Source organism: Aethalodelphis obliquidens, unplaced genomic scaffold (assembly GCF_003676395.1).
Source record: "Aethalodelphis obliquidens isolate GAN/ISIS:26980383/991018 unplaced genomic scaffold, ASM367639v1 scaffold3, whole genome shotgun sequence".
Classification (NCBI taxonomy): domain Eukaryota; kingdom Metazoa; phylum Chordata; class Mammalia; order Artiodactyla; family Delphinidae; genus Aethalodelphis; species Aethalodelphis obliquidens.
The window spans coordinates 30416769-30548525 of NW_020837947.1; the positions used below are offsets into that span (position 1 = coordinate 30416769).

At 38.2% G+C, this 131757-nt stretch overlaps 2 protein-coding genes and 1 long non-coding RNA gene across 6 annotated transcripts in view; 1 reads left to right on the plus strand and 2 right to left on the minus strand.

Annotated features, from left to right (window-relative positions):
- The window catches only part of LOC113609180 (uncharacterized), a 278992-nt gene extending 268869 nt beyond the window's left edge, over positions 1 to 10123 (minus strand). For 2 of the 4 annotated variants that reach the window (XR_003428538.1, XR_003428536.1), the window contains exon 1: positions 9959 to 10123. This is a non-coding gene — a long non-coding RNA (uncharacterized LOC113609180). Of the gene's footprint in view, positions 1 to 5794; positions 6018 to 9958 lie in introns of those variants that run through there. The other 2 variants (XR_003428537.1, XR_003428540.1) reach the window with 2 other exon arrangements.
- On the plus strand, positions 9246 to 12453 carry CCN2 (cellular communication network factor 2). The gene is made up of 5 exons (XM_027086233.1): positions 9246 to 9528; positions 9637 to 9859; positions 10118 to 10369; positions 10501 to 10712; positions 11110 to 12453. Exons 1-5 carry the CDS (start codon positions 9463 to 9465, stop codon positions 11404 to 11406), a joined length of 1050 nt encoding a protein of 349 aa, XP_026942034.1. The 5' UTR covers positions 9246 to 9462; the 3' UTR covers positions 11407 to 12453.
- Positions 12454 to 56428: 43975 nt separating this feature from the next.
- On the minus strand, positions 56429 to 121512 carry ENPP1 (ectonucleotide pyrophosphatase/phosphodiesterase 1). Its single transcript, XM_027086284.1, has 25 exons — positions 121262 to 121512; positions 88959 to 89031; positions 86615 to 86731; positions 85758 to 85883; positions 84793 to 84853; positions 82544 to 82641; positions 80591 to 80670; positions 79572 to 79691; positions 77937 to 78046; positions 76493 to 76558; positions 76113 to 76185; positions 74853 to 74961; positions 73741 to 73872; positions 71589 to 71620; positions 70718 to 70845; positions 69400 to 69469; positions 68444 to 68531; positions 66804 to 66973; positions 65916 to 65967; positions 64393 to 64547; positions 62731 to 62860; positions 61576 to 61656; positions 60607 to 60739; positions 58845 to 59007; positions 56429 to 57256 (listed from the first exon to the last, which is right to left on the minus strand). Exons 1-25 carry the CDS (start codon positions 121499 to 121501, stop codon positions 57086 to 57088), a joined length of 2778 nt encoding a protein of 925 aa, XP_026942085.1. The 5' UTR covers positions 121502 to 121512; the 3' UTR covers positions 56429 to 57085.
- Positions 121513 to 131757: the final 10245 nt, after the last annotated feature.

A 131757-nucleotide genomic window follows, 5' to 3' on the forward strand; every position in this document is an offset into this window, starting at 1 on the left:
ACGGAAGGTGATACAGCCATATACAGTATCCATTTCAGGCACCCTGACAGAGCACTAAGAAGCATTCTTGTTAAATTGATCAGACAAAATTGGCATTGTGAGTTCTAACATCAGATTAAACAATGCATTAGTTCACATTTACTTCAAAACTGATGATGTCAAGAGTTTAAATAGAGTGGCTTTTCTTCCTTTATGGTGTTAAGCTCTGACCTAGAAGCCTAATGCCTTCACAAAAAGCCTTATCCATCTGTTCAGATTTTAATATATGATTCCCATAGGCATAGTTATTTAAAAATTCCCACATAGAGGAATATTTTCGAAACTCTTTGGACAATTTGAACAACTTAGTTTTGTTTTTCTGTTTTTTTTTTGTTTTTTTTTTTTCTGTATGCAGGCCTCTCGCTGTAGTGGCCTCTCCCATTGCGGAGCACAGGCTCTGGACGCGCAGGCTCAGTGGCCATGGCTCACGGGCCCAGCCGCTCCACGGCATGTGGGATCCTCCCGGACCGGGGCATGAACCCGTGTCCCCTGCATCGGCAGGCGGACTCTCAACCACTGCGCCACCAGGGAAGCCCTGAACAACTTAGTTTTTAACACTTTAGCATGTACTGGCTACCAGTTTCCATTCAATTTGAAAACTTGTTTGTCACTATCATGGTAGCATAGTTCACATTTAAAAGTAAATGAAAGAAGAAAGTCTAATGTAGAGTGTAAAATGTCTCTGGTATTATGTTAAGCAAAAAAATACCATCTTGGTTTCTGAGGAATGAATAACCTAAAGAAAACTTCACTGAAACAGGCAATAATAATAAATTTTTAGTTGTCTCTTGAATATTTCCACATGATATTTTTACCTAAAAGTTTCATTTGTTAAATGTCTCTACCAATTCTGAGCACCTAATCTAAAAAATGAAGAGGTCAGATTTGATGTTCTCTAAGCTCTCATGGAATTTTAACACTCAGAAATCCCTGCAAAGATGAATGGTGTTATCAAGTCAGACTGCGATGGGCTTTCTCAAATCAAGGCTTAGTTGGACTTAAGAGGAGGAAGAGCCACTGAAAGACAGAAGAGATGGGTACATTTAAAATCCTCAAAACCCCAAAGTTAGCAGAAGGAAAGAAATCATAAAGATCAGATCAGAAATAAATGAAAAAGAAATGAAGGAAACAATAGCAAAGATCAATAAAACTAAGAGCTGGTTCTTTGAGAAGATAAACAAAATTGATAAACCATTAGCCAGACTCATCAAGAAAAAAAGGGAGAAGACTCAGATCAATAAAATTAGAAATGAAAAAGGAGAAGTAACAACTGACACTGCAGAAATACAAAAGATCATGAGAGATTACTACAAGCAACTCTATGCCAATAAAATGGACAACCTAGAAGAAATGGACAAATTCTCAGAAATGCACAACCTTCTGAGACTGAACCAGGAAGAAGTAGAAAATATGAACAGACCAATCACAAGCACTGAAATTGAAACTGTAATTTAAAATCTTGCAACAAACAAAAGCCCAGGACCAGATGGCTTCACAGGCGAATTCTATCAAACATTTAGAGAAGAGCTAACACCTATCCTTCTAAAACTCTTCCAAAATATAGCAGAGAGAGGAACACTCCCAAACTCATTCTACGAGGCCACCATCACCCTGATACCAAAACCAGACAAAGATTTCACAAAGAAAGAAAACTACAGGCCAATAACACTGATGAACATAGATGCAAAAATCCTCAACAAAATACTAGCAAACAGAATCCAACAGCACATTAAAAGGATCATACACCATGATCAAGTGGGGTTTATTCCAGGAATGCAAGGATTCTTCAATACACGCAAATCAATCAACGTGATACACCATATAAACAGATTGAAGGAGAAAAACCATATGATCATCTCAATAGATGCAGAGAAAGCTTTCGACAAAATTCAACACCCATTTATGATAAAAACCCTCCAGAAGGTAGGCACAGAGGGAACTTTCCTCAATATAATAAAGGCCATATATGACAAACCCACAGCCAACATTGTCCTCAATGGTGAAAAACTGAAACCATTTCCTCTAAGATCAGGAACAAGACAAGGTTTCCCACTCTCACCACTCTTATTCAACATAGATTTGGAAGTTCTAGCCACAGCAATCAGAGAAGAAAAAGAAATGAAAGGAATCCAAATCGGAAAAGAAGAAGTAAAGCTCTCACTGTTTGCAGATGACATGATACTATACATAGAGAATCCTAAACATGCTACCAGAAAACTACTAGAGCTAATCAATGAATTTGGTAGAGTAGCAGGATACAAAATTAATGCACAGAAATCTCTGGCATTCTTATATACACTAATGATGAAAAATCTGGAAGGGAAATTAAGAAAACACTCCCATTTACCACTGCAACAAAAAAAAATAAAATATCTAGGAATAAACCTACCTAAGGAGACAAAAGACCTATATGCAGAAAATTATAAGACACTGATGAAAGAAATTAAAGATGATACAAATAGGTGGAGAGATAAACCATGTTCTTGGATTGGAAGAATCAACATTGTGAAAATGACTCTACTACCCAAAGCAATCTACAGATTCAATGCAATCCCTATCAAACTACCACTGGCATTTTTTGACAGAACTAGAACAAAAGATTTCACAATTCGTATGGAAACATAAAAGACCCTGAATAGCCAAAGCAATCTTGAGAACGAAAAATGGAGCTGGAGGAATCAGGCTCCCTGACTTCAATCTATACTACAAAGCTACAGTAATCAAGACAGTATGGTACTGGCACAAAAACAGAAATATAGATCAAAGGAACAGGATAGAAAGCCCAGAGATAAACCCACGCACATATGGTGACCTTATCTTTGATAAAGGAGGCAAGAATATACAGTGGAGAAAAGACAGCCTCTTCAATAAGTGGTGCTGGGAAAACTGGACAGGTACATGTAAAAGTATGAACTTAGAACACTCCCTAACACCATACACAAAAATAAACTCAAAATGGATTAAAGACCTAAATTAAGGCCAGACACTATCAAACTCTTAGAGGAAAACATAGGAAGAACACTTTATTACATAAATCACAGTAAGATCCTTTTTGACCCACCTCCTAGAGAAATGGAAATAAAAACAAAAATAAACAAATGGGACCTAATGAAACTTAAAAGCTTTTACACAGCAAAGGAAACCATAAACAAGACCAAAAGACAACCCTCAGAATAGGAGAAAATATTTGCAAAGGAAGCAACTGACAAAGGATTAATTTCCAAAATTTACAAGCAGCTCAATAACAAAAAAACAAACAACCCAATCCAAAAATGGGCAGAAGACCTAAATAGACATTTCTCCAAAGAAGATATACAGACTGCCAACAAACACATGAAAGGATGCTCAACATCACTAATCATTAGAGAAATGCAAATCAAAACTACAATAAGGTAAAACTTCACACTAGTCAGAATGGCCATCATCAAAAAATCTACAAACTATGCTGGAGAGGGTGTGGAGAAAAGGGAACCCTATTGCACTGTTGGTGGAAATGTAAATTGATACAGCCACTATGGGGAACAATATGGAGGTTCCTTCAAAAACTAAAAATAGAACTACCAACAACCCAGCAGTCCCACTACTGGGCATATACCCTCAAGAAACCATAATGCAAAAAGAGTCATGTACCACAATGTTCACTGCAGCTCTATTTACAATAGCCAGGATATGGAAGCAACCTAAGTGTCCAATGACCGATGAATGGATAAAGAAGATGTGGCACATATATATAATGGAATATTACTCAGCCATAAAAAGAAACGAAATTGAGTTATTTGTAATGAGGTGGATAGATCTAGAGTCTGCCATACAGAGTGAAGTATGCCAGAAAGAGAAAAACAAATACCGTATGCTAACACATATATATGGAATCTAAGAAAAAAAAAAAAGGTCATGAAGTACCTAGGGTAAGATGGACCTACTAGAGCATGGACTTGAGGATATGGGGAGTGGGAAGGGTAGGCTGTAACGAGGTGAGAGAGTGGCATGGACATATATACACTACGAAATGTAAAACAGATAGCTAGTGGGAAGCAGCCGCGTAGCACAGGGAGATTAGGTCCGTGCTTTGTGACCACCTAGAGGGGTGGGATAGGGCTGGTGGGAGGGAGGAAGACACAGGAGGGAAGAGATATGGGAACATGTGTATATGTATAACTGATTCACTGTGTTATAAAGCAGAAACTAACACACCATTGTAAAGCAATTATACTCCAATAAAGATGTCAAAAAAAATCCTCATACATTATCTAAAAGTACTTTCATAAACATGGTCTCCTTGGGCTGGAAAATAACTATAAGCAGGTGGGAAATTGGGGGCTCAGGGAAGATTAGGTCTGACACTGAGCTCCCGTGGCAGGTAAATGGCAGGTGTGGAACTCACACCTCCACCCTCCTAGCCGGTTCTCTGGGTCCTACCTAGTGATTTTCAAAAAGTATTCCAGGAAGCCCTGAAGTTGTGAGAAGGGACTTTCAAAATATTTATCCTTTCATTTACTCCCATTCTTTGAAATAAATTCTCATCTCAATTCTGTCTTCCTCTTAAACCTTTTGATTTGCTTTCCCCAAATCACACATTTGAAAGAATGGTTACCTCCATTCTTTTCATTCCTACTCACTTATCTCCTTAAGTATCACCGAGGGGACTCTACCTGCTTAGGTAGAGAAAACAAGGGGTTGTAAATACTCCTGGTTGCTGTGGTAATACGTTTGAGTTGCTAATCTGTCAGGAAAAGTGTTAGAGAGACGCCTCCACGTAGAAGCATCTGTATTCTCCAGCACCATCTCAGACTAATGCAAGCAGACTACAGGCAACACAGGATTCTAACTAAACGAACAGGATAAGTGAGACAAGTAGCAAACTGAAGGAGATAGCATATTTTTAAAAATTCTTTTCCTTCCTCACTCGTCTAACCCTCAGTTCCATTTACCAGCAAGTAAATGAACAGGAAAACATGCATGAACAGACCACATGCAACAGTCTTGACTACCTTCTGACAAATAACTTTGCATCCGAAAATATCCTAAGAAAGTCAGAGAACTAATTATAAGGAGGGAAAAACATGAAGGAAATGAATGTAATTTAGATAGTAAACACCCGTGCTTCTTTCCCACCTCTGAACTCCCAGGGAGTACGCCCTCTCTTTAACCTTCGTTTTAAGCAAATACAAGGAAATGTAAGCCAAGCCAGGGCCCCTGAAGATTTTAGGATAACATTTATGACTATTTTTCAAAAAGCCTTCTGGCACACCATGGTTTTTGCTGGAATTCATTTACATGATTGGATTTGAGGCATGTCAGAAATATCGGAAGCCCACTCCCAACTGACCATCACGACAAATCGTTCCCCGTCCAGATGTCCTTATACGGCCAGACTTCCTATAAATCTGATGGCTTAGTGTATGCATTGCGTATGGGTCTTGGCTCTGAGTCACATTCCCTGGGAGCTTTGATTTCCGCTTTGAGGGCTGGCACAGACTCCTGCTTGCTCTTATAAGAAAATGTCTACGACTGAAAGCTGAAATGTGCAAGATTCCTTCTGCAAGTACACAAACACTCCAAGTCTGGCCACTTTCCTGTAGTCCTGCCAGGTTTTCTCTCTGTCTGATACCTGATCAAGTAACCTTTTTTTCAGGGAAAAAAAAAAAACAACGAAAAACATAAGAGAAGGAATGTAGTACATCCGCAGCTGAACATCTTACAAGCCTTAACCAAACGACCTGCACAAATGATGCCTGAGTAGACACACACGTACCTTATATAGCTCTGTAAATAGGACTCGGTGGCCAGCTCAGTGAATTCCTCATTCTACCAGGAAAAAGAAAAAATGCTCTCTAAAAAGCATTTGCTGGATAAACACTTGCTTACAAGACAAAATTAGTGCATCTTAACCATTTTACACACAAATTCAAAGGCCTTTTTCTCCCAATTCTGACCTGCTGTCAATCAAAAGGGTTGGGATAAGTCAGAGCTGGAAGAAGTTATAAGAAGCCACGATCTCCACTTTACTGCCCAGGCACACACAAACATTTGCTGAGTCATTTATAATAGTGCAAGAATTCAAACCCCATGGCATGAGTGAAGGACAGAGTGTCAGCCTTTCCCTTTGAATTTCCTGGCATTTGATGGTCCATATCACAATATAAACATACTTTTGAGTCTATGAATGTCTTAGGTGTATTCATTCTTTCTCTCCCGCCCTCCTTCTGTCACTGTCTTAATAATCTTTCATTTTAAACCTTTCAAAAGAGTTTTGATCATAAAGTCCCAATCTAACCTTACCTGCACGGCATATTTTTCTATTCTGAGATTCCATGTTCTGTATATTTCAATATGCTTATTTTCTCTTAGCCAATATTAAAACCATCCAACTGGAGCTAACTATGGACTTTTGAGACTTTGAGGGACCATGTGAATTTTATTAAAACCAAATTCTTTTTATAATACTTCCCGATATTTTTAACAACACAGCAGAATAGGAATACACTTGTTATGCTTGTGGAGAAAGAGAAAATCAAGAAAGATCAAAAAGATTAAATTTAAATAAACTAAAATAAAATAAAGCACCAGTTCTCTGAGAACTGTAGTCTAATTAACTATCATTAAACCATCATTTTATAAACGGAAACTCGGGAATATGACTCCTACTTGTGACTTCCCTAAGATTTGTGAATGGCAGCTCCAAGAATACAACCCAGGTCACCCAGCTGTAACCCAGTCCAGCAATTTAGCCCCTCCATGAATGAGAGTCTCCACTCTGCTGGGCATGAAGTGGTGGCTCTTAGACTCTCCAGAGTATTCAGAAATTCCCAACCAGTTCTCCCATCTACCTCACCCTGCAAGCCACAAGAGCTCATGGCCCAGGCCACATGTCACTTTGGGTGAGGTCCCAGTTTCACATCCCTCCCCTTCTCCATCCACCACACCTTTCCAACCATTAGTGGTAGATATAATTGGGGGTTTAGGTCTTGAAAGATTTCACTGTGGCTTCCCACATATTTTGGACTTTTAAAATCATCCACAGGGGAAGAAAAAGTTGGGGGCCAAGTTGCCTTTAATACACATGTAGCTATTAACATAACTCGGAATGTTCCTTCTTTAAATAGGAACTTTTAAGGCCTCTTCTCTTTGAGGAATGCTTGGAAAGAACATGAACTAACAATGATGAAAATTCTTCCTGAGCTTCAGAGACCCCCATCGTTGGCTGGCTAATCCCACTGTTGACATGCAACTACACTGTACAACATGTGGACTGCTTAACAAGGTAATTGTGCACAGATGATGTGGTCTGTGCTGAAGTTGGAGTAGTTTTTTTTTTCTTGGCTCTTTTTCAACAGAATGAAATGAAACTTGAAAAAATGTGGCCAGTTTAAACAGGCTATTTTCAAATTATAAATCTATAATGCTTCTGAAAGCTTGCCTTTGCATCTGAAACAGATAGGTTAATTTCAGCCTATACAAGGAAGCATCAGCAACTAAAATGAATCTACTCATGGGTAATACCAGCATCAAAGGATGTGGCATTACAATAGGAAAAAAATGGCATAGCCCTGGAATCATTCTCTTTACATAAAGTGGAAACTGGAGTTATTAACAACAACAAAAAAAACTAAACTGGGCTTCCCTGGTGGCGCAGGGGTTGAGAGTCCGCCTGCCGATGCAGGGGACACGGGTTCGTGCCCCGGTCTGGGAAGATCCCGCATGCCGCGGAGCGGCTGGGCCCGTGAGCCATGGCCGCTGAGTCTGCGCGTGCGGAGCCTGTGCTCCGCAACGGGAGAGGCCACAAGAGTGAGAGGCCCGCATACCGCAAAAACAAACAAACAAACAAAAAACTAAACTATAGATTCTAGAGGGAAGCACAGTTAATTAACTGACTCCTTATTGAAGCTAAATAGCAATAGTAGGAAAGGGACATATGTTTAGACTTTATTGGCCATATTTGACATCTGCACACAAGCAGAGGGAATAAAACCTATTCTTTCCTTGTCCTGATCTCCCTCCATTAGGCTACAGGCTCCTTGGGTAATAAGAAGTAACAATTACTATTCACAGATGTGTGGAGAGTCACTAAAATATATTACTTACTGACACTCTTAGTTTATAACCAAATATAATGGGGGTACAGTGTTCTCGTTATATAATCAGATTTTTTTTAACTGCAAGACAACTAAATCTTCACATTTGAAGATTATAGGTTTTAGCATAAGAAAAATCACTCATTTCTCAAAGACCCACCAATGTGTTTAAAACTCCCCGAGTGAACCCCAAGCTTCTTGCTGCTCCCCTCCTATATGGTTCCCCTGTCTTCCCACCCCTTTTTCCATCCCAACACCCAGGGCTTCTACCTACCCAACATTATTGCTCTGACATAACAATAGATGGATTTTTCTGGAAGTGTTGATGTCCACTCATCCCTTTTCCCTCTCTATAGCCCCAACGATAAAACTGCTACACATATTAAGAGAAAACAAAGCAAGAGTGGTGGAAATCCCTCCCAGAAAACTGCATCCATACTCAGACCCCTAGCTTTATTCTCCTTTTCGTCTGGCATGGGCATCCAAACCGTTATTCCAAGTGACAAATGATCAAATTCCTGCATCTCCAATGTGGGATTCAGGAATTTGCAGGTATGCTTCTGCTTCTAGGGGATTTCAAGCAGTTAAAAGCAACGAACTCCTTTTCTGCTCTCTGAAGAGTTTCAAAGGCAGACAGCCTCTAAAACTAAAAATCATTACCAAACCAATAAAAAAGGAAACCCTTTCGAATTTTTTAGGAATCCCTGCTATTAGCCTCTTCAGCTACCTACCTCCTACAAAGGATTTATGTCAGTGTGCAGAACAGGCACAGCTATTAGAAACAGAAGTGAGTGGCATAAAAATAATGATAATCACTGCCGATGTGTTTTTTAAATGATATAAATCAGGAGTGATGCGAAGAGGCAAGAGAAAAAAAAATCCTATTTGGTGGCTGGAAATACTGAGCCTTTTTTTTTTTTTTTTTTGGTGAGCTGGAGTGTGCCAGCTTTTTCAGACGGGAGGAATGCTGAGTGTCAAGGGGTCAGGATCAATCCGGTGTGAGTTGATGAGGCAGGAAGGTGGGGAGGAATGCGAGGAATGTCGCTGTTTGTGTAGGACTCCATTCAGCTCATTGGCGAGCCGGGGCCGCCCTGAGCGTATAAAAGCCTCGGGCCGCCCGTCCTGGCCTCACACAACAACTCTTCCCCGCCGAGAGGAGGCAGCCAGTACGACTCCCACCGCCGGCGACCCACTGCCTTCAGTTCGACGGCAGCCGCCCAGGCCGACAGCTCCCGAGACAGCAGCCCGGCGCGTCCCGACCCCGCCTCCGGCCCGAACCCGAGCCGCCAGCCCGGCCCGCCGCGCCACGCCCGCCCCGCCGCCTCCCGCCGCCCATAGCGCCCCGACCATGTCCGCCGCTGGCCTGGGCCCCGTCCGCTGCGCCTTCGTGCTCCTGCTCGCCCTCTGCAGCCGGGTAAGCACCGGAGACCCCCCGCGGCGGCCGGGGCCGGGCGGGAGACCGGGAGGGACCCCGGCGGCGCCGAAGGGCGTGCGTCCGGCTGACAGCCGCCTCCCTCCGCAGCCCACCTCCGGCCAGGACTGCGGCGGCCGGTGCCAGTGCGCTGCCGGCCCGGCGCCGCGCTGCCCCGCCGGCGTCAGCCTGGTACTGGACAGCTGCGGCTGCTGCCGCGTGTGCGCCAAGCAGCTGGGCGAGCTGTGCACCGAGCGCGACCCCTGCGACCCGCACAAGGGCCTCTTCTGCGACTTCGGCTCCCCGGCCAACCGCAAGATTGGCGTGTGCACCGGTAAGACCTGCAGCCCCCGTCCCCGCCCCGCGCCACCGCCACCGCCACCGGGGCGCCGGGGGACACTCGATGTCCCACCACCTCTTCCCTCACGCTCACCGTCCCTCCGGAAAAGAAAGCCGCTCGAATTGCGTCCTTTCCTCAGGCTGTTTCCCTGGAGCCCTGCTCCCAGCTCGCATCCCCGACGCGCTTCCTGTTCAGGCTCGAGAACCGATGCTTGACCCCTGCACGTCCCCTTTTTCCCTTCCGCTCCTTCAGCCAAAGATGGTGCCCCCTGCGTCTTCGGAGGGTCGGTGTACCGGAGCGGAGAGTCCTTCCAGAGCAGCTGCAAATACCAGTGCACTTGCCTGGACGGAGCGGTGGGCTGCGTGCCCCTGTGCAGCATGGATGTCCGCCTGCCCAGCCCCGACTGCCCCTTCCCACGAAGGGTCAAGCTGCCCGGGAAATGCTGCGAAGAGTGGGTGTGTGACGAGCCCAAGGACCACACCGTGGTCGGCCCTGCCCTCGCTGGTGAGCTGAGTCTTCCTCTAAGCCAGCCTCGTGATTCTCCCCCCTGGGGCTGAGTCCTGACTTTGCCAAGGGCAGGGGGAAATGTCTTAGCCTGGGGTCTTACCTCGTGTTTGTGTTCCCTGCTCTCACAGCTTACCGACTGGAAGACACGTTTGGCCCAGACCCAACCATGATTCGAGCCAACTGCCTGGTCCAGACCACAGAGTGGAGTGCCTGTTCCAAGACCTGCGGGATGGGCATCTCCACCCGGGTTACCAATGACAACGCCTTCTGCAGGCTGGAGAAGCAGAGCCGCCTCTGCATGGTCAGGCCTTGTGAAGCTGACCTGGAAGAGAACATTAAGGTACGTTTTCTCCTCCAATTAACTCATAATCATGGAACAAGAGTGGACAGGACCAAAGTTAGGACAGGACCAAAGTTAGGTCTCTTACCACCCTTGTTATTATAGGCCTGTCATCTCCAAAAATATCCAGCCATTGAACTGTTTTGATGGAATGAGATGTTATGTAATAGGAGCCACCAATTTTCCACTCGGAAATCCTCCACAGTGTTAGTTCATTCAAGACATCCCAGAAGAGGCCATGTCTATTTTTGGAAAACTGGCAAATGAGACTCAACCTTCCCATCCTCAAAATATAAACAGAAGTCAGACAGCCCTAAGGCGAGAACACACAGAGGTTGAAGAAAGCCACACCCCTTGCAGAGTCATTGATTTTTCTCTCCTCCCTTGTCTTCCTCAGAAGGGCAAAAAGTGCATCCGGACCCCCAAAATCTCCAAGCCTGTCAAGTTTGAGCTTTCTGGCTGCACCAGCGTAAAGACATTCCGGGCTAAATTCTGCGGCGTGTGCACCGATGGGCGGTGCTGCACCCCACACAGAACCGCAACCCTTCCCGTGGAGTTCAAGTGTCCTGATGGCGAGGTCATGAAGAAAAGCATGATGTTCATCAAGACCTGTGCCTGCCATTACAACTGCCCCGGAGACAATGACATCTTTGAGTCACTGTACTACAGGAAGATGTATGGAGACATGGCCTAAAGCCAGAGAGAGTGTGAGACATGAACTCTTTAGGCTGTCACTTGAACTGATTCACATCTCATTTTTGTGTAAACATGATTTCAGTAGCACAGGTTATTTAAATTTGTTTTTCTAACTGGGGAAAAGAAAAATTCCCACCAAATTCAAAATCTTGTGCCTTATGACATTCAAACAGTCTGTCAACCCCAGACACTGGTTTGAAGGAAGTAAGACTTGACTGTGGGACTGCATTAGTGCATAGCACCAGCATGTATGCTAGGAGCAGTGGGAGGGGACCAATAGAAAGCCTTGTCATCTTACAGTAGTGATGTCCCTGCTATTTGGAGTGTCACTGGGAAGGAAGACTCACTGACCTGCCTGTAGCTCCAGTGACAGCTAGGATGTGCGTTCATGAGGATGAGTCAAGTTCTTCTCTAGGTCATAACAGCAGATTCAGCTCTGACCTTCTGATTCGGATGACAGTGTTCAGGAATCAGAATCCTGTCTATTAGACTGGACAGCTTGTGGCAAGCTAATTTGCCTGTAACAAGCCAGATTTTTTTTTTATTGATATTGTAAATACTGTGTGTATATATATATAAATATATATATATTTGTACAGTTATCTAAGTTAATTTAAAGTTGTTTGTGCCTTTTTGTTTATGTTTTTAATGCTTTGATATTTCAAATGTTAGCCTCAATTCTGAACACCGTAGGTAGGACGTAAAGCTTGTCTGATAACTCAAAGCATGAAATGGATATTCAAATGGAAATTCTGCTCAGTTAGAGCAGCAGTCCATCAAAACAGGATTTTTGCTGAAGGTGAGGCAGCAATGTCCTTGGAAGTCTGATTTGTAGGTTGGAAATGTGGTAGGCTCACTTTTAATGTACAAATGACCTTTATTAAAAAATGAATGGCTCTGTATAGCTGATTGGTTTTTCCACCTGGAAGCATTTGTTTCTACTTTGACTATGACTGTTTTTTTGGACAGTTTATTTGTTGAGAGTGTGACCAAAAGTTACATGTTTGCACCTTTCTAGTTGAAAATAAAGTATATATTTTTTCTACAAAGGGCTTGGTTATTCATTTATTCTCTAAACATTTCTGAGTTTTCTTGAGTAAAAATGGAAAGCTTTTGTTTGTCTTAAAACAATTCACTTATAATTTTCTAGATATCTTTTATCATCTAATCAATTGGTTAATCCCTTCAATAGAACTTTTACATGAATACACATCACACTGAATCAGGTGTCACAAATTTGCAGGCATATACACTGTATTGAGTACACAGGCATTTTTTTGTTATCTTCACAGTATTTTATAAACACTTCAATTCTCTCTAGATTATTTCAGTCTCCACTAACCCCTGTTGTATTACACTTGGTCCTGTTTACATTTAGTACCTCTCTGGCCATTGTAGGCATCTAATTTCCAACCTGTCATCACACAATAGCCCATGTGCCTTGCACATAGAAAAATGTTTTGAATTTGTATGCTCTACTGTAGATCTATTTCTGAACTTTAATATCTTACTGTTAAGGCTGGAAAAGTATAAAATCTCCACTAAAGTGGAACAACTTAATAAGTCTTATTTTGCATAGTTCTGCTTTCAGTTGCCAGAAAACAAATCACAAATACATGATGGCATAAGTAGAAAAAGAAGGATAAGCAAATCTTCCATTCATTTGTATCATAGAAATTTGCCTTAAATTAAAAGCAACTCCTCCATTTCCCCAAGCTTTTCACTTTATCAGATCTCAAAATCAATAATTTAGCAAATGGTTTGACAAAATGAAATTGTTCAAGAAGCCCTGTGTAGAAATGATATTGGACCTCACCAGGTCTCCACTGAAAAATCAACTGACATAAGTGGCAAACAAAAGAAACACTCCAGGGACAACTAAAAGCCCATTTTTTTCTAGATCAGAATAGCTGTGGATTCTAGGGGGAAAAAAATAGTTGCAGGCAGAAAAAGCCCTCACAGGGTAATTAGCAATGTTGTAGTGCCAGTGTCATTCTAAGAGACAAAAATACATCCGAAAATAAAGACTAGTTCTACAAACAGTACCCATGCCACAAACCAAAGGGAAAGCTTCCCATGTTCAAAATATGAAAAGTATTTCTGGTCAAAACATTGGACTTTTAGGATACACCTACATACGTATACAGCAATGCCATCAGTAGCTGCACTCCACTTCCCCAAATAAGCCCACATGCAAACACACACACACACAGAGCACACTGTTTGCTTTACATTTCCTTTCTGTCAGTTGACTCCTAGCTGCAAAGATGAAGGGCCATTGTAAATGAGCCTAACTGTTTAAAAAGGAATTTGAGAATTCTGGGAAGATAGTAGTAATAACAGAAGCATAGATTTTAGATTTTCCAAATCTCTACCTAAAAACAGAGTAACTAGATTACAAAATCAAAACACCATGAGACATATTTACAACAAAATTAGATGACAAAGCATCCCTTGCCCCAAGATAAGAGAGGGGGAAAATCATCAACCACCACAAGACCCACACTATGTCAGCATAAATGTGAGAAAAAGCAAAGGCATGCAGCAGAGTATCTGATGCTTCTGAGAAGGGGAGAGCTCCAAAATATCCAACAGTGAAATATAGGAGATCAATCTGAGGATAGCTTATGAAACTGGTAGGACTTTTGCCCATTCCAACAAAACTTAGAAACCAAGGCTCTCTCCCAAGGGAGGACTCCACATTCTTGGGAGTAAAATAAAAATTAAGCAAGTCAGAGACAGCAAAAACATTGAGAGACAGGGTCCAGGTAAAAATGAGAATAGAAACAGATTCAAAATCTCAGGAAGCAAATGACCATATTTTTAATGCTGCATGAAAACAACCAAAGAGGGAGCTCTACGAAGTCAGAAAAGCTATTTAAACCAAGCCTCCTTCCTAAATAAAGTCCAGGAAAACTAACTTTACCTAAAAAATAGAAAAACAAAATTATCAAAGCCAAATCCATAATGATAAAAATCCTCCAGAAAGTAGGCATACAGAGCACTTACCTCAATATAATAAAGACCATATATGACAAACCCACAGCCAACATCATTCTCAAAGGTGAAAAACTGACACCATTTCCTTTAAGATCAGGAACAAGAAAAGATTGCCCACTCTCACCACTATTATTCAACATAGTTTTGCAAGTTTTAGCCACAGCAATCAGAGAAGAAAAAGAAAGAAAAGGAATCCAAATCGGAAAAGAAGAAGTAAAGATGTCACGGTTTGCAGATGACATGATGCTATATATAGAGAATCCTAAAGATGCTACCAGAAAACTACTAGAGCTAATCAATGAATTTGGTAAAGTAGCAGGCTACAAAATTAATGCACAGAAATCTCTTGCATTCCTATACACTAATGATGAAAAATCTGAAAGAGAACTTAAGGAAACACTCCCCTTTACCATTGCAACAAAAAAAATAACATACCTAGGAATAAACCTACCTAAGGAGACAAAAGACCTGTATGCAGAAAACTATAAGATACTGACAAAAGAAATTAAAGATGACACAAACAGATGGAGAGATATACCATGTTCTCGGATTGGAAGAATCAACATTGTGAAAATGACTATACTACCCAAAGCAATCTACAGATTCAATGCAGTCCCTATCAAACTACCAATGGCATTTTTCACAGAACTAGAACAAAAAATTTCACAATTTGTATGGAAACACAAAAGACCCTGAATAGCAAAAGCAATCTTGAGAAAGAAAACCAGAGCTGGAGGAAACAGGCTCTCAGACTTCAGACTATACTACAAACCTACAGTAATCAAGACGGTATGGTACTGGCACAAAAACATAAATAAAGATCAATGGAACAGGATAGAAAACCCAGAGATAAACCCACGCACATATGGTTACCTTATTTTTGATAAAGGAGGCAAGAATATACAGTGGAGAAAAGACAGCCTCTTCAATAAGTGGTGCTGGGAAAACTGGACAGCTACATGTAAAAGAATGAAATTAGAACACTCCCTAACACCATACACAAAACTAAACTCAAAATGGATTAAAGACCTAAATGTAAGGCCAGACACTATCAAACTCTTAGAGGAAAACATAGGCAGGACACTCTGTGACATAAATCACAGCAAGATCCTTTTTGACCCACCTCCTAGAGAAATGGAAATAAAAACAAAAATACATGGGACCTAATGAAACTTCAAAACTTTTGCACAGCAAAGGAAACCATAAACAAGATGAAAAGACAACCCTCAGAATGGGAGAAAATATTTGCAAAGGAAGCAACTGACAAAGGATTAATTTCCAAAATTTACAAGCAGCTCATGCAGCTCAATAACAAAAAAACAAACAACTGAATCCAAAAATGGGCAGAAGACCTAAATAGACATTTCTCCAAAGAAGATATACAGATTGCCAACAAACACCTAAAAGGATGCTCAACATCACTAATCATTAGAGAAATGCAAATCAAAACTACAATGAGGTATCACCTCACACCAGTCAGAATGGCCATCACCAAAAAATCTAGAAACAATAAATGCTGGAGAGGGTGTGGAGAAAAGGGAACCCTCTTGCACTGTTGGTGGAAATGTAAAGTGATACAGCCACTCTGGAGAACAGTATGGAGGTTCCTTAAAGAACTAAAAATAGAACTACCATACGACACAGCAATCCCACTACTGGGCATATACCCTGAGAAAACCAGAATTCAAAAAGAGTCATGTAACACAATGTTCATTGCAGCTCTATTTACAATAGCCAGGACATGGAAGCAACCTAAGTGTCCGTTGACAGATGAATGGATAAAGAAGATGTGGCCCATATATACAATGGAATATTACTCAGCCATAAAAAGAAATGAAATTGAGTTATTTGTAGTGAGGTGGTTGGACCTAGAGTTTGTCATACAGAGTGAAGTTAGTCAGAAAGAGAAAAACAAACACCATATGCTAACACATATATATGGAATCTAAAAAAAAGAAAAAAAGGTTCTGAAGAACCTAGGGGTAGGACAGGGATAAAGACACATAATATGTAGAGAATGGACTTGAGGACACAGGGAGTGGGAAGGGTAAGGTGGGATGAAGTGAGAGAGTGGCATGAACATATATACACTACCAAATGTAAAATAGATAGCTAGTGGGAAGCAGCCACATAGCACAGGGAGATCAGCTTGGTGCTTTGTGACCATCTAGAGGGGTGGGATAGGGAGGGTGTGAGGGAGATGCAAGAGGGAGGAGATATGGGAATATATGTATATGTATAGCTAATTCACTTTGTTATACAGCAGAAAGTAACACACCATTGTAAAGCAATTATACTCCAATAAAGATGTTTAAAAAAAAAAGCCAAATGCATACAATGCTTTATATGAAAAAAATAATAAAGGACAGAATAACATATCTACAGATAGTAAAAGCATGCCAGAAATACATGCCCAGAAAACATGTCAAAACTATAACCTACTATTTCAAAAGAACATTAAGAAAATAACACTGGACATAAATGATTAAAAGGTAATGACTAATGACATAAAATAACAACATAAATGAGTTAGTAAAACCTGGAAATATGATGATAAAAACTCAAGAAAGAATTAGAAATTAAAGAAATGTTAGAAAAATAGAAGGAACACAAGAGTGAACAAAGACAACAGTTAATTCCTTAAGAAGAAGAGATAATGAGGAGAGAAATTTTTTTAAATAAAAAAAGAATTAAATGGTTTCAAGAAAAAGTGGTAAATATTACTGATAGGCAAAGAAGGTCCAACATATGAATAGTAGGAGTTCCTGAAGAAGAACAAACCCAAAAACTATAAATCAAGAAAACTGAAATAAAAAGTGATTTGAAAGTGATACTGAAAAAAAGAGAGAAAGAAAGAAAAAAAGAAAGAAAGAAAGAAAGTGATACTGAAAAAGCATGCCATATACTTAATAAAATCAGCCAACATTAAGACATATTCTAGTAAAATTGCTTCACTATAAAGAAAAAGGAAAAACTTTTGGGACATCTAGGCAAAAGGACCATGAACATTATAAGTAAAAGAAGATTAATTCATTATTCTGATAATGACAGCAACACTTCAAATCAGAAAAATTACAATAACATGTTTAAGATACTGAAGGAAAGAAAATGTGAGCCAAAGAATTTTTACCCTTCAAAACTGATATTCAAGAATAAAGGACACAGCCAAATCATCAAAACCATGTAAGACCTCAGGGCATATTGTTCCTATGAACACTTTCTGAGGAGCCTACCTGAGAAGAAGCTCAAAAAACAAAAATGTCTGAGAGATGTTAACGTAAGGACTGGTGGTGAGCATTAAATATAGCTTATCTTTAGAACTAAGACTAAATAAAGGCTAAAGAGGAAAAGTATAGTATACAGTGGCTATATACTCTGATAGTGTGGAGTGCAACCATAAAATGTTTGGGGAGAGAATGAAAGTAGCATATGCCACATGCACACACATTTAACTCCTTTTATTGGTGGTGGTGGTGGTGGTATTGTTATTCTTAGACTGTGGGGTGTGTAAGGTGAAATCAAGCAAATTAGCCATTATGGACTTTCTAACACTATCCCAAGTGGTGGTGAGTTCCTAGGATTCTTAGTGAGGAAGTCAGAAAATACAGATGTAATATAAAAGTGATTAAGTTAGATTCTGTAGTCCTGACTTTGAATTAGAAATATCAGTGTAAACTTATGATGTATTTTATCTTTTAAAACACACACATGTATGTACATTTCTTCCTACGTCTGCTCACTGAAAAAGCTTAGCTACAATGACAACTAAAAAGCAATGAGCATCCCTAAGTCCAGATTGTGCTCTTGTTATTTTCCACTAAAAGAACCTAAGGCTTCTTGGAGAATGGCTGACTCCAGAACTGGGGCAGTAAATGTGTAAGATAAATACTTTTATGCAGGGAACACCTTTATATATTGGATAATAATGAAGCTAACAAGGACCATTAAGATCATACTGAAAGGATTCAGGAGGCAAATTGAAGAGACTCCTACTAAAGATGGGGCAATTTGAGCTTCTATGAGAATAAGAATTGCAGTGTATTAAGCCTATCATCTATCCTTAAATTGATTGGCTCATTATGATAGCTAAAGAAAAAGCCTAATTGACCACCTGAGAATATTAGGAAACCTATTCATTATACACTAAATGTAATACTTCCATGATGACTTTGGTTTCATATCTTTGTTCACATCTTTGTTATTCTACACAGCTCATGGTGCTTCAGAAGAGATTGGTTTAATCTGTACCAACTCCAGACATAATCCAGAGATGACTTTTAAGAGAAATAAATCTCTTAGTAGTATTCATCTCATGATATTCAATTTAAAGTAATTTTATATTCTTTAAAAATAATTTTCTATAATTTTCCAAAATGAACATGCATTATTTTATAATCAGAAAAAGTTTTAAAAAACAAATCTTTTAACTCCTCATTAAAAAAATAGCAAGAATATGCCCAAAAGTGTTAGAGTTTTTCATGATTTCAGATTTAGATAAACAGCTCACGATACATAAACAGATGGCTAAGCCATTCAAGTCACTATTCCTTAATGTGCCAGGTTCCCAGGAGCATGCGCAACACACATATAACCTCTAGGCTACATGTATTCATGTATGTTAAGTATATTCTCTTACCTCATTTTCCAATTCCATAAATAAATTCATGGAAGATTTTCTTCTGTAAATTTACAATAACTATTCTTTATCTCATGAATCATACTGATTATATTTAGACTGTTGCTAGGACTAAGAATAAAGTAAGCAATGTAAAATGTATTCTTAAAATACTGTCACATTCCAAATCTAAATATAGAATCCAAAACAGTAGACATGGAGATCCTCTTCCATATTAGATATTTAAAAGACAAAGAATAGTAAGAAATGTAGAATGTCACTGATTAATTCAAATTTATGTCTCAAGAATATAAAACATATGTAAGATTTGCATTAGGTCAACAAATTCTAATACAGTTTTTGTCAGCACAGTTAACACAATTGGGTTAATTCAAACTGGGAAACTGAGATCAAAATTTAAATTTATACTTCTACGTTAACTGCTAACAATGTTTATATTCTCCATTTTTCAATCCAATATATATTGATTTATTCTATTTTTGAGATTGAAGTCCTTTAAAATTGAAACCCTTAGCATTAAAAAAAAGACAAACTATTATTATTTTATTCTTTTTTCAAATGTTCTTTTATATCATTCCAGAGGAATTTTTTTTTTAACTAAGCATAGGCTCAACTCTTTATTTTTCTCCCCAATTCTTCCCTTCCTGGATTCTTTCTGATCTGTGGTCAGTATTTGTTGTATCCTCTCTAGTGAGTTATTATGAAATACTGAAAATGACATTAAATCCAAGGGCTTAGGAAATATTTTCTACATGACTGTTTTTTGTTTGTTTGTTTTTGCATTTTGCTTATTTGCTGGTTTTTAAACTTTACCTATAATTTGGGCTGATGAATCTTAATATGAAAACTATTTCATGTCACTGATAATTTGTAACTCTAGGCAAGTTTCCATGTTTATATTAAGGAGCTCTGAGAAGTCTGAGAAATTCCCAGAACTCCATTTGCATAAACACCTTGAAATAGGGATGTGGTGAGAGACGGGACGTGTGTGGGGCATGAGCCAAACACTAAAATTGCCTAGATTTGAGGAGGGAGTTATGGGATTTATAATGTGACCATTGGGAGATATATTTTAAGGAAGACGGGAGCTTGGCTGGAAGTCTGGGGAAGTCAGTTCATGTGTTCTGCCTTGGTGAACAGCAAAAGAAAGTGGGAAAGACAACTGAAAATGGTGTCCTGTATACAGAATAGTATACATATTCTCAGTTCTCTCATTTCTGGTTTCTGGTGGCTTTCATCCTTTTGGGATTGAGTCTTTGTCAATTTTCTAACTATCTTTTCCAGGTAGTCTTTCTGTTTCTCTGCTCCAAACATGATTGTCTAGTGACCTCCTATACCCAGAGATTGCTCGGCTAACTGGAGTCCATAGAGGACCCCACAATGAGTAAACACCCATCAGTCCTTCAAGCCAGAAGCCCAGCATCTCTGTCTATGGGACTTTCCTACCAGGTATGTAGAGTAACCAGTGGAGATATAAAGGACTTTGAAAGAACAGTGTGACATCTTAACTGCCCCTAAAGGGCTTAATAGACAGCCTATTGAGATATGGGCTTGAGGAGTGATGCTGGAAGTCTAATGCTCCCATTAGTCACTGAGGGAAACCAGAAGACCTTTGAGAAGATGTATGGGATTGAGATCCTTTACAATTAAATCTTTTAGAATTTAATGGGCTTCCAAGGATAAGCTGTAAAACTGTTGGCAATCTCTTGGAGGAAGGAAGGAAGAAAGGAAGGAAGACCTGCTGGGATGTGTTGCTGCTGGTTAGCATCTGTGACCATATGGGTGGCCACTGGAAGCTGCTGCTATGGAAATTCTGGCTGACCACTGTTGGAAGTAGTGGCCAAGAAGTGGTCATTGCCAAGAGCAACAGTCAAGAGGCTCTCCTGGGAGATGTTGACTGAAAGCACCCTTGGGTGTTTTTAATAGAGAGCTGGGTCCAGGGATCATCTGCTTGAAGAGCTTTTTGAGGGAGGATGTTGTTTGTTTTGTGTAAATATGCTTAGGTGAATCATCCTTGATGTTAGGGAAAAAAGAGGAATACTATTGGTCTTATTATGCTCCCCACTAAGAGAACATCATAATTTCTCTCAAAATCAACTTCTCCATGTGACTCTGCATTTCTATTAATAGCACTATTACTCTACTTGTTACCCTGGTGGGAACACTCCATTATCATGGAATCCTCCACTTTCCTTTTACTCACACTCAAATATTTTAACTTCAATTTAGAAATTTATTTATAGAGAAAGTAGTCCCAGACCCAGTCATAAGGGCAGTCCCATGCTTTTGTGAATCTTACCTCCAGGAGCTCTGTGAATATCGGAGGAAAATCCCCTCTTGCTTCATGCAGGGGAAAGGGAAAAGTAACCATTTAAAAATACACCAGAGCACTCTGTTCTTCTTAACAAGGCCAGGCCCAAGGAGAAATTATTTTACTAGAGCCTTACCTATTGGGATTTTGTTCGAATCTAACCTACATGGAGGAAGGAAAATACTTAACTTCAGCTCCCTCTAGCTATGTGATCACACCAAAGACAGGGGGGACTGAAAGTACTGTTGATGTTTACAGAGGCACAAGCTCACCAAAAGACTGAGGCCCAATCATAGGACTATAAAATGCTTCCCCTCCCCCAACACCTTACTACTACATTACTAAAGGCCTATTTACTGAAGTTCCTTTCACTCAGTACATCATGTCTACCTTTCAATAAAAAATTACAAAACATACTGAAAGACAAAAACAAAAAATAACACAAACAAACAAGGAAAAACAGTTTGAAGAGACTGAACAAACATCAGAACCAGAGTCAGATATGGTAGAAATATTGGAATTATCAGACTAGGAAATGTTTTTAAACTATAATTAATATGCTGAAGAATTTAATGAAAAAAGTAGACAACATGCAAAAACAGATGGACAATGTAAGCAGAGAGATGGAAATTCTAATAAAGAATTAAGATTAAATGTTAGAGATCAAAAAACACTGTAACAGAAATGAAGAATGCTCATCAGTAAACTTGACACAGCTGAGGAAAGAGTTTCTGAGCTTGATATGAAATAGATACATCCAAAACTGAAAGGCAAAGAGAAAAGAGACTGGAAAAAAACCCAGAATATCCAAGGATTGTAGGACAACTACAAAAGATGTAGCATACACATAATGGGAATACCAAAGAGAATAAAGAGAGAAAGGGACAGAATTGATATTTGAAGCAATAATGACTGAGAATTTCCCATAAGTTAATGTCAGACATTAAACCAGAGACCCAGGAAGCTCAGAAAATACCAAGCAGGATAAATACCAAAAACAAAAAAACAAACAAAGAAAAACCCAAAAACTATACTTAGGCATATAATATTCAAACTTCAGACAATAAAAGACAAAGAAAAATTCTCGGGAGAAGCCAGAGGAAAAAAATACCTTACCTATAAAGGAGCAGGGTTAAGAATTACATCTGATTTCTCCCCAGAAACCATGCAAGCAAGAAGAGAGTAGAGTGAAACAATTGATGTGTTTCCAGCAAAAAGCCCACAAACCTAGACTTCTGTACTTTGTGAAGCTATCTATAAGAAAGAGCATCAAAGAAGAAGCAAGTAAAGTACAATTAAAACTTTTGCTTTTCTTTAGTTGATCTAAAAATAATAATTTGTCAACAATATACTTATGTATGCTTATGTTTATGAACTAAATAACATCAATGATACAAGAGACTGGAGGGAGGAGTTAGGATTATTTTATTGTAAAGTACTACCCATGAAATAATATGGTGTTATTTGAAAATGCACTTGGATTATTTTAAATGTATAGTGTACTCTAGGGCAATTACTAAAAAAAGTATAAAAAGAAGTATAACTGATGTGCTAAGAAAGGAGTGAAAATGGAATCATATAGGTAATCACGTTAAAAGTCAGTGTTCCAACCTATTAAAAGACATAGATTATTAGAATGAATCAAAAAACAAGACCCAACTATAAGTTGTCTACAATTAACCCACTTTAACTGTAAACAGATATGTAACTTAAAAGTAAAGAGGTGGAGAAAGATAAGCCATGCTAACACTAATCAAACGAAAGCAGGAGCAGGTATATTAATTTCAGACAGAGCAGACTTTAGAACTAGGAAAATAAGGAATATAGAGAGGCATTATGTAATGATAAAGAGGTCAGTAGTCCAAGAAGACATAAAAATCTTTAATGTGTATGCACCTAACAACAGAGCATTGATATATGTGAGGCAAAAACTTAATGAACTATGAAAAGCAATAGATGAATCCACTATTATACTTGGAGACTTTGATACCTCTTTATCAGAAATGGACAGATCCAGCAAGCAGAAGATCAGTAAGGACATAGTTGAACTCCACAGCACCATCAATCAACTGGATATAATTGACATCTATAGGCTACTTCATCCAACGACAGCATATTACACATTCTTCTCAAGCTCACATGGAACATCCACCAGTATAGACCATATTCAGGGCCATAAAATATTCTTTAACAAGTTTAAAAGAATTGAAATCATATCATGTCTGCTCTCAGACTACAATGGAATTAAACTAGAAATCAAGAACAGAAAGATTTTCAATAACACATGGGTCAAAGAAGGACTCTCAAGAGAAACTTTTAAATATTTTGAATTAAATGATTCTCTCAGTAGGACTTCCTAATGGGGCCCAAGCAGTCACTGGGTAGTTCTACTATTTCTTCCGCTTCTCTAACCTCTCAGATGCTTCAGTGAACAGTGGAAACTACTAAGTCCTCTTTTCCTTCTCTCTGAAATCTTCATAAAACTGTTAATTGGGTTGCAGTTCCCTCCATCTTATTCCCAGGTGTCAAAATCCCTTCTCACCTTAATGGTGGCAGCTATTACTGCATGCCTACCTTCACAAATCTCTATAGACAAATGGTAGGTACCAATTTCTATTCACATGCCTCCAAACTCAGAAAATTCTAAACCATCTCCAGCTTTCCATTTCTGTCATTCTTATTACAGATTTCACTACTTTTGCCAGCAATATTTGTATGAGTCTGCTAACTAGTTTTCCTGTTCCTCCACAATTCTTCTTAATTACTGCCATCAGATTATCATCTCTGGTCACATAAGTTTTGTGCTCTGAAAAAGATGCAAAAGTTATTATCAAGGTAAATACCATCTTTGCAGGATGGTATTCAAGATCTACAAAATAACATCAAAGCATCTACTCAGAATAAGTTCATATTACTTTGTTTTTTGCTTTTTTTTTTTTTTTTTGATTGCATTGGGTCTTCCTTGCTGCATGAGGGCTTTCTCTAGTTGCGGCGAGCGTGGGCTACTCTTTGTTGTGGTACACAGGTTTCTCGTTGCGGTGGCTTCTCTTATTGCAGAGCACGGGCACTAGGCACGCGGGCTTCAGTAGTTGTGGCATGTGGGCTCAGTAGTTGTGGCTCACGGGCTGTAGAGCTCAGGCTTAGTAGTTGTGGCACATGGGCTTAGTTGCTCTGCGGCATGTGGGATCTTCCCGGACCTGGGCTCGAACCCGTGTCCCCTGCATTGGCAGGAGGATTCTTAACCACTGTGCCACCAGGGAAGTCCAAGTTCATATTACTCTTGTACATACTTTTTATGCCAAAACCAAACTGGGCTTACCATATTTTCCAAATAGTTTCCACATTTTGCCTTCATTCAGTCTAGTCCCTCTGCCTGGAAAATTCTTCCCCTGATTCTTCCATAATGTGTATGTGTGTAAATGCATAAATACATTTATATATGTCAGCCCTACACATCTTTTAAAACCCTTCCCAGAAGTCACCTGCACAAATCCTTTCCTGGTTCCCTTGACCTATCAGCAGCCATCTTTTCTTTAAAACTATCTAGCAAACATTCTGTTTATACCTGTACTATGTCACTTATGTCAATTTTACCCATATTCTAGTTCTTTGCTGTCCAATAGACAAATGTGGCTATTAAACTTAAATGAATTAAAATTAAATAAAGTGTAAAATTCAGCTTCTCTCTCACATTAGCATTATTTCAAATGCTCAGAAGCCAGTGGCTTCCAGATCAGACAACGCAGATATCGCAAACATCTTCATCATCACAGAAAGTTATACTTGAAAGCACCATTCTAGTTGTTCATAGATTTACTTTCTCTATCAACTCCAAAGTTCTTGAGCTCAGAAACTCAGCTTCGACATGGAAGATTCTCAATAAACATGGGTTAAATTAAATGGGTTATTTAATTATGCGAGTACATAAATATATGGGTCATATCTTTAAATTAATCAGGTCTCATGTTTATTTGTGAATAATTTTAAAAATTTAAATATCTTTTTAAAGAGTTGATCATTTGCATTTAAATTCCAAAGCTAGAAATGCAAGACAAATCAGGCATAATATATGTAAATAGCTTATTGAATGGATTGAATTCAGTAGAGTACACTTAGGAAATAGTTTAATTTCTCACCCACCCCCTAACCCCTAGCCATTACACATTTTTTATAAGTATCCTGATCCTATTTCTTTATATTTTAGGTAGATCCCAGAGATTTGGTTTATTTTTAGCTATTATACAATTTTTATATTCAGGTATTTAAAAAAAATCTATTCCAATCTAAATCAAAACTATAATCTGCATCTAATTTAAATATCTTCTCCTTCCAAGTAGGGAGCAAAGTTTGCAGGGGTGGTGGGGAGGGAGGTGGCACTTGTTTTCTCTTTCACTCAACTTGTTCTACTTCATTTTGCCTCATCTTTAATTTGTAGCTTCAAATTAAACTGCTACCAAGGCGCACTCAGTGATTTGCTTACCATCTTTTAAGTCCTTACTATGGTAGTGCTATGCATTGTGTTAGGTTCTAGGGGAGATGCATAGGTGAGTAAGATGTGGTTTCTGCTCTCACAGACCTTAAAACCTATGTGTAGAGTAGAAATATTTCTCAATTAATCACAAAGTAAGGTAGAACATGTTAAATTTCCCAAGTGTTGCACTGGAAAAAAATCCTACAGGAGAGGAAAGGAATGAAAATTCACTTTCTGCTGAGACTTTATGACAAAGGAACCATTTGAGTTGGGTTTTCTAGGAAAGATAAAATGTCTAAGGCATACATTTCTTAATGTCATCTCAATATCAGACAAATCACATATATTATGACCCAGCATGATAACCATTTACATCTATTAGGTTTCTTTCAGTGGCAAATGACCAAAAACTCAGTCTACCCTGGCTTAAGCAAAAAGGGGATTTATTGAAAAAAAGGGAGTTTAACAGAAAAGTCCTAGGTACACTGGTTTGAGACAGGACTGGATGAAAGAACTCAAAGTACATGACCAGGGTTTGGTTCTCTCTCCCTCTCTCTCTCTCCCCCCACCCACCTCCTTCTGCACCCCCTCTTCCTCTCTCTCTCCATCTCTCTCTCCAGAACTCTTATTTTCCATCTTGTATTCTTTTGTCACCAACAAAAGAGGTACCAGCACTTCTAGACCTACAGCCTTCTGGATTCACAAAAAGCTGTAGTCTTTGACCCAGAATTCCAGGCAAAATTCTGAGCTCTCATAAATTAGACCAGCTGAGGTCAGCCCTCATTCCTGAACTGGTCACTCATGCCAGCGGAAGGGAATGTGGAGAGTGGTTTAACTCAGGCGGACCTTGGAGTCTATGAGTGGAATCAGCGTTACCCAAGGCACCTGGGTTGAAAGCTGGAGGATGATGATTCCACCAGTGCAGGGATCAGCAAACTTTTTCTGTAAAAAGCCCCATAATAAACATTTTAGCCTTTGAGGAACATACAGTCTCTGTCTATTCAACTTTGTCATTTGTAGCTCAGAAGTAGCCATGGACATTATGTCAACAAATGGGGATGGCCTCATACCAATAAAACTTTATTTACAAAATCAGGAGGCCCTGTACTAGAGGGAAATTGAATACAATTATCAGGATGGAAGTCAGGCAACAAAAAAACAAACAGTAGGTATCTACGACACGCATAGTACAATATAGGTACACCTGCTTCTCTGAGTCTTCAGCCCTGCCCCCTCTTTGTAATGAGAATCTTAACAGATGACTTTCAGGAGGCTGCTTTTCCTTTAAGTCCACCTGGCTTCATATTAAAATAGTCTACTGAGTGTCCAGGTGGCTCTTACAAATACTTGGAACCCAGGAAGAAAGGTGACAGCCTTCATGATAACAAGTACCAGTTCCAGCAACAGATAATATGCCTCTGGATACAACACTTTCATGTGCTAAGATATATAATCTCTCCCCACTGCTCCACACCCAAATAATTTGCTTCTTCCCCAGTCTTTTCCATGCCAGGTAATGCTACTGCCTTTTAGCCAATCATCCAGACCTAAAGCTGAGGTGTCGTCCTTGAATATTTTTCTGCTCACACCCCACAGTCAGCCAGTCAGCAAGATCTACATCCAAAATACATTCTGAATCTGACTCCTTCTTCCTACTGTCACTGCCACAACTCCAGTCCATGTCACATCATCACGGTCCCTCTCCTGGATTTCTCTAACCACCTTCCCAGAGGTCTCCCTATGTCCTCTTGCCCTTCTACTCTCCTTTCTCTATTCAGCAGTGGGGTGATCTTTGGAAAATATAAATCCTCCCATGGCTTCCCATTACGCTTGGAAAAAAATCTGGATTTCTTAACATAGTTCACAAGGCTCCCATGATCTAGAGTTTGTCAACTTTCCCAGCCTCATCTCCTAACACTCTCCCCTTTTTAGCTCTATTTCAGCAACATTATCTTCTGGCTATGCCTTAAATGGTCTAAGCTCAACCATGCCTCACGGCTTTTTGACTTTCTATTCCCTCTACTGAGGCAGATCTTTTCCTATGAATTTTCTAACAATGTTAAGTCCAATGGAATAAGATATTGTTTCTCTTGTATATCGGTAGGGTATACAACAGTACTTGACATGTAGTCAATAAATATCTTCTGAATGAATGAATGAGGCAAATGTGGCGAGAAAAATAAGGGCAGACACAGAGACAATGGGATAACGCAGAAATGTTCAGATTAGTGCAAGAATTCCAAGGTTCCACAAGAAGACAGACCATCCCTCTGTATAAAGTTTTACTGTCTGGTCCAAGAGCTACACTAAGAAAAATTAAAAGTAGCATTCACTCAATAAATAAAAGTAAACCAGAAACAACAACCACAAAAAAATAATCTTAGTAGTTGCTACTTTAATTAATGAAAAGTTACATTCTTCTGAGTCAAGGTACTTTATCTAGAGCTCAGAGAAGAAACAACAGATTCTCACCATAAAGAAATAAGTAGTGTGCTAAATTAAGCCTTTGGGAAATGAGTTGATTTAATTAATGCTGATTTTCTAAGTACAGAAAGAACCTTGCAAAGAATTCCTAACACTAGCAAAATTGGCAACAAAAATACTTCACACTTATAATTGAAAAACATAAAATGCCTACGTCAGTAAATCCCAGAAGATGTCATTAGGGACAAATAAGTAATTTTATTGGAGTTCAAATATCTCTATGACTCCATCCTGACATGGACCCTTGTGGCATGTGGCACAGGGATTATACCTTTAATGTTAATTTACTAATTCTCTTAAAGTGTTAATTACTATAAATTATGCACAACACTATTCTGGGGAGAGTGAAACATGCTGGTGTTCTTTACTGCTTATTAATGCAAAAATCGTCTTTTTCAAATTAGATCAATAAAAGAACAAGGCGAATAATCCTCTTACTTGGAAGTGTCTACCTCCTAAATGCCTATATTAATCAGCTTTCCTGTGGTGACAGACAAGTCCCAAATCTCAGTGACTTGTAACAACAAATGTTTATTTCTCGCACAGTTCCATGTTAGTAGCTTTGCCTTGGCTGCTGTGGCTTTGCTCCATGTGCCTTATCATGCCAGGAACAGGGCTAAAAGAGCAGCCCCTCTCTGGGACACTACATCATTATTGAGTCCAAGGGGAAAGGGCAAGACGCAGAGCCAAACCACCCAACTGCCCTTAAAGCTATTACTTGGATGTGGCATTTGCATTTCCATTGGCTGAAACAAGCCACATGGCCAAGTTGACATGGTGGCCAAGTGTATTCAGCCCATAGGGTGGCTCTACAAGTCCTGTGGCAATGGGTGAGAATGCATAATTATCCTACAGGGAAGGGGACTGACTCGTGGGTACAGTGATGCAACTACCACGAGAGTCAATTAACGTAGGTATCTTAAGTGTATCTTTCTCGCAGTAAATGATGCTGAATTTTGTAAAGTTTGTGGTTCTGAAACCTCCTGCAGTTTTTAACTCCTTAGTTAAGTCCTTGATGACGAGTTCAGTTTTATTCCTCTGTTTCTGTTCTGCCATGGGATACAAGGATTTAACCTATCTTCTCTCTTTCTAGACTGTCCTACCAACCTGCTAGATACTGAACTCAATTGTCATCTTATGTAATCCTCCCAGGAATCTCTGAATATTCAAATAAATGAAAGGTCTGAAAGGCTTATGAAGTTGCCAACTTTCTCACTGCTAGAAATTGATTTGTCCAGGATGTGAATTTCATGGACTTTCTAACACATCATGCTGTCTGCTATGTGGACTTCTCTTATCCAGGAACAGGAAAGGCCGGGTATGGGCTGGGTGGAGAGGGGTCTTCAGGGTCATTTTAAGGCCTTGGTAGGCCCTGAGTTCTTTTATTATGGGGGCTTCACACTGCATCACATAAAACATATCAAAACAAACCCGCATCCCACACTAAATATAATTTTCAGCTGTAAATTTTTTTTTAAAAAAAGGATGCTTATAATTTTACCTTTGAAGTTATTTGGCTACAAATAGCATTTGATTGATGGTTGACTATGATTTGTCAGCTATCACCATGTATACTTAGGAAGTATTTCAAAGTAAGAAATTCCAAATACCAAAATTATATTCAAAGGCAATGAAATTGGTATAAATACTAAATTTGACAATTAATACAGTTGACATGGTGCTATATTTGTAGATTTTAGTTAAACACTTATTACTTTCGATTTTCCAGTCTTCTTCTATTATTTGGAGCCATACGTGTTTTTTTTTCAGGACTCAAATATTTTGCGGGGAGTGGGGGAGAGGTCTCTAAAATGCTTATAGGCTCCAGGATTTGTGCATACGCCACCCAGTGGGTTAAATGCTTTATCCTAGAGCTATTCTGGGTGAGGAAAAACACATCCTCAAAACGTGGAGCCCAAAGACAGAGCTTCGAGAAGAAATTAAAAGTCAGATATCATCCAAAGATCAAAGAGTAGAATCTATGTGTGAGACAGCAGGACAAAAGTGAGAAGTTTGAGATTGAACCTGAGGAATATGAGTGAATGGGAGAAGCGTGGAAAGAGATGCTTATGCAGTGAGATGCTCCGTGGACTCTGGGGAGGTGGGAGCTGCTGAAAAGCTGGCTTTTAAGTCCAGCACGTTTTTGTGGTTGACCCAGGGCAAAAATGTGCCTTGAACTTTCTGGCCCCAAATAACTGCTCCCCCAGACTCCAGAACTCCTGCACTGACACCATTCTCACTCTCTCCATCTTTCCAAGAGATCTCTGTAGCTCCCCCTTCTGGGCTCCTCGCAGGAGGGACTTCCTTTCCTGAGTGGCCCCAAGGGTTTCTCCCTCGGGCATTTGGCTGTCCTGAACTTTCAATGAAGGGTCACTGACTCTGATCCCAGGAAAGCCTAGTTCCTCTTCCTGATTTAACTTGTCCAATGGCAACTGTTCAGTTGTTGAGGCAGATTCCTTCTGTAAGTAAAGCTGCATTTCTGCTCCCAAGATTCAAAGTGATTTCTACATCCCACTCTCACTTTATTACTCTACAGAACTAACTCTATTACTTTTAGAGTCATGGGACCTCAATAATTAATGGATTTCTCTTACTGTGATGGAGCATCTCAGCCCTCTAGATTTTTCCATTTCCCGTTGAATTCATGTTTCCAGTCTGAAGAAGACACCACTAGGTTTCCTCTTGATTTTGAAGCAGAGGTGATTGATATACCATTAGTAAAACTGTTTCCATAGCTTCTCTTTAATGATAAAATCAGGTGACTCTTCACCTAATTCCAGCAAGAGAACTTCTGGAATCTAATTACTGTTTCACATTTTTAAAAAAATATTTTTTCACCTTCAGTACCTTGATTGATGAGGACCAAGATTATGAGTCTGACTCCCAGGTCTAATCTCATCCCTTCTTCATCATGGAACATAAGGACATTGTCTCAGTCAATTTCTAATCACAGAGCTATTATGGAGGTGTCCGTTCATGTTAAAGAGATCTTCAGAGGAGACGTGGCTGCCTGCCTGGCTTCTGGGCAGACTTGGAGGAAAGTTGAGGAGCTGGAGCAGAGCACATCACAAGAGAGATTTGATGGAGGGAAAACCTGGACCTGAGGGTGCTCTGGATGGCCCGCCCACCAGGACAGTCTTTAGGTGAGACTGACCTGCAGCAGCATCAAAGTCCATTAGCAGGGCACTACAGGGCGAGTGGTATCCCCTGGAATTATGCTGCATGCCATCTGTGTAACTGTATACTGTGGGCCTGACAAAGGGAACTGTGTCTGCTAAGAGAGAAATGGCATTGGGAGCAGGCCAAGTTAGCAGAGGGCAGAGCCTCAGCTGTCCTGGGCTTCAGAACAGGAAGACCATCCTCTGCGGTCTGGAAGTGATTATGCAGTCAGAGACTTCATGAAAATAATGTTATTACCGCACCATCCAGAAAGGCAGCCACTAGCCACATGTAGCCATTGAGCACTTGAAGTGTGTCTAGTGTAACTGAAGAACTAATTCTTAAATTTTAATTTTTTTTTTTTTTTTTTTTTTTTTTTTTGCAGCACGCGGGTCTCTCACTGTTGTGGCCTCTCCCGTTGCGGAGCACAGGCTCCGGATGCGCAGGCTCAGCGGCCATGGCTCACGGGCCCAGGCGCTCCGCGGCATGCGGAATCTTCCCAGACCCGGGGCACAAACCCGTGTCCCTTTCATCAGCAGGCGGACTCTCAACCACTGCGCCACCAGGGAAGCCTTAAAATTTAATTTTAATTAATTTAACTTTAAAATTGACATTGAATTCAGTTATTGGAAAACTTTTATGTATGACTTATGAAATGGAATAACTCAGTATATGAACCTATTTTTAGCTATAAATTTTATGAAATCTAAACACATCAAATTTAGTGTTCAAATTGAGATGGGTTGTAAATGTAAATATACACCCGATTTCAAAGACTAAGTATGAAAAAAATGTAAAGTATATCTATATATATATAATTTTATATTGATTTCACATATAAATAAAATCAGTCAATATATCATTAATATATTTTATTATATAAATTAATATATTGTTAAAATATATTATTAATAGAATAAATTAACATATTTAAATATAACATTTATATATTGTGTAAAATATATGATTACATAAATACATACATGTAAAATTAATATAGTTTAGAACATTTAATATATCATTCCGATTAATTTCACCTATTTCGTTTTGCTTTTTAAATGTGACTTCTAGAAACTTTAAAATTATATATGCGACTCATATTTCTATTGAACAGTGCTGCTGTATTATGTATTCATGTATATCCTCTAGATTGTTAAATAAACATAATTTTTAATGGTCAAGTACTGTGCAAACTTTTTAATAACTTTTTTCCACTTCTCGACGTTAAGAACATTTTGTCATATGAATAGATCTTCATCTACAACCTCATCAGGACTAAAATAAATGAGATCCTTGTTTGCTGGGTGAGCTTATTGCGGAGCAAATTATGAGTTGAATCTCCATTCCTTAATTAGACTTTTTCCTAAAATATTGATGGCAGAGAGCTAGTAGGTGGGGGAGTCCTGGACCATTCAGTGAGATGTGTTTTTAGGAAACAGAGTAGAGACTTGGATGAAAGGAGTGTTTGTAAGCTAAACCTTTCATATTACACTTGCCCTAGTTGCAGTAACAATAACAGACTATTGTCTGTCAGTAGTAGCTGTGGGCTATTCTGTCGTACAAGCTTATCATCAAGCAATAATACTATTTTTAGGAGATGACTCTGTAGAGTTGACAAAGCATAAAGTAGCTACAGACTGCCTCTAAGCAACCAGTATAAAACAGATTGATGGGACGTGCTGCATTTAAAGTCTTATAAGAGAATGGGGAATAATAAAGTCTCAAAATAGATTTTCCTATAAGAAACTTTCCCCTTAAATGTCAACTTTTGAAGTTCAACTCAAATATAGCAAATCTGGACTTCTCATACATAAAGAATAATTATTTTGTACATATGCCTACATATACTGGCATAGAAAGGCTTAGTTACTTCACAAGTTTCCAGATCCCAAAGCAATAGTAAATGGCAACAATATGCCTTGCACGGTAAAAACTGTCCAGAGACAACATTCACTGTTAATGCTACTTCTCAGAGAAGTAGCATGGTAGTGTGGAAAAATCATGAGTTTCTAGTGTCTAAGACATTTAACTCCTGGATCGACATTTATGGTTGTGTGGCCTTAGAATGTAATTTAACCTTTCCAAACTTCAGTTTTCCCATCCTTAAAAAGTAACAATAGTACATGCCTCCTTCGTCAATGTGAATATCAAATTTAATATTGCATTCAATGAATTCTCTCGATCGTCTATTAGGTAGCAGGCACATAGTAGCTGATATAAGGTAAGAAATCAGTAAATATTCTTTCTTTTTCATCTTACGGTACTTAAACATCTAATGTCATTACATTAGAGAACGCACAGGAAAAACAGCAGAGATAAGAAGAAAATAGAAATCAAGCATGATACTCTGTCAAAACAGACAAATAGGGCTATATAGTTTGGGTTTTTTTCTCGTTTCATTTGCCTGTAATTAGTTAGTTTTGAAAGACATTTTAGTGGGAGTCTACTGCAGCATAGTCATTTGTTCTTTCCTTTAATTACACCAATATTTGTGGTCATCTGAACACATGTCTGGAAATTGACGATTGTCCATCTGCATATTTAACCTTCATCTGCAGGGATGCCATACGAGGAGTTGAGTCTCTATGTTCAAGAAGTAAATGACGAAACAAGACCAAAGTATACACTTATGTTGACGGTGCACATCATATCAAACGTATTAAAATGCACCCACATTCCTAATTAAACATATAGATAATTATAAGAATTGAGGTTTGGTTGACTGACATATTGTTTTGTGTTGTAGATAGTGACCTATTTATGAATTTTGATTTACAGTTTGGCATTTTCTTTTTGTGACTTGTAGATGAAACTTTGTTTTTCAAATTACAAACGTTTTTGTAGGCCTTCACAATCTTATGTACCTGGGCAAGCACTGTATCAGAGTATCTAACAGATAAAAGACTGTATGTGTTGTGAGGTGGGGTTTCTCATAAGTTAGTGGAAACAGACTGTTGGTCCCCGCACCTAGAGTTTTTGACTCAGCCCATCTGGGTAGAATATGAGAATTTGCACTTCCAACAAGTTTCCTGGTGATGTTGATACTATTAGTGTAGCGACCACGCTTTGAGAATCATTAGTGTTGTGTTTGTAACTACTACAATGGAGACAATCTAGAGCAGACTGTTAGTGAGGGGACTGCACTTAAATAAGCAAACGTGTGAAGATATACAGGAGATGTTTGATTTGTACTGAAACAGCTTACTGCGTGGCAAGAGTTAGTGTCTGAAAGACGTGACACTGGTGCAGAGAACAGTGGAGTTTCAGTTTTAACAGTAATTGGTAGAATTCTCTTGGGAAAGTCACTTCTTTCTGGGTCCCGGTGCTACCTGCATAGAGTGGGTTTTGAGTATCAGTAAATTACTAAATAGTAATCACTATATTAAAAAAGTTTTTTTTTCTTTTTTAGTATAAGTGAGAAGTGAAAAGAATGGGAGCTTAATATCCTTGAGAAAAATATACAGTCTAAACACCACTGCAAAACAGGAGGGCAAGAATCTGAGTGAGCATAAGCCGGTTGGCACAGTGGTTGGCTGAGGCGAAAAGGCCCTAAGGACCAGCTACTCTGTCACAGCTTTAGAAAACAATTGCTGAAAATCTGAGAGTGAACTAAAAGAGCTGTAACCTTGCCGTCCGAATGAGGCTACCAGCAAGGAAGAAATTTGTAGCAGTAAACAACCGTTCCTGGACCCGGCAGGACTCGCGCTCAACAGCGACACCATGTGGCAATGACTGACAATAGCTGTGTTGAGGTACAGGGCAGTTCTCTCTGCCTGGGGCTGGAAGAGGACTGACTCCCTTTGCATTAAATAATCCCTAGGAGTTCTTGAATAATTTGCTGAGAGGGTGAGGCCTCAGAAGAGAGACATTGGACTTTTTCAATAAAGGCAGTTGGATTTAAAGTGATTCCACGGAAAAATAAAGAAATGTGACTGTATTTGTACACTAAAAATTGGTGATTTGGTTCATGTCTGAACTATATTGTTTCTGCCATGAGGAGTAGAAGGCAGGACTCAGTCTTCTATATCTAAGCCTGTAGAGGTCCAAATAATCAGATAGGAAGACACTGTCACAGGTCCCATTCTGTTTTCATGTATGTCTATGCATGCTAAGGACGGCTTGAATGGTGTTAGGTTTTAAGTGTTTGCCAGATGGATTTCTGTTTCTGGGCAGTAGACAACTTGAACATTCTCCAACCATGTCTAAACCTAGAAATTCTGGGTAAAATACAGCCAACAATCTTTAAAATGCATGGTTGAGCTCTCAAGAAAAGAAGGAATTCTATAGGGCCTTCAAATAATAAAATATTAAAAACTAAAGCTATAAGTGCAAAATAACACTGAGGTTATCCTGGGAGGGAAGAGGGTTCCAGCCCCGGGAACCGTAAGTCTGGAGTCTTAGCACTCACATGAACACAGCATATAAAGCTCTGATGCCAGGAAGTGGAGATGAAAATAAGACCACCACCCCAAGCTCTTCTCCCAGTAAAGCCAGAACACTTGAAAGGGTGGTCTAGAAAAAAAAAAAAAATCAAACTACTAGCACAAGAGGAACAGTTTTGTGTGACTGGATAGGAAAAAAAAGTCTCTTCTGGCATTAATAGTTGTGGGCTTTCCCATAAGTAGTTTGAGGTTTGAAGGAGCACTACTTATATAGTCTGGGAACCCTCAAGCTAGGAGATTAATATAAAGGTTAGTCCCAAAATGCTAATACCTTCAGTGTGCCTGACTAAAGCAAACTGGAAACCATTTTGGAGCGGCATATTCCCAAGTCAGGCTGTGGAGAATTTCCATGGAATATGTGTTCACAATTCAAAATTATAAAACCTTGATTAAATAATCTTTCATGAGGGAATGTTAGGGCACAAAAACAGGAATTTTAGACCCCTAGAAATTAATGTAATGGGGGAGTAGCATATCAGTTCGGGAGGGGTTCTGGGGTGAGAAATAGGTCTCTACTCTGTGCAAATGGCAATGGCTGTGAATGGCTCCCCTGAGCTCTTGAGTCGAGAGGATTCTGAGGCCGCGTCCAGGCTCAGTGGAAAAGCCTGATTGTCCTATGTAGTGTTCTCTTCTTATTGGAAAAGTTTGTTTGTCTATTTTATCTCTCTGGATCAGGGATTCGAGGGCCTAACAAGTAGTTTGAGATAATAAAGTATGTAACTAAAAGAGACAAAAATAGCAGTGAAGCATTCTCAGTCCTCCATAATGCCTCCCCCAACTTACTCCCTCCTACAAGTCTCCACTGCACTTTGTACATCCATTAATTATAACTTATCAGGGACTAATATTAGAAGTGTACAGATCTGCCTCCTGTACTAGGCAGTGAGCTCCTTAAAGGAAAAATAGATGATGTTTCATTCAAATGTGTATACCCAGGGCCTATCAAAGTACTTAGCACAGAGCATGGGTTTACTAAAAGTGTGCTGAATTGAACTGAGGGAGAGGAGTGAGCGATGGGGCATAAGCAACCACTTCATTCTTTATGCTGTCTTGCCAGACAAACGAAAACCATTCATTTTATCCAAAGCACCAAAGAGGAAAAAACAAACAAACAAAATTTGAATCACATATTTATTTTTGTATATCTCCCTCTAACAAACTCTTGATAAGTGATTGATAGATCAGCTTTTTCAAAACAAAGCTCTTTAACTCTTTGCTAATCTACCTGTCTTTCTGGAATCCCAGATTCTATGGCCATGGTAGTGACACCAAATGGTTAGATACATCAAAGGCAGCAATTAGCCTTCAGAGGACAGTCCCCATGGGACACAGGAAGTCAGCTAATGGAAGGGTTAGCAGCCCAACTGCCTCATGTGCCACCTAAAAGCTACTATTTTTATTCCTCATAAGATATTTTCCACATCAAAATTGTTGCCTTTTTCCCCTTGATATATCTCTTACTTCCCAATTAAGTTTCAGGCTTTCTTTTTCTTTTCCAGTTTCAACCCCAAATTCCCTCCCCAGAGATATCTCTCCAAACATGGTTTTATGAGGAAGGCTAACAGTCCTGGCCTGGAGGGTGTTAACGGTACCTTTGATACAGGTGAGAGCACAAATGCCCCTCTCACCTCCAGGGAGGGCTGCCAAACAGACAACCAGTTTAAAGAGATAGAACTCAAGCCCTTCCCTCCTTCCCTTCATTATACCCCACATCCAAAATCTCTATCTATCACTCACACTCCTGTTTGGTCTGGACAAGGGAGTGACTTTGGCAAGGCTCTCAGAATATTCATGAACTCTGGCATTCCCCTTTGCGGTCCAGTCAACCACAGTGGATTAGTTCAGTTTCCCCTTTTCACGGAATTTTAGGAGTTAGTGGACAAATTTGAAGACGTGCTGTTGAGAGATCAGATTACTTAGAGTGGCAGAATCGAAAGAATAAGGAGAAAAAAAAAGCTCCACAGAAGATAAGGCATTTGAGCAGGACCTTGAGGGAAATGGATAAAGATACTCCATGAGGACAGGGCAGAGCACACACAAAGATGGAGACGATCGGAGGTGGCCATGGGGTACATCAAGGGTCATGGTTTGAGTAAAATGTAACAAATATAACAGGATAAATGAAGATGAGAAGTAAAAAGTGATGTTAATAATCTGGTTGGGGTCAGATGGTCAACGTAAAAGAATTGCAAAGTTATTCTGTGGCAACAACCAAAACCACAACCATTTGAGTAGCTGCTATGTGCCAAGCTCTACCATAGCCATTGAGCTTACCATGATGTCTCAGGCATGGGCTCAAAGTCCCCTCTAGGAACCCACAGTCTAGTATCTACTCACTAGACTTTTGAGAAACACACATCATAAAATAAGGGTATTTTACCCTGTGGCATAAACCAAGTGTCTTAGGAAGCCAGAGGCATGGGGGGAAGTGCAGGGGTCAGAGAAGCAAGTTCAGTATCACTGCAGGAGGAGGTGAATTCGTTTTTTCTGTTTTTAGCTTTTGACCCTGTTCGCCTATTTCCCCTAGTCTCCAACTCTGGCAACCACCTATCTGTTCTCTGTTTCTGTAAGTTCAGTTTTTTTAGATTCAACATATTAGTGAGAATATACAGTGTTTGTCTTTCTCTGACTTATTTCACTTAACAATATCCATCCATGTTGTTGTAAATGGTAAGATTTCCTTTTTTTTGGTCGAATAACATTCTACATTTACACCACAATTTCTTTCTTTATCCATTGGAACACTTAAGGTTGTTTCAGTGTTTTGACTATTATAGATAATGCTGCAATAAACATGAGGGTGCAGATATCTCTTCCAGACAGTGAATTCATTTCCTTTGCATATATACCCAGAAGTGGAATATCTGGATCATGTGGTAGCTTTATTTTTAATTTTTTGAGGAACCTCCATACTGTTTTCCACAGTGGCTGTACCTTGTTAATTTTTTGAGGAACCTGCATACTTTTTCCACAGTGGCTGTACTCTCATCAAAAAGTGGCCTTTTTGATGAAAGTCATTCTCATTGTGCCTTTGATTTGCATTTCCCTGATGATTAGTGATTTTGAGCACCTTCTCATGTACCTGTTGGTCACTGGAAAATATCTATTCAGGTCCTTTGCCCACTTTAAAATTGGATTTACTATTATTATTATTCATTATTATTGCTATTGAGTTGTATGCTTTCCTTATATATTTTGAGTATTTACCTCTTATCATATATGTGATTTGCAAGTATTTTCTCCCATTCTGTAGGTTATCTTTTTATTTTGTTGATCATTTCTCTTGCTGTGCAGAAGCTTTTTAGTTTTATATAGTCCCACTTGCTTATTTTTGCTTTTGTTACTTTGTGCTTTAGGTATCATATCCAAAGAATAAAATCATTGTGAAGACCAATGTCAAGAAGCTCTTTCCCTATATTTTCTTCTAGGAGTTTTATGGTTTCAGGCCTTATATTTAAGACTTTAATCCATATCGAGTTAATTTTTGTGAGTGGTGTAAGATAGGGGCCCAGTTTCATTCTTTTGCGTGTGAATATCCAATTTTCCAAGCACCATATTGAAGAGACTGTCTTTTCGGCTCCCTTGTCAAATATTAGTTGACCATGGGAGGAAGTGAATTTAAATTGGGCTTTGGAGAGTGACATAATCAGAGGTTTGGGAATTGATAGGATGTGTGAGCAAGACAAGAGGTATTGTTAAGGGACAAAGCAAGTGTGTTTGGATCAGCAGAATATTGGTAAATATTTAACAACTAGCTGGAAGAGATGGAAGGTACTGGTTTGTAACAACAGAAAATTTCTATTGTAAATGCTTCTGTGATAGACAATTTCAAGCTACCAATGTAAAGTCAACCCACTTGCAAAATCTCTGACAAATTATCAATCAGCTTTTATGAGCCTGAGGCTGGACACAACACAGAACAGCCTGGTTTGAACACGTTGAATTTGAGGTGACTGTCAGACATCTAGACGGAGGTTAGTCACCTAGTCGTAAGAATTACAGGTCAACTGTTCCAATGAGAAGCTAAGCCAACGCAGGGTCTTCAAAGTCCCACAGATCTGCTGTATTGGGGGAGAGTGGCTTCATGCCCCTCTTCAACTAAAGTAGCTCAGCTCTAAATCTGTTTTATGCTTAAGCAGTAGGTACCACTTCACTAGAGGCACCAAATAAAACAGGGTTTCAGGTGATATTCAAGTTAAAAGATACCTTCAGATTAGCATTATGTCCCACATGCCCTTAGAATTACCCTTTCTAAGCAGCCTAAGTAAACTCCCAGGTCCTTCACGCTGATGCTTGTTACAGTACTTCCCATAATCACTTATCGCCACCTGCTGGATGAAGAGAAGCAGCGCTCAAGGACAAATTGTATCTCAAGGACAAACTGAACTCTTAAGTAGCTATATCTTCTGAGCTGTTTGTCCTCTGTCACTGTTGTTGTTAAAGCAAAAGCCAGCTGAATAAAGATAGTACAGACAGTTCAGAGAAATGGCATCTTCCACGGACACCTGCAGCCATCGTTGGCTGTTCCGAGAGCTTCTACATGCCTGCTGAAGGTCTCTGCTGATTGGCCCAGACTTCAGTGACTTGTGAGATACAAGGGGAGGTACTTCTCCTATATGACACTCTTGCAAACAGTTCCTCTCAGTGGTCAGTGCTCTAACGGATACTCAAAATAATAGGCAGTGCTTCCCAAGGAATTCCCATGGCATCTGTATATTTAGTTCATGAGTACCATATGCCCTTAATATTTCCCAAACTGAAGGGATCCTATGGTGATATTTCACTGTGATCTAATAATATTTTAAAGGTTTTGATTATCCACTTTATCTTATCAACAAAATGAGAGTCACCTCAATTTTTTGGCAAAGTGATTTCGGCTTATCAATTCTACATAAACATAATGGCAAGGGCCAACTATAGTTGCTGACTTTTTCTTTTCTTACTTTAATCTAATTCATAATAATGAGGATTTTGTTATAAGAAGAAAAACAATAACCAAGAGAAAATACAAAAGATATCTTAAAGTAATTGGTCAGATAATTATTAATGTGATCACTGCTTTTCATATAATCACTGCAAGGTGAAAAATTCTACCAGGAGTATGAGTTTTCTTTGTATTGAAGGGGTTCAGAACAAGTCTCCCCAAAATGTGCCACTGTGGTATGTGGATTATTTTGCACTAAAGACAATGGAGAACTTGTAGATTCAAGAGAAACTTTTGCCCCTCCTGTGAGTACCTGGAAGAATTTAAATTAGGAGTTTTTCCCAGAATTAGAGTTATTGCCAGAGATCAGTTTTATTTGAGTGGCCCATCTGTGTGGCAGGGCAAACATCTAATTACCCAACATCTGCTTTTCTTCTCACTGTCCTGTGAATGACCCCCCTAACCTTGGAAGGCTCAGGCTCCTAAGCCGTTCCTTAGCTCAGAATGGCATAGAGACTTCATTTTACCTTTCTGTCTTTGAACCTCTCATGTATGTGGAGTCCTCATATGTTCAAAATTAAACTTTGTTTTTCTCCTGTTTATCTGTTTCACATCAATTTGATTATTAGATGAGCTGAAAGAAACTTTGAAGAGTAGGGGAAAATTCTTTCTCCACACAGTATTATTTATTATTTTTTCTAATTGTTTTATATAACCCTACTGTTTTTATAAACATAAAAAGTGGATGCTCATCAAAAACGTAGCAACTAACGTTCAGATTTAATCTGATTGAGAAAAATTAAATAAAATGGCATTTCTATCAACCAACATTTGTCAAAAAACCTACAGTTAACATTATTGTTAAGGGTGAAAAATAATGTTTGCTTGCTAGGACTGGGAACAAGGTAAGGATGCCCATTCACCACCGCTATTCAACATAATACTGTATGTTCTAGCCAGTGATATAAAGCAAAAAAGGAAATAAAAGGAATACAGATTGGAAAGGAAGAAATATAACTGTCCTCATTTGCAGATGATATGATTATCTACATAAAAAATTCCAAGAAATCTATTCAAAAAAATCCTAGAGCTAGTAAAAGAGTTCAGCAAAATTGCATGATACAAGATCAATATACAAAAACTAATTGTATTTCTATACACTAGCAATGAACACTTGGAGATCAAAATCTTAAATACAATACTATTTATGACTGCTGAAAAAAAGAAAAATGCTTAGGTGTAAATCTAATAAAAACATGATGAAAACTGTAAAATATAAATGAAAGAAATCAAAGATCTAAATAAATGAAGAGACATACTGCTGTCATGGACTGGAAAACAACATAGAAAAGATGTCAATTCTCTTCAAATTGATATACAGGTTTATTGCAATTTCTGTCAAAATTCCAGAAGATATTTTGTTGGCAAGGACAAGATTATTTTAAAATATATATGGAAAGGTAAAGTAACTAGAATAGTTAAAACAATTTTGAAGAAAAACAAAAAAAAGAATCACATGGGAAGACTCACTCTACCTGATTTCAACATTTACTATATAGGTTCAGTAAACAACATAGATCAATGGAAAAACATAGAGAACCCAGAAATAGACCCACAAAAATATGCCTAATTAGTGTTTGACAAAGGTACAAAAGCAATGCAATGGAAGAAGGATAGATTTTTCAACATATAGTGTTAGAGAAATTGAATACTCACAGGCAAAAATATAAACTAAACACACATTTTGTACAAAAATTAATTCAAGGTTTTGGATCATAGATTTATATGTAAAACATAAAATGATAATGCTTTAGAAGAAATCACAGGAGAGAATCTTCAGGACCTAAGGCTTGGTGAAGTGTTCCTAGACCTGACACCAAAATCATGATTCATTTAAAAAAAAAAAAAAGGATAAATTAGACTTCATCAAAATTAAAAGCACTTTAATTTTGCTAAGTAAGTGCATCAAAAGTTCCTCACAAGGCCCGTTAAGAGGCTGAAAAGACAATCTACAGACCAAGAGAAAAATATTTCCAAGCCACATATCTGATAAAGAATTCATATACAGACTTTTAAAAGAATTCTCAAAACACAACAGTAAAAAAATTAATTAAATAAACCATCCAATTAAAAAATGGGCAAAAGACAGGAAGAGATATTGCACTAGAGGATATACAGATGGCAAATAGGACATGAAAACATTCAACATCATTAGCAAATAAAGGAAAGCACATTAAGATCTCTATGAGATATTGCACACCTCTCAAAATGGCAAAAATGAAATACTGACACCCAGATGAGGGAAAACTGGATCTTTCATACATGACACGTGGCGATGTAAAATGGTACAGTCGTTCTGGAAAATAGTTTGGCAGTTTCTCAGAGAAACTAAACATACACTCACTATACAACCCAGCAACTGTCCTGCTGGGCATCTACCCCAGAGAAATGAAGACTTATGTCTAAACAAAAACCTGCACGTGGTTGTTCATAGCAGTTTTACATGTAGTAGCTAAAAACTGGAAATAACCAAAATAGATGAATGTTTAAACAGACCATGTGCATCCATAACAAGAATGCTACTCTGCAATTTAAAAAAAAAAAAGAACAAACTAGTGATATATGTAACAGCTAGGATGGATCTCAAGGACATTGTGCTGTGTAGAGATAAAAGCCAGTATCAAAAAGCCACATACTATATGATTCCATTTATATAACATTCCTGAAATGACAAACTACCTTAATATATGTATATATCTCCTGAATTTGATTTACACGATTTACCTGTCTATATCCTTCTATTAGTTGTTATCTCTGGGGGCCAATGTCATCTTTTACAGATGAACTGTTGTTAGGAGTTAGGGATGATGGAGGGAGCAGGTGAGTGTGACTCTCCAGGGTTAGCTGTGGGAGGTCTGTGGTGATGGAATACTTCCGAATCTTGATTGCAGGGGCACTTACGAAATCTAAACATCTGATAAAATGACACAGAACTATGCACACACTTTATACCATTATCAACTTTCTGTTTTGAAGATGCAGTCTCTGGGAAAACAGGATGAGGTATACGTGGGACTATCTGTACTGCCTCTGCAACTTCCTATGAATCTATAATTATTTCAAAATAAAGAGCCGTTCTTGAAAAATCCAACTAAAGAAAAAAGAATGTATTAATGTACAAATAATATATTAATATTTGTATGATCAGATTACTTCTTCTTAGTGAATTCTAAGGGCAGGGATCCTATTTACTAATTATACTTCTGCTGAGTCGCTTTATGCCCCAATTTTTATTCTCCAGTACACAGACAAATTCTATCACATTTATAACTCTTTACTGAATTTAATGATTTACGTGTCAATGTCACTCTGTTAGATGCCAAATTCAGTTCTACACCAGTGTCATCTTTGAAACCTGAGTATAGCACAGCTCCTGGCACCTATTAGGGGTTAAATAAAGGTTGGTGAATGAGTGAGCTATATCCAAATGAACTGTACGTTCATTTTTAAAAAATGGAAGAATGAATGAGTGAATAATTGCAGATAACAGCTATGGGAGTTTAGAGTCTCCACCGGAAATATTTTGGTAAATGAAAGCACCTAATCTTACAGGGAACATGCTTATTCCATCAGTCCTGGTTATTTCCTAAAATGGAACAATTCCAAGATGGCCAGCAGGAGGCGAACTGCTCCTTAGTTTAGTGCTGAAATCTACCAAGTACCGTGGCTACAGGAGTTTCCTATATTCAGTTTTATCCCATGTTTACATTTACAGAGCTAACAATGTTTCTAAAATGACAATTTTTTTTGTTATTTTTGCTCCTGCTATATTTATTTTTGCTGTGAAGCATAACTGTAAACTTGCAAATTCCCCATCTACAATCAGGGTTTACCACCTATCTTGTCACCATGTCCTTCCTCACCCCTCGATTGAAAAAAAAAAAAAATGTGGTCAAACAAACAAAAACCACCTTACTTAAAATATACTGTGTTGGGCTTCCCTGGTGGCGCAGTGGTTGAGAGTCCGCCTGCCGATGCAGGGGACACGGGTTCGTGCCCCGGTCCGGGAAGATCCCACATGCCGCGGAGCGGCTGGACCCGTGAGCCATGGCCGCTGGGCCTGCGCGTTTGGAGCCTGTGCTCCGCAACGGGAGAGGCCACGATAGTGAGAGGCCCGCATACCACAAAAAAAAGAAAAAATACCGTGTTAACCATTTTTAAGTGTACAGTTCAGTAGTGGTGAATATATTTGCACTGTTGTGCAACAGATCTCCAGAACTTTTTTGTCTTGCAAAACAGATGCCCATTTAACATTTCCCTATTTCCCCCACCTACACACCCCTGGTAACCACCATTCTACTTTCTGTTTCTGTGAATTTGACACTTTAGAAGCCCCGTATAAGTGGAACCATACAATACTGTCTTTTGTTGACTGACTTATTCGCCTATGTCCTCCAGGTTCCTATATGTTGGAGCATGTAACAGATTTTCTTTCCTTTTAAGGCTGAGTAATATTTTATTGTATGTATCGACAACATTTTGCTTATCTATTCATCTGTCCATGGACATTGGGGCTGCTCTCAGCTATCGTGAATAATGCTTCAATGAACACTGATGTGCAGCAATGTGTCCTTTCAAATATGGAATCAACACTCGCACACAAATGCCTTATGTCTCAATTTTCACTCAGCCTTGTCCCCTTCGGAGTGTTTCACAAACAACTGGAGACAGATTTTGAAGAACAGCAACATCGTATAACACAAGTAGTCCTTTCTTCTACCTTCAACAGTCTCTACCATTTCCAGCCTCTGCCCACTGCCTGGTCCCAAAGCCAATGTCACATGTCTCAAGTTGGCCTTATGATACCATCCATGTTCAGGTATCAATTATATATTTTTGCATAAAAACCTCCCTAAGACATAGTAGCTTAAAATAATGATTTAATATTTCTCATGATTCTGTGACTGTGATCAGCTGGGTGGTTCTTCTGATGGTTTCCTTTGGGGCCACTCATACACCTGCAGTCATCTGGCAGCTCCATTGGGGCTAGAGGCCATCCTCTCATTTGGGCCCTTGGAACAGACTGTGAGCTGAGCCTCTTTCCTACATAGTTACTCATCATTCAGTAGTTAAGCACTGACTTCCTTACATGGTAGTAGGAGCATTTTCAGAGCCAGAAGCATAAGTGGCAAGGTGACCTCATTGGTGGACAACCTCATCAGTGGAGAAGTGTCACTTCTGCCACATTCTGTTGGTCAAAGTAAGTCACAAGGCTAACCCACATTCAAGGGATGGAGCAGCAAAGTCACATAGCAAAGAGGCATTCGGAATGGAAAGAGCCAACCATCTATTATAATGGTTAAATAGGGACATAATGGGAGGAAAACCAGTGAAACAGAGAAAGAGAAAATACGGTTGACAGATATGTGAAATCTCTTTGGTATGCACTAAATTGGAGAAATAAGTCAAAGTCTAAAATTATCCAACATAGGATTTTTTAACCTAAGGTGCATTGTACCTTTCTCTGAGACACAATCTCTGAAGAAGGAAAGATCTCAAATATCCTAGAAAGTCTAAGACAACCTCAGTCCATCTTTCCTCCCATCCCTACACTCCCCTTGGACTTCAGAAAATTGGATAGGACATAAAATATTCCTCCCTGACACAGTTTAAAGGAAAACACAAACAACTCTCAGATACCACTGGAAGATGATTGCTTCATCTCAGAACAAAATAGGATGAGTAATATGAAAAGAAATGGCATTAAGCTCAGCAAATTACTACAGGATATAAAAGGTGGAAGGCTGGAAGGAAGGGTGGGAGAGAGGAAGGAAAGAAGGGAGGGAGGGAGGAAGGAAGGAACGAAGGAAGGAAGGAGGGAAGAAAGGAAGAGCTCATTACATCAATCCCATCTAGAAGAAAAACACATAGGTCAAAAGAAATGTTTCCCATTACAGAACAGGTTAACAGAAATGTGAATCCAAAAAATAAAAATAAACTTAAGGAAGGTATAATAAAACAATAGGAGGAGATTTTAAAAGAGGGGATAGTAGGCTCAAAGAAGTAATAATATAGAAATAATAAATTACAAATAAGAAAGAAGAAAATAAACATTACTGAAAAATGGAATCTGGGCCATGTAAGGAGGCTTAAGATAATCATAGTGTTTGAAAATATAAAACAAAAAGATTAATGCAATTATCAATAATAAACTAGAAAGGATGTTAACAGTGCGTGGCTGCATTGGAAGATTGTTATTTTCCTCCTTATACTTTACAATATATTTTTTAAATTGCCAAAATAAAAATAAAATCTGTCAATTAGGAAATTGTTATTTTTTTTAAGAGAGGTTATAAGAAGTAGTGAAGTTTGGAGAGGTGGTCTGAAACCAATTTATTGGAGTTTCCAAAAAAGGGGAGAGGTTGGTGAAGAAATAACAGGAAATAAAAACCAATCACTTATCTGTCCTTTCCTACAGTGAGAGGAGAAGATTGAGGGAGCCAGAGGGAACAGATGCCACAGGGTAAATACTTTAGAAAAATAGAAGAAGGACACATGCATAGTCAAAACAGAGATGTGGAATCAGTTCAGAGGCAGGAATCACAGATGTGTGTGTGAGAAAGAAGAATTAATCATTAAGAAAACAAAGCCCTGGAGGAAGTGAGGAGTCAGGTCTGGGGGAAAAAAAAAAAGAATCACACTTCTTCTATGATGGATTAGAAGGAAGTTGGACCAGGTGTGCACACAGAAAACAGGAAGGAAGATGATAAAAGACACATGTCTTGTGCAGTATGGCAGAATTCAAGTCAGAATGGGCCTCTTGGAATTGCGTTAGCATCGCCATGGCAGACAGCAATGTAATGAGGGAATGGCACATACACACTATTAATCTGTACCTAGTCAATATCCTTTGGTACTGGATCCTTTCTGCTGTTCAGACATTTATTACCACCTATATAGACATGGGTAAAGACACTTCAAATACTTTATGAATTTTCAAAATATTTTTTGCCTAAATGAATTTTACTGTTTTTTTCCAGATTATAAAATTAATGCATTATAGGGGAACAAGAAACTGATGATCACCCCAAATCCCACCACTCAGATACAAATATTGTTAATATTTTAGGGCATTAACTTCCAAAGGGAACAATGAGAGGGGTGACACTGAAGAGGAGAGAAAGAGAAGAAAAGGAAGAGAAGAAAGAAGGGGAAAGAGGAGGAAAAGGGATTTTATTTTTCCTTTCACCAGAATCGATAAATTATCATATGCTATTTTAGAAGCTGTCATTTTGAATTCCTATGGTGTGGAGTTTTCCACTTTAGTAAATTTAGATAAGCATCACTTTTTAAGAGTTTATTCTATTATATGAATATACTACACCATTACTGTTTCTCTAGTAATAGTCAACCATTTAGACTGAGCATTACTTTGTATCTTCCAGCAGTTGAATCATGGCTTCTTCAGAACAAATTTGAAGAAAAAGTTCTTCATGCCGAAGACTGAAGTGTTTGTGGACAATTTTTAGACTTTCAGAACACGGTTATCAAATTGCCGTCAGAGATGTCATAGCATCTTATGTTGTGCTGCCCTCCTCAAGGTCTGACTGCCTATAACTTTGAAACACTGGAGATCTGCATCTTTTAAATCTTTTTCCCACATGGTAAGCACAAAAATACATTAATTAATGAATTTATGTTTGCCCTTTTCATTTCTTTCCTGTGCATGTCTTAATCCAGACTTTTGCCCATTTTTCAATTGAGGGTTAACGTATCTTTGTTTTATTTTAAGTGCTTTTTTTAAAAATTGGTGATATGTCGTACTATTAATACACTATTAATAAATTTATTTCAAGAACTGTTTCAGAGTTCAATTACTGATGGAGTACAACTTGATGAACTTGAACATTTTCATTGTGTTTATTAAGAAGGCAATATGACATACTCCTTAAATGTATGAACTTTGCCAGGACCTGGGTTCAAATCCCTGCCAGGGATAACCCACTAGCTATGGTTAGATGAGTATTTTCACATTACAGGATTGTTGAAAATATATATGTAAATCATTTAGCACAATGTCTGGAACAAAATAAGTACCCAGTAATGGGTATTTATTATAATTAACATCATATTTGATTGATCTCAAGATCTTTGTTATCGTAATAATATTACTGATTCATTGGTTATTTGAATTTAAATTAAACTTAAATTTAAGTTTAATCATTTGTCAACCTTCCATCAGAGATGGATGGGATGATTTCACCCGCTTCTAACACTTCTTGGTTCACTACTATCTTAGCCAATGCTAGATTCCATTGCCCTAAATTCCAAAGATAGGAGGAAGGTGTGGGAAAGAGGAAAATCTCTCCTCTTCGGTAAAGGGACGTTGCCTGAAGTCTGTCTGTTCCAGAAGCTCTCATGTGGTTGCTGCCACCTACCTATTTCTTCCAGGCTGATTTGCTTTCCCCCACAGCAGAAGGTGTTACCTGGAGTTGATGAACATGAGAACTAAGGTATTCTCCTGTATGAGATGTGAGGCTCCCTCTTGGGGCCCTAGCTGAACCAAGCCCCCCCCCGCACCGCCACCCCCGAGCTCGGTCAGGGGCTTCTTTCCCGCTCAGGTTCGCGCTGCCAGTAACGAAACTGAGTTTGGTGCACGCAACACAGGCTTTTATTCAACGGCCAGAGAGTGGAGAAGGGGAGCTCATGCTCTAAGGCACCATCTCCTCTAAGGGAGGGGAGTGAGGGAATCTTAAGGGTCAGACAGGTCATCAGGGCACTAGGAAAGGGGTGGAGATTTCCAGCCTGGGCATGCACGGTCTTCCACACTCCTTTGCACACAGCACCAGTTGTGCGAGCAGAGTACAAATGCCCCCGTTGGGCGAAGATCTTAGCATGAGGATGAAGCAAAGGTAACTCTTGGACTCCTCCAGGTTTCATCTGCACGGGTGTGGTCCTGTGGTCAAGTCAGGGCCGGGTCTGGAGCAGCTGACTGCTGTGTGTCTCTCAAAGCATGTATCTCTCCTAGTACAGCTGCAAAGCACCTCTGTCCAACACCAGGTACTTTTGAAACAAGCAGAGATGAGTCAGGGGAAGTGTCTTTCAGCTTTCAGGTGTTGGTATGGAAACACAGAGATAAATCAAGGCAAGGAAAGTGGTGACATTTAGCCTACTTTGTCCACCATCTTGGATCAAGCCAGTTCAGTCTGGTTTGCCCCAGGTCTTTGTGGCAGCCTGTTGATAAAACACAACTAGCCTGTATGGTTAAAAAAACAGTTTTTGCTCCTGGGGCCTGGGCTACATAGCATGGATGACACTCCCATGCACCTTCACCTTTGCCATTGAATGTTTATGACAGCAGCTTGTTACTGGAGAAACGCTGTGTGCTTTACGGAGAGGTTTTCGTTTGACATGTCAAAACTCTGAAGAGTTCCTTGTTTTGTTTTTCAGTTCACCAGACATCATACTTTCCACAGGATGTAGTCAATGAAACAACTGTGAATGACCCTTGAAAGGCATTCTTGATCTTTTATTATTTTTTTTTAAAATCTGCGTTGTGCACTAGAAACGTATCTATAGATGAACTCTTTTTAAAAAATATCCCATTGAAAATTCCATCTGGTGCTTAAAAACTAGGGATGCAAAGAATAATTAATTTCAGTGTGATTGTCCTCCAGCTGCATTTCTGTAACCTGTGATTCCTTGGCTATCTTAAATGGATATTTTGCTAGGATCATCTCATTGGTTTTTATTCACCTGGGCATTTTTTAAATTGAGCAACTACTATGTGCCAGGCATTGTGCTAGAAACAGAGGATACAAAGATTATTTCTGTTCTTAGTGACAGATGACTTTGCAGACAAGACAATAAATACATGAAAGGAATATATCAATTTAAGAAACATGCTAAATACCAAATGAGAGTTATGTGAAATAAAATTCATATTTATGGCAAGACAGGAAAAATTTAAACATAAAAATTCTTTTCTGCCCTTTGTCCTCCCCTCTCCCCGCACTGTGCATTGTGTATCAGCATTATGCATTTACCAAACCTTCCCCTTCAGCAGGAATACCTGCTCAACCATAAACAGCAACATTCTCCTAGCATCAACAAGACAAGTCCTTAGAAGATAACACTCCTTCTTAATCTTGTAAAGGATCACATGACCCACCATCATGGCACTTAAATCTGGATTATGTAAACTGTCAATAATACATCATTTAATGTACAGCCATCTGTCTCAAAAAACTTATATAAACTGTGTCTTGACTTTTGACAGGCAGAAGAGTTCTCATAGCTTTCTGAGATGCTCTTCCCGGGTTATAATCCTCAAATTTGGCTCCAATAAAATGTTCCAATTCTTTCTTAGATTGACTGATTAATTTTCTTTGACGGTTACAACCACTGGGAGGAAAGAAATCTCACAGTATAGAGTTGCACTCCTGGCGAAAGAGCACATTCAACATCACTCAACATATATCTCATCAAAGTTATAGCTTTTGGAGATAAGCTCAAAGGATACAGTCTTAGCAAATTTAACAGAAGATCACAGGCTGGGAAAAGTATAGATGATGCAGCTTCTTGGGACTTCTCATTTTCCTTGTATGGTTTGTGGTAATGTGTTCTCTTTAGGAGACAATCCTGCCAGGTCCCTCCCTGGAAGCCCCAAGTAGAAGCCAACAATCCTCTTATACCTAAAACCACATCACCTTAAAATCATTTTATTTCCTTTTATGGTTGCAGGTTGCCTTTAGCAAGCCATGTATTTAGACCTAGCATGGGGTTGGGGGGGCGGGGCGGTGGGGGAAGAGAGGGGTTGGGGACAATCTCTTAGTAGGTCTCAATGCCATCTAGCAACACTGTGCCCAGGTTATGGAACATGGGCAGTTGGGTGCAACTACCTAAGAATGTCTAGCCTTGGGGGCATGTGCTATTTATAATCTCCAAAGTCTAGGAGGGTATGATCCCATGATCGATCCCTTAGCGGGATAGAGACGAGGTTTCAAAAGGACATGTGCATTGGGCTAGAACTTAAGAGGTTGATAAGTAAGTACCAGGGGTGCAGGCATCCCATCTGTCCTATTCCCCAATTTATCTCTAATGCCTAATTCCTTGACACAGAGTAAGCACAGCTTTGAAATTTATTGTTAATCTTGATCTAATTGAATCTAATCTAGTTGCAGTGTCTTAAAGTGTGCTATTAAGTTAAAAAGTGGCGTTATCTTAAAAACAAACAGGTCCACAAATAAAAGCCCCATAGATCTACCAGCCTGTTTCTGTTTTGACCTTAATAAAAGTGAGTAACTCTTCAAAAGAGTGAAATTGTGTCAAGGTATAGAATAGTTTATGATTGAGAATTTTGAGATATTTTAAATTGTGAAAATTTGAGCAATGAGATCTACTCATTGGACTGAGAAAATTTTATTCTCGTTTATTTAAAATTGTTTCAAGTTTTTATTAGCTTATAAACGTTCAGTTCTGAGACTGTTTTGCTTCCTTTATTTAAACCCAGCGCAATGCCATCTAAGTGTAGGCATAAATGATTTTTGATGGTGAAAAATACCTGGACATCATGGGACAAAATTATCAAGAGATGTAAAAATCTCATTTCCTGGATGTTTATTGAATTGTTTTGTATCTCTATTCTGTGAAAGCCAAAGTCGATTCTGAGTTCTGAATTTCTGATATATAATGAAATTGGATATGAGTTTTTAAAGTAATGTGTTAGATATCTTTATTAAAATCCTCAAATAGTCCCTTGAATTGAGGATTTGAGTGAAAGTATGAAGTTAAATTTAAAACAGCCACGTTGGGGTAGGATTACATTGCTTCCTTTTGCCATCCCATGGGTATAATACCTATTCCAGAGATTCTTTCATTTCTAGTACTCTAAAACGTATTTCATACCTCTACGGTTTCTGGTACAGATACGATTTCTAGCAAATATCTTTTCTTTCACTCATTATTTATCTATCACAGAAAGGATAAATGCAAAAATTTTATGTTGAAAAAAAAATCTATGGAAGTTACAAGTTGGAGACTTTCCTCCTGGTTTCAGACCATTTGAAATACTGGAAAGATATTTTTATATGCCTGTCACTCGCTGTTACCTAGAAGTACGACTAAGCGTAATTAAAATAACACAAACAAGGATATAGGTCACAAATCAGAAATGGTTAACTCTGTGAACCTGAAATGAACTTCAGATCTTTTTTCCTCCTCCTGACAACACAGCTGGAGTTATTTGTCTACAACCCTTGTACTCAGCACCAATCCCTGGAGAAACACCACCACCCGCCCTTCCTGACCCCACCCTCCAAACACACACCCACATCCAGGCAGGAAAGCAGCCAAGATTCTGTATATACAACTTTTATTTGTAAATTCACATTTCTTAGCTTAGAGACACTTATTCTATAGAAGTTTTTGGTTTTTGGTTTTTGGTTTTTTTCCCCTACCTTACAATATTTAGACTGGCCAAAAAATCAGGGAAAATGCCCTTGGACTACAGCCATGATAAAATTTAACTTGGTGCTTATGAAAGCACCCACACACCAAATTCCTGTGACAGGCTTCAGCGTGAAGTATAATCACATTTAGTTTCGAAGTTCAAACAACAGTTTCAATTACAGATGACCACGTACCCACAGATCCGGGCTGGACAGTTATTGCAGCTAGTGGCAGAAAATAGTCAAGGGGGGGTGGCCGTAGCCTATCCTGGAGGACTCAGTGGTTCAGCTCTATCCCGGTGGGTCTTATCTCCTTAAACAGGACCAACCAGGCCAACTGGCCTAACCATGCTCTGCATACCTCCTTACCCTGCTAGAACCTGAACATTCGCCTTCTTCCCCCTAAGGTCTGCCCTCTTTTCTCTGATTCTTGGAAATACCTTTAGGTTTCACCTGATTTTTTGCTCTGCCATGAATAAACTAACCAGCTAGAAAATTATGCATGAGAGTTACTTACCTCATTTAAGAAGTACTGACTGGAGGCATGGCAGCAAAATTAGGGATAAATAAAGGTTTTGCTGTGCATTTGAAAAGGAAAGAATAGCCTTTATTGAAAAAAGTAGGATACATACATTTCCATATACGATCATGTGAATTTACCATTCAAACTGGGGACTAGTCACATGTCTTAAGTAGATGAAAGAGTGCAAGAAAGGGTCTCTTTCAAGACAAGAGAAAAAAAAAGCATATTGTATAAGAGCAACTGAAAGCTAAGCAGGAACAGATGTGGATGCCTTTTCCTTTAAAGAATCAGCACAGAATTTATAGTCTGACATTTCCTTTAAGAACGGGAGATTAACAAAGTAAGAAAAATGAAATAGTTGTATATTGTAAGTTGGTCACAGTGACACTTCTAGAAAGTATCGGAAGTAGCAGTCAAGGGAAAAATGCCCCAAATGTATCCACCCAAGGGAGGCTAGAATGCCGTTTTTTCACCTGTTCACCTGCAGAGCTCCAATTCGTCCTTCAAGTCCTAGCCCAATCGTTACCACCTCTGGGAAGCCACTGCTGATACTGCCAAGCAGGACCCAGTGCCTGCTCTGTACTCCCTGGCACCCTGCCCATGGCTCCATTGTAACATTTACCATCTTTTAGGGATCACTTACACTTCCGCTGCCTCCTCTCTCTCACCAAGACTGGAAGGATCGTAACTCGCTTTTCTCTGTATTCTTGCTGTCTGGCAAAGGAGAAAGGCATCTATCCATTTGATTAAGATCTGCTAAGATGCTCTACGTAGAGGCAACTGTGTCTGCATGTGTTTTGAAAAATATATAAAAATCAATGAGACACTTCTATAAAGAAGTAGATATCCTTCTGCTAAGTGCAGATAAAAATCTTCGTTATTATATATAAAACAAACATAGGAAGATTCTGAAAGGTGGAGAGGAGAAGGCAGACAGGCTAGGGATCTCGGGACCCAAGGAACAACACTGTAATGAGTTCTGCTGGGTTTTCTTTTAGTTCATATATGCCAGACTTGTTGCTGAAGAAGTCAGCAACCTGGAAATGTCAACGAGTACAGACAAAAAGAAGTCCCAAGAAAGGCCTGCTATCTCACCAGCCAAAGGACCAGAAGAGGAGTGGCCTAGCAAGGGAGAAAACAATAACTGCTCCACTCCAACTACACACCACATAAAAGACCATGATCCCACCCATGCCAGCAAAGACAGTGGTTTGCCAGGTTGTGAAAAGGTGCCCCAAGTCCTCTGCCAGGATAGCATCAGAGAAGACTGAGTAGGAAACTGGTAATTTCATTCCAACGTAGTGATAATAAAGTTTTCCCTGCCACCCCTGTCCACAACATCAGTGGAGACCACATGGGGGCAGTAACAAGGTGCCCTGCACATCTCAGCCAGGGAAGCATCAATGGAGACCCAGTGGGAAGCTGAATTCTCACCCTGCCTAGTAACAAGGGTCCCCTCTTACCCCATGTCAATAGAGGCTGCGTAAGGAACCTGGCAATAATGAAACAGTGCCCCCAATTCCCCTGCTAGGGTGATGACAGAGAAAGTCAGCTAAAATAGAAGGTTTAAATAAGATCCCTAGTTTCATACATAATCCCTAAAATATCCAGGTTTCAGCTGAAAATCATTCACTACAACAAGAACCAGAAAAATCTTTTTGAATGAAAAAAGACAATAGATGCGAACACAAAGATGACACACGTAGAAATTATCTGACAAGGATTTTACAACAGCCATCATAAAAATCTTCAGGAAGCAATTATGAACATGTTTGAAACAAATGCAAAAATGGAAAGTCTCAGCAAAGAGATAAAATTTCTCAGCAAAGAAATAAAAGCTACAAAGAAGAATCAAACGGAAATTTTAGAAATAAAAAAACACAATAGCTGAAATATAAAAATCAGTGGGTGGGCTCAACAGCAGAATGGATTAGACAGAGGAAAGAATCCGTGAACTTGTAGATAGAAAAATAGAAATTACCCAATCTGAACAACAAAGAAAAAAACAGACTGGGGAAAAAAAATGTACAGAAACTCAGGGATCTGTGGGACTAAAACAAAACCAATGAGACTTTCTAAATTAGTAAATAATTTTCAGATGCAAATTGTATTATCTAAATTAGGTCTTTGTGGCCCCTATGCTTTTGAAGAACAAGTATCATATGAAGGACAAATACAGATCTTTGTTGAATTAATATAGCACTTATATCAGACCCAAGTAGCCTAAAAGTGAATGTAGCTTTTGAAAGTCCACAGGTTGGTACTAAAGGGTATAGTCTACGAAGCAGAGAAATCAAGTTCATTTATCATGACTACCGAGAAGATATAAAATGATGGTAACACATTCTCTTCAAATCAATGGAACTTCAAAATGAACAGCTCAGAACAGTATAGCTCTGCTGCTGGTAGCATCGTTTTTTGTGCACAGAGGAAAACATTCCTACTATCTGGATGAAAAATGCCACCTTGCATGAGTTGACAAGCTCTGTGAAACTTCACTAAGACAAGACACACTTTTAACAGTCTAAAACCACCATTTGGGGAGTTATTTTCAACCTATGTTAAATACCAGTGAGAAGGATGGGAATATTTTTCTTCTTTGGTACACATGTTGAGTAAAATTTTATAAAAAAGATGTACTCAATACAGGTCTTCCCTCAAAGTTTAACTTGAAAGAATCATTAAATCTGAAGAAGCCCAGTCACAGTTAAAAAACAACACAGGATTACATGCTTTGGCTTTTGAGGGGCTGTACAGAAAAGATAGAAATAGGGCCTCAAATATTGTTGCTTCCATTAACTTTTATGATTAAAATTAAAATAAACTCCAAGTTAAAAAGAATCCAGAATCACTTTTCAATTCTTATGAAGAAACGAATGAAACATGGCCTATTCCAATCCTACTCATTAGTGTAGTGTTTGCCAGCAACATAGAAGTTTATAAATGATAGTAAGATTCAAACATCTGGTGTCCAGAGAATGTTCACAGCTACTTCTGCCCTTAAGAGAAGTAGAAGAGCAGTTTTAGGTATGGTCTGTCTTTATTCCCAAATCTGAACAATTCTTACACATTCAGACACGTGCGTGACTCAATAGGAACACTTTCCTACTGTTATGCGGAGGCCACAAGTTTCCCTGAGATGGTTGTGTATCACAAGAGGATTCCCAGTTCTAACTCTGGTCAACAGTCTCCAAACAATGCAATAGTGTAAATAGAGGATGTATAAAATAGAAGGTTCTTTCAAAAAGATTTATGGCGTGGTTCTGGAATAAAAAACATCAGCCTTCTTGGTTAAAGGTTGGCAAATGTGTTTTCAACTTTAAAATGTCTGAAATTGGCTCTTTTCTTTCTTGATAGAAGCTGAGTCCAGTGATGTGTTCAACATCTGTGATTCGAGCTCTGTGTCGCCTCAACAACTCTTCAACCCATGAGGATTCATGCTTCCCATGCTATGAGCGTGGGAAAGGAAGAAAAGTCACTGGAGAGCAGTCAATTAACCTTCCCTATGAACTTTTCATCTCCCCCATTTTAATCAGCCGTGACACCTTGGCTTTTAAATGGCATATACCACGAGAGTTGTTAGGCATAATCCCTGCTCTTGAGTAGCTCGCTATCTAATATGTACCATGCATGCTTGTTTAATAGATGTATCAAATCTGGGAAAAGTATATGTGGAACAGATGTTCCTCTATTACTTTGGTGCAAGAAACGTCAACAGTACGGGGTTAAAAAATGTTAGAAAACAGAAGCAACATGCCATGTAGAAAGAATATGGAAATTACCATAAAGAAACTTGGATTCAAGTCCTGTTTCTATCATTATCCTACCAGGTAAACTGAGGCTAGTTATTTAACATCTGAATCCTAATTCTCTTACCTGCACCCTCCTTACTGGGTTACTCTGAAGATCAAATGTAATGATGTGTGCAAATGCACTGTACAAACGCTAGTTCTTATCCGACTCAGTTATCTATGTGGTTGTGATGAAGAAAGGATTAGGGGAAGTGGTAAAACGCACTTTCATTTCTGGTGAGGTAGTGAAGTTTTAGCTAATACGAGATCGAAAAAGAATTAAAGCCTTAGGCTCTGGCACATGGAAGCAGAGATGGTAGCTAAGGCAGGTAACAGGGATGGAAATCATACATCCATGTGTTGGTATACATTTTTCTGAAAATGGCTACTGGAGAAAGTCAGATGAAGAATATATCCACTGGTTGGTGTGCTATGATTATACTTTAAAGGCATACTTCAATAAAGGTTCATGTACCCTTAAGATAGTTAGTTGGAAATGGCAAATATAGACGTTTCACATAAAGAGGAACAGACCAATAATTTCCACTTTCCCATTAGCCTCCAATCATCCACTACCCAAAACTGCTGCTCCACTCGGTCTCCTCCTCTGCAGCAGTCCTCACTCTCTGACTCAATAGACTACTTGGCCAGTAGATATCTGCCATCTGTTCCAATATTTACAGGAATAAATAAAAAGTACACACAAGGGATCTGTTCTCTCAGGCCAATATCCAGCTAATCCTTAGTCACCATTTCTGTAAGCATGTGTGATACACCTTCAAATAATCCTCCTTCTGGATCACGTTCAATATTTAGCGTCTTCTAATTACACTGCCGTTATAGAATTTGTTAAACGCTTGTATTTAAGATATCGGTACCATAGCTTTTGGAATGTACGGATGGAAAAGAAACGCAGTGACTAATTCATGGCACTTAACATCACTGTGGTCAGTGAAACGTAAGCATAAGTCTATTGCTGCCTTTTTTTGCAGGGAAGGGCCCAGAATTCATACATGGATTTAATGGCTAAGCCATACGAAGTCACTAAGTTTTGACATTTTGATCTTACTGTTAGTGCTTTTAAGAGACAAGAATGATCTTCTCTGAAGATATGTCATCTTAGAGGGTCAAATTTAAAACCACCCTATAATTTCGAAGTACATGTATGTACCAGTTATGTTAGATATGACACACACAAACATATTTATGTATCAATGTTTAAGGTAAATTGAAAAAGGTTACTTACAGCACAGCTCTCACTGTTATCGGTCCTGTGAGGCAAAATGAAAGCCAAGGTATCTAGATTTTCACACTGTGATGGAGTCTGAGATGTATCTTTACAACTTGTGAGCACAATGAAGAAGTGAGTTGGAATCAGAATTTCTTGATTACGGATGATTCTGCTGTTTCTGTAAAATATGGTGATATTCACTTTAAGAAAGAAATAACTATCTTCCTCTTATTGAATATTTCACTCAAGTATATTGTTAATATAATACATCCCCAAATAAAATTCAGTCAAATAATTAAACATACTGTAAGAAGCTAGTTATCATAATACCTCAACATTTTCTACCAGATAGAGAAAGAATAAGAATTAGAAGACAGCTAAACACAATCCAAATAATGTGATTTCTATAGAAATTTATTAAACTTTGGATTTTTGGGGGGGTAATTCTACATTAACAAACTGAAATTGAGACACTAAAGAGAAAAATATCAATTTTGAATATGTACAACCAAGACTCTAAAGCATTACTGATAGTCTTTTATATTCTAGGCAGTTATGAACAGAGAGTGAAAGAGAACTGGTCTGGGACTTTTTTATTCTAGATCCTTCAGAGAACCTATGAATTCTCCTATGTTTTACCTGGATCTTCTTTCCTATCCCATAACTTTTTTTTTTTTAATTGAAGCATATTCTCAAAGGTGTCCCAAGTGACACTTTTACCTCATCTTAATTCTGCCATTTCCTTTGGTCTCAAAACTAGACTTGTTTGAAATTTTAAAAAAAGACAACCTAGATTTGTTTGGGTGGTATTTTAGCATCTTTCAAAATTTAAGGTAGTGCTATCATTGTTTTTAAACATAATCGTATGTGGAACCATGATACATAAAATAGATGGAAACAGCGCGCTGGTTGAAGCTGTGAATGGGAAAGGTATAAGTTCTCTTCTTTACCCGTTCTACTGCTGTCATCTCTGAGGCACTTACGTGGGACCCTTATGCCTCAAGGGATATAGTAAAAACAACAACAAGAAAAATGTAATTTTACAAACTAAAGTGGTCACAGGTGTATGTGTGTAACAGTAATCCCTAAATCTGCCTGAGAGAGTGGTTCTCAGAAAGGGGCTGAATCTCAGTGGATGTTTCACTCTCTTTTTCTTACAGTCTGAATAGCAACAAAATTGCTCCCAAAAATATTGTTAATTATTGTTTTAATAAAGATTAACTAGTCTCTAAAATGTTCTTCCCCTCTCCTTTATAAAAACAGCACCACTGATGGCTTCTCAAGAAGGTCACTGTATCATTCCCCTCCCGGCAGAGTTGGGTAAAAGCTGTGACATGAGACCAGGGGCAACCCTGGGGCACTACCGCTTTATAAGCCTTCTGCTTCCTTGACTCGGGGTGCCTCCAGCCACACTATATCATTCTTCATCTTCTAATTGGCAGTATGCAAGTTGAGACAGTATCTTAACAACAGCCACACAGAGAGATTTTCAACACTGATGTTATCTTCTTAACAAAGGCAGAGTTCAGTATTTAATAGGAACTACAGAATTATTCATCTGAGCTGAGTGGGCGATAAACACTACTTTCATCTAAAAAATATTTAACACTGAGCAAAACATCAAAATTAATCAGATATTTCAAGGGGCTTCCAGCGTAATCAGGAATGTCATGTACATAAATATGAACAGTATCAGATAGAAAAGGTTCTGCTGACTCAGCTGGATGGTAATCTCACTTGAGAGCTGTTTTTAAGAGGAAATGAAATACGTTCTTACTGTTTCAGAGTCTCCAGGGAATCATAATGTCCGTCATAATCAAAATCAAAGACGGGACCACTGACAACATTGAGACCATTTCTTTCTTCAGCATACCTTTGCAGTAGGGTGCCATGAAAGTAGTGCCATGTAACTGAAACAAGGAGGAGGACAGTATAGTTTCAAAAGAACAAGGCGCCATGTTGTCATGTGAAATAAATCAACACCATGATTCCAAATTAGCGTCTGTCATAATTAGGGATAAAGTCAAGTTTGGCCAAAAATACATTGTTCAGCTTTGGCCCTTGGAAGGACTAACCAGCAAATGCTGAATTCAACTCTATTTCAGCCATCCTTAAACATGTGCATTATTATGAAGCTGTGATCACACATCATCATTAAGCATAAAAAAAAAATCATGAACACAAACAAGGCAGGTTATTCAAATTTATTGTTAATATCTGAATTTTTCTGAAATATTCAAAAGCATTCTAGATGTAAATTAGAGTAAAAATTTCCTTGTATGCTCTATATTTTGAAATTCTATATGTCACAAAGTATAAATGTGTACTTATTCTTATAAGAGTCAAGTATTGCAATAATTAATAATGATGTAAAATCTATTCCTTTTAAAATAAAAAACAACTATCAAGAACTTCCAAATAGTTAAATAGTACAATAGACTGAAATTTAATATATGTTAGTAGACCGTATTAGCTACATAACTTAGGAAGAACATTACATACTTTTTCCACCAGAAATGCTTGTAAACACAAGTACAAAGCATAATAATAACTATAGGAATATATCTTAATTCTAATACTTGTAGAATTTTTTATGTACTGGTATTCTCAAAGTTAAACAAACCTATAAGAACATATCTGATGTTTAGTCATTTAATTTACAGCATCAGTCTTATTACATATAAATCATACCTATAATTTAGGGAAATTCATTGAAATTATGAGATATAAGATTAAAATTTTTTACCTTGAAAACTCTGGTACATGGGCACTATATTAGTAGTAAGCAATGCTTCAGAATATACTTGACTTGAACCTTTATTTAATTCTACAAAGAAAATAACAAGGTCAACTATTTCATTCTTCACAAATAACACCAGGAATTATACTTTCTCATGGGAGGCATTTAAAAACATCAGCTGAGTATCATCTTAAACTTGTAAAACTTTCCCAGGTACTGGGTCAAGGGGAAATGCAATGTGTTTGGTCAAGTCCCTTAAAAAAAACAAAATATTTGGATCTTTTCTTCTTCAAGATGAATTTATCAATGAAACAGAATCTTTAATATGAAGCTCCCAAATTAAACATATTCAAATTTTACCTCATTTGCCTTATTTCAACTAAAGTATATAGTGTTAACAATCTTCTTTCCTTAAACTCTCTCAGAGTGAAAAGAAAAAAAGAGAATATCTGGCTTCAGAACAACACCTACTAACTAGAAAAAACATCACAGGATGTCTGCCCCAAAATGCCGTACAAGGCTTCTTTGTATGGACTTCTGGCTTAGACCTGTCTATTTTTATAATGCAATAGCCAAGTTCTGACTTCAGAAGCTTGCTCTGGGGACTCGATTGGATATTGAGTGTATTTGAGCACCTGGAGGCGTCTGAGTTTTGCCTTTTTAGGACAGATTCAAATTGTCTTCTCATTCACATACAAGTCTGCCACTTGAAAACACAGAACACTTAACTTCCAAAAAAGCCATTCCCTGGGGGCCTCGTATCAGTGAAAGAACAAGCACACTTAGGCTCTCCCTTTACCTAATTCTTTGACAAGTCACATTCTTCTTTTCAAACAACAAAATGATATCTCCTTCCTAAGAACCCTGATGCAGCCTTCTGACCTGAGTTTTCCCAAATTCTGTTGAAAAGAAATGCAGAAAAGTGAAGAATGTTCTACCTACAGTGCCTGCACTAAATCCATCACCCTCCAAACAAAAGTAAAAAGGTTTCCAAAACTCAAGTTTTAGACACTTGACAATTTTCCCTAATAGTTCTATCTCCCATTCACAGTTTTCACCAATAAATAAACAAGACGTACACTGCCCCATAAGAAAGAAAAGGAAATGCAAGAGAGAGAGAGAAGATAAGGGAAAGGGAAGGCCAAAGAGGAAGAGACTTACGTGGTGGGGAAAGGAACCCATAACTCAGTTTAGTGTTATTTTTATAAAACGAACATTTATGGACAGGTCTAAGAGGAATTCGGAGATCCTGGTAAAGACAATTGGAAAAGTCTTCTGTAGAGAAACTATCCTGAAGAACAAAATGAAAAGGACCATCAGGGATCAGGCATACGGAAGAAAAAGAGAGAGTTTTATAAATAGTTAAAGGTGAACCACAACATAAAATCATGGAGTTCTGGCTGTCGGTTCATGTCCTTCACCATTTTCCATTTTTCTGCGAGAGTATTCATCTTACTTCTAACCGAAGTGTAAGAACTCTTTAAAATATTAGGGTATTAATCATATATGTGCAAATATTTTCCTACTATGTTGTGCTAATTTTGTTTATAATGTTTTTGTCTACTCAGTTTCAAACTTCTGTGTAGTGAATTGCTGATTTTTAGAGATCAGACTCTTTCATATCCAACACAGCCACAACAACAAAAGTAGTGGGGCTTAGGGGGTGGAGAAAAGCCACTGAACAGCAATTCGATATGAAAATCTCAGGAGTAGTGATAACTCTGAATTTTTGCAGCTTTCATTATATAAGAAGACTGAAAATTCAGAGTCCAAGAACACCATAATTAAGGTATTAAACAATAATAAATAGGATGGGGACCTACAAAACACTGGGTAAACTGCTATATACTACAAAGTCAAGTAAAATGTGTTTAAAGTGTTTGAAGATGCTCTTTAAAAATTAAAGGTAAAAACATGTTAATATGTGAAATGTCTGTGTGTATTCGATATACCGAAATTACATACTTATACACGTCTCCCTATCTTTTTATTTAGCAGTCTTAGTGAGTAGTAACAAAAGCTCTGTTTTTAAAATCTAACTGCTACAGTCAACTAAGCTCTCTCAAATCCCCTTTCCATCCCTTAAGGGCATCCTATAGCTTGCCAGACATTTTCAGTTTTTGAAAATCTGGTCAGCCTAGTTTAAAACTTCACTTCCGGATAAGATCTAAATCTCATCTCCTCCCCCCATTCTCTTTCTCAAGGCCTATTTCCTTCATCATTTATCTTTCTACCACTGCACCCAAGGGATGAGAGTGAGGGGGAATGGTGGTCTTATTCTGGGATATTTTCCCCTACTTCTTTCAAAGCCAAACTCTTCTAGTCGGGGTGGTAGACAGGATCCCTGACCTTTCCCTGGTCTGGTGTGGGTGTCTTCCTATAGGTGGTATACACAGTGAGGTAAGTAAACTTTAATGGCCTTCTCCATCACTGAGGACGCCCTACGATTTGGGCAGCCAAGGGAGATCCTTGTACTTACACAGCTATGTATTTTGAGATAAACTGATTGTAAAACTGAGTTCGTTAAATTAGAAATTAGAATCATCAAATATTAAAACTGAGAAAAAACAAAAGCAAGGGAGAAATCTTCACTGCACACCCTCATTTCACAAAAGAAGTTTGCTCTGAGTGTAAAAGTCACATAGCTAGTTAGCAGCAGAGCTAGAACCAGAATCTAATTTTTCTGACTCTCAGTTCAGTGATCTTCTAATTTGGGAACTGATTACAGAGCCAAGATTGACAGTGAGAAACTATGCTTTCAATGTTTTGCTTAATGATAATATAAAATAACCACACAGAGATAAAGAGGTGACAAATACTTGCATTTCTGTCGACGGTGTAGGCTGTCCAAAGGGGCATCAGGATGTCATGGCTGTAACCACTCACAAACTGGTGCTGGTAAAGCAGACAGACAGTGTTGTTCTTCCAGAGAACTCTGGGTCTTCCATAAGGTAGAGTGCCACGCTTAATGGCCTTCTCTTGGGTCATAGGGGGAAAATGAAACCACCATTCAAATATACTTAGTGTGCATGATATGATAATACATAATGATACACTGATCTAATTCTTTCCTCTACTTAACCCTATTGAAAAATTATTTGTAACTATAAAATTAAACTAATTACAAAGAGCAGAACTATAAACAATTTACAATAAAAGGAGTTCACTGCAGTTTTTGCCTATGAAGATTCTGAAAGATCACTGTAATACTAAGATATCACAAGACACTACATGAAATTGCTAGGAATTTCAGCAATTAGGACTTAAATTATATTACTAAAATACTTTAACATTGTCTTTATTACTTATTTTCCAGGATACACTACAGAAGGAAAATTTTCTGGATGATGTGTGTACCTGGAAAGCAAAAGTTCAAAACAGAAATGATGAGACTACACTGAATGAAACAACAATAGTATGTATACCGTTTACTGCCCCTTTTTCCAAGCATCAGATGCTTTTTTAGAGTTCTTTGTATACATCATTGAATTTAATTCTTATAGAGCCCTAAGAATTGAGGTTATATGCTCATTTTATAGATGAGAAAACAGCAATTTATAGGGAGTAAATGCTTTTTCAATGGACATACGGTTCCTAAGCTCATATTCAAACCCACATCTGCTCAGTTCCAAGGTGTCACTTTTCACCACAAAACTTTGCCACCATGGGGCCGTCAGAGATTTCTCTAATCTGAACATTTACAGAGATTTTATATAGAGAAGTTCTATATGAACAGAACTTCATTCATATAAATGAATGCAGAACCTCATTCATTCTGCATATATGAATGCATAATTCACCTTTTTATTCCAGCAAGAAAAAGCTGTGAGCCAAGTAACTTAAGGGTCAGAGACTGTGTCAAAGTGATACTTAATATCCACATTTCGTCAGCTGCCTGCATATTCTTAATTTTCATTCAAAAGTTATGAAGAAATAACTTTAGATAAATAAATCAATTTATACTCCCTTATAATTAACTAAGAATTAGGTAAGATAGAAAGCTAATGGGTATTTTAAATGGAAATCTGAGGATCTATTATTATAATAGTGTATAAACCTATAAATATCTTCAAAATCTCAAAACACTCCACTAAGTTCATAAAGAGTGATTCAGCTTCCACTAATTATATTACATGCTGTTTCCACTGTAAACACGCCTTCTTTCCTTATGACTAATAGTCTAGACTATCAAGCAAAGAAATCTCTCCGGTTCATCAGGTGGTCCTCCATTACCACCTTATTTTGTTGGTTATTCCCAAACAATGACCCAAAACTAATTCTGTGGTTCACATTGTTGAGAAAAAGCTTGCTTCCACACCCCAGGCTCAGGACTAAGCATGCCTTACCTTCTGCCATTGTCAGATTCAACTGTGTCTGAAAATCCACAATTGGCAAAATCTAAAAAATTAATGATACAATTTTTAAGGACTGAGAAACATGCTTTCATTTTGTAATAAATGAATTTTACAGTATTCTGCCATAGAACAAAGATAAATTTAAAATCATTTTGTGCAAGTGAAAGTTATTTTTTTTGAAGAAGAGATAAAAGAATAGGAATAACAGTTGCAAAAAGACAAAATTGTTAGCATAGTATAACACAAGTCATCAAAAACAAGAATGTACTTGCTGCTTTATAATTCTTATCTCTACTCTAACAGTCTTTATACAAGTCTAAATTAAACCTAAAACAAAATGGAAAGCATAAGATGAACTACTCAAATGTCTATTTTTATGGACACTATCAATTTTGTTCATAACTTGTCATATATTTTCATCTCCTTACAACAACTGTATATTATGATAGGAGTAAAAAAGGAAAAGTGTCATAAATCCATTTCATGCCAAAAACTGATATTTTCCCTCTAAATTTAAAATAGGTTGGGATGTATTTTAGAAAAGGAATATTGTGATTGGTTCATAAAAGACCTCACTGCTAGGATATCAGCACGGATTCTGGGATTCAGGACATTTCAGGACTCGGCTAGACCTCTCCCAGCCTGCAGCCAATTCAAGTGTCGACACAGGGGGATAAAAATAGAGCAAGAGTGCAAACACCCGGAGCAGGAAAAATAAATAATAAGAAGGTCGGCACGTGTCACTGGAATTGAAAATAAATATATGTTTACTCCCACTCATAAATTTTAATTTAATCATTATGTATTTCTACAACATATGCTATGCAGAGGGTGTTAAAAAATCATTCCCACTGGGCTAAACTTCTTGGGACTACTTACCGAGGGATCACACGAGCAATCAAGGCTCTCCCTGGGGGCTCCTGTGAAGGGGCACTGGACCAAGGAGTGGAATTCTTTGGGATGCTTTGGGGTATAAACAGGATTCTTTAGAAGGTGGTTAAGGCTTCCATGAGTTCCATTATTAGGAGCTGGTGTCAAATTCAGTAAATCTGCATAATTTCAAGAATGGTAAATAAAGATTTACTTAGAAATTTCCAAACGAAATAAATAGTAGACTTGCACTATGAATTTTATCTTTTAAAGCCAAATCTATTTAAGAGTCCTTAACTCTTTACCTAAAATAAAACTATAACTCTCTCTCTCTTAGGTTGTAGAGTATTTATGACCATGCTATTCTCAATGGAAATACTGATACACATGCTGTACTTCTCTATAAAAATTTCTAAATTTTAATGTATACAATAAATATAGTTATCTCCTGTTGAATGCTTATTATATGCCGATCAGTATGCTAATATATTTTTCTTACTTAATCCTCAAAACAATTTAATAAGTGATTGTCAATACCTGGTAGATGAGTACAGGCAGACCTCATTTCACTGTACTTCATTTTACTGCACTTCAGAGACACTGCATTTTTTACAAATTGGTTTGTGGCAACCCCACATTGTCAGATGATGGTCAGCATGTTTTAAAAATAAAGTACTTTTTAATTAAGGTATGTACATTGTTTCTTTAGACAGAAGCTATTGCGCACTTAATAGACTACAGTATAATATAAATGTAACTCTTATATGCACTGGGAAGCCAAAAAAATCACGTGACTTGCTTTATTACAGTATTCACTTTACTGCGGTGGTGTAGAACTGAACCCGCGACTTCTCTAAGGTGTGCCTGTAACCAGAGTGCTTAGCTCAAGATTTCAAGCTACTAATGTAGTAGACCTAGGATTCAAAACCAGCTCTGTCCAAGTCTAAGACTCACGCTCTTGAAAATAATGATGGCAAACACTTATACACTAAAGCGCTTATTATATGCCAGGCACTGTTTAAGTGCTTTAGGATATACTAACTCATTTAAGTATACAGGCTCTCACTAAAATAATTATACTTAGAACATATTTAAGGTTTTACAAATGCCCAGTATTGTTATCAGAAAAAGGAAGTAATATTTAAAATGCAATACTCAACCATAAAAGTACTAATTTGGAAGGTACAGAGTCAACTAAGAACATATTCAATATGTCCTCCTCCATTTCTATAACCTTGACATTGCCATCCATTCAACTATTATTGCTACCAGAGGATCCACCTGTTTTGTCTACCTTTCACAACCCCAAACTCTTTTCTCTGGCTTCCACCCTGATCTGGTTCAACTGTCATTTAATGAAGTCCAGGGCCTGGCAAAGTACTGGGCGCTTGGGATGTACAGACCTCCCTACTCTGAGTGTTGTACTTTACCACTGTGCAGTCTAGTGCAAGGAGCAGGTCAGTCATCAGATGATTATGTTCTGCACATTTTTTCAATGACTCTAGGTCAGGAAGAAGAAAGGTGGAAATATAAGGGTCTGTCTTGCCGTATCATCACTTCCAGAAAGGTGCCCAACATGTGACCTACTTTCGATAATCCTATTCCAGCTCTGTGTTCAGAAGGGAGAAAAGATGCCTGTTCACACTTACCACACATTAAGTTATAGACTTCAATATTTTCAAAGGAGTCAACTTCAATGCCATGCTTGAATCCAGGTCCGTAGCCAATAAAGAGGGCCTACGTTGGCCAGAAAAGAAACAGTTTATCTACTCATTTCAGTTATGTATGGAGTTGGTCACCAAAGAGGTATTTTATATCTTCTCCATTGTACATATATAAACTGGTTATATTAAGGTAAGTGGAAAAATACTGTGCTCAGTGGACTTTCTAGGATATTATTTTAACCCCTGTTGCACTTTTAATCCAAGGACATCTAGGTTATTTTTCTTAACTGCATTATAATTCCTAACGTGACAATCAGAACAGAATGATGATGAAATCTTTTTTCAACTGTGAAATGAGATCTAAATCTGATTCTTCCCACCACACACAGTGCTGTAGGGATCAAATCAGAAAATTATTATGAGTATATTTTGAAATTTTTAAAGTGCCAGGTAAATGGAGGGCATTATTATTTTGGGGGCGGCCACGCTGCGTAGCTTGTGGGATTTTACTTTCCTGACCAGAGACTGAACCCAGGCCCTCAACAGTGAGAGCACGGAGTCCTAACCACTGGACCACCAGGGAATTCCCGGCATTATCTTTATTTAAAACATAACTATGATATCTTTTCACCTATTGAATTACTGGCTTTCATTTACTGTGGAGCAACATTCTTAATGAAGCACAAATACATACAAAATAATTACTAGAAATTTAGTATGAGGTATAAGTCACATTCATAAAACATGGATATAAATATTTAACAAAATTCTATTCATTTATTTAATGTCCAAAGTAAAACAGCTACATGAAATTATAAGCTTCATTAATTCTCATTCAAGACATATAATGACAGTCTATGATTTTAAGTCTAAAACGTTATATATCAGTTTTTTTCTTCAGATGTAAACTATAATTTTTACTGCATAATAGGTTTACTCACTTGCATATTTGAAAATGCATTGTCAGAGCCGTGAAATCCACCTCCACAATATTTCCTTTCTGAAGGATTCCTAATTTTCACATAATATAAATTAACAATGTAAAGTCGATTCATAAAGCAAAACTGACAATCATGACATTATTTCCATTAATAAAGAGTAACTATTCTTTAATATATTTAATATTTTTGTACATTTTTAATATTCCTTGATAAAAAATAAGTAACTATTGTTAAGCAAATCAAAAAAAAATAAGTAAAACCACTTGTCTTTGAAAAGCATTAAGGGACAGCCACCTTTATCTTTCATTTTGTAGACGAATCAATTATAAGCAATATGGGATAAAGGAGAAAACCATTAGCATGGTTTTGAACCCTAACCATACTATTTACTCAGCTGTGACTTTGGCAATTTAATTATCTTCTCATGGTTTCAATTTGTCATGCTGGGTTTATAAAAATTAAATGGTTTGTACTAAAGAAGCACTTAGAACACAGTAGATGCTCACTAATATTAGTTCTCCCATGAAGGTGAGGACCTCCTCTTCTTTCATATTCTTTTTCTAAACACTGAAAGCACAGCTCTCTAATAAAGCAGAGACAGTACAATTCTGTTGACTGAATTCTGGTTCCCTGCTTAGGTTTTGCTGGACAGGGGTATTTATCATCCCTGGCTTCCTGGCAACCATACAGAGTTAATGATCAAGTTTTCAGATATTAACAATACGAACCATCCAAATAATTTGCTGAACACACCAATAAACTGAGCTTTATTAATGGACTAGTATAACAAGAATGAAAAAACAGCTTTGTCTCATGAAGAAGGTAATGGCTCATTATTATAAAGAGTTTTGCCAATTATTTGTTAGGCTCTGAAGGTACTATCAGGCACAACTGTAACATGCAGAAGAGATACAATGGCAAGTGGTTACACAAATGTGGAGCATAAGAAATAGTCAAGACGGATGTGAGGGGACAGAGCAGTGGTTCTCAGCTGGAGGTGACTCCCCTCCCCAGGGGACTTCAGGCAATGTCTGCAGATATTTTTGGTTGTCACAACTACAGAAAAGGTGTTTTTTCATCTAGTGAGTAGAAGCCAGGGATGTTTTCAAATATCCCACAACAGAGAGAACAACTCCCCAACCACAAAGAATTATCTGATCCAAAATGTCAATAGGCCAAGGTTGAGAGACCCTGGGATAGAGTGAAGAGAATCATATTTGTAGTTTTCATATAACGACATCATTGGAAAGGGCCCAATGGTTACCTTGAATTACTATAAGATCAAGCTAAGTTTACCTGGGAGATTGTCAGAACTTACAATGCAAGTTGCCACTGAGGGTCCAAATAGAATGTCAAGGGCTCAATCCTGTCACTTTTGGCAAAGTGCAAACGCTTGGGTAAGAAATGTTTCAGGTAAGGTTTGAAGTGCTGGTTTGGTTCCTGGCACTGAAATTGTAGAAGGCAAAGAAAAACCATTATTTCCATATTTTCGTAAGTGTAAACTTCCCTTGAAATTGCTTCCTAACTCCATATGAACTTTTTCTCACAAACATTTAATCAGTATGCCCAACAAGTCACAGATGCAAATAACCTGAGTTCTTACTAGCTATATAAAGTACAAGTTGAATATTCCCAACTATTGACTATTCTTATTTTTCTAGAAAAATCATAATTATTACATAAGAGTCCCAGGATGCTTAGATTGAGTCACTCGTTTACCTTTGTGTTATTACTGATGATCATATTTTCAAACACTCTTATAACAATTTTAAGAATTTTCTTTAAAATTGTAAGAATTTTCTATCAAGTAAAAACATGTAGTATAGATAAATCAGCACAAAAGGACAAAAGCTTATTTTAAAAAATAGGCATAAGAAAGACTGGTAGAAAATACATCATAATGCTAACAGTGTTTATGGTAGTACAGCTCTAGGGCTTTCCCTTCTATTGTTTTCAGTTATTTCTTGTACTGTCATATAAATTTAACAATGTCAATAAATAAATTCTTAAACTTTTAGAAATCTACATTATTGGGGTATGTCCTTAAAGATCTTTAAAAACTACAGAGCATTTAAATGTTGGCCCAGATTAAATTCTACAATCCCAAGAACAAATACTGAAACTTTCTTCTAAATATATTTTATACAAAACTAGTAATAACAAAGTAATGGGGGAAAAAAGATACTCACAGAAAGGTTTTTGGCAATGCCTTCATAATTAACTGAAGGGGGGCAAAGATAAGAATTAATAGTTGAATGGTATGCTACAATTAGAAATAAAAATAATACAAAAAATATATAATGTCAGACTCAAACCCTATATTTAAATACCAAAGCTGGTTTCAAACAGATCATTTAAATCAGGGGTCCCCAACCCCCAGGCCACGTACCGGTACCGGTCTGCGGCCTGTTAGGAACTGGGCCACACAGCAAGAGGTGAGCAGCGGGCTAGTGAGCAAAGCTTCATCTGCCGCTCCCCATCGCTCCCCACTGCTCGCATTACTGCCTGAACCATCCCCCCTCCCCATCCGTGGAAAAATTGTCTTCCACGAAACCAGTCCCTGGTGCCAAAAAGGTTGGGGACCACTGATTTCAATTATTATATATTAGCCATTGACAGGAATAAGACAGATCTTTAGGAACCACCCAACCTCCACTACCACCATGCCTGTGAAATTATGTCCTATTGTTAAGTGAAAAGGCAAGTTATAGAACATCAGTTCACCCATCTGTCATTCATATGTGTGTCCATTCATCCATCTGCCTGTCCATCTGCCTATCCATCCATCCATCTATCTATCTGTCTATGCATCCAAATATCTATCCATCCTTCCATCCACCCATCTAGATCCTGTATAATGTCACTTTGTAAAAATAAAAATGAATGTGTTTTACATATACATAGCAAATACCTGGGAAGACACATCCCAAATCTAAGTATTTATCTCTAGAGAGAGGAACTGAGCTGTGAATTAGGGGGATTTAGGGTGGAAAACTGTTACTTTTTACATACTTTGATATTCAAGGATAATTCCAGAATTTCCAAATAAGGACATAGGGGGATTTAGAAGTGAGGGCAGGTAGAAGAGTTCTGAAACTGAATTTTCACAGCAAGTCCACAGTGTACTTACTTAGTGTACGCTGTGATGCAAACAGTAACTGCCCAGCTCCCTACGATTCTTTTAGCTATACTTTACGTAAGTTTGAGAAAATTATCCAGATAAAAGAATATGTACTGTATATATATTTTAATGTGTGAATGTAGATACAGAGATATGTAATTTTTACTTGAAATTGGGAAACTTAGGGGCCTAATTGAGATACGGGTGTGGCTAAGCTTAGCCATTCTATCCTAAACATCTCTGGGGACTGCCATTGCCTGTATAGTTTTATAACAGGTTTTCTAACAATCATGTACTACTTTAATAAATTTTTTAAACACTAATTAAAACTTGTTATTGTACAAGTTAGTGTCTGTGCTTTGGGTTACTATGTTAATATATTTGCATAACTATTTTCCTGCAGGGAAATCTACTTCTTCTCATGAATATTCAACAGTATCTACTGAAACATATAGCACTGCATATACCCAAACCTAATCCAATGCTGACGACTGCCAGAAAAGCTCTTTTCTCTTTCCATTTCAAGGGTAATTGTAACAAAAAGATAAACAAAACTGCCCTTAGTATTTGCGAATTACCAAAGATGGTAATCAAAAAGAGGGGTATAATAGAGGTGCAATCAGTTCTGAAATAGGCTTGACTTTCAAAAGAAGGAATATTTAAAATTTCTTGGTAGTTTAGTTTGAGTACAACAAGGGGTCAAGAGAGAATGTGAAATTTCTTCTTCTCTATTCAAAAAACACATTCTCATTGTTTTTTGGAATACTTTAAGAAAGTCACTTCTGAGAATAGAAATTAGTTGCTTATAGAATTAATCATCTCTGCCAGCATTCCTCCTCATAATGGAATATTATCCTATAACATCTGTAAATTATTTTAATGAAATGACATTAATTAAAGTTGAATAAATGTAGTCGAACTTTTCTCTTAAGTTTTTATTTTTCTAGTACAAGTAATCTTGAACCCAACACAAGCAAAAGACACAACGATAACATAAAATTGTACCAAGTTCATCAAATAATATTCTTAGCCATGAATAACAGATAAGCGGTTAGACTTGTGCCCTCACATCTAGTTCCATAAAATCCCAGAAGATCAGCCCTGGAGATTTAATCATGAAAAGGAAATTAACTGATCCTCTTTAATTTAGAGACATAATGATTCTGAGGAATGTATTGTGAATATAATCATATTCAAAATTAGCATAGAGATATACTTACATGAATAGTATTTATCTGGTACATCAGAGGGTCTCAATCGAGCTGCAGGTCCATATATAACTTTAACATTTTTAATATCCCCCAGATATTTACTCAGATACACATACTTCTTACAACTGCCTTGTTCCATGCCTAGGAGAAAAAAAAATCCCCAAACATGTTACAACTTTAATAAAAAACATTTAACATGTAGGACAGAATTTCTTTCCCTTCCAGAATTTAAATCAATAAACATGAGGTCAGCACTCATGACAGCTGAAAATCTAATAGGTAAGACACAGAATTCCATGTATATCTACCACGTCACTTAAAAAAAAAATTTTCCCTTTCCTTCATCCAAAATTAGTGTTTCTTCTTATTTATATATTACAGTATCTTTATGTGAGTGATGAGGAATATCACAGTTTTAGACTGAATATGAAAGCGTAGTTACTTTCTCAGAATCACCTAGCATATTAACTGTGAGTATAAAACTCTCAACCTCATTCCAGGACTGGGGGCTTCTTTAGGATACAGCTTCTTAGGACTGTTTCTAGAAATAGTTTTCAGTAACTATTTCTGAAGCAAACAATAATAACAACAACAAAAAACAAACAAAAAGAAACTCTTTCCTATTTTCTTGTATATACATTGCTTTTACAGTCCCAAGGCTATACACATACATGTTTTAAAGGTCACAGTAAGTAAAAGTTAACTTAAAATATTGCCAAAATTAATACATACTGCTTTTAAAAGTCAGCTTTATCATGCTAGAGAAAACAGAAGCAGCACATAATAATCTATTCAAATTACACCTAAAATTTTTAGAGTAGATTTACCAAAATTTAATATTAAAAAAATTGTTTTAACTCTCCAAGTTCCTGGTGTAATCCCACCCCAAATCAGGAGATGAGTGCGTTGTGGTTAATAGGCTCTTAGGTTTCTGTGAATTCTATGTTTCACTTGTGATTTATATTTAATGTAGTATTTTCTAAAGGCTTTCTACAAGAAATCACATTTAAAAGAAAGAATTAACTACAAAAGTCAGAGGAAATAATAAAACAATAATCAATCAAGTAAACTTCTGGGGGCACCATTTAACCTGAAGGAAAAATGATGCAAATTCAGGTTACCGTGATCTGAGATAAGGATGAGGTTCAAACATCTATGCAAGTTCAACTCTTTTAGCCCATCCATCAGCATGCCAACCATGTTATCAACCCTCTGCAAAGCTCTGATGACCTGAGAAAGGGAAACAACCTCATGTCATGCAGTTAAAAGTATTCATGAAATGCTTCTTATAGTTCTATGTACTTAATTTTTTAAAATTAAAATTAAAATTCTAGGAATACAGCCCATTGTTTCCATACAAACTGTATTATTTTGCATATGAATATCACAAGGACACAGAATGGTGTATGATTTTGGCAAATTACCTCTGGCTCTTCTCTCCTCCTCTCTCCGGGCAAAACCACGGGAGGCAAATTCTTGTGCAGTTTTGCCTGTGTCTTCGGTACTGTATCAAAACAGTCTAACCTTTATCTATAGTCTGTGTATTTCACTGTATTATGAAACAACCTCTTTCAACATGGTCTTTCTTTCACTCAAAGATATCCAAGCAACATGGATTAGAATTTTTAAGTATGAAGATAAAGTGGGTTGCGATGAGCCAATAATACTAGCGTTTAACTGAGTTTATAAATTGATGAATATGATTTGAAAAGCGATGGGCTCGACCTTGAATGAAGATGAAACAGAAAAGCAGGTACTTTGGGAAATCTTTAGTGAACAGAAAAAATAGCACTGGTCTTAAAATTTATGTGATCTGATAATCAATTACAAAATGATCCTTAGACTTCTTGTAGCCAAACTGACCTAGACACGGGTCTTAATAGTGAAAGAATAAAAATTATACTAGCATCTGGCCAATTGTTCGAACCAAGATAAGAACTACAGGAAACTTCCATTTGTCTAATTATGACATGGCCGCATTGACGGCCACACATCTCCCACCGCTAAGAAGGAGCATTTCTACTTAGCTGAAGGACAGAATCAAAGCAAGGGCATGTGGGTTGTTAACTACACTGAAGTTACTGGAGATAGGTTTTGATGGAAAGAGTACAAAGGGTGGAGTGTGACAAGTCTCATTTGAAATTGAAAATATAGAATTTAACTCATCACTGGTTCCATTTAGCACTGCAGATAGCGTAAAACAATGCTCCCAACTCTTTTTGATTAAAGTGCATCTTTTGGTTTAATAAAAATGTGCTTAATACTCACTCTTTCCAGAAATCATGGATTCTTACAGAATGGTCTAGAAACCTGCTTCAAAGCAAGGTTCAGTTAGATATTACCAGGTTTAATGAAGTAGTCACTGATAAAAATATACTTACTTCACTGCTGACTGGTCCATAAGAGTGACCTGAAGAATCTGGTTCTTCTAAATACAGAGTGTAAAAGTGTGGTCTAAATCAAACAGTATCAAAATGTAATATTTTACGAACACATTGTAAAACAGAATAGAAAGAATAATTCAACAACTGAGAGTGAATAAAAGTTAATACAACACTGGGGTAACATTTCTAAAATTGCTGAGAAATGATTTACATGTTTAGAGTTGTTCAAAATGTGGCTGTAATAGGACACTAAAGAGTTCATTTGGATATAAAACATCATAGCCAATAGCAGAGTTTTCCTGTCATCTATTTAAAATATTCTGACGTTTTTATAAAACAAAGGAGTATTTTATGACAGAAATTAATCGTCTACATACCTTTCATCTTTAGGAAGCTGCAGCCACTTAAGAACAGCTAAAATTCTTTCTTCAAATGGTACTGAACTAATATGAAAGATAAACAAAATGAAAACAAATCTGTGACAACTGTTTGGGTTTAAGATATAAATGTGTGTCTCACTGAAAATTGCATTCACAGAGACTAAAACAATTCAAGGCATCAAATGTGTTCCAAGCAATGTAAGCGTTTCATCTGAAAACTTAAAATTGTTTTCTCGACAAAGAAACGAACATTAAATTTTACACATATGGAAGTTGTAGCCAGGTTTAAAAGATTTGCTTCCTATACTCTACCTCAGGATCTTACTCCTGGACCTGAGAATAGCAATTGCTATGGCATGAATAACCCATGCGTCAATACACTCTTCAAAGAGGACCTCATGAAGAACTCACTCATTGACGACTCTTAGTAAAATTGGGAAGTGGACACCTAATGAGCAGACAGTTCTCCAGGCAACAATTTCTGGGCAGAATTAACGACACCTTCCTGTGGGCACAGGATTTTGCTTACACGTCTCCATCAGAGTGCTTGCCCAACCTCAAGTACACTTAGTTGTACCTTGAGAAGGTCTCTATCAGACCTTGAGAAGCCAGAGAACATATATCACTACTCTTCAAATCCCCCAGGCCTAGGACAGTGCCTGTCACATAGAATCTCAATAACCATCTATGGAATGAAACTAACGGCAAATAACAAGGTGCCCGTGTGTACCCTAAGGAATAAACAACAGCATAAGGTCACCATAGAAAATCATTATGCATTTCTTGTTTGGAATTTATGAACTTTTCCTTTCGTCCCTCAAATACATTATCATATTGATTCTATGACATAAATTTCCCAAGTGAGAGACGAAACTATTTTGCTAGTCTCCCTAAAATGATCCAAAGAGAGTTTTCCAGAAAAGAAGTTTCTGGTTTTTTCGTGGTACCTCATGGATTTTGAATATCACAGGGAGGTTACTTCAATCACTTCTCACATTAAATGGAACGTTTAACAAAGTAATTTGAAAATGCAAATCCAGGGGTACCATTAATATCTTCTTTTAAATAATATTTCCAGATACCAGAGAGTCACTCCTACCTGTGTCCCTTTAATACTTTCACCTCCTTCTCCTCGTTCTTTCTCCCTAGAGTGAAAATGTGCAGGACCTCTACTTTCACCAGGACTTATCTTATTCCTGCCCAAAGATCTGAATGCAAACTCTAACATGTTACCAGTGCTTTCTAGAAAACCTCCAGGAAAAAACTCGTCATAGTTTTACTGTCTATCTATCATCCATCTAAAACTCTTTGAGACAGAGTTCTTATTCTGACAGGTCTCATTTTTCAAACAACATATCATTCAAATGCGAGAACTCAGGCTATGATAAGAAAATAAAAAATTCTATGTTATAGGTCCTAGAAAAAGTACAGCTATACATACCCATTATACACCTTATAGATGTCTGGGAAAATTCCATTAATTTTCACATCTGATCCTGGCCAAAAAAATGTGCCCGTCTTCAGGCCTTGATATTTAGCTGTAAGCCAAATCTGAGGAAGCCAGTGAAGGAAAGTTAGGAAATTATGCAAGCATTCATTTCTTAGGAAAACATCTGTTCACGCAACCCCAATGCTTTCCTCCCAAATGCTAGAGTGTTTTTGACGTTAATAAGCTCCAGCAGTTAGACTACAAAATAACAATGTAATATGACTGTGAACAGCAGCAAAGAGAAATTAAATAATCAGAAATTAACCTAAAAAATATGAACAGTTGATAACTCCTGCAACTTTTATAGTCATACTTAATAGGTTCCTTCTTTTTTTTTTTTTTTTTTTTTGGTACGCGGGCCGCTCACTGCTGTGGCCCCTCCCGTTGCGGAGCACAGGCTCCGGACGCGCAGGCTCAGCGGCCACGGCTCACGGGCCCAGCCGCTCCGCGGCACGCAGGATCTTCCCGGACCGGGGCACGAACCCGTGTCCCCTGCATCGGCAGGCGGACTCTCAACCACTGCACCACCAGGGAAGCCCCCTTTTTTTTTTTAGCATCTTTATTGGGGTATAATTGCTTTACAATGGTGTGTTAGTTTCTGCTTTATAACAAAGTGAATCAGTTAAACATATACATATGTTCCCATATCTCTTCCCTCTTGCATCTCCCTCCCTCCCACCCTCGCGGTGGTCACAAAGCACCGAGCTGATATCCCTGTGCTATGCGGCTGCTTCCCACTAGAATAGGTTCCTTCTTAAAAGAAGAAAAATTCATGAAAGGAAAAAGAAAAGAAAAATTTACAAATATACATATCTTTAACTTATTGACATTTTCGCTTATGTAACTAACATTTATTAAGCACTTATTATTGCCAATTACAGTTCTAAATAGTATTCTAGATTATTAATTCAACTAATCAATGAATTAATTCAACTAATAGCATCCTAGATTATCAATTCAACTAATCATCACAATAACTCTATGAGGTAGTTAACAGTATTTACAGTATTATTTACAGTACAGATATGAGAAAATTGAGGCACAGGAAGAATAATTTACCCACAGTCACACAGCTTTAAATGTCAGAGCTAAAATCTGAATTTATAACTTGCAAATGCTCTTCTCCTTCCAAGAGGAATAGCAAGACTATCCAAATAGACCTTATAGAATTGTCATGGCAATTTATAAAAACTCAAAAGGAGAGCACATCTAAATCACAATCAGAGAGAATCTTCTAAGTTAGCAAATGCAAACAAAGTCAAAGTTTACACCTGTAGAAACAGTTAGCTTTGTGTAGATCAAAATATTACCCCCAGACTACTGCTCTTCGCTACTAGGACAAAAAGGTAAGATCAAGCAGAAAAGAGAACTGGCTCAGCATAACCCAAACCCCACTCTGGAATAAACTACATAATGATACAAGCTATATTTAGAGTTACCTGAATTCATCTCTGTTTGCATAAGGATGGCAAAAAACATAGTAAATGAAATGAGTTATTAAAAGCTCCAGGGAATCTGGGATTTTACTCTGATAGAAACAGATGAGAATAATAAAAATAATTTTAATAGATAAAACAAACAACTCACTGGTTCTCCTTTGTACCACTCAGGATTAAATTTCTCTTTACTTTTAAGTGCAAAGTAAGCATTCCTTTGGGGATCATACATTTTATTGTCAATGAGGCCATGGGATTCTGGATAAAGTCCCTAAAAAATATAAAATAGAAGTTTTATGCAAGTTTTAAGTTTTTAAAGTTACAGAACAAAATCATCAAAGAGAAATAGACAACTTTAGCTACACAACTTAATCCAGCTTAAGGAGAGGAGAAAAAAACAATGGGTATTGTTAAAACACAACCAACCACTCGAGATTTTATGGAGTATTTGTGTTTTAATTTATGTAATAGGAGAAAATAAATTAGGAATGATATGGATGAAGTTCTATATAAAGAAGCAGCCTAATTTTGAAAAATGTACTGTGTTGTCCTTTTGCATTGCTCAGTGAAACATTTCTTCAGAACAAACTCCTTTTTGGTTGGGTCCAAGAATAGCTTGTACCAACACAAGCTAAAGTATTAATTCTCTGGCTTCAACCCTAAGGCCTAATGAATTCTACTTTTTTTTTTCTGGATTCAAATTAAATCTCCAAACTTTGAGTGAAACAAAAATAGAGCTGTAATCCTACCTAAAGTCAGGCAAAGTGGCTTGCTTAGAACTCATACATCAAGATGACTGGAAAGACAGCTGAGAACATGTGAGTGCAGACAGTCTGGGGCTCAAATAAAGTAAGATAAAAACTAATGAGAAAAAACAGGACCCAAGAATCAGAGACTCTTAAATTGAAAGGGAACCAAGAAATCATTTCTTGGAGTCTTTAGTCACCTCTTTTCACAGATGGGAAATGGAGACCCAGAAAGTAAAGTGACCTGCCCAAGGCCACAACTAGTTAGTAGAAAAGCTAAGACCAGATCCTAGGTTTCCTTGCTTAACTACACAATGAAAAAGAAGTTATTTTTTTCTGATCTGAAATCTACTTATTCTCTTGAAAAATATTACATTTACATCTCACTTCTGTGAACATATAACAGTTGAAATGCAGAGCTTACTGTGACAATGCTGTAGTGATTGGGGAAAGTTTTTGTTGGATATACTGGTCTCAGGTTTTTAGCATATGTTCCACAGGTTTCTACAAGGGAAAAAAATTAAATATTGTTATTAAATACAACTAACAATCTGTTTCCCTCATTTAGCTTTGATACCACAGACTTCTAAATAGTACTAAAAAGTGAACCTAGAAGGGATTTACAACCATATAAAAATTCAGGGTGAATTACAAAGCAACATTTTGGATTCGAATTCAATGTTAAGAATTAGTTTTTCTCTTACTTAGAAAATCATTAAACAAAATAGTTAAGCCAATGAAATAATTATCCCATACTTATCAATAACATTAAGTTCCAGATGGACCATAATGATTCTTGCTAGATCTTTGTCTGCTACTACTTGGTGGTAACATACCAAATTATAGGAAGTAGTTATATTTTAACAACAAAAAACTGCACTAGTAGCTAAATCTGCAAAATTAAAACAAGAATGAAGCAGTAGCTGGGATGACAGTGTCCCAAAAATCCAATCTAGCTAACTCTAGACAAGTTCAACACTGCTCTAAAGATAAAAAGCATCTTCTGGCTTCAAGTACAAGAAAGGACAGAAGTCAAACTGTTGCTGATTTAGCCCTAGTGTCACATTCGTCTTCTGCCTCTACCACTGAAGAGGGAATACATAACTAATGATTCTAGCATATCAATACCCCATTGCCTGAAAATATTCCTCAGATTGGCATGTGTCTGTCTATCTCACTGCCTTCCAAATAGTTCAGAATTACAAGCTACATTCCCCAACTACCCAAAGAGAGGACTTAGTCTAACTGTGTATTGATTTCCTTTCAACTCATGTATAGGTACCTACAGCTCCTTAATTCTGAACTCAGGTTCTGAACTCATATTTGGTGCTATGGAAACAAACTTTCCTCCTGATGATAACAAAGGGCCATATTCAAACCTCAAAGCTCATGAGCCTGGCTGGTAAGAACAGAGCCTTCCTTGCCCATGCAAGCTCTCTGCTAAAGACTTTTTTATGTCAAATGATTATTTATAAAAACTATTTTCTTCCCAGGAGAAATTGGAAACTGAAGTTTTTAAAATTTCTCCAAATATTATTTTGGTTTGTCATAAAAGAAGTACAATAAATGTACCTATGTATTTACTGAGAGTGACTTTGATGTTTAAACCAACCTCATATACTCAAGTCTAGTAAATAATGTTTCAGAACTCCAGAAGAACACCAAAACAGTGTATTTACTTACTTCTAGTTCAGTCCAGCATTACACTGTGGCTACTTAAATACTGATCACTGATAAGCAATGTTCTACAGTTTTTATACCCATATTTAATTTTTTCTTTTTTCAGTAACCATGATGATACAAGTGATGCCCATATTATTGGTGGTTAATGTGATTTAAAACTTTGGCATTAATACTAAGAAAAGACAATTTTACTATTGCATTAGTAACTTATACAATAATCATTCAATTAAGGCTTTATTGAGATAAAGAAGTTGGAAGGATGCTACATGGTACTATAAGATAAATAACAAATATTCTATATCTACCCTACTAGAAACATAGCAGAAATATCTTCAGTTTTTGAAATGCTATTTTAAGATGTAATACATATTAGATAAATATATAAATAATTTGTCCATAAAAGGAATCCAAGTCTAAAAAAAAAAAAAGTATATCTATCTCATCCTTATATCTACATCTATCACCAAGGCATAAAAATCCTAAAATAACTACTATTATCTCAGAATTATTTAAAAGGCAGTTTCAGAACAATTACAATATTAAACACTAGTTCCTTATCATTAGGTTTAACTCTTTTTCAATAGAGGAGTTTAGTAAAACAGATTCTGCCAGTATTTTTCGAAAAAAAGACTCCTTCCTTAGTCTATCTCACTGAAACTGTGGCACTCCAATAGTAAACTCTGAAGTTACTCACTCAGCTTGCTAATAACAGGAAGAAGTCCACCCCAAGTGTGTAAATATTCTGCCCTGAAACCATCCAAAGAAAATAAGAGGGTAGGAGGCATTTCAAACCTGGATAATGAGAAAGAAAGAAAAAAAATTGTTTAAAGAAGAAGAAAGAAGACACAGATTCAGTGAAGATTTTCCACTGAGGTTGGTATGTAATCTTAGGTAAACTAACAAGCTCAGCAAACATCCTCATAAAGAATATTTTGTAAGCATCTATATTCACATATATGCTTTTATATTTTATCATATATATCATCAAATAGTACTGATTAAGCACTCATACCATTCTGAGCCACCACACAGAGACCATCATTTATGATTCCTGCTATTCCAAAAGCTAGACCAAAGGCAACTAAAATGTAATCATATTTTCCCAACTTGCAAGAGAATAAATGTTAACAAATAGCATGTTCTAAATTATGTTTCTTGTTTCCACTATTTTTTTTCTGTAAAAGCATTTTCTGATATTGTCTCTACTTGAAACTAGTAGATAGTATCTCATATCACATAAATTATATACAATATTTAGCTTTTAAGTTTACCATATTTAAAAGATATTAATATTTAATAGAGAAGTTGGTGAGGTATTTACTACATTTAAATATATAAACAACAAAGAAATGATCCAAAGCTAGAAATGAACAAACAATGAAGGTACACACACACACACACACACACACACACACACACACACACACACACACACACAGATTTACATGTATGGTATGGAAATCCAAAGAGGGAAGCAAAAAAAAAATGTATAATGATATTCCCAACAAGAGAGAATAACTATGGACAACCATTCCGTGGCTACAGCAAAACAGGCATGGTTCAGAAATTTTGCAGCTTCTAATGACATCTGATAGACAGACAGTAGGAAAGTCGTATATCATTGGATAACCATGAAAAAACTTTCTACTGAAAGTTTACTCAGTAATTTAAAAATCTGAGCACAAAGATTTACCTTACCTTGCCTTTTCCAACCCTACTGCCTCCCCAGCTTACTCTCATACCCAAACACAAATGGAAAAAGGAGGAAATTTGTGTATAATTTCCACTAACTAGTATTTGTACCAGAGTTCTGTTGGGAGACTGCAGAATCAGCTGCATATAGTCTCAATGGTCCATGTCTGTATAAAATTATTTCTATTCAATCAACAGAAAACATAAAAACAGTTTGCTGGGCCTCCAGGTAAACATACGGGTATAATAATTTCCTGTATAATAAAATGTGTCCTAAATTATGGTCTTCTTGTAAAGAAAGAAGGACTTATATTTTCCACTAACAGAGTCAACATTACAATTGGAAAATAATAGTCAATGTTTAGAAGGAAAAGGAAGATTCAAAATTCATTAAGTGTAAAATTTCCAATATACCTTGGACTTAACAGACATCTTAGGATATATGAGAAGTCCTCTTTGAAAAAAGTCTCTTCTGTTGGAATTTTTTGCGTTTAGTTTTTGCTGCTATTACTGTTGTTTTAAACAGAAAAGAACTCTTCCATCCAACAGAAAACAAAAATACATATTTAAAAAACAAAAATAAATTATATACATAAGTAAGCTAAAATACAGCTTTAAAATGTTTAACAGTCTGGAAAAATCATTATTTTAAAGACATAAAAATATATTTCTGAAGATTAATAATTCAAATTATATGAATTTGAATTCATATATCTTTGTTCAAGTGAAGCAAAGATGATTATGTTTAATACTGTCACCAAATTTCTACCTTCTGAATTCCACACAAATTTTTTTTGATGACCTTGTAAACATAAGGTATTATAAAAATACTCTAAATACAAAAATAACAAGTATAAATGATAAAAATTACGTAACATCTTCTCACAGACATGTTATCCCCAAAATATATAAATGAACCAAAACACACAAAAAAAATAAGAAGAAGCTGTAATTTGCTGTAAGTTCAACTTGAAAAACTTCAAATGAATGTAAAGATCCTTCCTTCCTAAGAAGGAAAACACAAATACTTTCACCCAACACTCATGAATACGAAATATTTATGACCTCTCTTTTTTCCACTAGCTTCCACAGTGGGGAGTCATGCCATAATCATCTCTATACCACCAGTGCCAAAAGAAGGCTTAACTAAAAATAATATTTACTGAAGCAATGAATAATTATTATTTTTATTTGGAAAGAGAAAAAAACGGTACTCCTAAAAAAAATTAGTATCTCAGAATATAATCTTACCCTGCTGGACACTGTGGACCATTAATGCTCTCACATGTTTCTTCTGCCCAACTTTTCTCACCTAAAACATTTTCAAGAAGTACAATGAGTTAAACATACTCAATAGAAACAATGATTGTGATGCCTGTGAGACATATTAGGACAGATTCCAAAAACAAAATATGTTAACAGATACATAGATAATATGGGACGTGATTCTAGGGAAACAAAACAAATAAAGGGAGTTATTCTGTTTCAAAATAAAAGTTAGCTGATATCAGGAATTAAAAAATGAATGTGTAATTGCAAGACGAAAACATACTACTGTATTTGGGAGAACTTGAAGGCACCTTTTCCATTTTCAAATTGTTAATATTTTCAGCCAAAATTTACAACCCTCCTTCTATCCACCCAACAAAATCTTCTGGTATTAAATCCTTGATGTCTTAGTTCCTCTCATACAGAGCCAGGTTCTGTCAAAGAATTTCAAGGAACCCTGTTACACCTAGACGAGACATCATCATAACATCAGTTTACACAGAATCTTATGCCCTAACTTCACGTCCATTCTCTCAATGCACAGCAGACATCGCCCTCACTTACTATAAAGGAACCTGTTATATAGTCAGCCAGGACCGCAAAAGTGATCTTTCCACAAGTACAGCGTTAAATATGCAGCTAATATCAAAATAACATGAGGGGGTTGTAGCAGAAGAGTGAGTGACTACAGATAAAACAACACTGGCCATGTTAGATAATGGTAATTACTAAGCTGGGTGATGCAAGCTTCATCACATATTCTCTCTATTCAGGTATATATGTTTGAAATTTTCCTTAATACAATGTTTTTTAAATATTTTTTCAGCTAATATGGTGGGTCAATAACTATGACTTCTAATGTAAAAAATACATCTGTGCTAAACCCCGCTAGGACCTAGGAAGATGTAAGCCTGCCTCTGAACCCGGCGAGGGCATGACCTCCTGACCTCGGCACACGGAGCCATGGTTGATGCAGCAGTCGCCCTTGTCCTTGCAGTCATCCGAACAGGAGCAGAGGCTTCGGGACAACCTTTTCTCACCACACCTGAATTTGCTGCAAGTCCATATCCGTTCTAGAAACAAATATCAACATAATACATTTCATGGTCCAAATTCAACATGTCCAAAGTGAATACAGAAATGTCTCTGGAACATGATCCATGAAGAGACAATGGACCATTTTCTAACCCTCAGTCAGTCACAGAAACTGCCACCACAGTGGTCAATCTGAACTGAGAGAAAATATTCAGGCAGTAATTATTATTCACTAAAAAGCCAGAATCTCATCATTTAAAAATGTAAACAAACATAATTCTTCTTATACAACTCCCATGTCCATCTTGGCTTCCTCCACCAGTCATCGTCAGAGTTCTCAAAATTTAATCTAAACCTGGCTCGCTCCTATTTAAATGTTATTCCATGTCATACGTAGAGAAGACCAAATCAAACAGAAAATTTCCATAGTCTGATGGTTTTACTTTGAAGTTTAAGTGGACATCTTAAGAACTCTTGCTTTAATAAGCCCATAGAAATATTCATACATTTTAAGCAGCCTTTTTGAACTTAGGTGAAATGCAAATTAGACTACATAGGCTGTCAGCATATATTAAAAACAGGCAGTTTTGCTATCCATAAAACTTTTAACAAGGCAAAATATGTAAATTTTTTCTCTCAGAAAATATAAAGGCCAAATTTTTAAAAATCTCAAATGGGTTAGGTAAATCACATACCTAAAAGATGCAGAACTTTTCTTTGCTCTTTTACCAAGGCCCATGACTCCATCTTTTCCCCTGCATATTTTTACCTGGTTCTATACACGTCTCCTGGTAATCTAGACAGCAGTTTCCAAGGTCAACGCAGGCAACGTCACAGCGACAGTTCCCAAATGTTCTCTCAAAACAGCGACCTTTGCAACTTTTAACTGAAAATATTGAAAGATGTTTCTAATCATTATATAATTACAAAGCAAACATCAATTAATACACCTAAGTTAGTTATAGTCAGGTTCAAATATTGTTTTAGAAAACACAGATGGGGTGGGCAATGAAGAACCAAGAAGTTAACCAAGAATCTTTTCACAAATACATGTAGAAAGTGACACAGTAAGGCAGTATATAAGGCAGTAACCTTACAGAATTTGCAATTTTATCTCTTGCCATAGGAAAAAAAGATGACTTTTTTCTTTTATATGTTATAAACCCTACTGGGGGTAATAAAACTTAAATACTTTTGAATAATAAAGAAAAGAAAAATAAGAAGAGCTTGTTCTGAAGATTTTATGCAGAGTTCTCTAAAAAGTGATAATCTATGAATATTTCAGAAAGACAGAGAATACCTGACTTACATCACTCTCAGTCTGGTGTAAAGGAGAAGTAATGTGTTTGTACAGAACATGTTCTGCGGGACCCATCTCCCACCATCACCTAAAACATCCATTGCACCTTCAGATCCAGCCTGCTCCCTTTGAGAAACTTTCCCAAACTCCCAGTCTAGGTCCTTTTTCCTTTTCTTAAGTTTGTATAAAACCTTACCCTTCATCTCAGTCACTTACTTCCATTTGTAACTAGATCATTTGGTTAATATCCCAGTCTCACCCTAGAGCACAAACTTCTTAAGAACAAAGACCACATCTGGAGGTTACCCACTACACTGTATCCCTGGTGCCTAGCAAGAGCCTTGACTATAGCTGGTACTAATAAGTTTTTGTTAAATGGATAAACGGCAGATATGGAAGGAAAATACTTTTCATTAAAAACAATTTTACATTGTAACTCTTTACTAGTTACCTAGAATAAGCTAGGCTTTTATTGGATTACTAAAAAATCAGGGTGGTAAGAAAAAAAATCCACTTATAAAATAATGGAAGTCCAAAAGGAAAAAATGAATAATCCTAGCTCTTGACTGCAATGGTCTCCTGACCCAAGAAGTCACTGCCACAGAGTTTAACTCTCATTTAACACCGGGAAACTAGGCAATTTTAAGGACATGAAATGACAATAATAATTTCTAGGGTCAAAAATATTAACTTTCCTGACCCAAGGGGAAAAAGCTATTATAATAATAGCTATTACTTGGAGCTCACTAATATGTTCCTAGTCATTTAAAAAATAATATGCATTCCATGTTGAGTTTAGATTAAAATTACTGTTTTCAATCATTCGGTTTTATTTTTACATGCCAAACTGAACTCAAGGGGAATTACTTTGTGTCTAAAGGCTACACAGTTGAACACTAAAGTCTATAGCTTTTTAATTTTATTAAACATTGACAGTTTGCTCTGAATAGTTGCTGACTAAATATATAAAATTACATTTCATTCATTTCAACAATAAATGACAGCTTAACAATCACTAAAATTTTTTAAATGACTAATATTACAATTACAGAATAGTTGAACAGAAAGATTTGTTCAATTTTCAAAACCAAATTCCCTAGGAAGACCATCAGTGATTTTAATGGGGAAAAAATAAAAACTACCTCAGAGCCAAAATAATGACTGCTACAGTGTACTGTGATTCATAGTTTTATTATTCATAGTAATCTTATCAGTGTTGGCTAGATTTCTGCACTCAATAAAATATATATATATATATGTATATATATATATATATATTAGCTTAAAAATATCACTGTTGCTTTGAAATGTCTGCAATTTTAAAAGACTTAAAAGCATGTAAGGATAAGTTTCTGGTTGCCCAGGGATGCTAACTGGTTACCTAGTAACCTCCAGGGCTAACTCCTTAGGGAGAAAAAGTGTTTGGGAGTCACTGGAGGAAGTCAGGGAGACAGGCTCCAGGAACACAGCACCAGAACCTGTCAGCCAGCTGCTTGTTTGTGTCTTTGTTCTTTATTTTTTGCTGTTTTGAGGTTTTTCTGTTTGTTTGATTGGTTGGTTGGTTTTTTGGTCATAGCCCCTCTTCATCATTATGGGATGAAGTTCTGCAAGTAAATAAAATAGTATATGGCTAAAATAATAAAAGAGCTTCAAGAAAAAGGCTCAAACCAGCATCAAATTTGCACTATCTATGGAGTACTCAAGGGATTAGGACATAACGCTTATCTCAATCATATTCTGAAAAAGGCTGACTAGTACCCCTACAAACACACACACACACACACACACACACACAAATTATTGTACTAATTACCTTCTTTGGCACAGCTTGGTTTCAACCCAAATATACAACCAAGGATTGTCGTTAACACACAGACTGACAATACCTGTGGAGAGAAAAAAAATAATGATGTAGTTTCCAAGCCCTTTTATTTCTTCAAATGTTTTATTTCTTTAAATACTTCTAAACTTGTTGGTGCTGCTCTGTTTCCTGATCTGGTGCTGGTCACGTGATGTGTGCACCTTGGAAAAATTCAAACCACATTTTTGCTTCAGGTACTTTTCTGTATGTACGTCATACTTCAACAAAGTTTACTTAAATATTAGCAAACAAATCTATGCCTTCCTAGGTTAATGTTGCCAGAAATTTCCCAGTTGATGTAAATGAATCCAGTCCAAAAACTTATAATAATTAAGGTAGGGAGAAAAGAAAACCTAACAATTCTCTACTTGTTAATCCATAAAAGGCAATATGAGAATATCAGATGCCTCTTTTAACAGTTTAATTACACAAACCTAAACACTATTCTCATATTCACTGTGACAGCTTGTGGGAATGAGCAACAGACAGGGTTGGACGACTACATCCCGGACCCAAATGTTACCACAAACTGGGTGTGTAGAGATTTGGAGCAGGTCACTTTAACATTCCAGACATCAATTTACTCACTTATAAAATTAAAGGGCTGGACTCCTTGGATCCCTAAAAATCTTTCCAGCTCTAACATTTTGCAACTTCCTCATTCTCCACTATTCTGGACTTTAACATTTGACTTTAACTAGATCATTTGGTGAATATGGTGTAAGCGATTACACCATATAACTCCCAAGAACAATGACAGAAGTTTATTTATGAGTTAGAAAAAAAAAAAAGCAGAATAATCTACAAAATAGTCCTCAATATTTTTCAGTGGAATGGAGCGGCTCTCTGGAATGTCACATTTCAGGACAATTCAATAAAATATTCATTGAACACCAACTATGTGTAAAGACTATATTATGCATTGAAGGAAAGAATAAGAGACCCCCCAAGGAGCTTCTACTTTTTGGGAAAAGGCAAAAGCAACAGCACAAATGGTTCATATTTGGTAGACTCTAGTTGCAGAGTTCTATCGCTGTTTAAAGAAGAAAGGCTGTGGTGGCCGGTGAGAAAGAGATCAGAAAAGACTTCATAGAGGAAGCCTCTGGGCTGGACTCTGAAGAGGGGAAATGATGGCATGATATTGCCAGGCAGAGCTGATGGAAGGGAAGAGAGGGCAGAGCAGAGAAAAGCCGGTATAAGGAAAGGCTTGCAGGAAGGAAGGCATATGGGAGGTGGCAGATGAATGATGAACAGCCTACTTTGGCTGGAACCCAGAATATGAAAAAGGGGAATGGACACAGTACGGAAAGGTGGCGTGGCATTTCCCCAAAGCCAAGATGAAGAGATACTAAAGACAGGAGGGATGGGTGAATGGGACAGGGTGGGTGGTGGGTAGAGGCGTTTTTATGTTTTCTGAACTCATTCCCTCCAATAAAACATACTGAGTATTGACTGTATGCTGATCTGTAGTTTAGGTACTGGGTACTCAGTAATAAAAGAGACATGACCTCTGTCCTCAGCATGCCTACTGTCAAGGGACTGCAGAACTAAAGAGGAAGTGAATGGCAAATAAACTGAGGAAGCAGGTCTAACTCATTTCAAAAGAAAACGAAGGTAAAGGAAAAAGGAGTGAAAGTACAGTGGGTCTAAAATACAACAGGGTCTAGGTCAGGTTCTTTTTTTAGGAAATCAAAAACCCAAATGTATATATGTCCATTAAAATAAAGAGGCATCAGAAGAAGAGCTTGAACAAATAAGTAAAGAATGGCAAATAGAACAATGTCGTAAGAGTACTAATGGATTCTCCTAAGCCTTTAATGGTGGTGTAAACTAACACAAACTTATGGAAGAGTAATTCTAAAGAATCTATCAAAAACAATAAAAACTCTCTTACTGTCAATTATAAATATATAGAGAAATGAAAAAATAGTAAAACTGATCTGTATTTAGTATCCTGTAATTTAAACCACGGAAAATTAAAGTTTTATTTCTTTGTAATAAACCTATCAAGAATAGTTTGAACAGTGTTTTATCCACTTCTCACAATACAGAGTGAGAATCTTTTATATGCCTTGGCAAACTGTCACATTCCTTTCTAAGTTTAGATAAGTTTCCAACGTTTTAACCTTTGTACTTTTAATATCATGAAATATCTCCAAAAATTCCATTAATATGAATCTTTGTATCATGTCGCTTCCTCTGGGACACCTTCATCCTTTCCATCACAACCATGCTTCTCATGTCAATAAATTCGCTGTCACTACGTTCCTTTGGCTGCATATGTAGAGTCTGTTGAACAGCGGCAGTGTTAGCCTCCCCACAGTCAGCTATCTCTTCCGTAACCCCATCTACATTTGATCTGAATTTCATTTCCAGCATTATCACTTTACTTTTCTTTTTTTTTTTTTTTTGTGGTGTGTGGGCCTCTCTGTTGTGGCCTCTCCCGTTGCAGAGCACAGGCTCCGGACGCGCAGGCTCAGCGGCCACGGCTCACGGGCCCAGCCGCTCCGCGGCATGTGGGATCTTCCCGGACCGGGGCACGAACCCGTGTCCCCTGCATCGGCAGGCGGACTCTCAACCACTGCGCCACCAGGGAAGCCCATCACTTTTCTTTTTTTAACTGCACTTTATCAGCCAATTCCCTCTTTCAATTACTCATTTCTATAAAATGTGATGTAGGTCTACCACTGGCAGATAAAAAAGCAACACAAGTACTTGTTTTTCTGTCTGTGCTGAACTGACCAACAGATGCATAGTAACCAATCACGGACACACTTTAAAAGAAGTGACATTGGTCACTGACCATGATATGCATCTGCTATTTGCATAGTGTTTTGTGGACTGAAAAAGCTAGTAGCAAAGATTGTACTTTGTAATTACTCATGGTCAATAAATCTTAGTTACTGAAATTTGAACCATGTTGTTGGGAGACTGGTGTTATTTAATTAAACTGTGGGAACTGAAATTGTACATGTCAGAGAACCATGCAAAGCTAGCACTGCCTGTACTCTCATAAGTGGGCAGTAATATAGTATATAACATAATAATATATATATCCAAGGATGTTTAATTCAGAACTGTTTGTATTTGAAAAAAAAAAACAGAAACAACCTAAGTTCATTATAAGAAACTGGTTTAAACAGTCAGGTTAATCATACAATAAAATACTCTCAGGAGATTAGCCTCAGAGATAGGTGGGTGAGAAGAAGGCTTAAAGATACAAAAAAAAACAAAAAAAGCTGAGGGGTAGCCACAGGAAGTTGGAAGCAGCCCTTCAATCCTTCTCTGTAAGTAAGAAGCATCTGTGGGGAGTGAGGAAGCCAAGGTGGGGCTCTGAAGTGATGAAGGGGGCTTAGGAGACCCCACGTGAAGGATGGCAGCAAATCAGTAGGGACAACAGAGATGGAGTCAATAATGGAAGAGTGAACAGACCCTCCAGCTCTGGGGGCCCAGCTTAACTGAGATTATGAATTGTTTGTAATAAGACCCAGAGGCCTGGAATTCCAGGAGTGGGAGTGGGGGAGTGGGGTAAAAAGATAACATGGCATGGGGAGATAGGAAGGGAGGGGAAACAGAAAAGGGAACAAGAGAGTCAAGGTGTGACTGCAACAGCTGAACAGGGAGGGTTAGGACCATGTGAACATGGGTATTTGGATGGAGAACTGTGAGAAGTGAAGGATCGAGCAAATGAAGGAGTGGGAATGAGGGAGGGAGTGAGGAAGGAAGAAGAACAGAAGTTATGGACTCTGAAGAGAATTTCAGAGTCTGAGTTCTCAGAAGTGGGACGGTTTGGAGTGGAGGTGAACCCAAAAGTAGAAACCTGAAATTGGCATAAGGTACTTGCTGGAAGTAAGAAGACGAAAAAGTTCTACTACTTTTACTAGTAATCGGAGTTAACCTTTTGACAATGAATGAAAATCATGATAAGAGAAGTTATTTATATTCTCAAATTTATTGACTTACAATACATATTCCCTCACTGCTGAAGAAATTCAGTCATGAAGATGTATTACCAATAACCTTACTGTTCTAACTAAATATAAAACAAAACTTGTGAACAGTTCTGCTACAAATAAGTCTCATCTTGAAAAAAACTATGAAAAGATTTAGTGGTAAGCAAGCATTTAAATTGCAACCATGAGTTTAAAGCATACATGATATATGAAAATCTTTGCCCTCTTGTCAAGCTACAGAAGAGGCATGCTGATTTTTTTAATCACCTCTTTGTTACTAAAAGATATTATTTAGATTTACCTTTTAGATAATGCATAGCATGAAACTAAAACTAAAGTATGACCATAGAAACAATCATTTCACCTCTGTAAAAGATGAAATTTAAACTACCTACTACTTTGTTACACAACACCCAATCAGAATAGTTTTTAGTAGGAAATTTCTCTCCAACGATTATCAGAGCTGTGAGATCTAATTCAATTTGAATTTTCTTCTCAAAGTAGTTTAATCCAACAATGTCAAAACCCACCATCCTTTCATACCTCTATAACAATTTAGGTAGTTTTCAAGTTTTGATATTTTCTTAGAAGCTATAGACAAAATATTTTATCTTAGAAAACATGAAGCTTGGAGACATATAAGCAAAAGTAAAGTTGTTGGAATGTTTTGCCTCTATGTTAGAACAATATTTATTTGGAGTTTCCTGCTTGTTTAATCAGAGTCCCTGAATCATTTCCTGGACATTTAGTGAACCAAAACAGATATAAAGAAATCACTCAATTTTTTTTCTCACTAATTCCCTCAAACACAGTGGCGTTAACATAATGAGTATCATTCTTTCTTTATCAAGTATTCATACAAATGTGTCTACTGGCCTTTGCTAAAGGCCAGAGATGCAAATGAAAGCAATTCCTCCCCTGACAGAGAAAGCATGTGGACATTAAAATGAATGATTACAATGGAACTGGAAAAGAGCTACAGTTGAAATATGTAAAAAATGTTAACATGCTACCAGCACAGTGGAGAGAAGAAAAGGAGAGAATGGTTACAAAAGGCTTCACAAAGAGAAAGGGGGGAAAAAGGAATTTCCCCTTCAATCAATAAACAAATGTTGGAGTGCCTGCAATATGCACTGGACTTCGATTCTGTGGAGAAGCACAAAATTAAAACAAAAAGAATTTGTGGTGAAATCCCTAATCTGAGTTGATAATCTACGCAGGGCAACAACTCTAGAATTTGTTGATGACAAAGACATGAGACAGTGAGAAGTAACCTAAGAATTAAACTACATAGTGACAATGTGTCACCCGTGCACCCATGCATAGGTACAGAAACTATTTTTTAACTGTACAGGCTAGCTGTGTTTTATCAACAAGACGCCACAAAGGCCCGCGGCAAAACCAGACTGAACCAGCTAGATCCAAGATGGCAGATGAAGTAGGCTAATGGTCACCATTTTCCTTGAGTTGATTTATCTCTGTGTTTCCATGTCAACCCCTGAGAGCTGAAGGACACTTGCCCTGATTTATCTCTGTGTTTGTTTCAAAAGTACCTGGTGTTGGGCCGATGGTTTGCAGCTCTACTGGGAGAGATACATGCTTTGAGAGATACACAGTGGTCAACCGCTCAGAACCCGGCCCTGACTTGACCACAGGACCGCATCTGTGCAGATGAAACCTGGAGGAGTCCAAGAGTTACCTTTGCTTCATCACCATGCTAAGATCTTCGCCCAACGGGGGCATTTGTACTCTGCTCGCACAACTGGTGCTGTGTGCAAAGGAGTGTGGAAGACCGCGCATGCCCAGGCTGGAAATCTCCACCCCTTTCCTAGTGCCCTGATGACCTGTCTGACCCTTAAGATTCCCTCACTCCCCTCCCTTAGAGGAGATGGTGCCTTAGAGCGTGAGCTCCCCTTCTCCACTCTCTGGCCATTGAATAAAAGCCTGTCTTGCGTGCACCACACTCAGTTTCGTTACTGGCAGCGCGAACCTGAGCGCGGGAAAGAACTCCCTGATCCAGCCAGGGGGCCTCAGTTCAGCTAGCGCCCCAAGAGAGGGGCCTGGTGTCTAATTCAGTAACAAATCTATGCAGTGGTGCTTTGTGCAAAGCCAGGGAAGTATAGAAAATAACACCAGTCTGGGAAAGAGAGAATAACAGTGATTACAGTAGTAGCCATCACTTCTACAGAACAACAGCAACCATCCCTTCTGTAGTACTTCCTATGTGCTGGGCACTTTCTAAGAGTTTTCTATCAAATCATTTAATCCTCACAATAACACTGTGACACAGATTATTGTATTTACCCAGTTTAAGGAAACTTAGCCGCAGAGAGGTTAGCAACTTGCCAAGGATCACAGAGTTGATAAGCGACATGGGCAAGATTAGGACTTAAGCAGTCAGAAGCAGTCAGATTGTAAAGGGAGTGGGGCAGGAGGGTGGACACGGGAGTGGCTGAAAGGTGGCTGTGGCCTTCGGGGCAGTCAGTGTGGAGCTGCTGCGGATTTAAACATGAAAGTGACATGACTGGATTTATAAATTCTAGAAAGATCCTTTGGTGACACTGTGAAAGGCTGTGCCGTAAGCCACTCACCTGCCTGTCTTCTCTCAGGAGATGCTCTGTCCTCCTCTGGGTCTTTCCAATTACTGCAGCCCTGACCATGCTCTGGGAGATTTGTTTATCTGTCTGTCTTTGACTGGACTGTGAGCTCCAGGGAGGCGTGGATGTATTGACTCATCTCTGTATTTTCTAGGTCTAGCAGAGCGCCTAGCGCATAGACATTCAAAATAACTGTTGGCCTGAAAAATCAGTAAACTGATTTAATTAAACAACTTGGGGGGAAACTATAAATCTCCCCCTTTTCTTCATCTGAGTTGACAAAGTCAGTTTGTTAAGTGCCTTTATATAGAGGGTGCCTATAATAAATATAGGGGAAAAGCATTTTTTTTAGGAAATGGACAACTGCAGGATTTGGTATTCAAATGTGACAGATGCCTCTCCAATCTGAAGATGAATTAGCTGACCGCATGGCCTATCAGTCAGTCCTCTGACCTTTTACGCAAGCAGCATGCTTTCTGGAAACGACTCTGTGGGAACTCAGACCTATGCGTTGCTGGGGTCTTCGGGGGATTTCCTTTCCTAGAGGATAAGGATTAGATCCTAATGCAAGAGCCCAGTGCCAAGAAACTCCCACCGGCGGCTCAGAGGGATGTCACGCTCAAAGATAATGTCTTGTTTTTGAAGAACTTGGAAGTGTTACAAAGTTCAGTGTAGAAGTCAGAACAACTGCTTGAGTGTATTGAGAAGTTTTTTAAAGACAAGGTTCTAACTTTTGCTTGGCCTCTTATATACTCAGTATCGTTTTAGTTACATTTGACTTAACTGAAGATTCTCCCAAACGGCAGTGAAATTTTATGTGAAGCAATTTATATAACTGGTCAAATGAAAAGGGGGAAGGAGATACTACGCACTGGACAAGCACATCACTTAGAGGCAAACCTCACGCTCAACCTCTCAGTGAAACCTGAACACGCTGAAGAAGTTGACATCTACCTGGCAGAAAGGGGTTCTGTTTCAAAATGGTGAGGGTTCAAATCCCACCTCCGTTCATTCCTTTTTTTCAGCATTCAACAAATATTTCCTGAGAGGCTACCACGTCTTAAGAAGAGTATCGTGGGCTTCCCTGGTGGCGCAGTGGTTGGGAGTCTGCCTGCCGATGCAGGGGACGCGGGTTCGTGCCCCGGTCCGGGAGGATCCCACATGCCGCCGAGCGGCTGGGCCCGTGAGCCATGGCCGCTGGGCCTGCGCGTCTGGAGCCTGTGCTCCGCGACGGGAGAGGCAACAGCAGTGAGAGGCCCACGTACCAAAATAAAAAAATAAAAAAATAAAAAAGAAGAGTCTCGTGCTGGGTATACACCAGGAAATGGAAACATTTCAGTGCTTTCATGGAGCTTACCTTCTTGTGACTTATAGACAACCACCAACTATGTGACTTAGAAATGTTTCATATCCTTGCTAAACATTATTATTTATCTATGAAGTGGTGATAATACACACCTCAAAAAATTGGCACAAGCCTTGGACATAATTTACAGAAAGTACCCAGATTGGTGACTGGGGCACTGACGTACTCCATAAATGACAGTTCCTACTAGGAATATCCAACTCACTTAGAGCACTGAGACATTACAGATTCTTCCACAGGAACAATATAACCTTATCAATGTTTAATCAAACTTCAGGGCATTCTTTCTTATTTGCTGTTAAAAGAAATGCCATAAACTAGTATACTAATATTTCCCTTTTTCTTGGGGGGGTGGTTAATTCTGCAGTAATCTGTTTAACAGTGGTTGAAGACCATGCACTGGTAAAGAAAATATGTCAAAAAGGTGTAATAGAGAAGAAAAGCAAATTATTATTTTGCAGGGAATGGCTGTACTGGTAACTTTAGTTGTACCTATACAGCAGCTCTCCAACCCCTGCCACTGAAAAAGGGATCCATGTAAACACCAATTTGTGTACTAGAGATTACTACAGATTCATATCTGCACACTTAACAAAGATTAGCTGTGGATTGATCCAAGCACTGTGCATATAAAAATCTCTAGAAAAAGTCTGAAACAAACACCTTAAAGTATACATACTTCTCAAAAACTACACTTCCTACACTTCATCCTAAGGCAAAAAAATTACGTACAAATATTTAGATACATATATATATGCAGTACTATTTATAACAAAAACAGACATATGTACAATGTCTAATAATAGGAAAATGGCTAAAGAAAATATGGACTATGTATATGAGTATTATACAGCCATTAACAGTTATGATTTAGAAGAATATTTAATGACCTGGGGAAAGACACCGTTGAGTATGAACTGCAAACTATAAAACAGAATAGGCAATATGGTGCTAATTTTATGTTATACATAATACATAGTTTACAAATAGTCTTATCTCTGGCTGATGGGCTCACAGTGATTCTTGGTACTTACCTTTATTTTCCAGTTTCCACAATGAACCCATATACTTTTAGAATCAGTATACTGGAGAACCCAGGGGGCTAGCATGGATACTAGTGACCCAGAGTAAAGTTTACCTCATTCTGGCATTTTAGTGATGTTCAGCATAACAAGAAGTCCTCCCTGCCCACTTACTCTAAGCAAACTCTAATCAACAAATTCTGCCTCCATTTAACCTACCTAATCCCTCATTCTTAAATATCAATGAATCACCATGATTCACCAGTCATTTGAGGTAAGCCTACAATATGAGATCAACAAAAAGAAAAGGCCTAAGATCAACACAAAGGAAAAACAGGAAGGAGAAGAGAGAAAAATATATAAAACAAACCCATCTAAATAGTATTCTCAATAGGATTCAAGAAGTTACATACAAATCTTGAAATCAAAAGGCTCATACTACTAATATCAAGTAACCAGAATAATAAGTCAAAGGCTCATACTTATTCACATCACTATAAAATACCAGAACACTAACAATAAAAAGATCTTCAAGTGAAAGGCTATGCCAACTTCACTGCACAATAAGCAGTAAAGAAGTATAAGATCAGAGTTAGTTTTTCCTTGAAGGATAGAACTAACTGTGGAAGCTCTCTGGGCCTAGAAAGGTCTGTGCAAGAAGTTTATTGACTTCTGGTTCAATCTCTTCATTGAGTATAGAATTACTTAGATTCTCTCATTTTTCTTGACTCAGTTTTTCTTGGAATTTTTCTCTTCATCTGCATTTTCAACTACATTGGTATAAAGTGATTTACAATAATCACTTGTTATTTTTTCAGTGTCTGTAGCACTGAATTTGTGTTCCTTTTTTTCATTCCTGATGTAATTTGTGTCTTCTCTCTTTTTTGGGGTAATCAGGCTCACCATGGGGGATCATACCTTTTCAAAGAATCTGCTTTTTACTTTGTCAGTCTCTTTTTTATTTTACTGATTTCTGGTCTTATCTTTATTTTTTTCTTTCCTTCCATATCCCAGGTCTAATCTTCTGGGTTTTCTTTTATTAAGTTGTTGATATGGACGCTTAGGTTTTAGCTTTTTTAGACTTTATTCTCTTTTAATATTACTTTTATTCTAACTTTTAAACCCCTAAGACATTGTTGTTTTATAAGTACATTTAGGTTTACCCAAATATTTACAAGTTTATGCATTTTAATGCATTTTTTCCTTTACACTTTTCATCTGGAAACATCTGGAATCAGTTTCCTTCTGCATAAAGAAATCTTTAAAAATTTTCCTCATGGCAGATTCTGTCAGTGTTTGTTAGTATATACATGTCTTTATTTTATTCTCATTCTTGAACAGTATTTCTGCAGGGGATACAATTCCAGTCTGGCAATTGTTTTCTTTCGGCATAGTGAAGATCTCATTATACTATGAGAATTCAGCTGTCAGTCCGTCACACTTGAAGAAAATTTGTCATTTTTCTCCTATGCCTCCAATGATTTTTATTTCTACCTTTGTATTCTGCAATGTTATTCTGTTGTTTTTTGACATATATTTCTTTTATTTATTCTGCTTACGATTCAATGAGCTACTTGAATCTAAGGACTGATGTCTTTCATCAGTTCTAGAAAATTGTCATCTCTTCAAATAGTGTCCAAAATAAAAGGTAAAAGGGATAATACTATCAGTAATCAGGAAACCTAGACAGTTTTTTAAAGAACCAAATAAAATTTTTAGAAATAAAATGAAAAATAAAATGAACAAAATTAATTAAGGGATTAGGCTTCACATCAGAAGAGATGTAGAGTAGTGGAAGACAGAATTTGTGAGCTGAAAAATAGATCGGAAGACATTATCTAGCATGTATCACAAAGAAAGGTCACAAGAAATTATCCTTCTAATTCAATTCACTATTATTTCTTCCATATTTTCTTTAAAAAGGACAAGAATTTTATAATCTGTGTCTGATAACGCTACCATCTGAAGCCACTGTTTGTTTGCTTCTGCTGTGTGATACTTCTGCTGGGTTTTGCTCATGTTGCCATTTTCCTTTGTGTGCTTAGTTGTTTTTAACTGTGTTCTGTTCATTGATGTTAAAAATTCTCAGGATTCTTTGAAGCTGAGGATGATGGTGTTTTCCTCCAAAAAGGATTTATGTTTTGCTTCTGCCAAAAACATTGGGGAAATTTCAAGTTTGAGAGCACCTTCACAACTTGAGGTAGATAAAGTGAGATCAGCTTGCATATATCTTTATATATGGAGGATACGCCATAAATTACACAATACCTATGTCCTCCACAGGATGTTCCAACTTCATACAACATATTACATATATAAGATAATTCACTTATAATATAATACATAGCTTATAAGGTATATAAGCGTGCACAATTTCTTCATAAAATGAAATTATGACTTCAAAACCATATCTCAATTTCTGATTTCTGATAGTTTCCAAAAATATATCTTTTATATCTCTGTCTCTCTGGCCCATGCTCAACCTCTTCAATTTCAATTTAAGAAATATTAGTCCCTGCCAGTACTATTCCAGGAAATATCTCATACGACAACTGTATTAAGCTGAATGTCCTTTCCCCTCACAATTACATCAGCATTGGCAATTAAGAAAATAATGATAACATTTATTCTCTTATTGACAGGTCTCCATTAGGAGTCACAGAAATCATTATCACAATACCAGCTTATGACTAGCATAGGTTGAAGATTACAATGACAGAGGGAAGAAGAGGTGCTAAAATAAAAGTGTAATGGGGGAGTCATTTTATGAAGGTTCAAGCAATAACTAGCAATTTCTTAAACTATAATACACACACACACACACACACACACACACACACACAGAATGACAACAAAACCCCAAAAACATCCAGGGTCTTGGTGATCAAGGCCATTTATCAAACCACTGCTTATAAGAGTAACTAGAAGGACCAGTCACAAGGCTAATGACAACATAACGGAGAGGAACACCATGGTGGGTTCCTTTGACTCTGGACAGATCCATACATGTGGGGAAGAACGTGTCACTACCTGCGCAAGCCCAGCTGCTAAAGCACTTCTAGGACCTCTGTATGAGTTATAAGCAAGCTAAGATCACAAGCCGTAGCACTCCCCCTCAGAGAGACTCTTACTTCTATGGATAGAAGGAACCTCTGCTCTGAGGAGACTATATTTTCCACAAACTTTATAAAAGGGAAAATATTACCTTTAAAATGAGAGATGCTAAGACAGGAGTCCACAAAAACAAGCTTCAAAGACGTATCACAGAAATTTTGGTTGACTTTCTAAGAATTCATCATTGACACAATTTTTTACAATAATGATTAACAGAATTGCTGGATGTATACCATCATTTCCAACAGTACTTCTTCCAATTTATGTCAGAAATATTGCCATGAAATCTGGCACATTTCTTAAGATACAAACTACTTCTCATATTTAGTGAATGGGGGAAATCAGTAGCAGGCTGAGTTTAATAGACTTTACCAAAGTGAATTCTAGTCATGAGTAAAAAGAAATATATTCACATTGAGAAACTACACACTCTTCCTTGGTATTCTTTTTTATCATATCCTTTTAAAAAAGAACAGAGGAGAAATAAACTTAGAAGGCAGTAGAGCAGTTTTATGAGGTACAAAATATCATTAAGTTAATATTTAAATATTTAATGTAATATTTATATTATTATTATTTTTAACACTGGCTCTTAAAGGCTCCCCCCATCTGTCACTCAGCAGCTCTGAGCTTTTAACCCTTTCCTAAGTGAGAAAGAAAGATAATGGCAGACATATTTTTTACCATTCAGATATGACACTATGTACATGAAAGATAGAGAAGATAATGCCCTCAATCAAATATAAATCTGTTAGGAGTCGCTGATAATAGAAAGTGCAGTTCAAAACAATTACCTTGAATAAGCACAGTGCTGTACACACTTGGTTGAACCAGTCTCCCGGGCAGATAAAACTATAAGGGTCTTGTCTAAACTCTAATAGTCCAGAGAAGGGTTTTGGCACTTCTAATATTCAACCAAATAGTCATGTCATCATTTCCCTAATTTTCAATGAATTATCCTGGTAAAATAAGCATTTGAAGAAAAGTCTCAAAGAAAGCTCAAATTAGTGGCCCATGGGAGCTAGTAATGATAATTGGAAAATATTTTTTTAGGAGAACAGGTTAAAATGGAATATCCAATTAAAACTCTAGCTTAAGAAAACAGAAACGATGTTAGAACTTTACCATAAACTGTAAGTAAATTATTTAAATTCTATCCATTTTTGATTAAAAATATAAGTCTGGCAGAATTGTAGCCCTAATCTCAAAGAGACCAATAACTCTCATGCCTTTATATCCAAATTAAGATGTGAGTTACTTCTGGAGCTTTGTGATACTGAGAAAAGCACGTTATCTGTAGCCCCTTTATTGGGTTGGACTGGGTATTTTCTCTTCTCCCTAATAAATCTAAAATATCTATGAATCTACTTTCCCCTGACATTTGATCTTACCTTTATTTGGATCACCCCTAACCCCACATCCTGTACCCTCCTCTCTTAAGGAATATTACCCCAAATATATACATGTATTAAGATTTCTTGTTGAACACAGGCCATTGGAATAAACTATTAGGCCTGTCATGAGAAGTACCTGAAACACTAGCCTGCAAGCCTTACTTTCCCAGGTGAAGCAGAAAGGGGGTCAGAAACTCACTTGAGCCATATCAGAACTTTTCCTGGGGACCCTGCAAGGCCTCCAGAGAACTGCTTTATCTAGGCCAGTAATTCTCCTTTCCTATAGTGTTCATTTTTTCCCCCCAGCTTTATTAAGAAATAATTAACATGTATCACTGTATAAGTTTCAGGCGCACAGTATGATGGTTTGATTTAAATATATAGTGAAATGATTACCAAAACAGGCTCAGCTAACATTCATCATCTCATACAGGTACAATAAAAAGAAAAACATGATCATTTATTTTTGTTTCCAAAAGTACCAAACGTTTTCAAAGGAAAAAACATCCAGTACTTATAACTTCTGCTTGAGTGAGCAAATCACTTCTCCCAGATCGCAGTGACTGCTTTCACAGACATTTCCCTCTGAAGACTTTCCTTCACAGACTTTTCCCTCTGTTTCCCTCTGAAGTTAAAGGTCAAAGGATAAAAGTCCATTTGGTAGTTTAAAGTAATGGTCTCAGCAGAGAGTCAGCTTTGATGGCAAGCTTCCTTCCATGACTCCCACACCCTCACTGAATCTTGAGATGCAAGCACCTAATCAACAAGATCAGTAACAGCAAACACCTCAACACAAAGCAGGATCCTCTTAAAAAGCTGGTGGGTAACTCCTCAGATATAGCCTCCTGCCCCTAGAATTTCTATTTACATCCACCAATGGGTAATGCCCACAAGGGATCACAGAATTATTAAATACCAACACTGTTCTTAGTCTGATGGCTTATTTAACCGTCTTCTGTCTTCAACAGGACTGTTAGTATTGAAAAATACATTTTTGTGGCCTCTCTTTATCTAATCTTCAGAATTACCTTAGCTTTTTAAGAAAAGCAATCTATTGAGAAAAGAGATCTTGAGGGACGTATATAGTAAACTGGATTTCTATCTCTTGCCTTACAACAAAATAACATCTGAAATAAGTATTTAAAGGTATAACATGAAATCACTAGAAGAAAATATAGGCAAATATTTTTATTTTTTTAGGGTGATAAATACCTTTACAAGCATGGCACAAAATCCAAAAATTATAATGGAAAAGCTGATATATTTGATTTCATAAAAATTAGGAATTTCTGTAAAAATTCCAAAAAAAAAGAACCCCTAACACAAGAAAAATCAGGGTGGGAGAAACTAAGGTAAAACTTTCCAACATATGAGAAAAAGTTAATTTCCATGATAGATTATGAGTGTATAAAAGTTAAGTAGAAAAAGATAACTCACAATTTTAAAATACCAAAAGTAATAAACCAGACATTTCAGGAAATAAAACAGCTAATAAAAATATGTCATACGCCTTCATTAAAAATCAAAGAAGCATAAATCAAAGAGTCCCTTTTTTACCCAATGAAATTGACAAATGTTAAAAAGATTGATAATTACAAGTGCTGGCAAGGATATAAGGAGAGACGGGCACCTTCACACTGTCTTCATAGAAGCATAAGTGTCTTTCTCAAAGGTCATTTAGATGAATCTATCTAAATTCAAAATGTGCATATCCTCCACTCTTGCAATTCCAAATCTCTTATCTGATAGAAAGGTTCACATAAGCAGATGAGGATATGCATAGAGATATTTATTTATTGCAGCATTATTTGTAATACCAAAGACACGCAAATAACCTAAATTTCTGTTAATAAACAACTGAGTTAATATAATGCATTATGGTAAACGCAAACAATATAAAATACTATCCAATTACTTTAAAATTATGTAAATCCATACTGAAATACTTACTCTTAAAGCCTTCAGCCCCCTTGCTGGCAGTCTACTCTGAGGCCATCATGTTGTGAGTAAGCCCAGACTATCCCAGGCACAGAGACCAGTGGGGAAGTCCTGAAACTACATGAAGTGGGAGAGAGATGCCTGGCCAGCATCTAGATGCTCCATTCCCTGTTGCAGCTCCAGCCACCATCTGACTGCAACTGCAGGACAGACCCTGAGCCACACCTGCCCGGCCAAGCCTTTCCTGAATCCCTGACCCATCAAAAACCACTAGGGGCTTTTGAGTCTACAGAGCTGATGACCAGATGCTGAACAGAGATGAATTTATCAAGCTGGTAGTACTAACCAACATGGCTTCCTGACCACATGAGAGAACATGCTTGCTTTTCTTTCTCCCAGACTTTATGCCTAAACCATTTCCACAGCAAAATGGTAAATGAAGGAATCTAATAGCTGATTCTGCTGAAAGTGCACAGCTGGCCAGCTTCATTCAGAGGTAACCACCTGGTTCTTCATCACTTCACAGAGAACGGAAATGTCTGGAAACTATTCCACAGAGTGATAAAGGGATGTGAGTGGTGTGATGTGTACTTTTCTCCCTTTGGTAAACGCACAGAGAGTTTAGGCGTATATGTTTACAGAAGTCCACTTCTAATTTTCAGGTGGAGAAGTGGACTTTTGGTTACACTCACTAGCTTTATAGCAGCAAGAATGTTAGTAAACATTTAGGGGAGAAAAAATAGGACAAGAGGAGCCTAAAAATCCTATCCCAGAAAATAAGGGGAGGCACACATACACTCACACACAGACACACACACAGGCCCACACAATGATGGGGTATGTCAAAAGGTATAAACTCCCAGTTATATAATAAATAAGTGATAAAGTGCTGGAGATGTAATATACAGTATCGTGACTATAATTACTAATACTATAGTGTATATTTGAAAGTTGCTAAGAGAGTAGAACTTAAAATTTTTCATCACAAGACAAAAAACTGTAACCATGTGTGATGACATTTTAGACTTTCAGATTCATCTTCTAGCACCAGAAAGTAAGGGAGTACTAAACACATATACACAATGATGGGGGTATGTCAAAGGGACACAGGAGCCAACTCCCAATGGCCAAAGCTGGAATAATTTTGAGCAAAAATATGAACAACATATTATTAGGTTATAATCCAAAGTGTAAAATAAATATCAATGAGTTAATACTGATATAAATAAATGATTGAATAAATTAATAAGAGTAGACAACTCTCCAGTACAGAAGAATTCCAAACAATCTATGTAGATACCCCACTCTCAAGGTGAAACAGAACTCTCTCCTCTTTAAGTGTGGGCTGAACACAGTGACTTCCTGCCAAAGAGTACAGAATGGAAAGGCACAAAAGACAATATCTTTGAGGTGGAGAATCCTGATAAACACTACCTCAGCCAGGTAATTAAAGTTAACATCATCGATGATTAAGTCACCTTAATAGCATAGACTCTTGATATGGTATGTTGAGAACGACACTTTACCTCTGTGGTCTGTCTCCCAAAAGCACATGATACCCGTCTCAGCATGAGGAAAACATCAGACATTCCACAAATATACATGACCAGGCCTCCTCAAAACTGTCCAGGTCACCAAAAACAAGGAAAGTCTGAGAATGTCTGAGAAAGTCAGCCAAGAGGAACCTAACGAGACGTGACACTGAAATGTAACATGGTATTCCTGGGTTGGATACCAGAACAACAAACAGAAAGGACTCAGGAAAAAATTAAGGCAATATGAATGAAGTTTGGACGTTAGTTAATAAGGCTGTACCAGCATTGGTTCATTAGCTGTGACAAATGTACTATACTAATATAAGATGTTAGTGACAGGGAAACTGGGTGTGTGGTATATCGACACTCTCTCTACTAGCTTTGCAACTTTTCAGTAAATCTAAAACCATTCTATAAATAAAAAGTTTATTTAAAAAGGGAAGGAAAAAAAGAAATAGGCATGAATCCATATTATTCCACCACAAAATGTTCACTATTTAAAAACGTTGGCTACTTTTAATTTTTAAAAAAATGCATACACGTAAATGTACACAAGTTTTTCTATATGCATTTTTTAATCAAGAAATTATTCTATACATAATTTTGTTTCTTTTTTGCATGTAATACTATTTGATAAGCATTTCTTATTTTATCAATAAACTCTTTAAAATATATATATATTATTAAATTTAGGTAGAGCCATAGGTTGGGATATGGACCCATTTAAACAATACATGGTATTGTTCAGTGAAAAAGCTGAACCTCCGCTTTATATATTTCAGTCCTTTATGATTTTTAAAACTAAACAATGTGCAGATGCTGCTTTCACATCTGCTGCCATCAGTGATGGAGACTGTGATAAGCTGCCTGGATTTGCCTTCGGGAAGGAAGGAATTACTCCCCTGGCTGCTGGGGGTGCCAGCCGGCAGGGCCTGCCTCAAACTGAAGAGAGCACTTGCCCAATGCCACACCCCTTCCCAGGAAAGCCAGCTCCCTCCTGGACAGCTCTAAATGGTCACGCTAGGAGGAAGAGTTCACAGAGTCGGGGGGGAGGCCTCCACTGAGAGACTGCCTCACAGCTCACCTCACCCTCCCCGCAGTCCTTTTCCTTCCATAGGACCTGATCTCAAGGGCACGCCTGATAAAACCCCTGGGATGCCAGTCTCCATCTCAGAGTCAGTTTCCTGAGAAACCCAAACTCTGACACTGTCTTTCTCCTGAGCTTCTATCTCAGAGAAAGGACCTCTTAGTAAATATCAGTATATGGCCCAGGCTCCCTGGCTCCAGCATCAGACCAGGATAAGCCAATGGGAAACACTGACAGAAGATCGGAGGGTGGGAGGACGGGAGAAGTCAGAATACATCTTCCCTGTTCTAGCCTCAGACAGGACCCCTGGCAGGGGCTGCATCTCTCCAGAGTCCCAGCTCCTACAGGGAAGTCCTGGCTGCCAGCTCTGGGTTTCATCAGCTTTTCCCTTTGCCTTTCCTGCCCTCAAGGTAGTACAAGCTTCTTTCTGGTACTATTCCCTGGGTTGCCACATTGCCATACCATCCCGTTTGGCTTTCGGCTCTTCCAATATTTGACTTTCAGCTCTTCCAACACCTTTGTAACTGGTTTCTTATATTAAATTCTCTTGATTAAATTACCAGGTATGGACTTTTCTTTTTCTAATTGGCCGTCCAGCAAATGATCAGACATCAGATATACACATACACATACCCCAAGGCATAAACGAAGCTAAATTAAATATAGGCAAAGAACTTTTCATTCTGAGAGTTTACTTGTTTTTAATTCTCAGTCTCCTAGATGCAAAACATATTTTAATTAGATCTTGCTTCAGCTGGATCTCAAGGGGAAACAACAAAAGCACTGCCAAAATAATCCTGAAAACAGTTTGTTTCATTAGAAGCTACAATCAAGAAAGACATGACTCACTAAATAAAAGGAGTATTAAGTCATTTTAGGAAAAAATGTTTTAAGTTTTGTTTTAGCTCATAAGACAGGAAAGAGAGGAACCAGTTTATTAATGGCACAGGACAGCCCTTGCCACCCTCAGGCGGAGGATGAAACAGATGGACTAAGAGGTAAAGGGCTATGGGCTTTGTCTAAACGACATTGTTTTTCTTGCCTAGGCAGGTTTCCTGCCTATGCAGGTGGTACGTCAGAGACGAAGAAACACAAAAAGAGAAAGAACATCATATTCAGTTAAGTTTATGTGATTGATTTCTAGTTTTTTCTGAAACAATTTTTAGAACATAATGACTAGAGCACCTTGCATTTATTCTTGAAAAATGAGCTCAGTGGAAATAGACAACAAAAAGATAACTTCCAGGGGCTTCCCTGGTGGCGCAGTGGTTGAGAGTCCGCCTGCCGATGCAGGGGACACGGGTTCGAGCCCTGGTCTGGGAGGATCCCACATGCCGCGGAGCAACTGGGTCCGTGAGCCACAACTACTGAGCCTGCGCGTCTAGAGCCTGTGCTCCACAACAAGAGAGGCCGTGATGGTGAGAGGCCCAGGCACCGTGATGAAGAGTGGTCCCCATTTGCCACAACTAGAGAAAGCCCTCGCATAGAAACGAAGACCCAACACAGCAAAAATAAATAAATAAATAAACTCCTACCCCCAACATCTTCTTAAAAACAAACAAACAAACAAACAAAACCCTGCTGTGTCCATACAGCATGATTCACTTTAAAAAAAAAAAACAAACTTCCAGAGGATTTTTGGTATTCTCCCTGAGGACAGAATGGGATTAACAGGGAGATTAAAATGACCATTTACTTTCTTCAAAGATCCAGTGGTTAGGTACTCAATCACAATTACACTCAATCACAATTACAGTCACAACTTAAAGACAGAACTTAAAATCTGGTAATGGATACAGAGGTTTATAATTTAGGAGGGAACTATAATTTGAGAAAAGTGTCACCATTTAATGTGCATATTTAGGCTTAAGTCAACAAAATTACATGCATTCATTTGGATAAGGAATCTTAAAATTATATTTGTGAAAGCATTCACAACTTAGCTCTCTTAAGCAACTCCTTTTCTTCTAACAAATGTTTCTTCAACAAACAACATTTGTTTTATGCACATTTTCATTATTACTTGCTGGAAAAAAACATAAAAGTAAAAAACCCTATGATATCACCATCTTTGGCATGATTCAATTCAAGTTTTTAAGATCATAAAATGTTCCCTCTGTCTGTGCTGCCCTACAGGGTGGTACCAGCACATCACTGCTGAGCACTTGAAAAGTGGCCAGCATGATGAGGAACTGAATTCCTTTTTACGCTTTTGAACTTTAATTCATGCAAATTTTAATTTGCATAGTCACATGTGAAACTTAAAAATCTAGTAGAAAAGAGAAAGTAGTTATGAAATAGCCAAGTAAAAGGATAAGACGGTGCTCTTTCTACACCCAACATGCTCTCTTTAATTTGTTCTTGCCGCTAAAGCTAAAATGACCTTTCCAAAATGTAAATGAGACTTTGTCACTATGAACAAAAGTGGAAACAAAACCAAGCAAACAGAAAAATATGTCAGTGATTTTCAGTTGCTCTTAAAACAAAACCCAAAAGCCCTAAGATGGTCTGCAAGGCCCTGCCTGGACCTGGCCCCTGACTACCTTTCCTGCCTCATCACCCATCACACATCTCTCTGCCTACCAGCTACCTGGTCATCTCCCAATTCTGGGTCACACCATGCTAACTGCTACCCCAGGCCCTTTGTATGTGCTGCTGCCTCCCTTCAGAATCCTCTTCTGCTCTCCTGTCACTTCCTCCTGGACACCTTCTTAGACCTCTCTGACTAGGCCAACTCCCCGTCACTACCCTCTCTCACAGCCCTGCGTAAGAGGCCCACGTACCGCAAAAAAAAAAAAACCCAAAAAACCACAAACCTGTGAGGTAGCTACTATCATTATCTCCATTTCATAGGTGAGGAGACAGAGGCATAGAGAAGTTAAGGGACTTGCCCAAGGACACACAACAGTTATGGGCAGAGACAGGATTCAACTCCAGCAGTCTGGCCCTTAACCTCTAAGCTCTACGGCCTTTATATGATTAAGTGGCAACTGCGGTTAAGTGATCCAGGGACAGGGGATACAAGCCAAAGAGCAGTAAAGGAGCGTTTCCTTTGGGAGGATAAATTCAGTTGGATTCCAGGGGGTACCTGGTGTTGGGTGAGAAAAAAGGAGGTGAAAGACCACTTCTGGGGTAGAGAAAAGAAATGGTCCCTGTAAAGTGTATCTGGGGAACAGTAAAAATCTGAGCTGTAATGGAAGGTGTGTTTCAACACAGCTGGAACTTTTGTGAGATAGGCATCTTGAGACCCTTTCTGACCCTCTAAATTGGAAAGTACCACCAGAGCAGAAGCTGAAAAATAACCTGAACCCTTTGAACTTCTAAATCCAAGTTACGCATATAACATGTGTGAGTCCCCTATAACATATGGGACATAGAGTCCCCTGAGGTGTGGGCTCCAAACCAGACTCACCAGCCAACACGTCTGCTCCCTTCTGCCTCACACCACTGTGCCAACTGAGCAGATAAAGGGCTTAACATAGGGTCTGACATATAGTAAACTCAATAGAGGCATATGGGAATTCAACAAACACACAGCACTTACTATGTGATGGGTCTGCTCTGAGTGCTTAACAAATATGGACTAATAAATGGCTACACATATATGTCCCAGGCCTGCAGGATTGCTATGAATGGATGAAGCTGTAAGTGTTAAGCCCTCAGTGGTAACACTGTTACCTGAGTGACGAGAAATAAGGCTGAAAAGAAGAGTGCATTTAGGAGTACACAATTTCCCACATGTGTTGTGGCAGTCTCTGAGAAATTCTGAGCGGAAACAAAGTGCAAGGAAGTAATTATTTTCAGAAAACTAATAATTGAACCATAAGAAGAAACATAGGCAATGGAGATGGAGTTGAGGGATGAATAAAACAAAAACTGTGTCCTAAAAAATATTTAAATTCTTGGGGAATGATTATGTCTGAGGTATGAGTAGAGATGCTTTCAAAGATTACCCCATGAACTAAAGTTGATAAAAGTCTCAAAATCCCATTTATGAAAGGTGCATTAAAAAGCTGTCTAGCAGGACTTCCCTGGTGGTCCAGTGGTAAAGAATCCGCCTTCCAATGCAGGGGATGCGGGTTCAATCCCTGATCGGGGAACTAAGATCCCCCATGCCGTAGGACAACTAAGCCCGAGTGCCACAAATACTGAACCCATGCGCCTCAACTAGAGAACCTGCGTGCCACAAACTACAGAGCTCAGGCACTCTGGAGCCACGCGCCACAAATAGAGAAGAGAAAACCTGCACACCACAACTAGAGAAGCCTGCGCACCGCAAGGAAGAGCACACACGCTGCAATGAAAGATTCCACGAGCATCAACGAAGATCCTGCGTGCCACAACTAAGATCCGACACAGCTAAAAATTGAAAAAAAAAAAAAAAAAAGCCATCTAGCAATGGGAAAATCTCATAATGGAAATATAAGTTAAAAAAGAAAATAGAACAGTATATGCAGCATGATCCCATTCTTGTTAAAAAAAAAAAAAGTGATACATGCACATAGAAAAGTCCTGAGAGAAAAAACCAAATTATTAATAACAGATAATAACAAGTACACAATCTTTACTTTCTCCTTTATACTTTCTGAAATTTCTGCAATACGTAGTATCTTTATAACAAGGGGAAAATATTATAAGCTCTCTATACAAAGATTTAAAACCTAGAAGAAATCCACCTAATCCAAAACTCTCATATTATGGTCACAGAAAGTGAAACAACTGCTCAAAGGTCACACAGCAAATAATTCTTGTGACTCCAGGTTTACTACCCTTCACATGACCCGTCTCTCAAGATCTTTGAAGCTTCCCAGAAAAATCAATGTTCTCTTTTCCTTTGAAAGTTTCCAAGAAATGACAAAGGCATAAATACTTTCCTATGTCAACATTCTTCACATTTACTTCCTGTGAGCTGATCAGTAAGGTATTTAATTAGTGTACAAGCAGAGCTGTTCTGTACTGTTTCTCTGGTTAATCCAAAAGGAGATAAGATCAACAGTCTATTCACAGTGCTCCTAACCTACACCCTTCCCACCTGATATACTGCATTCACCTATTTCTCCTGGTCTCGGAAGTTTCTAATCTAAATGGTGTGGGGTGGCACTTTACAGGAAGCCAGTGTGTTTGGACGATGAAGTATTATGGAGTAATCTCTGTGCCAAACACATCAAACCTGACTCAATACATCAACACCACTTGAAAAAGCCCTGGTCTAAGACTCCTTTGTTTTGGTATTATGTCAAGCATATTGTAGATTGTTGAGAATGTACTGAAGTGGAAACTTTGAATTGAAGAGTTCTATTGATGGAGCAATGTAAAGTGAAATCTACTTGATATTCTGATAGATGGATGGTTGAATTGGAAAGAACATTGGAGTGTTATCAGATAACAGCAAAGGCAGAAGACTGGCACAGTGGACAGCAATAAAGAGCAATTAAAGGACAAGCCAAGGCAGGGTAAGGAAAGGCAATTAAAGAAACAGACTGTGTATGAAATGTCCTGTAGACACAAAAGCAGTGGGGCTACTTTAATCAATGTGCCTCTTAAGTTCAAGGTAGGAAAGGGGCAAATGCAACCAGCCGCAGCACCACTTCCACACAACGCTAACACAGTTGAGGTCAATAAGGAACATTCAGTAATTTTTTTTTTAAATCATAGCAACATGTATGAAGTCAATGGCAGGATAAGGGTTGATTGGAACCCCCAGCTAAAGAATTCCAGGTTGGGGCGCCTTCTGTGCCTCCTCATAGCCCTATGGAGTGTGCTGTTCCTCAAAATTCAATGCGCAGACACATCCCTGGGGATTGTGAAAATATAGATTCTGGTACAGTAGGTCTGGGGTGGGGCCCAAGAGTCTGCATTCTGTAAAAGTTCCAAGGAGATGATGCTGATATGCTAGTCTACAGACCACACTTTGGGTAGCAAAGATGTAAAGTGTCTTCTGAATAAGGAAAAATTTTAAAATTCAGTAACACTGAAGCTTATCAAAAATAACAAGAAAAATGACCACTTATTCGGGGCACACTATGGGCCACTTTGTATACTTTATCTAATTTAATTCTCCTAACAACACCTAACAGGGTTTTATCAAGCCTATCTTATGGTTGTGGAAGCTGATATTCAGGAAATTTAAGTTATTTGCCTACCTTCAAAAAGAACAGTACCAGGATTTAAATCCAATTCTGTCTGACTTCATTTCTCAATAAGCTATGGCAATGAGATTAAGAGAATAACTATACTAGTCTTGTGATCTTGGAAAGCCCCCTTAATTTCTCTGAGCATGATTTTTTCATCTCTAACATGGAGATAATGGCAGAACTGTGGTTTGGACCAAACCAGGTGGTAGATGTAAAAGTATTTTGAAATCCATAAAGGACCTTACCTAAATAAAGATACAACTGTTGTAAATAGCTGATTCTTTTTATATGTCTTAATTTCCTTTCCCTCTCTCCCTAGTACTAAAAATAGTATTGAATGAACACACCTTTCCTTAAAGCAGATATTCTCAAAACTGTTGGTTTCAAAATCCCTTTATACTCTTAAAAATTACTGAGGACCCTAAGAAGCCTTTTCAGATAATTGTGTACATTCTTATTTAAAACTAGACTAAAATTCTTAGTTATAATTTCTTAAAGGTGAAATGCAACATGAAACTTGAAACAATATTAATGAACTTTTCATACCATTATATTAAAATTCATTAGTCTATCTTGCAGTTTGATTGGAACTTACACCCATGCATAATTTTGTAAATCATCCATTGGTCCTTTGGAAAATATTGGTTCACTGAGCTACGTATTTCTTTCAAATGTTGACACATGTCATTGTACCAGATGAAAAAAATCACATTCCTTACTATCTCCATCTATTTCGTCCGAAAAATCTTTAAGGATTGGGACGCTGTCAAGCTTACAGTGACAGAAACAAGTTCTCCAAAATTTCAATTTTTACCTAAAAGATCGAATTTTATCACAGGCAGCAGGTACCTCATTTTGTTTTCCTGGAAGTGACAAGCTAGTGCTTTTCATTTTTGCGAAAGTATGTGCCGAATACCCAAGTCTGAATCACTGGTTTGTCAGTTGCTCTTTCCAATAAAAATGGTGTTCCATGAAAAAGGCAGCTAGTTCAGCTCACAAGTCAAACAGCAGCTCAACTGCTTTCCCTCCAGAAAACAACAGTACTTCAGGCTGCAGCAGACGTGCTAAAGGCAGACTTCCAATGTCGTCGCACAGAATATTAAAAAGGAAGGTAATTTAGGTTCAAATTTAATAAAATCTGCTTCATTGAGGACATTTTCACTTCTTCATTAAGTGAAACTGGCTTTTTTGGTTTTAACTGCAGATGCATGAGGACCTGTACAATTGGTGCCACTGCCCTGATTCCTGCTGAGGGGCAAGCAGTTTTCCGGCAGTGTAAACGGCAGCACAGTGAGAAGGGTGAATGATGCCCATCAATGTTCAAATGGTTTAGACTTCACAGTCCCCTTGGAAGGCTCTTAGGGACCCCTCAGGGATTTACAGACCACACTTTGAGAACTGTTGCTTGAAATACTCTGGCTGAAGCTTTGTTCTACCTGTCTTGCCTTTTGCTTCTAAACATATTTATCCAAAATCACTTACAGGTACTCTGGAGTAATATGAAACTCTATTTGGAAAAAAAAAAAAATCACATAATAATAGCTAAATTTATTTTATTGTATAATAGCATCATAAAAAAACTGTTGAGTTTTTCAGTTCTCCCTCTCCATGAGAGACCAAAGGCTCCAGATGCTTGCTAATGCCAAAAAACTTATCAAGGGAAAGAAGTCAGCTCTAGGAATAAACTATTGGGTTGGCCCAAAAGTTCCTTTGGTTTTAAGTAAACATAAAAGACATTTTTCATTTTCACCAAGAACTTTATTGAACAACATATTCATTAACCGAACAAACTTTCTGGCCAGCCCAATACTTTCTCAGGACTATTCCCTGAAAACCAAGATAGAGTGATCTTTAAGGGTCTCAAACCACATCAGTGACAGGATATTTGCCACCTAAATCTGTGTAAAGTCCTAAGGTATGGTGAGAAAATGACTGACCCACAAATGAGATATGCTTGCGAAAATTCACTCACTCCAAAACGACTATCATGACTCTATTTTCCTGTTGTAGTACACCTAAAGATATATTAAGAAGGAAACTCAGATTAAGAAGGAAGTCACTTTTCCCCAAATCTGTATACTTTGGAAGCTCACGATAACATGATTATTGACTTCACACTGATAAAAGGGAAATAAATGGGGGAGGGGGGGTTAGCCATTAGTCCAGAATAAATGTCTGTAGTTAAAAGTCCTTTCAGTTATCACAGTTCACTACTTACAAATGATGTGACTTATGCCTATAAATTTAACCCACTGTTTCCAGAAGTGGAATAACTGAACCAACTACATGTGAACAACTTGAGGTACTTGTTTAAAAAATACAGATTCTTTAGATCCATTCCTACCTTAGTCTGCTCAAGCTGCTATAACAAAACGCCATAGACTGGGTGGCTTAAATAACAGAAATGTATTTCTCACAGTTCTAGAGGTTCAGAAGTCCAAGATGAAGGAATTGACCAATTTGCTTCCTGGTGAGGGCTCTTGCCCTGGCTGGCAGATGGCTGCCTTCTCACTATGTCTTCACATGGTCTTTCCTCTATGGATGGGTGTGTGTGCTCAGATCTCCTCTCTCTCTTCCCCTTTTTACAAGGCCACAAATCCCATCATGAGAGTTCTATCCTCATGACCTCATCTAAATCTAATTACCTCTGAAAGGCTCCACTGCCATATATCATCACATTGGTGGGTTGGGACTTCAACATATGAATTTGGGAGGGACACAACCCTCCAGTCCATAAGAATTTCAGATCTTCTAAATCACAATCTCTGGGATTGGAGCCCTGGAATCCATGGTCTTTTAACAGTTCCCAGCTGGTTCCTATGCACCCTAATGTTTAAGAAACACCTCTGCGAGCCTCAGTTTCCTTATCTGTAAACTAGGATTGACTGTCACCATACTTTCCTATTTCAGAGTTGCTGATATGCCAAGGATCAATTAAAAATATATGAGAAAATGCTTCTGAAAGTGCAAAGTGCTATGTAATAATCATCTGAACTTTTACCGCCTACTTTTCCACCAAACGTTATTCTAAAACCCAAAAGTGGGAGGATAAAATGAAAAATACTATCGATAATATATTTTTGTTTGTTTATTTGTTAATGAAGATTCTCAGGGAGGTGGGAGGGGGCCCAGCACAAGACAGACCGACTTACATGGAACTAGAAAGGATTTTCAGAACTGATTTCTACGTCACTGATCTTATACTTGCTTAAAAATGAGATGTTTCCATCTTCCCACGCTCCCCTACCTACGGATGCGCAGCTTGATAATAATATTTTTCTCGTCTCTGAATTTGCTCAAGATCAAGGTAAAATTAGTATCTCACCTTATGAGATGAAATTTAAAAAAAGAGAAATGTTAGATTTTAATAGTGGTATTCTTTCACTAACTATTAAGTTATTTCTTCTAGTATACTTCATAGTTTAGACAAATGTCACATTATTTGATTTCTATAATGATAGCGATAATATCTTAATTCTTGTAATCAAACCTCATACAATTAAAACACTCAGGAAACAGAATGTTCCAGTTAATATTTAGCTGAACATTTGGGTCATTCTTTTGAGAAGCCCTTTTAAATATATTATTATACTTTCTTTCCTTGGTAAATACATAACTTAGCTCTCGTTTGATGCCAAAGGGTTTTCATATTGGGTCAGCACTCTGAGTATCAGTTCTTGTTGCACACAACTTAGAAGAGTAACCTATGTTCTGCCTTGGGCTCATCTGCTAAAAGGTTTCTTGTTTATTTTTGTTGTTTGGGGGATATTTCATGGTTGATGGAGGCACGTTTATTTTAACCAGAGGCAGATCTCTAATTACAAGTTGTATTCCAAAAGGTTTTTGTTCCTATGTTGTTTGAAACGTGAAGTGGCTTTCCCCCTACCTACCCTCCCAAAAAGTTATGAATCATGATTAAGTTCTTTGGCTTGTCTAAAATGTCCATAATAGAGATGAAATACATTTGCTATGTCTTAAGAGTAACACAGATATTTTGCAATGGAAATGATCAAAAACAAAACTGAATTTAAAACTATTTTCATTTGCCTTTAATGCTGATATCTGAGAAAAAGAGTTGCCTGGAGGAAGATAAGAAGCTGATAAAAAAATTTCTATAAATATTCTAAAAAGGCTAATGGTCCCAAGATCTTTATTATACAAAATGCATAAGGTCTCTCAACATGGCTTTAGCGAGAGTCATGAGTCACAGTCATGATTAGGATATGATGGGGCAGGAGACAGCAAAACTGAGTGCCCAGAGGTAACTGAAAAAGTGGAATAGAATGGAAAAAAAAAAGGGGGTTGAAAGGGTGCCTGTGTATTCCTAAGAGGCTGCATGAAGTAGAAACCGCTGAAATATAAATGGTGAGAGAGAGAAACACCAGAATATGACTCAAAGCAGAAGAAAGGAAGTCACAGAAAGCAATGCTGAAGAAAACAGTTCCCTACAAGAGCCACAAGGACTGCATTTGGGGTGTGACAGCAAAGTCAGCAAAACAGAAGATGCCTTGGTATAAGCAAGGGAGACCCGTTTGTACCTGAAGGATGGCCTTATTGGTACTGCCAAACGGCTGCACCTGCCTTGTTTCTTTCTGAGGGCGTGCCCAGTAGCTAGATCTTGATTCTGAATCCAAGTTATCGTGGAGGCCCTGCTGGCCTCTTCAGTATGCTGGCCTTAGTTGGGAACTTTTGTTTATCATTCATTCACTGCCTCTTCCGTCTCCCTATGTGCTAAACAAATGATATTTCAGGTTGATCTTATCCCTGAATTGATACCCAATGTCATCTCTATTAATGCATCTGTATTGGGATTCCTGACTTTCAACTGGCCATATGGGTATGTGGTTGTGTATTTAGTCTTCCCATCTTGTCCTTTTCCAAGTCAAAGTGTTACTCAGTCTAAGTAAAAGTGCACTTCATTCATTCGACCAAAAGCTGACACTGAGTGTGAGGTACCATCTTAGGCCCAGAAGTAAACACAACAGTCTTGCTGGGTTCCTAAAAACCTTGGGTACATTTTATTAGAACACGTGCAACAAACACCATAAGGAAAAACAGGAGATGTCTCTGGCCCCTAAGATGTTCTGGTCATTTTTGAAATAAAATGCTCAACTATAGCTGGACAGATATAAAATTTTACAAACCAAAAAGCAATGTCAATTCTGAGTCAGATTAAGAGCAGAGGACTGTCTTGAATATTCTCCATGCTGTATTCTAGAAATAAGATGATATGATGCAAGAGGGAGAGAAAAGCTAACAGAATTAATAACTTTCACACTCAAATTTCTAATAAACAAGGCAACTTCTGCCACTTACAAAGAACTGTTTCATCAAAAGGTGAAAGTTGTCTTCACTCACAGCCACCCACACACAAGGCCCCTTATGAACACACACACAGGTATATGTATTCATAAGGACAGCAGAAGGTCACAAACACAAAATTATGCCGTGGAAGAGCTTACTGTACAGTGGAGAAGTGTACTGCAACGTGGTTGAAAATACCTGCCAGGGAACAGGAAAGTTATTTCAAAATAAATGTCCGTGGCCAACCTCAGTGGAAGCTGACATTTCAGTTCAAAACTTAACTTGGAACCAGTAAAGGCATCCAGATCTAACATATCTACTGAAGCATGTACTTATTTGCCCTTCTGGGGTTTTCCACAGTCTGGCTTAGTGCCTAGGCATGAGTACTTCCAGAGCCCAGGGCCAAAGCCTCCAGAGCAGAGCCTGTGGTCTTCCTAGGGATCAAATGGGGAGAAGCCAGCGTAGGGCGGGATCGTCCCTTCTGCATCTACTCTCACATACCTCCGGCATTTAAGTTTATCCGAAACATTTTCAGAAAAATGCAACAGTCGTGTCACCACTGCCTATCTCTCCAGAAGGCAACTCTTGTGTTTATCCTACTAGATAACAACCGTGTGGCTGAGGACCACCTCAGTGGTTGGGCTCTTGTAATCCCAATCCCAGATGCAACTAGTCAACCCATTTCTTCAGGTTTATGAAAAGTGTGCTGATGTTTCACCTGAAAAAGGAATCCCATAATTACAGCTTCTCTCTAGAAGACATGTCCCAGAGCTCTTTGATGACAACTGTCAGGCTCCTCTTGGAGACGTTTCCCTTTAGAAATGCATCATTTGGGAAAGTCTAGAGGGAAGAAGGGTATTGAAGTAGGGAAGGGAAAGAAGAATGGGTAAGAGGTTTCACTTTCACCTGAAACCATTAATTAAGAGTTTCAAAAATACAGCAATGAGTTTTGGTGTACATTAATGGCCCACTGTATTTCATCAAAAGTCATGAAGTAAGAATTCTGTCCAACTCAACGTGTGTTACAGCAAGAGACCCCCTCCTAATGGCATAAAAAATATTCATGATTGTCCTACTTGTAAAAGTACTAAAGACACTTCCATGTCAAAGCCCAGAGTTGCATCATCAGAGCATAAAGAAATGCTTTTTGACCAGCTGACTGCAGGTGTCAAAGACTGAAATGTATGTTCCAAAGGCAGATCTCTGCTGATACCTATTGTGGATTTATGGGTAAATGAATAGGAAAGATTTTAAAATGGAATTTAGCAACTGGCAATTTACCAAACTTTCAAGACTGTAGATTGGCACGTTGAAGTGATTTCACACAGGAGTTACAGATTCGACGTACAATTATTGAATGCCTGCCAAACACTGAAAAGTACTGATACTAAGTTAAGTGATAGTGTTGCAAAAGCTAAGGTCTTCCATTGACAAAAACAAAAAAGGTGACTCAAAAGACTAAAACTAAGTTCTCATCAATATCAGGTGTTCTTAAACAGTGATATATGATGCAGAAATGTATCTTGAGATACAAACAGTATGTGTTTTGGGACACTTACCCTTTGAATCTTAGGCTTATTTTTAAGTACTAATTTTATGACACCATCTCTTTAGTCTAGGAATGTTGGTTCCTCAGAGCACTGTATCATCTCCACGATACCCAAGACGTAGTGAAAATGGAAATGCTTATGAAAGGAAAGATTTCAAAAATCAGAAAAGATATCCTCTACACTGCATTGTTTAATCATAATATGTAAGTGATTATATGCTTTAAGGTACACTATACATAGAACTGTCACTTGCATATAATACAGTAAAATGATTGTATCTCCTTGTAGTTTTCGAATTTACTCCTCCACATGCAATGTTGCACAGTGACCCTCACAATAATCTTATCTGATGCACATAGAAGTGATGTTGTCCTCATTTTAACATAGAAGAAATTGAGGTTTGGGGAGAGTTATAGGAGGCCCCAGCAATTAATAGCGGCCATGAAAGCAAGAACCCAGGCTTCTGACTCTCAGCCCAGCACTTCCTACCATACATGTAGAATGAAAAGCCACCCCACACTTCATAAAATTGACTGTGGATCCTGCAACTGTCACGACAAAATAGCAGAGGGAGAGTGAGTACTTCTTTTAGCAACGAAAACCGTGTAACCTATGATTGAAAGAGTAGACGAAGAATCATTAACTTTTCTTCACATTCACATAACATGAATATTGACGGAATTTCTGAACAGCTGCATGGAAATTCCTACACAGAGCCAAGAGAAAAAGTATTTTCTAGAGTTCCTGATACAACTTAAAGAGCTCTGTTAAATCTTTTCAAGTGGAATCGGTTAATGCAAGGAAAGTCATCAATACTGCACCCAGATTCCCCCAAAAGAGGTAAAAAATTAAATTAAAAAATAAAATTAAAAAACAAAACGAAACAAAAACACCTTGTCCGTCCTTCCTAAGACCAACAATTTTCGGGCTGGTCAGTTTTCCCCACGAAAAACCTTGTGCTCTCTTGGGGCGGGGGAGAGATGGGATTTCTAAAGATCTCGATTTTTAACAGCCTGGTTTCATAAACAGGCCCTTCTGAGCATCAGTAATACAAGTGAGAGTGAACTATTCCCCCGGGGGGAAGAGAAGGCTCGGCGGTGATGAGCACCGATAAAGCCGGTAGAGGAGAGCGAGAAGGCGAAGAGGAGCGGCACAAAAGCTGTCTCTCTCCGGGCCCCGGGTGCTGACCGCGCCCGCTCGGAGCGCAGGAGCGGGTGCCGCCCTCCCCGCCCTCCCGCGCGCCGGGCCGGCCGGGACCTACCAGCGAGAGCACTTTATAGGTGTTGGGGTCCTTGGCCGTGCGGGCGCGCGCCGCCTTCTCCAGCGGCTCCTCCCCCAGGTCCATGGGGGCCAGCAGGGACGAGGCCGCCGGCGGCTCCCCGGGCGCCTCGGCTGTAGAGCCACGGCCCAGGTGGCGGCCGTTCCCCGCAGGGCCCTCCCGGGAGCCGCGCCCGCCCTCGCCGCCGCGGTTCCCAACCCCAACGCAGCCGTCACGCTCCATCGTAGCGCTGGGCACTCGGCTCTCACTGCCCCGCTGCGCCTTTAATAGGCTCCGCACGAGCCCCGCCTCACCCCGCCCCGCCCCGACCGCCGCGCCCGCCCCTCGCCGCCAGACCCTTGGCTCGGCCCCCGCAGCCCGGCGCTGCGAATGAGGGGAAAGCAGCTCAACGCCCCGGATTATTTGGCTTCCTGTCTGATGGCGGTCTCTCTGCGTGTGGGTTATTTTGGGTCCTTTACGTGGGCGCGTCTTTAACTCCCCACCTCCCACCCCCCAGCCTTACCCGCCTCGCGCCCCGGCCACCAGCCGAACACTTGGAGGAATCGCCCTGCATGGTCTCGCGGCGCGGGCTGGACTGGAACTGCAGAGCGTGGTCTGCAGAGGGCATGAGATCATGGGGCCTCAAAATAGAGCGTAGGAGAGGAAGGATCCGGCCTCCGGGCCAGTGCAGCTTCTCAAAGGCGGGAGAGTGCAGTCAGGACAGACCTGTGTGTTTCTGGATGGACAAGCAGAGAGGCTATGGGGTCAAGCGTTGGGGGAAGCGACCTTTGTCTCCTACGTAGAAACAGACAAGAATTCGCTCAAAGCCCTGCTATCCACTACCTACCTACTCAGGATTATCCAACCTTAAAATACCTGAATATACAAATGCACACATAAAAGAGATATAATTTTCTGTGGTTTTCTGTGGTTTCTGTGCTGGGGGCGAGGGCTGCTCTTGCTTTATTTGTTTATTAGTTCTTTTAGACCTTATACATCGAAAGCTTCAAAGTGTCCGCGCTGCACTCTCCTGAGATTGCCGCCAGTACTTGTTAGCACCGTCAAAAATTTCAACAGTCTGGAATACTTTGATACTTTGTTTTTGAACTAGGACACGAACAGTAGGCTATAATTCTTGGTGGGTTTTGCTTCACCTTTGATTCTACAACTTTTACATTTCCTTGCTCATCAATTAGAAAAACCACAAGTGTGTAGTGACGTGAGTCTTGGTTGTCAAGCGGAAAACAATGACTTTCCATACCCGGAACTGACTTTAGTGACCAAGGAAAGTTATACCATCCAATATCAATTAATTTTCAATTCATTTTGATTTCAGGAATATATACAAATATTTCTTTTAAATGAGAATGGATGCTTAACATATAAGGTGTGTGTTGTCCCCTTTAAAATAGTTAACTTGGGATGCTTTCCATTTATACTGCTTGATTGATTCATTCATTCTAATAATGAATCCTTCAGTTCAATCTCTTGGCTTCCAACAATGTCAGTGGTCTCCAACAATATCAAAGATGCACAGAAGTATATCTTTCCCAAGTGGCTCTCAGGCTGATCAAACAGGGTGAAGGCAGTAAACAAAAAACTAAAACCCAAATTATATATGCGTGATAGAATCACACATAGTATATTATGAGAGCTTAGTGGAAAGGGTAACTGACATCTGGAAGAAGTAAAGGCCATCCCTCAAAGCACTATTGAGCTCTTTTTTTTTTTTAATTACCTTTGAGTCAGCTTTCAAACCAAACCACCCAAGAGAAACAGCTTTTCACTACCACATAGTCACACAATTTTTTACCCCAAACGTGGCTCTAAATTTTCCTTTGACTGTTTCCAAAAATCAGAGTCAAGGACAAAGATTTACGGAGACTGGTCAAATGAGTGTAAAAACTTCTAAAAGCAACTCAACAGAGTCATTCCAAAGTGGCTTTGAACTTGAGAAAACAAATGAAATAAGTGTATTGTCTGCATCCCAAGTCAAAAAATCATTTTTTTGCGGTACGCGGCCCTCTCACTGTTGTGGTCTCTCCCGTTGCGGAGCACAGGCTCCGGACGCGCAGGCTCAGCGGCCATGGCTCACGGGCCCAGCCGCTCTGCGGCACGTGGGATCTTCCCAGACGGAGGCACGAACCCGTGTCCCCTGCATTGGCAGGTGGACTCTCAACCGCTGCGCCACCAGGGAAGCACCCAACTGGGACTTTTATGGGTAACTATAAAAATCCAGTTGAAACCCTAAAATTAGAATAAAAGTGGATCAAGTGGGCCACTCATATTGTTTAGCCACACGCTGAGCTATAGACAAGTCTTGTCTCCATCTTGTTTATATTCAAAATGATCTGAGGGACAGCTTCACACTCCAAAGCACAATAAGGTCAAGAGACAGAAACTGCAACAAAACTTCTCCGGTTAGTGTAAAGGTGAACAATGAATGTGTCATTCGATGATTGAGAACTGTAATCTAGTACAGCAGAAAAGATGAGGGTGGAAGATTTTGTGATTCCTTAAGTTGTACTGTACAAAAATATGTAAACACTTGCCCCTTGGTGCCTGAAACTTTGGATATGAGTAAGGCCAAAACAGCAAACACAACCAACTTGTTATCTATGTTTGAACTATGACTTCTCGAAATTGAGAAACAACTCTCTTCTCAGCTTTTAAAAAATGAAATATACTATAGAGTAATTATTTTAGCACCGGCTCCAGAGCTTCTCCAGCTGAAATCCCTCCAATTCTCCAGTGGAACATGGAAGACATCTAGCCCAGTCTAAAATGAAAAAACAAGTTTCTTTCATTTTTATGAGATCTAGAAAAAAAAGTTTTTTTCCATGGCATTAATTTATTTTTAAGACTTTGCCTGACTTCCTGATTTCTCTTTCTTTTTTGTAAGTGCAAAAATACTTCCCCTGGAAGAAACTTGGATTGCAATTTGACCATGTACAGAGTTCGAGAACTCTCTGAGCCTTGGTTGCCTCATTTATAAACTGGTGTTACAAATAATAACATAAAATTACACTAGTATCTCTAAATGTCAACAAAATGTTTTACATTTTCCCAACTTTACATAAAAATTTAAATAGATCCGTTCCACATTTAAATCACTCAATCCCTACCCCTAAGAAAGAGAATAAAATGATTTAATTTTTACATAAATTATGCATGATTTAAATATTTAAATATAACTATAAATGATTTAAATATAACTTCTGGGAAGGTTTGAGAGCTCCCATTGGATATATACATCTGCAAAGGGAGAGCCCATGGGATCAGGAAGGGATACTGACCCCTCTGTGATGGAGAAAACACACCTCGTTGTCAAGTAACAAAGTCAGTGAAGTGAGCGCAGAAAGTGAATGCAACTGAGTCATAGAAACTGTGGAAAAATGGCAAATGCAGACCCCATCTAAAGGGAACTGCTGTCCAGTCTTCACTTTTTGGTTGTCCACGGCCTCTGCCACCCCACATTGTCTCTTTTATACCTCATGTCAAGCAAAACCTGGGGTTGCCAAGTAATCTGAATTCATGCCTGCCATTTTGCTATTTGTTTTCTCTATGCCTCATGTTTTTTTTTTGTCCTTCTGTTTCTCCTTCACTTCTTTAAAATTGTATTTCAAATATGTTTTATTATACCATGTTAATTCCTCTGTTGAATTTTACCTTTTCTAAAGAGTTCCTTTCTTAGTAGTTGCTCTAGAGGTTATAATATGCATCTTTAATTTACCATCTACTTCAGATTAATACTGACTTCATTCTGGTAAAATATAACATTGTTTTCTGTAATAGATCTCCATGTTCTGATTCCTCATTTCTGCCATTATTATCATATGTATTAATCTATATGTTATAAAGCCAATGATGCAGTGTTATAATCATTGTTTTAAACCTTAGGTTTTTTTAAAGAAATTAAGAAAACAGAGTATGCATACAGACACACACACATACACACACACACACACACATACACACACACACTGATTTTTTTTTCATGAATCTGAGTCAGACTTTCTTGGTTCCTTGCAAGTACTGTAATTTTTGGTTGAAAACTGGACTTGTAGGTAATATGTTATAGCTACTCTGGATTCTGATTATTTTTCTGAGAATTTTTTCTTTCAGTACTCTCCTGGACTTAAAACTTCAGATTCTTCCTGCTGTTTTCTATAGATTTTGCCATTTTCACACTCCACCATCACCTCACGAAATCAAGTCTGCCCCTCTGATGGCTAAAGGCTACAAACTCCCACTGTTCTTTTCCAACCCTAGCAGTTTTTCAAGAATAAATGCTATCTCAACTTGTCTGCCTTTGGTCAGTTTACGGAACCCTGAGATGATTGTTAGGGTCATCTTATCTTTGACTATAAGACCCACTGGGTAACTCCACTGGCTCTCAACTCAGGTAACTTCCACATCCCCAAAAGCATGTGAGAAATTCAGTATTGCTCCCTTCCTACAGTAGAGCCAACTTTCATCCGCTACATCAGATTCTGCCTAGCCACACGGTGTAAACATTTTTCATTTGGACGAAGGCCCTCCATATCGATGAGGGGAACGTTCTGCCCACAGAGGCCCAATCAGGAAGTAGGGTAGAAGCACCTCCGCTTCAGCCTTTCTATTCAACCTGCCGAACACTTACCTTCCCAACCAGGATTTCAGCTCACAAAAGGTAAAGCCATCAGAAAGGTGTCTAACTGAGCCCTTCCGTCTCACCCTTCTCCTTTCCACACTCCACAGAAACCAAGAGTCAACTTTCTCTCATTGCAGTGTAGCAGGGACTTTTCATGCATCATCTCCTGAGTTCTGTATTCCCACGGTTTATAGTCCACTGAACATTCAAGTCTTTCAGGCTTCACACTTAATTTGTTTGTGAGAGCTTAAAAAATTTAGAAATTGTTTTGTCTCTTAACGACACCTGGCTTTGAAGTGGGTGTTACATATCCTTGAAGTAGATATTACAATTATATTTTTGCAGTTGAAAACTGGTAGCAATTCCTTTATCTTTGTATATTGGACATAATAAAGCCAAGGCTGCCCACCTTATCTTCCTCTCCCAGCTCTGAGGCAAGTGGATAATTCTAGTTGGTCAGGTATCAGATCCCTCACACAGAAAAAAAAAATTTAACTCACCATTCTCTTCAAAATTATTATCCATATTTACCCCCACAAGTATATAATCACATATAACACGTATATAGGAAAGCTCCTGACATTTTTTTGACTCATCAATATGGGGAATCTCATTTTTTCTGTTGATGTGGTCATCAAAGCTGGTTAGGTATGATCATGGGACACACAGGACCAAGACTGAGACAAGCACATGGCTTTCCTTCTCACTCATCTGAGAGAACATTTGCTACAAAGATGCCATAGTTGCAGGATAGTCTAAAATCTTGGGAGACAAGGAGGAATACTGCAGCTGTGAACCCCAAAGAGTAAGAATTTCCTCTTCCTCACTGTGCTGGTGACATCATCCAGAACGTCAGATGCTTAAGTCTGGCTCAGTGTGAGACAGATTTGTTCATTCTCGTAATATGGAGAATAGTGGGGGAAAAAGCTTTGTACTTCTTTATACCTTAAGCCCCCTAAAGCCAAAATATTGGAAAAACAGTATGAAAAAAGATATCTCATATGTTATTCCAGTATAAACTTCTAAAAGATAAAAACGTGAACATAAACACATGCACAAAAACCCCTCAAATGCATATGAAAAAAAATATAGGTGATTATCAAAAATTACCTCATAGCTCCTGGTTTTTCAAACAAACGTTTTTTAAAAGAATGAATAAATGAGAGAGATGAAGTATGATCTTTCTTAATATACAAGGGAGTTTATAATCATTTAAAGTTAATGATATTTTGAAAAACTTAAGTATTTAAAAAATTGACAAAAAACCCAACTCTTTTTATTAAAAAAGAAAGGCACTTACCAGAAATAGAAAAGCATATGGCCAAGAAAACATTCAAAGCAGTGCCCTAACTAATAATAGGGAACTGCCAATCAAAGGAATACTATATTACCAATAAAATAAAATTAGACAAAACATATTAAAAATGTCTTTTCATCATATTAATAATGGGTAGCTAAGGACTGTTATATTTTATATAAAAGAAACAAACATAGTGAAGGATAGAAATTAATGAAATCAAAACCAGAAAGAAATGGAGAAACTCAATGACACCAAAAGATATTTATTTGCAAAGCTTAATAAAATTGATAAGCCTCTAATTAGACTTGTTGGGAAAGAAACAAATTCCTAATATTGTGAAACAGGTGGCACAAACACTACAGATTCTACAAACATTAGGAGGATAAGGGAATATTATAAACAATTTTATGTGAAATTCTAGAAGGACAAAACTGTAGTGACAGAAAGCAGGCTTGTGTTTGCTAGGATCAGGGTGAGAGGAGGAAATTGACTATAAATGGGCACAAGGGGGCTTTTTGGAGTGATAGAAATGCTCTACATTATGATATTGGTGGTTATACGACTGCATATATCTGTCAAAACTCATTGAATCGTAGACCTAAAATCAAAGAATTTTAGTATGTATCAAATGTACCTCAATAAAAGTGATTTTTAAAAATTAAAAAAAGGAAATCATGCAAACAGGGACGTCTGGAAAAAGATGATGGATCAAATGGGTACATTTGCTTTCACTTTCTCCCCAGACCATACTAAGACAAAAGAATGCCTTTTTTAAAGGCATAAATCCTCGGGGACAAAGAGAATTGGCAAGACATGACGAGAATAACACAATAGTGGATGGAAAAACAGGTGGACACTTGATAAATGCTTTAACAGACCAAAGAAAGCCTAACCCTAAACCAAAAGTGAAGAAAACCAAGATGTAACCAGACATATGCAAAATGGGCTACACCAGGTACTTCTGTTAGAGTCTGTGAAGGTAGGACTAAAAAACGGGCAAATTGGTTCAAAGTCTGTTTAAGAAGCAGTTAGAGGGCCAGATCTTCTCCCCAGTTCCATGCAGCTGGTGACTATTCTTCCCCCTTGTCAGCAGAAAACTGGAGGTTTATTTTGTGGAGAAAATAAAACAGAACCTTTGGACTCTAGGGCTCTAGAACTGAAAGGCGAGAAATTACCATATCATCATATTTGGCTAATTACCATATATTTACCCAAAATATATATTTAGTGTGAAAAATAGGTTGCAAATATGCATACTGAATGCTAATCCGCCTGCGCTCTGGAACACACATTTATTGATTACTTACTGTATACCAAGGACTGTACCAGAAACATGGGATAAAGAAAGAAAAACAAGAATGGTCCAACCTCACGAGAAGCTCCTAGCCCAGTGTGGAAGCCAGAAATATTCACAGTTAATTGTAATACAGTATGTTGAGAACTATGAAAGGGCAGCACAATGTATTGGGAGCCCATAGAAAGGTACAAATCCCAAATTGGAGGGCTATAGTCCTTATGACTATCATTGCTTATACCTCCTGTAGTCTACTTTAGAAAACCTATTCTCCTGAGAGCCACTAGAAAGGACAGCCTTACATATCCTGGGACATGGCCCTGCTCTTGCGGTCACGAATGATTTGATCAGATGCCTCACAGAAATCCAGCCCATCCATTCACTCTGCTGTGACCGGGGTTTTCTCTGGCTTGAGCTCTTTGCTGTGGCTTGAGAATTTTGCAATCAGACAGAGCCGAAAGTCACAATGTAGAAAGAGCAGCTGACAGAGACCACGCTGGACTCACCGTGCAAGCTGAGTCAGCAGAGGATTCTGGTAGATACAGACAGGGAAGTATGGAGTGGGCACTTGGAGAGAAGCAGAGTCAGGAGAAAACGTGAAGTGACCTCCTGATTTTCAACACCCTAACCCACTACCGGTGTGGCTCAGCTCTACCTTACTTACTGTCTTTGGATCTTACCTGTTGTTGTATTCTCAAAAGAATGCCCCTCCTTTTGGCCATGATCTGATTTTAGTAGGTTTATTTTTCTTTTTGTTTTGGCAGTACGCGGGCCTCTCAGTGTTGTGGCCTCCCCCGTTGCAGAGCACAGGCTCCGGACGCGCAGGCTCAGCGGCCGTGGCTCACGGGCTCAGCCACTCCACAGCATGTGGGATCTTCCCGGACCGGGACACGAACCCGTGTCCCCTGCATCAGCAGGCGGACTCTCAACCACTGCGCCACCAGGGAAGCCCTGATTTATTCCTTATTAACACAGTCACGTGTACACATACACACACGTGTCTCTTTCTATCTCTATCTACATATTTGTCTATTGCATAACTACAGAAAAGAATTCAACTGTAAGAAAGTTATTTGAAAGAGCACATAACTTTGTTTCTGAAGCCACCATCAAGACTTCAACAAACTAAAATACTCAGCAAATTGATTTGATCTGGAATGGAGACCAGCAATAATCATATCAACTATCATTTTATTGAATGCCACCATATACTGGTCACAGTTCTGGGGACTTTAGTCATGCCTTCATTTTTTTCATCTCTATTTATTCATTTATTCACTAAATATTTGTTGAATCCCTACTATGAGCCAAGCGTTATTCTAGACTCAGGATACATGAGTAAGAGAATATCAGTCTCCTCAAGGAATTTAAGAGTCTAGTGAAGGGAGATCGATAATAATCAAATAAATGCTGAGAACTATAATAAAAAATGGTAATAAACACTATGGTGAAGTATAAGAGGGCAGAATATATAACTGGAATGTCTGAACCAATCTGTGGTAGGAGTAGGATGTGTGGTCAGTGAAGGGGTCCTTGAGGATGGAATGCTTTCGCTGAGATTTGAAAAATAAGGAAGAAGTAGAAATAAGACCACAGACCTAGATGATTTTGAAATATGGCTTTTGCTAGTTGTGTAAGAGCTGTGTATAGGAAGAAATGAGACATATGGACTATGAGTCATAAACTGGAAACTATTCGGACATCAGTTCTTAATCCACCAGTTTTATGGGTTCCCTTTTTTAAATGAGAATAAGTCAAGATCCCCCACCACCACCCCGACAATGCCAGAAACAGTTTGGTAATTCAGAGAACAGGGAAGCATTGGAATTGACAAGTTAAAAAAAAAAAAAAACTTGAAAGGGATGATAACAATAATATACATTTGAAATGTGATTCAGGTATGTACATTTTGAACATAGGAAACAGTAAATTAGAAAATCTATTCAAATATCTATTTGAAAATAAGGTTTTATCCCAGTAAATGAGGTGTTGTACCTCTGAAAGGAGATTTGAAAAGAAAGCAAATGACCGAATGATGTTGAGGAAGGAAATCAATAAAAATATTTCTTGTTTTAACTTGAGTTCTAAGACACTCTAAGTAACAGGTGATCTGTAATAGGTTATAAGGAAATTGAAAGTTGTGCCTTTTCTCCTCAATCTTACACAGTTAAACTTGCAAAAACATTTCAGAGGAATGCGTGCTTGACAAAATGAAAAAATACAACATAAAGATTCATCCTGGTTATTTTTACACTTTCTTCAGACTAGAAGTATTTGAACCTCCTCACAGATGGTAAAATGTATCAAAATTTTATTTCCGTAAATTATTATGTGTCTTTCCAACCGGGGTTGGGGGATGTGGACTCTGTGGGTCACAATGTTAGGCCTTTGTCCTCAGGGAAGCGATTGGCCTCCCAGCTGGGAGCAGAGGTTACCGCGTGAGCAGAACGGGCAGCCCTGCTCTCTAGCAGTTGCTGTACTGTAAACAAGAGTGAAGCAATCCTAAGCAGAGATGAAAAGAACTTTAAGGGTTCACTCAAGCATGCCCTCCAGCTCCCTGGCTGTAAGCCATGACTGGGACTGGCTGGGAAACAGCTGCTTGGGACAGACCTGTCTGGCAAGCAGCTGAGAGATGATTTTTTTTTTTTGAGCAAAGGCTTAAAGCCAATGATATCTCTAATAGACATTGATACAACTCCAGGTGGCCCGTGGCAATGTGGCTCTATTATATGGACAAAATAAATGATGACAAATAATAAAACAATGCCAGTTACCACTTTGGGGGCCTTTACAATACGCTAGGCACTGAACTGTGCAATTTGCAGACTGCTTTTGCTCCCTTCCCTTCACTGTTTACAAGACAGTGACAGCTAGAGAGCTGTGCCCTCACCCTCCCTCCCTACTCATGAGGCAGTTCTCATTATCTGTTTACTCTGAGGAGACTGAAAGGTTTTCAGTAGTTTCACAAGATTTTATTGTACCAAGGAACCACATGTTTAAACCAATTCCCTGTGGATGGAGTGCGATATTAGGCTGTTTCTAGTCTCACTACTACAAACAATGTTACAATGAATATACCTCTGCATACACCTTATTTCCCAAATGTGGATCACATTTGTAGTGTGGGGCTCGAGGGACATTGTTCCAGCTAATGATTAAGAACTCTCCAGACAGTAGGGGCTTCTTAGACAATGGGTAAATTTCCAGGATGTCCGGCCCCCTTCCGAGAAGGAGGGAGATAACAAAATGTAAAAAAGGTGTCTGTCAAAGAC

Excerpts from the sequence above, each read along its gene's own strand:
- CCN2 (XM_027086233.1), top strand. The coding sequence starts at position 9,463 with ATGTCCGCCGCTGGCCTGGGCCCCGTCCGCTGCGCCTTCGTGCTCCTG. Across the intron at positions 10,370-10,500 it reads GGTCGGCCCTGCCCTCGCTG|CTTACCGACTGGAAGACACG; the intron begins GTGAGCTGAGTC and ends CTGCTCTCACAG. Across the intron at positions 10,713-11,109 it reads ACCTGGAAGAGAACATTAAG|AAGGGCAAAAAGTGCATCCG; the intron begins GTACGTTTTCTC and ends TGTCTTCCTCAG.
- ENPP1 (XM_027086284.1), bottom strand. The coding sequence starts at position 121,501 with ATGGAGCGTGACGGCTGCGTTGGGGTTGGGAACCGCGGCGGCGAGGGC. Across the intron at positions 78,047-79,571 it reads AGTGGTACAAAGGAGAACCA|ATTTGGCTTACAGCTAAATA; the intron begins GTGAGTTGTTTG and ends TGGCTTCCTCAG. Across the intron at positions 62,861-64,392 it reads CCTACACCGTCGACAGAAAT|GATAGTTTCTCTACAGAAGA; the intron begins GCAAGTATTTGT and ends TTTGTTCTTCAG.